At 35.6% G+C, this 144179-nt stretch overlaps 1 long non-coding RNA gene across 1 annotated transcript; it reads right to left on the reverse strand.

Annotated features, from left to right (window-relative positions):
- Positions 1 to 22735: 22735 nt before the first annotated feature.
- LOC122217146 lies at positions 22736 to 95998 on the reverse strand. The gene is made up of 4 exons (XR_006201313.1): positions 95948 to 95998; positions 68955 to 69055; positions 65631 to 65806; positions 22736 to 22816 (listed from the first exon to the last, which is right to left on the reverse strand). It is a non-coding gene; the product is annotated as an uncharacterized LOC122217146 (long non-coding RNA).
- Positions 95999 to 144179: the final 48181 nt, after the last annotated feature.

Below are 144179 nucleotides of genomic sequence, written 5' to 3' on the forward strand. Positions count from 1 at the left end.
TATTTTAGCTAGCTAAGAATTTGAAAATACATATGTAGGTAGATACTCTCTCCCCTACACTTCTACTTTCTCAGGAATAAACCTAAACATATTTTAAAAGTCAAGATGGAGTATGTTTTAATGTGTGGAAGAATAACCTGAAAATATTAGTGGCTTTAAATAAATATTTTCTTCTTCTTGCAATACATGGCTCAGAATTCTGCACTACACTCTCATGGATGCTGGTGAAAGTGCTCTGACATCTCTGTATGTGCTTTAAGTGTCCATACAGAAAGAGAAGTGTGATCTGGGAAGTTGAGTATGCCTCACTTCCAGTCGTATTTCATGGCCATAACTTATTGATTGCTATATCTAAATTCAAAAGGTTGGAAGGGTTGAATCTTCTCCATACATGGAAGCAGAGGGAAATTGAATAATGGTGAATATCATTAATTTTATTATCTTAATAGACAAATCATACATTTCTAATTTTTTATAATTGGATTTATGTGTTATTATTATAAGAAAAAAGACAAAAAATAAGAAAGTTATAATTTTGTGCTTTTCAAAGTCACCCCAATGATAATTTTCTGGTTTTACAAATTTAATGGTGCCCCATTTTTGGCCACCCTCATTTGATGAATTCTCAGTCTCTCAATTTATGATTTACTAGTTACTACATGGTGACTGAAATTTACTAGGAAGCATGACAAGTAAAGCATAAGATTTATGTAAACCATCTCTAATATTTTTTGCAATTAGAATGGATTTTGAAACAAATAAAATACATGTTCTAAAAACCAAGTGTTAAGAAGTATTATGTATTCATTCTATCTTTTCTTCAGTCTTTCAACAATATATTAGTGAGTGTCTACTGTGGTAGATATTGTATAAGATGCTGCAAAACAAAGGTGAAATCAGATACTATCTCTGTCTCATATAGGTTACATGAGTCGGAGAAGGGTTATAATTAGAATTAGTCAAATGACCACACAATATTGACTATAGCTGAATGAAGGCTAGAGATACTTTCCAGAAGAAATAATATTTGATGAAACCTAACATATAAAGAAAATCTAACCAGAGAAAGAAGGTAGGAGAGAGATTTTATTTGTCCCTACCACAAAAGGAAATATTATGCATGTAAGAAAAATGGAAGAAGCCACTGTGGATGGAGGGTAGAGAGAAAAAGGGATTTTGGAGCCTGAGCCAACTTGAAATGGTTGCAATGGAAAAGTGATTGGATTCCAAAGTACTAGGTAATAATTGATCTGGGGGCTAAAAGTGAAGAATCACTTCTAGATGTAGTGGAAAGTGAACTGGCCTTAGATTCAGGAAGACTTTGTGCACAGTTTTCTAGCTTTTTTTCCTGGATGAATATGTTGACCTCTAGAGAACCAATTTCTTATTGATATGATGGTGATGATGACATTTACCTTATACAACTATTGTTAACATGACAGAGAATGTCCTATGTGTCCAGTCCATTCCAGAATGTGTTAGGTTGAGATGTCCAGAAAACAGACACCAAAATGGAATATGACTTAGAAGAAATTTATGAGGGAAAACATTGGTGAAGGATAAAAGGAGAGTGAAATTAAAAGAATACAGGGAGAGATTGCAGACTGTGATGATGTCTAATACATATGCAAGATGAGGGAAGACCAGAGAATTGAACAGAAAGAATCTGACTGCAGGGCAGTTCCAAGAAAGTTTCCGCCAGGGTATGGTAGTTCTGGAGCCAAAGTTTCCCAGTAAATTTTCCCATACATTTCAGGAATACACTTGCAGTAGCACCCCTCCACAGTACTCAGGTCATATGTGGAAGAAGCCTATGAGAAATGTGGTCTCAGCATGAACACATGGTGAGTCCAGAGTCAGTAGCTTGGACATCAGTCAAGCATGCTACCCACAAGAAAATTTGAACTGTGAATTTTCATGGCTGCCACCATATACCCTTTGTCAATATAGATGTAATTTACTCCACAAGTTTAGGAAGTTGTTTCTTTATGGTTTCTCATGGGCTTCTCTTTCTAAGGAGAAAATGTGAAGAAGTCCTTTAGGACATATTATTCCCTCTTTGATAAAGTGGGTTTCAAGGCCACAACTGGTACTTATTTATCCCTCATCCATTCTAAATCCCTCTCAGTGTAATCCTCAGCTATCTCCATGGTAGGTCCTGATGGCTTATATGGTCCTGTGACCCAAACCTTCATTACTTAAGTGTCTGAGTCCTTGGACATCATGCCATTCTTAAAGCAGGCTTGCTGCACATGTCCTTTTACAGTTCCAATAATGTAAGTGAACAACAGGAGGCAACTGCAGGAATCACATGGGTTCCATGTTTATTCTTCCCTGTCCCTATTGTGTAAAGGCAGTCACACGTCTTCCTTGTGATCAAGGTTGATTACCCTTGTGATGACAGTAACTCTTCTTACCTGCTGGTCCCTGGACACAAGGACTCTAAAGTGCTTTGGCAACAGTCATAGATTGTAGTCCACCAGAGCAGTTATTGTGTCCCTGGCAAAAGCATACCCTTCTGGGGATCAAGACTTTCAATCACATGAACTCTGAATAAAAACCATTCCATGGGTCATTACAACTGATGGTAAGTGAAGCCATCTCTACTTCCACTCCTTGGCTGATGGGCCCATGTATCTGTCCATTGTGGATACATCACCATATAAAGGTCTCTAATGTAATGCATTATACTGCATCCAAAAGGATGTCATCCCATTCTTTCAGAGGGTTGCCTCTTAGTTGGCACTTCAGTTGTGCCATTCCAGTTCTCTATAAGGCCAACTACTTCTGGATGGCACAGTATTTTGTTCTATCAGTGGATGCCATGATCCCATGGTCTTGGATGCTCTCACACACCTCCTTCACTATAAAGTTGATTATCTGACTAGATACTATTTTCTGTGCATTATATCCCTGTGGAATAGACATTTCATAAAACCTCAAATAATACTGCTGGTTATGGATCTGTGGCAGGAAAGGCATTCAATACACAAAATAGTTACCTATTTCTCTGTGTATTTTATTCTTGGCACTTCTAGTAAAGAATGTGTCCTGTTACAGCCTTATTTCCTACCACCACGATCATTTCATTCATGTGCCCATTATGCCAGTCCAGAATAGACAAGGGTGATGACTCACTAATATTTATTGGCCAAGTCATTGTGCTGACTTTGTTGTTCAATGTCTACTGCTTTCTGGGTGATTGCTCGTGGCCATTAATGTATGATACAAAACTTTTCACTCTCTGTGCTCAATCCCAATGCGCATCCGCTGGTTTCAATCCCAGATATTCTTGTTGTCAGCTGCAGGCCTTTTTCTTTTGGGCCCTGATCAGATAACAAAGCCATTGACTATTGCCCGAGTCTCTGTCTCTGTCTCTCTATCTCTGTCTCTATTATGTTCTCTTCTTGGGCCAGTTCCCTTGCTACATAAAGTAAATGAGCAGTGCAGTGCTTGCAATTCCAACTATTGGGAAGATTGTCATTCTCTGTTGTCTTTCAAGGGCACTACCTTTTTGTCAGTTTTCAGCCACATAGAAAACTAAACCATCTAGGGGCGCTTGGGTGGCACAGTCAGTTAAATGTCTGACTTCACCTCGAATCATCATCTCGGGGTTCATGAGTTCGAGACTCGCATTGGGCTTTGTGCTGACAACTCAGAGCCTGGAGCCTGCTTCAGATTCTGTGTCTCCCTCTCTCTGTCCCTCCCCCATTTGCTCTCTGTCTCTCCTCTCTCAAAATAAAATAAGAAAAAAAAATTAAACCATCTGTAAACCAACATTGCTCAGTTTTCTTTCCTTCAGCTATTTTTATTGGGATACTACTGATAGCAGTGGTCCACATTTATTCTTCAGATGCTTCCACCTTCTACAGACACCAAATGGCAAAATAAATGTATGTATATGATAGGTATTGGTATCTCTGCATCATTTACACCTTTAATAATGGCTCTAAACTCCATCATTGTCCCTTTCTCCTTCCAGGGTACTTTATTATTTGAGTTTATATTTTGGCCAATGTGTGAGGCAGTGCAGTTTCAGAGATTTCTACTTAGACTTTTCCCACTATGATACCTTTTACCCCATAGACCAAGAACCAAATGTGGCAGTTATCCCAACTGTCAAGTATTATCAATTCCAATTATACACTAGAGACTGGAGAAATAACTACTGGATTTTTCTAGGTGGGTCCATGAATGCAGGGTGCCGAAAAGCCATACTTTCTATATCATACTATGATGTTTGCCAACTGTGCATCTAATAATGTTGGTAATACAATAAACAAATATATGAATTTTACTAAATGAGGTCATTGATGTCTACAAATCTTAGGCTTTCAAAAATTATTGGCTTTTTTTTCCTGTGAGCAGAAATTTAACTGGCATGCTATTCTAATAGGAAGTTGATTTGATGCTTTGGGTCTTCAGGTAACACTGAAATCATACCCTTTTACCCTTAGTGTTTTTAATGCCTGGGTATTCTCTTGTTTGCCTGCAAATACCTGGTCAAATGGCCATAGGTCACTTTGCAGTAGACTAGAGGAATTATTAGAGGATACACTTATAGTTGTATTGCAGGGTCTTTCCTCCTAGGGACCCAGATGCTTCTCTAGTCAGAGTTCTGGATATAAAAAATTGGCTCTGGTCTAGGTACTGAGCAAGGAATTATGACTTTTCATTGAGAGGACTACCTTCATCCTCCTGATCTATTCTCACCTTTTTCTGGTGGTGGATGTTAAGCACCATCCATCTATTTAATCCCTACTGCAACCAAACTATTTATTATTTCCATAAGTCACTGTGTGCCAAGCCCCTTTGAATGCCCCTCCACCATGAATAAAGTAGATACAGTATCCTGGCTTTTGACAGTTAGCATTGTCACTCTTTCTACTTGGTTTCTATTGCTTTAAGGCTGTATTATCCCCATCAATATCATCATACCAGGCTCTCTGATTACTCTCTTAACCTCACGGTTAGCCTGCAGAAAAGAGTCACCATTGAACTTCATAGTGCTGCTGGAGCTCCAATAATCAGTTCATTCTCATAGTCTTAATGAATAAATACTATGTCCTCTAGGCTTACCTGTGAAACATTGTCTTTTGGCCTCACATATATACCCAACCCAGTATTTCTACTACTCTCAGCTCTTCATTTATTACTCTCCCACCTGCCATGACAAGTCAAGTGTTTATACTTCATTCAGTGTTGACCATCACATTCTCCACACCTTTAGGAGCCATTACAAAAGTGAGTTGGCCCCAACCTGTGGGGCTCTTATTTGGGTATGAAATCTCGTATCCCAAGAAAATGCCTCCAAATCATTAACTTCTTGTTTATCAAGTCTTACATTCTAGTTTAGGTGATCAAGTATACTCTAAATCAAACTCAAGGATACTCTTTTGGCTCGTATGACAAGTCTTTATCTAATCATTGCAGCTCTTTGGTATATAGTTTCTTCCTTCCCATATCATGCCCTGCAAATCTGCAGCTGAGTTTTCCTGGGATTTAGCCCTCATTAGCCTAGAAGCCAAGAGACAAGATGGAGACAACCTCTGAGTATAGCACCTGTTGTCTTCTTGGGGAGAGGCTTCTGTAGCATTTTATATCTTCCCTAGAAATGCCTCCTCTAGGGATAAGGTTGGCAACTTCTGAAGCTCTCAAGGCAGGGAAACTGAAGGGACTCCATAAAAGAAAAAGCTTTTTTTTTTTTTCTTTGTTTCTTTTCTTGCTTCTATTCTTGCTAGGATCTACATCCCTACCTTACACATGTCTTAATATATATCCTCCTTGTAAAGGTCAAGGAGTTAATGATGTCTTTGGACTCTTCCAGCACAATAGATAGCATCTAAGGAGTGACCTCCAGGGTATATGTAACTTATGGAGGACACCTGAGCAGTCATCCTTGTTGGACCAGTTCCTGACACGCATACCAGATCACCATCTTCAGTAAAGACTCCAGACACTCAAGCAAGATGAGACTCCTGTTCCTTTCTGAATCTCCCAGATGCTCCATCAGCATCTGCTCTCTCTGTATATTCAATATACTCCGTTCTCATTTCCTGCTGACTTGAGTTTGATTTCCATCCTGCATGAAGCCAAGGACTCACTTTGGCTGGTTCTATAGGACCCTCCCTGTGTCCTCAGACCTTGCCTGCCTACATTACTCTGAGGATTTAAAGATTGCTGTGGAGCCAACATCTTTTGGTACATTTATCTAGATAGCTTCATCCCATGCTACTTGGCCCCACATTCTAACAATAAGGGTCTGACTTTAGCATAATGACTTATTTTGGTTGGATATTTAAATGTCACATTTACTCTGTTACTTTATCTGGGCCTCAGTCTGCTGTTCAGCTGTGTCTAGTCATCCATTCCAGGTGATAAGTGCCTCTTTGTAAGTGACTAAAGAGACTCCCTGACTTTCATATGTAGCCTATAACTTCTAATTAATGACCTTCAGTTTCGCACTATCCCTTTATAATGTATCAACACAACTCAGCAGTAATCATGGACTCTACTATCCCTGTAGGTATTTCCTTCTGATATTATGATTTATAATAAATATATATAATTGGTCTTCATCTTTTCTGGCAAAGAACTCCTAAAAACAATGGAATTCCATAAGTAATGAGAGTGATCAAGGTGTCTTCTGTTATGTTAATGAGGTGACTCCACTTAAGGACAGGGGCTGGTTGCTAGAGTAACCAACCATGTGATTAAGGGGCTGGAACTTTCAGTCCCACCTTCCTGACCTCCAGAGAGGGGAGAAGGGCTGGTAATTGAGTTCAGTCACCAGTGGACATTGATTTAATTAATCATATCTATGTTATGAAACCTCCATAAACACCCAAAAGGATGGGGTTTGGAGATCTTCTGGGCTGGTGAACACATGGAGACTTGGAGAAGTTGTGTGCTTGTAGAGAGCCTGAAAACTTAGAGCCCGTTTGTCCTACCCTGACCTATGCATCTCTTTCATCTGGCTGTTATCTAGTAAGTAGTGTTTTTTTTTGTTTGTTTGTTTTGTTTTGTTTTTTTTCTGAGTTCTGTGAGCCATTCTAGCAAATTAAAACCAAGGAGGGGGTCCTGGGAGCTGATAGCTGATGAGTCAGAAGCACAGATAACAACCTGGGCTTGGGATTGGCATCTGAAGTCGGGGCAGTCTTGTGGGACTGAGCCTTTAACCTGTAGAATCTCCTGTAGAATTGAATTATATTGTAGGACATCAGATGGTGGCTGAGAATTGCTTGTGGGGGAATGGGTAGATTTGTGCACTTCCACAACATGTATATTAGAAATTGGGATCAGAGCCCATTTACCCTCATAGCTTTAAAATCTGGAATCATTGTGCCAATAAGACAATTTCCCTCCAGACATCTTTTTCAGGTCATCAACAGTGAAATCTTTAGTAATGGAAACATCACCAGCTGGGGCATTGCTAACTTGTAGTTAGCATGCCTGTTTTCTCAGACCACTCCTTGCAGTGCTTCTGTTTCTACAGTTCCTCTGAGAAGCATGTGCCAAGACAGAATTGGATATGGGAGTGAATGATTGCAGGAAATATGGGTTAAGAATAAAAATAAGGGAAAGGAAGAAGGTGCAGACAGCCTTTAGCTGCATCGATGTTGAAAAAGAGCAGAGAAAAGGAAGTTTGTAAATTTTTTTTTTTTAACGTTTATTTTTGAGACAGACAGAGCATGAACAGGGGAGGGGCAGAGAGAGAGGGAGATACAGAATCTGAAACGGGCTCCAGGCTCTGAGCTGTCAGCACAGAGCCCGACGCGGGGCTCGAACTCACAGACCGCGGGGCTCGAACTCACAGACCGTGAGATCATGACCTGAGCCGAAGTCGGATGCTTAACCGACCGAGCCACCCAGGCGCCCCAGAGAAAAGGAAGTTTGAATAGAAAGAGTCTCAGTGTGCAGTGCATATTCAAGCAAGGTTTGGCAAGGCAAGCTCAGGGTATTAGAGCTGAAGTCACTCATCAGATAAGTCCCATATCTCAAAGAAATGGTCCTCATTTGTACCCCCAGAGTGTTCATTCATTGGCTGGGAGCAATCCAGACAAGCATTGCCTGGGGGTGGATGTGGTGAGAAACTAGAGGAATAGCAGCTACAGCCCTCAATTAATTATGCAGGGCATCTAAATGGGGGCGTTTCCAGGTCCACTACACAGGCTCTCAATACACAGTATCTATTAAGTTCTTAAAATTAAGTATTTTCAGGTGCTGCAATTTACCAGGTCCTTAAGAAGCAAGCTTAGCATATTGACCATTGGTAGGTAGTAATTTAAATAAGCTTCACTGGCAAAATGAAGTTTGGCTTTTGACATGTTTAACCAGTACAACTGTTTGAAATAGTTTAATCAAAAATTCAATTGTGACTATATACAGAATAGTAAGTAAACATTTATTGTTAGAAAATGTTACTGCTAAGGAAAAAATCAGGTATGTCCTTTTGCAAAACAATCAAATCAGCAACTGTGTACTCATCTGAGGTCAAATATCTAATATTTCTTAGTGATACCCCTTTAAAATGAATAAACAGTACTCAATGATTCAGAAATTAATGTGACGACCCATTTTTTTTTCCTTCCTTAACTACACTCTGTAGTTAAAACACAATTCCTTTAAGAAATGTTGGGGCGCCTGGGTGGCGCAGTCGGTTAAGCGTCCGACTTCAGCCAGGTCACGATCTCGCGGTCCGTGAGTTCGAGCCCCGCGTCAGACTCTGGGCTGATGGCTCGGAGCCTGGAGCCTGTTTCCGATTCTGTGTCTCCCTCTCTCTCTGCCCCTCCCCCGTTCATGCTCTGTCTCTCTCTGTCCCAAAAATAAATAAAAAACGTTGAAAAAAAATTTAAAAAAGAAATGTATGTAAACTGCTAGAGTTAATGGGTCATATGTATCTTTTGGTTCATAATCCATACTAAATAGCCATAAACTACTATGACCTGTTTTGAAGATTATTGAATTATAGAGACCATTGGATACCTTTCTCCGTGACTTATGTGACTACTTTGGTTTCCCACAGTTCCACGTATTACAAGCTATATTTTTAGACAAATAAAATCTGAGGGGCACCTGGGTGGATCAGTCAGTTAAGCATCTGACTCTGGATTTCCACTCAGGTCATGATCTCACGGGTTTGTGAGTTCAAGCCCTGCATTGGGCTCCTCGCACTGCCTACTTGGGATTCTCTTTCTCTCCCTTTCTCTGCCCCTCCTATACACACACACTCTCTCTCAAAATAAATAAATTTAAGAAAAAAGAAAGAAACTGAAAAAAATCTGAATATTCCTAAAATATTTGAATAGATTCCTACCTAGACTTTTATGAGGGATGCTAAAGTTCTTGATATTACAATCTTCATGGTCTAATGCTATGTGCCCCAACCTACTTCTCTAGGCTCAACTCATTCCACTTTACATTCTCTTTCCTCTGCATCATCTGCACTGGACTTTTTTTTGTTCCTACATAATGTTCCATGCAGTATTCTGTTAACCAACATGATCCAACCTCTTTGTTAGCTCCTTAGAAAGCAGAAAGCATACTTGATTTTTGGAATCGTTTTGTCACTGGTCATTATTATCTTACAAAGAATTAGATTGTGTACTCTATTGCAACCTTTCCACAAGTAACACATTTAGTCTAGTGAATCAAAAATACTGTATCTTTATTTCAGTTATTAGGTGGCAATTATAATAGTAGAAAGAAAATGGAGCATAGCAAGAACATTGTGTTTGTATTCTGTGTCTCTCTTATGTCTTAACTATGGGACCCAATCCTTTTTCTTTAACTACACATTTGCTAAAAATAAAAGTTTGCAGACGTGCAAGGATAAAATAAAATAATTTATTTTAACATAATTTTTGAATTATTAGTCGAGTTCAAGAAACTCTCGGGATCTCATTTTCCAGGATAGGACGACATTCAGTAAGTGTATATTGAAATGATCTAAATTCGCAATTTGAGTGACCTGATGTGGAAATGGCCTATGCAATTAAAATATCAAGAAATTTCACTTTGTGTTACATGTAAGACATTTTTTGATTTAGCTTATGAATCAGATAGCTACATGTATGTTTTTAATTGCACAAATATATAGAAGACAGCAGTTATTTAAATAATTATTCTCCATTCTAATATTAAAGTATTGTATTTTGTTATAAAATGTAGAAAGTATAAGGATAATGAAGAGACTCCTGTTTAAATTTTCTGATACAGGTTTTCTGTATTTTTCTTTATTTCCTTTTGATTATTTTCTTTTAATGCATATGAATATGTAAAATATCCATATATTATCTTGGAATTATTCCATTGTATATCCATCCATTACCTTTAAGAAAGGAATCTTTTTTGTATGGACCATACTGTTCTACCACATTCTGAAGAAGCTCAAATGCATTTCCTCCATGTCCTCTGATATTTTGAGGATGAGACTATGGTATTTGAAATAATATCACCTAAGTATGGGGTACTTGTCAGAGTATCATCCCTTCTACCTGCAGTTATTGCCTGAGGCTTTTGGATTTCCTATTTGGTGAAATGGTCTGTTGAGAAGAAGACTAAATCATCAGTGGCCCAATGTAATTTCCTGATCATCCACCCTTCCCTCCCCCATGATGATGGCATGCTGGATTTCCTAGAAAGAAATCCATTGCTCTACATGACACATTTTGAACTTGCTTTGTGAAAAATGCAGCTCTTGTTTTCCATTCAAAAGTTCTTTTGATTCAGTTATCCATTCCATTCTGTGTTCTAAGAGGATCAGAATTTCATGTCTTTAAGGGATGATTAACTACCCCCTTGAGACTGAGGTGGCCTGCTCTTTATCTGAGGACCACCTAGAAAATTGGTTCGTGATATTATTTTCTAAGTACCTAATTTTTCTCACCAAATCATGTTAAATTCATTTAAGGAAACTTAAGTCTTCTCACATACTTCCACACATCTTAAAAGAAAGGTATGTCAGTAGAAATGGGGCTGTCAATCACAGGTAGTAAAAATACGTGCTCTCTGTATAACCTTTTGAGTGTGTGTCATACAAACATAACATTTTAAGACAAAGCTAAAGCATGCCAATATTTAGAATGAGTTGGGCTCCTTCTGCTTTCATTTATGTGCATCTTGGCTTCATCAGGAGTGATAGACACATAAATAAAAAAGCAGAATTTGGCCCATTGATTTTAAAGCCTCTGATCTCCCTTGAATAAACTGAGTTAATTCACTTTTCCTCCTATCAACACACATGCATCATTTTAAAAAATGTTTGCATTCCTCAACAATGTCCAGAGGACAGACCATTTTATGTACTGCTGGCTCTTATTCGACTCTGACAGTCACTGACCTCATCTAGGTTTTAGGTTAAGTGCAGTGGATGGCTTTATTTGCTGGTATCATGGATGATTGCTCTAGGAAGAAATAAAACAAGGAAATGAAGCCAGGGTTCTGTGAGAGCTGCCTACAATTCACAGCATGTAGTCAACTGACTGATATGAGCATTGCCTTTTCTCACATTTTCCAACATTTTATAGGGAGCCAATCTGAAAGTAGAGACTTTCTTTTTCATCTGTATAAGAGACCTATATTTATAGCATTAATGTTTGATACGGCCAAACCTTTTGAAAAAGATGATTCCATCAAACAAATCTGAACTTACTGGAAAAATTAAACTTTAGAAAACAATGTAGTTCTGTCTTTCCTGATTTAAACTTCTGAGAGTCAGAATAACTTGGTCACAGCAAAGAGAAAACAGTTTTAAAATCGTAATTCCTAAAACAATAGGTATTCTAATAGAACTTCTAAATTTTTTTTTTTAATTTATTTTGAGAGAGACCGAGACAGAGCTAGTGGGGGAGAGGCGGAGAGAGAGAGGGAGAGATAGAGAATCCCAGGCAGTCTCCACACTGTCAACGCAGAGCTCGATGTGGGGCTTGAACTCCCAAAACTGTGAGATCATGACCTGAGCCGAAATCAAGAGGGATGCTTAACTGACTGAGCCACCCAGGCACCCTCTAATAGAACTTCTAAACATTATCTGGTTCTTGGCAAAATTATGGTGTGTAGGGGTAATAAAGTAATTTTGTGGAACTATAATAACTATATACACATAGAAATTAAAATATAGTAGCAAGGAAATACTTCAGACTTTCATCTTTTGTGGGTTTTCTGTATAGAAATAAAAAGTCATTATTTAATTTTGCTCCTCTCAGAACATTTAAAACACAGCTGTGAAATACAAAGTGCTTACATTAGGAAACTTCTTCCTTCCCACTCCCCTGTCTCTCTTTCTCTGTGCATCTGAAATCCAAATTAGATCCACTTCATTGATTAAAAATATTGCTTCTAGTGATTTGCCAAAAACTGTGTTCTGAAATTTAAATTAGGTTAAGTATTTTGTAGCAGACTGCCATAATAATTTTCTAAAGCAGTAAAATCAGTTATCAGAATTAATGATACATAAAATTCATTTTATGATTTTACTTACATTACCTTGCATCTCTCTGTTATCTATTTTTCAAAAGAACTCCTTTAATCCCATAATGTGTGTCTGCCCTACCCAGTGACCCTGCATATGGCAGAGAAGACAAGGGGATTCAATAGAATTTTTTTTTTTCATATACATTCTTGTTGGTGTCGAGAAGTTGCATGCAACGTATAGGAGAAATAGGATAGGCTTGTATAGACTTGGTAGCCTGCTATCTCTGCAAATAGGAAATCCCCCTAAAGTGGCAGTTACCCCGTAAGTGGCCTTCCCTGGGGCTCTCAGTGATGGAGTAGCTGGCGTTACCTGCTGCGTGAACGGATCAGCTGCCACTTGAAAAATCAAGGGATGAGCCCCTGTAGCTTAATGACCCTCTCCGTGCAACTGCTGGGGACACAGCTCTCCTTTTCTTCCTTGTTAGACTATGATGGCAAATGAAATATTTTTTTACTGAAACTATTTAGTCCATCACTCATTCTGTCATTGAGCCAATCGGTTCTTCCCTAATTAAGCAGGTATCAAGCACCTGCTGTGTATAGGCACGGTGCCATGGATGAAAGCTACAGAAACAGAGAGCTGGGTCTGTTTTCATGGAGCCTGTCTTGTGAGGAGACAAACATATAATCCTCAAGGCAGGAATTAAGTTCTACAATAGCACAAATTAGAGAGTTTAATGATTCTGCCAAAGGTGATTGCTTAGGATATTCTTCCAAGTTTCATGAAAGAATAGGTTTTAGATGCCTGGTGGTTTTGTCATTGCTCATTGCTGGGAATGCATGAAAGAAGAAAAAAAATACAGTCGGTAATTGTTCAAAAATAACTTCAAACATTCAATTTGCTTAGTAAAGATCGCCATCTAGGTCAAGAGACTTGCAAGTCTAGAATATGTAATTTTATTTTGCCTGAGTGTATAGGAGCATATCACAAACATTTCAGAACACTCCCAGGATCATTGGTTATTCTCAAGGAGAACAAAACAAAGAGCGGGCAGAACAGCACATCTGCCCTTCCCATTCCAATTCATGCTCTGCCACCGCCATACTGACCATTCAAATGTGTCTCCTTTCTAATCTGCCATTCCTTTTAGCACCTTACCTCGCATTTTAACCTTGACCCATTCTGTTTCAAGTCCCACAAAACTCTATAGAGCAGCGCTTCTTAATTTACTATGCCATTAATGTGGACACTTATAGATCTTTTGAAGTGCATATTCAGGGTGGAGCTTGAGATTCTTCATTTCAAGCAAATGCCTAGGTAGTACTGATCTCAGCTCAAGTGGCAGATAATATATACCTGCTTTATGTTCATCTTACTGATCATCTATAAAGAAACCACTTTTATTTATCTATGCTTACTTTTATTTAAAGATGATTAAAATTGTGAAAATGATACATATTCTTCAGGCTTCTGGTGGAAGATGTTTTATTTTTTTTACTTTTTGTTAATTTTCGACACAGAGAGGGGGTGAAGGGAGAAGGGCAGAAGGAGACAGAGAATCTTAAGCAGGGTCTGCACTCAGCTCAGAGCCTGATGTGGGGCTGAATCCCATCACCCTAGGATCAAGACTTGAGCTGAAATCAAGAGCTTCCTGAAGACCCCATGGGGGATATTTTATGTTTTTTATTGTTATTTTTACTATATTTTTTTTGTCAAATTGGCTAACACACAGTGTGTACAGCGTGCTCTTGGTTTTGGGGGTAGATTTCCGTAGTTCATCATTTACATACAACACCCAGTGCTAATCTCAGCAAGTGCCCCCACTCAATACCCATAACCCATTTTCCCCTCTCTCCCACCTCCTCCACTCACCCTTAGTTTTTTCTCTGTATTTGTCTCCTATGGTTTGTCTCCCTCTCTAAAACTATTTTTTCCACTTCCCTTCTCCCATGGTCTTCTGTTAAATTTCTCAAGTTCCACATATGAGTGAAAACATATGATATCTGTCCTTCTCTGACTGACTTATTTCACTCAGCATAATATCTTCCAGTTCCATACATGTTGCTGCAAATGGCATGATTTCATTCTTTCTCATTGCCAAGTAGTATTCCATTGTATATTTAAACTACATCTTCTTTATCCATTCCTCAGTTGATGGACATTTAGGCTCTTCCCATAATTTGGTTATTGTTAAAAGGGCTGCTATAAACATTGGGGTACGTATGCCCCTATGAATCAGCACTCCTGTATCCTTTGGATAAATTCCTAGTAGTGCTATTGCTGGGTCGTAGGGTAGTTCTATTTTTAATGTTTTGAGGAATCTCCACACTGTCTTGCAGAGCGGCTGTACCAGTTTGCATTCCCACCAATAGTGCAAGAGGGTTCCTATTTCTCCATATCCTTACCACATCTGTTGTTTCCTGAGTTGTTTATTTTAGCCACTCTGACTAGTGTGAGGTGGTATCTCAGTGTGGTTTTGATTTGTACTTCCCTGATGATGAGTGATGTTGAGCATCTTTTCATGTGTCTGTTGGCCATCTGGATGTCTTCTTTGGAAAAGGGTCTATTCATGTCTTCTGCCCATTTCTTCACTGGATTATTTGTTTTTTGGGTGTTGAGTTTGGTAAGTTCTTTATAGATTTTGGATATTAACCCTTTATCCAATATGTCATTCGCAAATGTATTTTCCCATCCCATCAGTTACCTTTTAGTTTTGTTGATTGTTTCCTTTGCAGCGCAGAAGATTTTTATCTTCATGAGATCCCAATAGTTCATTTTTGCTTTTAATTTTTTTGCCTTTGGAGATGTGTCAAGCAAGAAATTGCTGCAGCTGAGGTAAAAGAGGTTGTTGCCTGCTTTCTCCTCTAGGGTTTTAGTTGTTTACTATCTCACATTTAGGTCTTTCATCCATTTTGAGTTTATTTCTGTGTATGGTGTAAGAAAGCGGTCTAGTTTAACTCTTCTGCATATTGCTCTCCAGTTTTCCCAGCACCACTTGATGAAGAGGCTGTCTTTTTTTCCATTGGATACTCTCTCCTGCTTTGTCAAAGATTAGTTGGCCATACATTTGTGGATCTAATTCCGGGGTCTCTATTCTATTCCATTGGTCTATGTGCCTGTTTTTGTGCTAATACTGTACTGTCCTGATGATTACAGCTTTGTAGAAGAGGCTAAAGTCTGGGATTGTGATGCCTCACACTTTAGTGTTCTTCTTCAATATTACTTTGGCTTTTCAGGGTCTTTTGTGGTTCCATGCAAATTTAAGGATTGTTTATTCTAGCTTTGAGAAGAATGTTGGTGCAATTTTGATTGGGATTGCACTGAATGTATAGATTGCTTTGGGTAGTATTGACATTTTAACAATATTTATTCTTCAATCAATGAGCATGGAATGTTTTTTCCATTTCTTTGCATCTTCTTCAATTTCCTTCATAAGCTTTCTATAGTTTTCAGTATACAGATTTTTTCCACCTTTGGTTAGGTTTAGTCCTAGGTATTTTATGGTTCTTGATGCTATTGTAAATGGGATCAGTTTCTTGATTTCTCTTTCTGTTGCTTCATTATTGGTGTATAAAAATGAAATCAATTTCTGTACATTGATTTTGTACCCTGTGACTTTGCTGAATTCATGTATCGTTTCTAGCAGTCTTTTGGTGGAGTCTTTCAGCTTTTCCATGTAGAGGATCATGTCGTCTGCGAAAAGTGAAAGTTTGACTTCTTCTTTGCCAATTTTGATGCCTTTTATTTTATTTTCTTGTCTGATTACTAGGACTTCCAACACTATGTTAAATAACAGTAGTGAGAGTGGACATCCCTGTTGTGTTCCTGGTCTCAGGGGGAAAGCTCTCCGTGTTTCCCCATTGAGGATGATATTATCTGTGGGCTTTTCATACATGGCTTTTATGATGTTTAGGTATGTTTCTTCTATCCCGACTTTCTTGAGGATTTTTACTAAGAAAGGATGCTTTTTTGTCAAATGCTTTTTCTGCCTCTATTGACAGGATTATATGGTTCTTATACTTTCTTTAATTAATGTGATGTATCACATTGATTGATTTGTGAATATTGAACCAGCCCTGCAGCCCAGAAATGAATCCCACGTGATCGTCATGAATAATTCTTTTTATATGCTGTTGAATTCGATTTGCTAGTATCTTGTTGAGAATTTTTGCATCCACATTCATCAAGGACATTGGCCTGAAATTCTCCTATTTTGTGGAGTCTTTGTCTGGTTTGGGAATCAAGGTAATGTTGGCTACAAAGAATGAGTCCAGATGTTTTACTTCTGTTTCTATTTTTTGGAACAGCTTGAGAATGATAGATATTAACTCTGCTTTAAATGTATGGTAGAATTCCCCTAGGAAGCCATCTGGACCATGACTCTTATTTACTGGGAGATTTTTGATAACTGTTTCAATTTCTTCACTAGCTATGGGTCTATTCAAATTCTCTATTTCTTCCCATTTGAGTTTTGGTAGTGTGTGGGTGTCTAGGAATTTGTGTATTTCTTTCAGGTTGTCCAGTTTGTTGACATATAATTTTTCATAGTATTCTCTGATAATTGTTTGTATTTCTGAGGTATTGGTTGTGATCTATTTTAATTTGTGATTTTATCGATTTGAGTCCTCTCCTTTTTGAGAAGTTTGGCTAGGGGTTTATCGATTTTGTTTATTTTTTCAAAAAACTAAATTAAACTCTTAATTTCATTGATCTGTTCTATTGTTTTTTGTTTGTTTTTGGATTCTATATTGTTTATTTCTGCTCCGATCTTTATTATTTCTTTTTTTTAACATTTATTTATTTTTGAGAGAGAGATAGAGCATGAGCTGGACAGGGGCAGAGAGAGAGGGAGACACAGAATCTGAAGCAGACTCCAGGTTTTGAGCTGTCAGCACAGAGCCCAATGTGGGGCTCTAACTCACATACTGTGAGATTATGACCTGAGCCCTGAGATTATGACCTGAGTCAGATGCTTAACCGACTGAGCCACTCAGGCACCCCGATCTTTATTATTTCTCTTCTTCTGCTGGCTTTGGGGTTTCTTTGTTGTTCTGCTTCTAGTTCCTTTAGGTTTGCTGTTAGATTTTGTCTTTGGGATTTTTCTTGTTTCTTGAGATAGGCCTGGATTGCAGTGTATTTTCCTCTTTGGACTGTCTTTGCTGCAGAAGGATAGACCACATAATTATGATATAATGTACTTCTTAATTTCTTGATATAGCCTGTAATTTAAAATATAGTTTGTCTGATATAAGTATGGCTACTTCAGCTTTCTTTTGACTTGCAGTAGCATGATAGATGGTTCTCCATCCCTTCACCTTCAATCTGAAGTTGTCCGCAGGTCTAAAATGAGTCTCTTGTAGACAGAAAATAGATGGGTCTTGTTTTTTATCCATTCTGATACCCTATGTCTTTTGGTTGGCGCATTTAGTCCATTTACATTCAATGTTATTATTGAAAGATATGGGTTTAGAGCCATTGTGATGTCTGTAGGTTTCATGCTTATAGCGATGTCTCTGGTACTTTGTCTCACAGGATCCCCCTTAGGATCTCTTGTAGAGCTGGTTTAGTGCTGATGAATTCCTTCAGTTTTTGATTGTTTGGAAAGACCTTTATCTCTCCTTCTATTTTGAATGACAGATTTGCTGGATAGAGGATTCTCAGCTGCACATTTTTTCTGTTCATCACATTGAAGATTTCCTGCCATTCCTTTCTGGCCTGCCAAGTTTCAGTAGATAGGTCTGCTACTAGTCTTATGTGTCTACCTTTGTAAGTTAGGGCCCATTTATCCCTGGCTGCTTTCAGAATTCTCTCTTTATCCTTGTATTTTGCCAGTTTCACTATGATATGTTGTGCAGAAGATCAGTTCAAGTTATGTCTGAAGGGAGGTCTCTGTGCCTCCTCGATTTCAATGTCTGTTTCCTTCCCCAGATCAAGGAAGTTCTCAGCTATGATTTGTTTGAGTACACCTTCAGTCCCTTTCTCTTTCTCTTCTTCTGGAACTCCTATGGTATGGATATTTTTCCCTTTCATTGAATAGCTTAGTTCTCTGATTCTCCCCTGGTGGTCCAGAATTTTTTGATCTCTCTTTTTCTCAGCTTCATATTTTTCCATCATTTCATCTTCCATTTCACTTAATCTCCCCTCTGCCTCTTCAATTCTTGCTGTCACTGCCTCTAGCTTATTTTGCACTTCGTTTACATTATTTTTTAATTCATCATGACTAGTTTTTAGTTCCTTGATCTTTGCAGCAATAGATTCTCTGCTGTATTCTATGCTTTTTTCCAGCCCAGCGATTAATCTTATGACTTTTATTCTAAATTCTGATTCAGATATATTGTTTATATCTGTTTTGATCAATTTTAGCTGTCATTTCTTCCTGGAATTTCTTTTGAGGATAATTCTTCCATTCCATTATTTTGGCTAGTTTTCTGTCCTTTATGTGTTTTAAAAATTTGTTATGTGGCCTGCACCTGCGAGTACTAGTATATTAAAGAGGAGTCAAACACTGTCCAGAGCCTGGCCCTTCAGCAGGTGTTTTTTTTGGAGTGTTACTTGCTCTCTGTTGTTGTGACTTTGGTTACTTTATCCTTCTACTCTAGTGATGTTTTGGACCCTCCACCATATGTGCTTTGATTTGTTCTTTTAAATAGCCCTGGAAAGGAAAACAAACAAACACAAAACAAACAGAAAACAAAGAAACACACAAATAAAAACAAACAAACCAAAAAACAGAAACACCAGCTACAAGTAAACAACAGGATGGAACCTATGCTGATAGGAGAGGCCTTATCCCATACAAAGAGAGAAATGACAGGGACAGGGAAAAAGAAAATAAAAATTTACCAGACAGAGAAACTATACAGCTAATCCGGAGAGAGACAAAGGAAAATAAAGAAGAAGGTGGGGAGAAAAGAAAAGAAAAGAAAAGAAAAGACAAGAAAAGAAAAGAAATGAGAATTGACCAGACAGAGAAACTATGGTTTAATTCAGAGAGACAAAAGGGAAAATAAAGGAGGTGTAGAACATGTATAAAGAGAATAGATCGAATGTGTCTGCGTAAGCAACCCAACAACCAGAGTAACCAGACTAGAGGAGGGAAGAGATAAGAAGGAGAAAAGGAAGGAAAAATATATAAAATATATTTATACATAAAATGAGAACTGTCCAAGAATTAAATCAGGCGATGCAACAGTGCAACAGGTCTAGAGGAGGGGCTGCCTTGTTCCTCGGCATCAATCCAGCTCCAGTAGATATGCAGTTACCAAGTGCAGAGGGGTGTGGTTTGGTGTGGGCAGGTCCCACCTCCCCTGAGGTCCCCAGTGTCCGATTCCTGAAGCCCCACCTTGGTGATGGGGAGAAACATGACGACACCCCAGTCTCTCCTCCACGGACTGGGTGTCCCAAACTATTCTCTTCAAGCTGTCCTCACTGTGCCACAGGCACAAATGAGGTGGTTTGTCCTGCTCCACCAACTCCTGTGCCTCCCTGGTGCTTGACTGGGATTTAAACCCCAATGTCTTGAAGATTCCCGCTCTGTGCGTCCAGGTTCTGAGAAAGAGCCACCCACCACCTCACAGTGCTGCTCCAGTGGTTTGTCCCTCTCCGCTGGCTCCTGTACCTCCCTGGTGCTTGGCTGGCACTTAAACAAACCCAGATGTCTTTAAGGTTCCCACTCCATATGCTCTGGTTTCAGGGAAGTACCTCCTTTGAGTGGATATATACCTTCTTTCACCAGAACTCCAGGGAGGGAATTGCTTTTTCCCACTGTAGACTGCACATCTGAACTAGTTACCAAGAGAGGGACTGGGTCCTCTCATCCCCAGGTGTGAGAACAGGGCAGCCTACCCCAGTCTGGAGAAAGCCCTGCAGTTAGAGATTGGATCTTTCTTTGTCCCGGTCCATGGTTTTCCTCTTGTCCAGATACAGTCCTACACTTCCCCAGCCTCTCTTTCTCTTCCCTTTGTCTCTGCTGAAGGGGATCCCTCCCGTCCATTCCTACGCCACCCATTTTATCTCTCCCAGTTTGCAGTCATGCACCTATGGCCCACGAGGTTGTCCACAAGTGCCCCTGGAGACATCTCTGACACTCTGCAGCCTGGATTCTTGGAATTCAAAGTCCTTTGGCCTCAACACTTCTGTATTTGAGAGACAAGGGAACTTTGGGTCTCCCTATTTCTCTGTGATGTTGAATCTCTCAGATACACCCCATGGGGGATATTTTAAATGCATAATTGGCATGATATGAAAGCAGTGATTCTTCACTATCTTAAAAAAAACTTGTGGGCAAAATACATAGAAACAAGAAGAGTCTCATGTATACAACTGGATGTTTTGAAACTGGAAGATACTAAACCTCCCATTCAAATGACCCTGTAGATACCACCATCCATAACAATATAATACTTTGACATCTCAGTCTTCCTCTTCCTGTCAGGTTCAGTTCTGCTCCATTCTCCCACTGATCCTTAGCACCCAGCACAGTGTCTTACAAAGGATAAATACTCCATAGTCATTTTATCCATGAATTACAAAACAAACAAACAAACAAAAACACTAACTGCCTTCCTCACCTTTTTCTCTCCCTTCTTCAGTAGGTCACTGATTCCTTAACTAAGAGTTAGACTCTGGTGCTACAGATATGTGATGGACAGTGTTTTGATCGTAGAATCCTGGATTGAGAAAAGAACTAGAATATGGTAGAAAATACGGTGTGCTTCCAGGGATACCAGATTAACTATTTTTCTATCTTTATGTAGAAATGTCAATCTCATGGTCATGACAATATTGACTTTCTCTGGGAGCACAGAGATGGTTGGGTACACTATATATCATAAACATTAAACTCTAAAACATTAAAATAGATTTTGTGAGGACACATTTGAATACTTTATCATTTGTCTAAATGCATGAATAAGCATTGTATACACTTTACAGTGATAATCAGAAAATGGTGTAATTCACACATTCATTCAAGCAATAAATCTTATGGTAATATAATATGTGTATTATTGAAATTGCCTGAGCCTACACTGCTCATTTTAGACTGTGTAGACTGCTGCAGCATTTTTTTGTTAACCAAATGATATAGTTTCTACAAAATCATAGAGGGCAGAAGTCCTGTTTGACACATCTGTGTCACTTACCCCTGTAACTGAAGCATTCATGTTCATCGTATATATTTTTCATGAATGAACGAATGAGCTATTTCCAGAAACATTGCAGGTTAGAAATTGTAACACAATGAAACTTTTAAATATACCTGCAGAATGGGTGTTGCTTTTAGAATACATAGTCCAAAGGAAAACATTTTTTTTGTTCAGGCTCTAGTTGAACAGTTGTTAGATACGTTTCTAAACAAAACATGCCAGTTAATGTTTCACTCATTAAGTGTCTTAATTAGAAACACATTAAAATTATATCTTGGAACAAGTACAAATTCACCATATCTTACTAATTTTTTTCCTGAACTATTTTGCAATTATGAACCTTAAATATTACATTCATATGTTTTGCTAGACTGTGGAAATACTGCTAGAATAACATGATAAATAATTAAATATTTTATCATTTTTTTCTATACTCAAATACAGTGAAAATGAAGCACATAGCACTTTGAATGAACTGGAAATCTATCCCAAATAATTATTTTTGATGAACTGTTATTCAATTAAGTTTTTTATGGATGCCAGTTCTGGAATAGTAACAAAAATTTAGCTATGCATTTCTTTACCTAGACATTTTGATTGTACCATTTTAGTTTAGAAAAAAATCTAAGTGAAGAACTATGTATTTCCAACAATATGATTTGCCACATTGTTAATGCCCTCAAATTTAATTGTTCACCAAAACAGAACTAGATAAATAAAAAATATTCCCATTCAATAGAATATTTATATTTATCAAAAAAATTGATCTCCATATGCTACCATAGAAGAATGTCCAAGGTATTTTGATGAAGGACATAAAAATGTATTAGTCATGGCATCATTTTGTTTCTCTAAAAATGGTAATTAATAATCATATATAATTTTCCATTTGAAAAAGTAAAGAGCACTCTTATCTCTTTATATATAAAAAGGAATACTTCCCTTTTAGAATATATATTCCAACAGCAACATAAAACCTATAGATAAATGTAGAAGCTTTGTTATATCAACTATATCAAGATGGCATTTGATAAATTCTCTGAATATTCTTTTTTCCTAAACTTGGTTGGATTGTTCAAGAAGAATTAGTAACTGAAGTATATATTTATAAACAGAAGTGCACATATTGTTTGTTCTAGATATCGTGAACAAATTTTCAAAATAAATGCAATCCATCGAAGTGAATTTGTTTGTACATGTAATAGGATTCACATGCCAACCTTTCTTTACTTCTGGGATTTCCTTCCATGTTTCCCTGGGGAGAGGAAAGCATAACATCATTAGCTTCTTCCCCTCTCTTCCTCCTCCCCTTTGCCACCTGCCTTAACTCCTTCCTTTTCAAAAGATGAGACACTTATTTGGCCACCAAGTTAAAGAACAGAACCTGACCTGCATAAATGGTTATTTCTTCTCTTTTGTCATAGGATACCTATGATCAGGGAGGGGTATATTAAATTTGGGGGTTTGGTATCAAGAAATAAACTAATCAGTAGATAATTGGCATTATTAGCAATAAGGGATATTTGGGTTTCACCTTCTGTACTCTTTTTGTCCTAGTTCTCCTTTAGTTCAAACTTGAGTTGGGAGAGATGGATGTTATTTATTGTTTCGTAAGTCCATAACAATTATCGGATGGGATTCCAAATAATATTGAAAACATAGCTCAAAATTTCCCCCAAATAAGTCAAGTTACGTTATTCTGTTTTTGCCAGTTTTGTCTGATTACAAAACCAAAATGTATTGAAAATTTTATAAAAATTAAATAGAAGACCTATACTTAAGAAGTATAATAATTATACTAAATATAATACAATCTAAATAGAATAAAAGAGCATATGTATTTCTAACAAATATAATAAGATTTAAACAGATAAAATAAAAGAATAAAATTGTTTCTTTTAATACATAGGAACAGCTATAGCTAACATTCTGTCACAGCATATTGTTTTTTTTTTTTTTTTTTTTTTATTTTTTTAATCTACATCCAAGTTAGCATAGAGTGCAACAATGAATTAGGGAGTAGATTCGTTAATGCCCCTTACCCACTTAGCCCATCCCCCCTCTCACAACCCCTCCAGTAACCCTCTGTTTGTTCTCCATATTTAAGAGTCTCTTGGAGCGCCTGGGTGGCTCAGTCGGTTGGGCATCTGGTTTCGGCTCAGGTCATGATCTCACGGTCCGTGAGTTCGGGCCCCGTGTCGGGCTCTGTGCTGACAGCTCAGGGCCTGGAGCCTGTTTCAGATTCTGTGTCTCCCTCTCTCTCTGACCCTCCCCCATTCATGCTCTGTCTCTCCCTGTCTCAAGGATGAATAAACATTAAAAAAAAAGAAAAAAAAGAGTCTCTTATGTTTTGCCCCCCTCCCTGTTTTTATATTCTTTTTGTTTCCCTTCCCTATTTTCATCTATTCTGTGTCTTAAAGTGCTCATATGAGTGAAGTCATATGATATTTGTCTTTGTCTGACTGACTAATTTCACTTAGCAATAATACCCTCTAGTTCCATCTGCATAGTTGCAAATAGCAAGATTTCATTCTTTTTGATTGCTGAGTAATGCTTCATTGTGTGTGTGTGTATATATATATATATACATATATATATACGTATATGTATATGTGTATATATATATATATATACATATATATATACGTATATGTATATGTGTATATATATATATATATATACCACACATACATATATATATATATATATGTGTGGTATATATATATACCACATCTACTTTACCCATTCATCCATTGATGGACATTTGGGCTCTTTCCATACTTTGGCTATTGTTGATAGTGCTGCTATGAGCATTGAAGTGCATGTGTCCCTTCAACACAGCATACCTCTATCCCTTGGATAAATACCTAGTAGAGCATTTTCTGGGTGCACCAGCTTCCATTCCCACCAGAAGTGCAAAAGAGATCCTCTTTCTCCTCATTCTCGCTGTGCAGAAGCTTTTTATTTTGAAGATGTCCCAATAGTTCATTTTTGCTTTTGTTTCCTTTGCTTCCAGAGATGTGTTGAGTAAGAAGTTGCTGTGGCCAAAGTCAAAGAGGTTTTGCCTGCTTTCTCCTCGAGGATTTTGATGGCTTCCTATCTTACATTTAGGTCTTTCATCCATTTTGAGTTTATTTTTGTGTATGGTGTAAGAAAGTGGTCTAGGTTCATTCTTCTGCATGTCGCTGTCCAGTTTTCCCAGCACCACTTGCTGAAGAGACTGTCTTTATTCCATTGGATATTCTTTCCTTCTTTGTCAAATATTAGTTGGCCATACGTTTGTGGGTCCATTTCTGGGTTCTCTATTCTATTCCATTGATCTGAGTGTCTGTTCTTGTGCCAGTACCATACTGTCTTGATGATTACAGCTTTGTAGTATAGCTTGAAGTCTGAGATTGTTATGCCTCCTGCTTTGGTTTTCTTTTTCAAGACTGCTTTGGATATTCAGGGTCTTTTCTGGTTCCATACAAATTTTAGGATTATTTGTTCTAGCTCTGTGAAGAATGCTGGTGTTATTTTGATAGGGATTGCATTGAATGTGTAGATTGCTTTGTGTAGTATTGACATATTTACAATATTTGTTCTTCCTATCCAGGAGCATGGAATCTTTTTCCATTTTTTTTATGTCTTCTTTAATTTCTTTCATAAGCTTTCTATAGTTTTCAGTGTATAGATTTTTCACCTCTTTGGTTAGATTTAGTCCTAGGTATTTTATGGGTTTTGGTTCAATTGTAAATGGAACCGATTCCTTGATTTCTCTTTCTGTTGCTTCATTGTGCATATTGGGTTCTTAATGATTATTTTAAATATTTGTGATTACCTGAAAATATAATTTATATTCTGGTACAGCCAATTAACAGTTTTGATATAAACATTTTCCTTGTTCATAAGATGCCAATAAGCTTAATTTTAATCCTTCCATTGTCAATGGTTGAGATGCATCTTTTTCTTTGAATCTCCTTTGTACTAGGGATTTAAGTTATTTCCCCAATTTCTCACCATTGTACATAGTGTTGTTATAAAAATCCTTGACCCCAAATCACTGTTTTCCTTCATATAGAAATTGCTGAATGCAAATTTACACAACAAACTGAATTTCCAAAAAAGTGATAGGAATTTAAATTCTCAAAGGAGTGAAAAAATTTAGAAGTTTTTCATGCATTTTTTTTTACTAAAAAAAAAAGTAATAAATGCTCATTGTAGAAAAATTGAAAAAATATAGAACTTGGACTTTCAGAAAACCTACAGTAACTTATAAAGTTTTGTGTACCTTTTAGTTTTAATATCAACCTGGACTCCCTGCCTATCTTTCCTATGGATGCAACACAATGCATTAAATGGGGTAACTACAATTTCCTATTTTCTATTCCTTCAAGATTATTTACTGTGAGATGCATACACGTTTCACATCGAATCCATTAGAGCATTCATCTTATGTAATAGCACAAATATGTCTGAAGTTGCACCAGCTTAGCAGGGAAAAACTGGGTCTAAAATAACAGTTGCAAAACAATTTCTGTGGCTTTACAGTTACCCTTTGTGTGGAATGTACTCCCTTTCCATTCCCTAATTCAATTATCTCAGGTAATTCATGGCGTCTCCAGGCCACTGTTCAGCATCCTTTGAGTTAGATGCCTAGGATATCTCAGGAAGCATGGTATTTTCCACCTTCAGTGGCACATTGGGTGAGATCCTTGGTGTTGCTGTCACACAAAGCATTAGTTATATAATATATTCAAGCCTCACCATACTTCACATATAATAAGTATTTTCAAATTAAACATTTCATAGATCTCTTTATTCCTCCTCCCCTATAAATGTATTTCTTAGATAATATTGTCCATCTCAGGGAGAGATACCACTATCCACCTAGTTGCTAAAACCAAATCCAAGAGATCACCCTTAATTTCTTTAGTTTTCTCACTCTTGACATCCAATCCACTGCATATTTTATCAATTTTCCCCCCAAAACATATTCTACTTATTTCTACTTCTCTCCAGTTTTATTACTATGTCCCTGGTATCAGCCTCAACCATATCTCACTTAGACTACTAGAATAGTGCCTACCTGGCCTTCTGTTTTTACTTCCACTCCAGAATCTCTCTTTTGCACTGAAGATCTAGGGATATTTCCAAAATGTAAATCATGTCAAGTAACTCCACTGCTCAAAATCCTGCAATGTCTTTCTATCACAAAGAGATTAAACTTTCTACACTTACTCTATACTGCTGGACTTACGTGCATGAGACCTCCCTGAATTTCTGATATCATTTTCATAATGCTCATGAACTAAGGCTTCCCACTCTACATTTCTCAGATCCTTGAATGGCTGGCTCCTTGTCATTCAGATTTCATGTCACATGACAATTTAAGTGAAAGAGCATCCTGTTAACATATATGCACTGTGATTTCCTTCCTACTTGATGATGCCTTATGACCTATTAACTTTATAATTAACTTGAGTACACTAGTAATTAGTGTTTTTTACAAATTTTTTAAATGTTTATTTATTTTTGAGAGTGAGAGAGAGACAGAGTGTGAGTGGGGGAGGGGCAGAGAGAGGTAGACACAGAATCTGAGGCATGCTCCAGGCTCTGAGCTGTCAGCGCAGAGCCTGACAAGGGGCTTTAACTCATGAACCCTGAGATCATGACCTGAGCCAAAGTCAGATACGTAACTGACTGTGCCACCTAGGAGCTCCGCAAATAATAGTTTTAAGAAATTATATGTTGCATACATTTTATGAGCAATTGCTTCTTTGTGAATAACTTTCATTTGCATTAAAAATGAAAAATATTTGGCCATATTAAAAATTCCTGGAGAATATTTTTTTCTTACAAGTATAGATATAGATTCCATATGTTCTGGTATTTATTGTTCTGTTGTTTATGAAGGAAACTATTTTTTTTTTCCTTTAAAACAAAGCTCCTAAATTTTTCATTTTTAGTGAAAGCCTTGTATTTCTTAATTATTAAGGTTCTAAAATGTTATATGGTATGTGTAGATTTTCAGACTTCTAAAAATTTATTTATTTATTTTGAGAGAAAGAGAAAATGTGGGTTGGTGGGGGCCAGAGAGAGAGAGAGAGAGAGAGAGTGAGAGAGAATTCCAAGCAGGCTCCACCTCATCAGCACAGAGCTTGACATGGGGCTCAGACCCACAAACCATGAGATCATGACCTGAGCCAAAGTCAGACACTTAACCAAGTAAGCCACTCAGGTGCCTGGATTTTCAGAATTTTTTGACAATATTCAAAAAATGTGCTCTTTTGAAAGAACACATTCTGATCATTTATAACACCAGAGTGAGCTTAATACATTTATTTTGTTGATTTTGTTTTTACCTGTTACTCAAGAGTCACTAAAAGAAATACTACAGTGAGTCCCCTCCAGTTCTGCTTCTTCAGATGTATCAACTTCCCCTTGATTGATTTAGTCTTTTTATGGTTGTTTTTCTCTATATTCCAGAGCCTTGGAATATATGACTCTCATATGGTGTCCATTTTCCTATTATTTTTTATTATTTTATTTATTTATTTTGAGAGATAGATTCAAAGCATGAGATGGGAAGGGGCAGAGAGAGAGGGAGAGATAATCCCAAGCAGGCTCCTCATTATCAGTGCACACCCCAATGTGGGGGCTGATATCTCACACTTGCTGATAACTTGCTGATATCGTAAAAGCCATGAGATCACAACCTGAGCAGAAATCAAGAGTTGGATGCTTAGCGGACTGAGCCACCCAGGCACCCCTTTGCTATTATATTTTTGAGTTTATTTATAGTTAATTTTTATGTGATCTACTTCAATTTTCCATGTATTTGTTTTCACACGCGCGCGCGCACACACACACACACACACACACACACGATATCACTGTGTACACATGCATGCGTATACATTTCTCTTTAGCTTCATTCCTTTTGATAATTTTTTTGTGTGGGTCAGGGGGTGGGTGGAGATGATTAACTGAACTTAAGTGGTTGTTTTATTTATTTATTTTTTCAACGTTTTTTATTTATTTTTGGGACAGAGAGAGACAGAGCATGAACGGGGGAGGGGCAGAGAGAGAGGGAGACACAGAATCGGAAACAGGCTCCAGGCTCCGAGCCATCAGCCCAGAGCCTGACGCGGGGCTCGAACTCACGGACCGCGAGATCGTGACCTGGCTGAAGTCTGACGCTTAACCGACTGCGCCACCCAGGCGCCCCTTAAGTGGTTGTTTTAAAAGACAGCTGCTAGGCTGCTTGTTTTCAAAACTCTATTGCACTAAATACCAATATCCCATTAGTTTCTGATAGATGTGTTATAAGAATATTCTCATGGTTAAGCCTTAAAGTGCTTCTTATTGTATCCCTTTGGAGGAATTTTACATATAAAAGGCTCTTAAAATGTCCACAGTAAAGAACATATTAACTTTGTTTAATCTATTATTTTAACATATATACATTAACATTCTGTTTTGATGGTTGACTTCCATTAGAAAGTCCATCATAATGTAATACAGTAGCTTGTCTTGCTCAATACCAACCTAAATTTGTTGTCAGTGTATAAAGAAATGAGACAAAGATATTACTTTTCAAATTTCATTAACATTAGAGTTTTGGATATGATTTAGGTTTTACAAATTAGATTGAGCAACCTTTAGCCACAGGAGGTAAGAAAATTTCTTAAGTGAGTTTACTTTTGAGTGGAGTTACTTGTCACAAGAGTGGCAGGGAGCAAACATGTTTACTAATGAGAGTTCTTACAGAGGTGTCATGGTCCTGGAGGTAACAGCTTTGGTGGCAACGTCTAGTCAGTCCCCTCTAAAGGGGCAGAAGTGGCATGTACACTGGTTTCTGGGTCTATGGTTTAATTTAGGGAATATTGCCTAGAAATTCAGGTTTCAGTGTGTTAGTTTCATCCTCTAATTCTCTCTTAATAAACCCAAGTCTATTTAAAGTCATTGGAAATAATTGGAAGTTATAACTTTTTGTGTTTAGTAATTGTTACTAAAAAGGAAAAAAAGGCAACAAAACAATCTCTAAAGAAAATGGGAATCAGGAATGGTTATCTAACATGATTGGGGTTTAAGACTGCAAAGAAACTATCACCATCAGAGAATGAAAAACCAGTAAAACAAGCATAGATATTTGGTGACAGCATTGCCATTCTGGGTTATGGTACCGCTGTTACAAACCACCAGTGCAGGATCTTTTAAAGCAGCAGCCCTAGCAAGTCTTTTTTATGAAAGTTGATGTATTGATAGGTACACAGAGAGATCCCAATAATGTAAAGGAGACATGTTTGTGAATTCAAATAAATTTGTATATCCCCAAATTCTTTTTTTAATTAATTTATTTATTTTGAGAGAGAGAGAGAGAGAGAGAGAGAGAGAGAACGAGTAGAGCAGGGCAGAGAGAGAGAGAGTCCCAAGCAGGCTCTGCTCTGTCAGCCTGGAGCCCAATGCAGGGCTTGAACTGATGAACTGCAAGATCATGACCTGAGCCAAAACCAATTGTTGGACACTTAACCGACGGAACCACCCAGGTGCCCTTGTATATCCCAAAATTCTAAATTCCGTGAACTTTTTCTGACAGCAGAGACTGTCCCCTTACAAGTGCACTGAAGTAATTCATGCCCTGAAAAACCTTGTAATGACATCATTTGCATTATTTACATCGTCAATGTCTTCATGCCCCATTCTCTCATCCATCCATAATTACCTCTAGATTTATAACTATATTAAATCTAGCTTGCACAGAGAATTGTATGCAATTTTAACTCAAAAGAAAAAGACCTACATAGCAAAATAATTATAAAATCATATTAATTTATGTCAGTGTAAATCCTGCGACTGTTGTGGAAATGGATTCAGAAAGCTACATGAGAGAAGAGTCTTACATTTAACTAAAACTGGCTTCATCAGTAGGGGCATATAAATTCTTTATCAAAAGCGCCAACTCCTGGTTGTTTGACCATCTGGACTCCATGTTGGTCAATGCTAAATGCAGTTGAGTTGGTGGAAATGGTTTGGTATAACATTATAGGAAGGAATCCTGGGAGCCACACATGGATTTTTGATTTATATAATCAGTAAAAGGTAAGAAGCAAACCAAATCCTTTTGTGACCATGCTAATACCTTGACAAACTCACTAATGACATTTACTAGCTGGAGAATACTTATCTCTAAGATACTTTTAGCAGGATATAGACAATGTATTTACAATCATTTCTGGTTAACACACCTGGAATCTATGAATCTATGAAATCTTTTAGGCATAGCTCCATTAAAACAAATATCACCTAAACTATGTAACTGTTGGAGTATAAATTGAAGATATTTCAAGGCCAAAATAGCTTCTTTTTGAGAAACACACATCACTTAGGGACCTCCTCTGTTAAAATGGGCCAGGCAGCATCCTAACGTGAAAAGCCAAGACCTGGAGAATGGTTTTGGTAATCCTGATTGCTTCAAGTTTCATCTGGGTTTCACCATTACCTGCATTCTTAAAAGTATTACCACCATTTGATACAGAATAAGAGGACTGATTCTCATTTGGTAACTGATACTTCATGTTACCTCCATACCATTGGCCAGAATTTGGATCTATGAGTCACAGACATTTTAAAGAGAGGCTGGAAAATGTAGTCTGAATTCTGGATTGTCAGATTTCTCACTAAAAAATAGAGCGTTCATTTATAAAGGAAGAAAAGAAGCCTATAGATTGAGATAGTCACTTGTCTCTAACACAGGTGGTAGAGAAAAGGAAATCAAAGAGCTTTTTAGGGACTTCTGAAGAAGAACAATCAGGTTGGATCAGAGTGACTTGTTAGATGGATGGATATTGGATTGTAGATGGACCCATAGCCTAAGTTTGAGTGTCTTGATTGAGAGTTCCCTTCTTTCTTTGTTGGCTTCAGTCACCATCAGGGCAATGCTTCCATAACTCAATCTTTGTTCAACTGCCACAATTTATATAGCCCTGTGTGTTTGTAGCACTTGTAACAGTTTTGTTTGCAGTCCGATTTCTGAAAAGTGAAGGTAGTTTTGATAATTAAAATTTATCTATGTGGAATCTAAAATAACAAATAAACAAAATAAAACAAAGAAAACTCAAGGATATAGAGAACAGACTATTGGTTATCTGAAGGGAAAGAGATTGGGGATGGGCAGAATGGATGAAAGGGGTCAACCGTATGGTGATGGATAAAAACTGGGCTTGTGGTGATCGCTTTGTAGTGTTATACAGATATAGAATTAAAAAGCCAGCCATGTAAAACTTCTATTAAAAGAAGAAATTCACATTAGGCCCAGAATAACTTTGGGTTTTGTTAATACAGATTTTCAAAAATTTTAAGACCTGTTATATAATGTTAACTTTTAATACAAGTTAGGTTTCAAAAACAGTTTATTCAAATTCATTATTTTCAGCATATCTTTTATTATACCTTAAAGTAGTTCAGTTAGATTAGATTCCATCTATAAATTTGATTATTAAAAAGAATAAATGCATGACAAAACTCTCTAAAATGTTAACATAAATATCTGTGTAAGAACATATGGTAAGCATGTTTATAATATTAATTTATCCTTTTAATTAAAACTTATCTATAAGGACTTTTGAGTGTTTTTTTTTAAGCCAGGATGGAGAACACTTTATAAAATTGTCAAGATCTTATTTTGTCACGTTATATTTGTAGTAAAACTTCTATATCAAACCCCAGACCATACCAATCTTTAACATTTATTTTTTTTTGAGAGAGAGACACAGATAGACAGTGTGTGAGTGGGGGAGGAGTAGGTAGAGAGGGAGACACAGGATCCCAGGCAGGCTCCAGGCTTGAACTGTCAGTACAGAGCCTGATGCGGGGCTCAAACCCACAAACCATGAGATCATGACCTGAGCTGACGTCAGACGCACAACTGACTGAGCCACCCAGGTGTCCCAAACCACACCAGTCTTAAATTCTTAAACATCTATAGAACTAATGAGGTAGCTTGCCAGAGTTTATGCAGATGTGGTAACAAAGAGCCTGGAGGAAATACTTTTACCCTACAATACAAGAAAGAGACTAGACCCCAAGAAAAATGCCTTCAGGAACCAAACAAGGAACTGTATTAGGTTTCTAGGTAATAATTAATAAGTCTATAGTCAATTAAAAATGGAATTACTGGGGCAACTGGGTGGCTCAGTCGGTTAAGCGTCCGACTTTGGCTCAGGTCATGATCTCGCAGTCTGTGAGTTCAAGCCCCGCGTCAGGCTCTGTGCTGACAGCTCAGAGCCTGGAGCCTGTTTCAGATTCTGTGTCTCCCTCTCTCTGGCCCTCCCCCATTCATGCTCTGTCTCTCTCTGTCTCAAAAATAAATAAACGTTAAAAAAATTTTTAAAAAATAAATAAAAAAATTAAAAAAATAAAAATAAAAATGGAATTACTAAAAAAAATGGAATTACTGTGTTGTATATCTGAAACTAATGCAACATTGTGTCAATTATATTTCAATTAAAAAAAAGAAAAGAAAAGCCAAACTAAAGGCATTCAAAGCATATTTTTTGAATGTTTATTTATTTTTGAGAAACAGAGAAGACAGAGTGTGAATGGGGGAGGGGCAGAGAGAGAGGGAAACACAGAATCTAAAGCAGGCTCAAGGCTGTGAGCCCAATGTGGGGCTCGAACTCATGAATCCTGAAATCATGACCTGAGCAAAGTCAGATGCTTAACCAACTGAGCCATCCAGGCACCCCTTAAATACATATTAATAAACACTAAATACTGTCTGTGAGCTATTAGTTTGTAATCTCTATTCTGGACATTAAGATTTGGATAAAGGAAAGTGGGCCACTATGTTCGCTCCAGGCAAAAGATCCGGAAAAAAAGCAAATAGAAGAATGACCCATTTGACTAAAGTCTCCATGGAACAATGAATGCCACAGCATCAGCAGCCAACTTCAGGGATGCACACGGTGCCCAGAGCAGGCAGGACCTCAGACCACATGTCAGTGCTTACAGCATCAGGACCTGGCATCTTTCCTGGCAAAAGATCCCTCTGGGTATTGTGAGAGCACAGTGTGCTGGCAGTAGATTTGGTGGCACCTGTGGCTGAACAACTCCCTTTGTTGTCCATAATACCAGAAGTTATCTTCTATTATCATCATAGAAGATATGTCCATGAATCCTTGTGCCACATACTTTCCAAGGGCTACGTGTATTGACACACTAAATCCTGAGACCTTAGCCTCTTGCTTAAAGGCTCAGTCCATTAAGCGTCTGACTTTGGCTCAAATCATGATCTCACAGTTTGTGAGTTCCAGCCCCGTGTTGAGCATTGGACTCTGTGCTGACAGCTCAGAGCCTGAAGCCTGCTTCGGGTTCTGTGTCTCACTGGCTCTCTGCCCCTCCCCTGCTCATGCTCTGTCTCTCTCGCCTTCAAAAATAAATAAATATCAAAAAAGATTTTTTTTTAAGTCACATACAATAGGCGTTGAGTCAAGATTCAAACTCAAAATATCTGTTTCTAAACATTAAGGTGTGCTGACAGACAGAGTATATAATTAAAGGAACACATTAGGGATTTACAGAGGATCCCGGAATGATTTGGAAACTTGAAGGATTAGCAGGAGTGAGGATTAGCATAGAGAGGAGGTGTCACCACCAGAAAAATTGTATGGGGCCTTTGACGTAACTTAGTTTCACTCTTAGATAAAATAGATTACCTTAAGTAATTCAAAGGTGAAATGTATGCCTCTGAACATGATCTTGACCAAATTTTATTAATGAAATTGAACCAATTCCCTTTGCAATCTATCCATAGGAAAGATGAAGCCCAGATTAACATAGATATACATTCCAACAGTTTGCAGTTAAAAATTCTCAAAAGTAAGATATGTTTTTTGAAAATCAAAACAGTGTTTTTATAAATATTGCATCTATGGACACAGGTATAGATTTTTTTTTCTCAGTTAACAAATAACAATCAATTCCAATACATATTAGCTGCATAGAAATCAATTATGTTGCAAGTGTAAAGAATACAAGATTCTAGATTGTGTAATTAATATATTTTGTTTTAAAATATTCATATTTGTAGATTGTATGTTAGATTTATGTTGAATTTTTTTTCATTTTTTATGTTTGTTTATTTTTGAGAGAGAGAAACAGAGCATGAGTGGGGAAGGGACAGAGAGAGAGGGAGAAATAAAATCTAAAGCAGGCTTCAGGCTCTGAGTTGTCAGCACAGAGCCCAATGCCAGGCTCAAACTCACCAACCTCTGGATCATGACCTGAGCTGAAGTCAGACGCTCAACCAACTGAGCCACTCAGGTGCCCTGATTTATATTGAAGTTTTAATGGTTCAATTACAAATATTAAACGGAGATTCCATCCTCATTAAAAAGGTTCAAATCTCAGCTCACAGAAAAGTGGTATTCAAACTTAAAAAAAAATCCACCTCTTAATAATTATTAATAATTACTCCCAAATATAAACTTTAAAACAAATTGTGTATGTAAGCAATTATCCTGACATGCTATACATTCTGTAAGCATAGTCAGAATACTCAAAATATAGATATTTAAAAAATGAAGATGAAATAATTTTTTTAATCTTTCTAATCACAAGAACATCAGAGCATTCTTAACTCAGAAAATGAACTACAAGACAGAGCACTATTCGTTTTTAAATATAATGGTTCTAAATCCCTATTTCTGATAATTTGATATTTTCCCAAATGTTGCCAGCTTATCAGATAAGATAAAAATCATCATTGCTTTGTCTCATGACGTAGCAGATAAGAGCTTAAATTAGGATGTGTAAATATTGTATCTGCTATTTTTTTTTTGTTTATTTTGAATCATTGGTGCTAATTTTAATAGGCTGTTTCCTTATAGGAATGTTTTAAGGTCATTTTCTAATTTTGACACTTATTTAGCTTAAACTAGTTAATATAACCCATATACCATGTTAACTTGCCATATGTAAGCTGGACTTGTTCAGAATACAGTTAAGACCTTGGTTTGTGAGCATAATTTGTTCCAGAAACATGCTTGTAATCCAAAGCACTTGTATATTAAAGCAAATTTCCCCATAAGAAATAATGGAAACTCAGATGATTTGTTCCAAATCATACCAAAGATGATATTCCAAAAATATCCATATAAAAATGATTATAATACTGTAATATAATACTAAATAATAAAGGAAATACAAAATATAAAGAAAAATAAACAAATTAACCTGCACTTGCCTTTGAAAATCTTCATGGCTGGTGTGAGGGAACAAGAGAGAGGAGGGTTATTGTGCAGGACGACTTTCACTATCACTAACAAATTTTGACTACAGTACAGTATTAATAAATTGTCATATACTGTATTTAATGTAAATGGCAATAAGGCATCAGAGGAAAGGGTCTCTATCTGCAGGCAGCCTGACCTAGAGTGAGGCAAAGCATTCTTAAGCTTCCTCTTGTATGCAAAAGCAAAGGACTGTCCATAGGTGGTTTGAAGTGATAAAAAATACACTAGTGCCAGTTGTGGGCACCTTCTAATGTTCTGAAAAATCACTGATTTCTGCCAAACACCTCTGTCTGAGACTGAGCATCCAAGCATGGGAGATAATCACCCACAATCCCACAGCATGCATGTGTGCAAAAGAGAGAGAGAGAGAGAGGAACCATTGGCTCAGTTGTGATCATGTGACATTCGGCATCACTTAGTACTTGTATTGCAAGACATGGTTCGTTTATCAAGTTAAAATTTATTAGAAATATTTGCTTCTCTTGTGGAACACCCGAAGAACAAGTTACCCACAATTCGAGTTTTTATTGTACATTGAAAAGGAAGAAACTCTGAGAGTGCCATTTTTACCTAATGCCTCATAGAACTTTACTCTTCCTTGAGGGTAATATCCTATTGTTTACATTATACATGACCTTCTGATATATAACAGCTTTAGAAAACGTGCCAGTCTAAATATTAAAAATTAGTAAAGCATAATTCCATATAAATTTTTAAATAAAAAATTTTGTATTAAAATGTATACTTCTCTGGGGTACCTGAGTAGCTCAGTCAGTTGAGTGTCTGACTTGCTTTTGACTCAGTTCATAATCCCATGATAGTAGGATTGGGCTCCTTGCTGAGCACAGAGCCTGCTTGAGATTTTCGGCTCTCCCTCTGCCCCTCTCTCTCACTAGCATATTCTCTCTCTTTCTCTCTAAAATAAATAAATAATGTACACTTCTCATTTTAGATATCTGCTATTTAGATCAGTGGTATACAATTACTTTTTATTTTTTTATTTTTTAAATGTTTAAAAAATGTTTATTTTGCAAGAGAGCAAGAGAGAGAGAGAACTAGAGTGAAGAGAGTCAGAGTGAGAGAATATGAGAGAGAATCCCAAGTAGGCTCCATGCTGTCAGCACAGAGCCTAATAATACAGGGTTTGATCTCACAACCCATGAGAAATCAAGAGTCAGATGCTTAACTGACTGAGCCTCCCTAGTGCCCAGGTATACAATTATTTTTAGTTATCAGTAATGCACAGTAGAAAGAGACAACAAAAAATAAATATATACTGGGGCATCAGTGCAGCTCAGTTGGTTGAGCATCCAACTCTTGATTTCAGCTCAGGTCATAATCTCATGGTTCATGTGATAGAGTCCTGTGTTGGGCTTCATGCTAAGCATGAAGACTGGTTAATATTTTCTCTCTATCCGTCTCTACCCCTCTTCCCCACTCATGCTCTCTCTCCCTCTCTTCCTAAACTGAAGAAAACTAATAAATAAAAACAATAAACACATACATATATTTTAAATATATCTTTTAAAATATTTTGAAACTTTATTTTCTGTAAGCTGTGTGGTATAATCACTCCGAACAGTTTTTTGTTTTTAGATCTTGTACATAAATAAAAATAAATAATTAACAACACATATTATGCTTTAAAATTTTTGAAGTCAGACATTAAATATCAGCAGAGTATAAAAAAATTTATGAAAGCCCTCTCCTTTCTAATCATATTTTTTGTTATAAATTTTATTTACTTTGAAAAAATAGGTTTTATGCGTTACTTTTAAACAGCATTTAATTCCCACTTTCCGTGTTTAATATAAAATGTATAATAGAGGGTTTCGTTGGTTGTTTTTTAAACCAAGAGTTGAGTAGCTAATACATTCATTAAATATTGTTTGCTCACCTACTATTAAAAGCACAGTTTAGTTTTCAATACGTCGTAAATCAGTCAAACTATCCTTGGCATTTTTTTTTTTTCTTTTTCTTTTTTTATCTTTTGACCTTCAACCATCAATCCCTCAATCCCTGCCTCTGGCAACCACCAATCTACGCTGTATCCATGAGTTTGTTTTTTTTTATTTGTGTGTTTGTTTTAGATTCTACATAGAACTGATATGGTATTGGACTTTCTCTAACTTATTTCACTTAGCATAATGTCTTTGAGAGCCATTTTTGTTCTTGCAAATGAAAAATTTCAGTTCTTTATATGACTGAATAATACTTCAGTGTGTGTGTGTGTGTGTGTGTGTATCTACAATTTCTTTATCCATTTTTCCACTGATGGACACTTAGGTTGTGTCCATGTCTTGGCTATTGCAAATAATGCCGCAATGAACATGGGAGTGCAGATAACTTTTTATATTAGTGTTTTTGTTTTTGTTGGATAAATACCCAGAAGTAGAATTCCTTGATGGCATGGTAGCTCTATTTTTAATTTTAGGAAATTCTATACTGTTTACCTCAGTGGCTGCTCCAATTACATTCCCATCAACAGTGCACAAAAGTTCCCTTTTCTCCACATTTTCAATAACACTTGTTTTTTCTTTTCATTTCTTAATTTAATTATTTATAGCACTTATACTATGTATGAGGTAATACCTCACTGTGGTTTTGACTTACATTTCTCTGATGTTTAGTGATGTTGAGGCTCTTTTCATGTATCTGTTAGACAGCTATATTCCATTTTTGTAAATATATCCATTCAGGCCTTCTGTCCATTTTTTGAATGGATTATTTTCTTTCCTATTGAGTTATATGAGTTGTTTACATATTTTGGATATTAGTCCCTTATCAGATATATGATTTAAAAATATTTTCTCGCATTCAGTAGGTTGCCTTTCTGCTGATGGATTCCTTCACTCGGTAGAGTTTTCAGTATGATGTAGTCCCACTTATTTATTTTTGCTTTTGTTGCTTTTGGTGGGTACCAGATTAAAAAATTATCACTAATATCTATGTCAGGGAGTTTACCACTTATGCTTTCTTGTAGAAATTTTATGGGTTGCAGTTTTTACAATCAAGTCTTTAATCCATTTTGAGTTAATTTTTGTGTTTGGAGTAAGATAGTGATTGAATTTCATTCAATGGTTGTCTAATTTTCCCAAAACTGTTTATTAAACAGACAGTCCTTTCCCCCAATTTTTGGTTTCTTGGTTGTAAATTAATTGGCCATGTATGCATGGGTTTATTTTTGGGCTCTCCATTCCTTTCCAATGATCTATGTGTCTGTCTTTATGCCAATACCATAGTGTTTTGATTAGTATGTCTTTGTAATGTAGTTTGAAATCAGGGAGCATGATGCCTCCAGCTTTGTTCTTTCTTTTTAAGATTGCTTTTGTGATTTAGGGTTTTTTGTGACTCCATAAAAATCTTAGGATTGTTTGTTCTATGTCTTTGAAAAATGCCATTGAAATGTTTATAGGGATTACATTGAACCTGTGCAATTTTGGGTAGTATGGACACTTTAACAATATTGATTTTAACAAACCAAAAGCCTAAAATATCTTACCATTTATTTGTGTCTTCTTCAATTTATTTCATTAACATCTTATAGTTTTCAATGTATAGATCTTTCACCTCCTTTGTGCAATTTATTCCCAGGTATTTTATTATTTCTGACACAATTGTAAAAGGTATTGTTTTCTTTATTTTTTTCTGATAGTTTGTTATTGTCATATAGAAATGCAATTGATTTTTGTGTATTGATTTTATATCCTGCAACTTTACTGAATTCATTCCTTGATTTTAACAGTTTTTTTAATGTAATCTTTAGGATCATCTATATATATTATCATGCCATCTGCAAAAAATAACAATTTTACTTCTTCCTTTGTAATTTGAATGCCTTTAATTTCTTGTAGTTGCCTAATTGCCCTCGCTAGAAGTTCTAATACTATGTTAAATAAATGTGGCAAAAGTAGACTTCCTTGTCTTGTTCCTGATCTTAGAGGAAAAGTATTCAGATTTTCATCATTGCGTACAATGCTAGTTGTGAGCTTGTTATATACATCTTTTATCATGTTGCGTCTATATCTACTTTGTTGAGAATTTTTATCATAAATGAATTTGTTGAATTTTTTAAGTGTTTATTATGCATCTATTGAAATGATTGATCATATGACTTTTATTCTTCATTTTGTTCCTGTGATATATCACATTGATTTGCAGATGCTGAAACATACTTGTATCCACAGGAAAAAAAAAATGTATTTAATCATGTTGTATAATCCTTTTAGTGCATTGTCGAATTTAGTTTGATAATATTTTGTTGAGAATTTTTTCATCTATATTCATCAGGGAGATTGGCATGTATTTTTTTTTCTCATGGTATCTTTTTCTGGCTTTGGTATTAGGGTTATGCTGGTCTAATAAAATGAGTTTGGAAGAAATCCTCACTCTTCCATTTTTTGGAACAGTTTGAAAAGGATTGGTATTAATTCTTTGCATGTCTGGTAGAGTTCATCAGTTAAACCATATTTTGTTTGTTGTGGGGTTTTTAGTTATTGATTCAATCTCTTTATTAATAATTAGTCTGCTCAGATTTTCTTTATCATCATGACTTAGTCTTGGTAGGTTTTATGTTTCTAGGAATTTATCCATTTCTTGTAGGTTGTCCAATTATTGGCATGTAATTGTTCATAGCGGTCTCTTATGATCCTTTGTATTTCTGAGGTGTTAATTATATTTCCACTTTCATTCTAATTTCGAGCCTTCTCTTATTTTTCTTGGTGAATGTGACAAAAGACTTGTAAACAAACCAACTCTTAGTTTCATTAATCTTCTCTCTTGTCATTTTAGTCTGTATTTCATTTACTTTTGCTCTAATCTTTATTTCCTTCTTTTTACTAACATGAGGGTTTTTTGTTCTTTTTCTAGTTCCTTGAGGTGTAAAGTTGGGTTATTTATTTGAGATTTTTGTTGTTTATTGAGGTACATATTTATTGGTTTGAACCTCCCTCTTAAAACTACTTTTGCTGCATCCCACAAGTTTTGGTATATTTCCTTTTTTAAAAAAATCTCAAGGCATTTTTCATTCCCTTTTTATTTCTTCTTTGACTCATTGACTGTTCAGTAGCATGTTGTTTAAACTTCATATATTTTTGAGATTTCTAGTATTCTTCATGTAATTAATTTCTATTTTTATATCATTGTGGTAAAAAATTCTTGATAAGATATTTATCCTCCTAAGTTTATTTAAATTTTTAAATTTTTTTTTTTTTTTACATTTATTTATTTTTGAGAAACAGAGTGAGACAAAGCATGAGCAGGGGAGGGGCAGAGAGAGAAGGAGACACAGACTCCAAAGCAGGCTCCAGGCTCTGAGCTGTCAGCACAGAGGCTGACACGGGGCTCGAACCCACGAACCGTGAGATCATGGCCTGAGCTGAAGTTGGACACTCAACCGACTGAGTCACCCAGGCACCCCCTCCTAAGTTTATTTAGACTTGTTTTGTGGCCTAACACATGACCTAACCTGGAGAAAGTTCCATGTGTACTTGAGAAGAATGTGCACTCTGTTGTTTTTGATGAACATTCTATATGCAACTGTTAAGTCTATAAAGTCTAACTTGTCATGTAAGACTGATATTCTTTTATTGATTTTGTATCTGAATGATCTATTCATGTCAGGGGGATATTAAAAGTCCCTGATATTATTGTACTGCTGTTTAGTTCTCCCTTTAATCTGTTAATATTTGCTTTATATTATTAGGTATTCTTATGTTGGGTGTATAAATATTTACAAATATTAATCATCTTGTGTGATTGACCCTTTTATCATTATGTAGTGTTCATCTTTGTCTCTTGGTACAGTATTTGCTTTAAAGTCTATTTAACATAAGTATAGCTACCCCAGCTTTCTTTGGTTTCCATTTATATATTTTTCCATTCCTTCACTTCTTGTCCATGTGTGTCCTTAGATCTGATGTGAGTCTCCTGTAGGTAGTATATAGATGAATCTTGTGTGTGTTTTCCTTTTTAATGCATCCAGCCACTCTATGCCTTTTGATTGGAGCATTTAGTCCATTTACATTTAAAGTAATTATTGATAGTTATCTACTTATTGCCATTTGGTTAATTGTTTATTAGACGTTTTTAGCTCTTCTATCTTGCTTTCATCTTTTGTGGTTTGATAATTTTCTTTAATGATAGTCTTATATTTCTTTATCATTTTTGCATATATTGACTGTAAGTTTTTTGGTTTATGGTTACCATGAGGCTTACAAATAACTTGTATCTGTATCAGTCTATTTTAAGTTGATAAACACTAAGTTTGATATTATTCTAAAGCTTAGTATTTTTACTTTCACCCCCTACGTTTTAAGTTTTTGAGAGCTCATTTTATGTTTTTATCATGTATATCCCATAACTAATTATTGTAATTGTAGGGTTTTTTTTTTTTATAATTTTTGTCTTTAAAACTTCATACTAGTTTTCCAAGTGACTAATCCACTACCTTTCTGATATATTTACCTCTCCAGTAAGATAATATTTTTTTCCTGTTTTCTTGTTATTAGTTAGCACCCTTTCTTTTCAGCCTAACAAAGTCCTTATCACATTTCTTGTAAGGCCAGTTTAGTGCTGATGAACTCCTTTAGTTTTTGCTTCACTGACTTTTTTTTTTATGTCTGCATCAATTCTGACTAATAATTTTGAGGGTAGAGTATTCTTCGTTGGATATTTTTTTCTTTGAATACTTTGCATATTGTGTGACTAACCTGCTGATGTTATTAGGGTTCCATTCTAAATAATTGTTTTCTCTTGCTGCTCTTAATATGCTTTCCTTGTTTGTAAACTTTGACATTGAAATTTTAACGTGTGTTGGTGTAGTTCAGTGTGCGTTCCTCTGATTTTGAACTTTCTGAGCTTCCTGAATGTGAATCTCTGTTCCAAGTTAGGAAAACTTTCAGACATTATGTCTTCAAATAAGATTTCTGATCCTTTCTCCTCTCCTTCTGGGAGCCTTATAAATGTGAATGATAGTCAATCTGGTGTTGTCTCATAAGTCCCTTATGCTATCTTCACTTTTTATTTTTTTTTTATTTTTTTATTTTTTTTCAAGGTCTTACTTTATTTTTTATTTATTTATGTTTTTAATTATTTTTTTAATATATGAAATTAATTGTCAAATTGGTTTCCATACAACACCCAGTGCTCATCCCAAAAGATGCCCTCTTCAATGCCCATCACTTACCCTCCCCTCCCTCCCACCCCCCATCAACCCTCAGTTTGTTCTCAGTTTTTAAAAGTCTCTTATGCTTTGGCTCTCTCCCACTCTAACCTCTCTTTTCTTTTTTTTCCTTCCCCTCCCCCATGGGTTTCTGTTAAGTTTCTCAGAGTCCACATAAGAGTGAAACCATATGGTATCTGTCTTTCTCTGTATGGCTTATTTCACTTACCATCACAGTCTCCAGTTCCATCCACGTTGCTACAAAGGGCCATATTTCAGTCTTTCTCATTGCCACGTAGTACTCCATGTGTATATAAACCACAATTTCTTTATCCATTCATCAGTTGATGGACATTTAGGCTTTTTCCACAATTTGGCTATTGTTGAGAGTGCTGCTATAAACATTGGGGTACAAGGGCCCCTATGCATCAGTACTCCTGTATCCCTTGGGTAAATTCCTACTAGTGCTACTGCTGGGTCATAGGGTAGGTCTATTTTTAATTTTTTGAGGAACCTCCACACTGTTTTCCAGAGTGGCTGTACCAGTTTGCATTCCCACCAACAGTGCAAGAGGCTTCCCGTTTCTCCACATCCTCTCCAGCATCTATAGTCTCCTGATTTGTCCATTTTGGCCACTCTGACTGGTGTGAGGTGATATCTGAGTGTGGTTTTGATTTGTATTTCCCTGATGAGGAGCGATATTGAGCATCTTTTCATGTGCCTGTTGGCCATCCAGATGTCTTCTTTAGAGAAGTGTCTATTCATGTTTTCTGCCAATTTCTTCACTGGATTATTTGTTTTTTGGGTGTGGAGTTTGGTGAGCTCTTTATAGATTTTGGATACTAGCCCTTTGTACGACATGTCATTAGCAAATATATTTTCCAATTCCGTTGGTTGCCTTTTAGTTTTGTTGGTTGTTTCCTTTGCTGTGCAGAAGCTTTTTATCTTCATGAGGTCCCAATAGTTCATTTTTGCTTTTAATTTCCTTGCCTTAGGGGATGTGTCAAGTAAGAAATTGTTACGGCTGAGGTCAGAGAGGGCTTTTTTGCTTTCTCCTCTAGAGTTTTGATGGTTTCCTGTCTCACATTCAGGTCCTTTCCCATTTTGAGGTTATTTTCATGAATGGTGTAAGAAAGTCGATCTAGTTTCTTTCTACTTCATGTTGCTGTCCAGTTCTCCCAGCACCATTTCTTAAAGAGACTGTCTTTTTTCCATTGGATATTCTTTCCTGCTTTGTCAAAGATTAGTTGGCCATACGTTTGTGGATCTAATTCTGGGGTTTCTATTCTATTCCATTGGTCTATGTGTCTGTTTTTGTGCAAATACCACGCTGTCTTGATGATGACAGCTTTGTAGTAGAGGCTAAAGTCTGGGATTGTGATGCCTCCTACTTTGGTCTTCTTCAAAATTACTTTGGCTATTCGGGGCCTTTTGTGGTTCCATATGAATTTTAGAGTTGCTTGTTCTAGTTTCGAGAAGAATGCTGGTGCAATTTTGATTGGGATTGCATTGAATGTGTAGATAGCTTTGGGTAGTATTGACATTTTAGCAATATTTATTCTTCCAACCCCTGAGCATGGAATATTTTTCCATTTCTTTGTATCTTCTTCAATTTCCTTCATAAGCTTTCTATAGTTTTCAGCATACAGATCTTTTACATCTTGGTTAGATTTATCCCTAGGTATTTTATGCTTCTTGGTATAATTGTGAATGGGATTATTTTCTTTATTTGTCTTTCTGTTGCTTCATTATTAGTGTATAAGAATGCAACTGATTTCTGTACATTGATTTTGTATCCTGCAACTTTACTGAATTCATGTATCAGTTCGAGCAGACTTTTGGTGGAGTCTATCAGATTTTCCATGTGTAATATCATGTCATCTGCAAAAAGTGAAAGCCTGACTTCATCTTTGCCAATTTTAATGCCTTTGATTTCCTTTTGTTGTCTGATTGCTGATGCTAGCACTTCCAAAACTATGTTAAACAACAGCATTGAGAATGGACACCCCTGTTATGTTCCTGATCTCAGGGGGAAAGCTCTCAGTTTTTCCCCATTGAGGATGATGTTAGCTGTGGGCTTTTCATAAATGGCTTTTATGATGTTTAAGTATGTTCCTTCTATCCCGAATTTCTTGAGGTTTTTTTATTAAGAAAGGATGCTGAATTTTGTCAATTGCTTTTTCTGCATCGATTGACAGGATCATATGGTTCTTATCTTTTCTTTTATTAATGTGATGTATCACGTTGATTGATTTGTGAATGTTGAACAAGCCCTGCATCCCAGGAATGAATCCCACTTGATCATGGTGAATAATTCTTTTTATATGCCATTGAATTCGATTTGCTAGTATCTTATTGAGAATTTTTGCACCCATATTCATCAGGGATATTGGCATGTAGTTCTCTTTTTTTACTGGGTCTCTGTCTGGTTTAGGAATCAAAGTAATACTGGCTTCATAGAATGAGTCTGGAAGTTTTCCTTCCCTTTCTATTTTGGAATAGCTTGAGAAGGATAGGTATTATCTCTGCTTTAAATATCTGTTAGAACTCCCCTGGGAAGCCATCTGGTCCTGGACTCTTATTTGTTGGGAGATTTTTGATGACTGATTCAATTTCTTCGCTGGTTATGGGTCTGTTCAAGCTTTCTATTTCCTCCTGATTGAGTTTTGGAAGCATGTGGGTGTTTAGGAATTTGTCCATTTCTTCCAGGTTGTCCAGTTTGTTGGCATATAAGTTTTCATAGTATTCCCTGATAATTGCTTGTATCTCTGAGGGATTGGTTGTAATAGTTCCATTTTCATTCATGATTGTATCTATTTGGGTCATCTCCCTTTTCTTTTTGAGAAGCCTGGCTAAAGGTTTATCAATTTTGTTTATTTTTTCAAAAAACCAACTCTTGGTTTCATTGATCTGCGCTACAGTTTTTTTAGATTCTATATTGTTTATTTCTGCTCTGATCTTTATTGTTTCTCTTCTTCTGCTGGGTTTGGGGTATCTTTCCTGCTCTGCTTCTATTTCCTTTAGGTGTGCTGTTAGATTTTGTATTTAAGGTTTTTCTTCTTTCTTGAGATAGGCCTGGATTGCAATGTGTTTTCCTCTCAGGACTGCCTTCACTGCATCCCAAAGCATTTGGATTGTTGTATTTTCATTTTTGTTTGTTTCCATATATTTTTTAATTCCTTCTCTAATTGCCTGGTGACCCACTCATTCTTTAGTAGGGTGTTCTTTAACCTCCATGCTTTTGGAGTTTTTCCAGACTTTTTCCTGTGGTTGATTTCAAGCTTCATAGCATTGTGGTCCGAAAGTATGCATGGTATGATTTCAATTCTTGTATACTAATGAAGGGCTGTTTTGTGACCCAGTATGTGAACTATCTTGGAGAATGTTCCATGTGCACTCGAGAAGAAAGTATATTCTGTTGCTTTGGTATACAGAGTTCTAAATATATCTGTCAAGTCCATCTGATCCAATATATCATCCAGGGCATTTTTTCTTTATTGATCCTGTGTCTAGATGATCTATCCATTGTTGTAAGTAGGGTATTAAAGTCCCCTGCAATTACCACATTCTTGTCAATAAGGTTGCTTATGTTTGTGAGTAATTGTTTTATATATTTGGGGGCTCTCTTATTCGGTGCATAGACATTTATAATTGTTAGTTCTTCTTGATGGATAGAACCTGTAATTATTATATAATGCCCTTCTTTATCTCTTGTTACAGCCTTTAATTTAAAATATAGTTTGTCTAAAATAAGTATGGCTACTCCAGCTTTCTTTTGACTTCCAGTGGCATGATAAATAGTTCTCCATCCCCTCACTTTCAATATGAAAGTGTCCTCAGGTCTAAAATGAGTCTCTTGTAGACAACAAATATATGGGTCTTGTTTTTTTATCCATTCTGATACCCTATGTCTATTGGTTGGAGCATTTAGTCCATCTACATTCAGTGTTATTATTGAAAGATATGGGTTTAGAGTCATTGTGATGTCTGTAGGTTTCATGCTTGTAGCGATGTCTCTGGTACTTTGTCTCACAGGATCCCCCTTAGGATCTCTTATAGGGCTGGTTTAGTGGTGATGAATTCCTTCAGTTTTTGTTTGTTTGGGAAGACCTTTACCTCTCCTTCTATTCTAAATTACAGATTTGCTGGATAGAGGATTCTCGGCTGCATATTTTTTTTTTCTGTTCATCACATTGAAGATCTCCTGCCATTCCTTTCTGGCCTGCCAAGTTTCAGTAGAGAGATCAGTCACGAGTCTTATCGGTCTCCCTATATATGTTAGAGCACGTTTATCCCTAGCTGCTTTCAGAATTTTCTCTTTATCCCTGTATTTTGCCAGTTTCACTATGATATGTCGTGCCGAAGATCGATTCAAGTTACGTCTGAAGGGAGTTCTCTGTGCCTCTTGGATTTCAGTGTCTTTTTCCTTCCCCAGATCTGGGAAGTTCTCAACTATTATTTCTTCAAGTACACCTTCAACACCTTTCCCTCTCTCTTCCTCCTCTGGAATATCAATTATGCATAGATTATTTCTCTTTAGTGCATCACTTAGTTCTCTAATTTTCCCCTCATTCTCCTGGATTTTTTTGTATCTCTTTTTCTCAGATTCTTTTTTTCCATAATTTTATCTTCTAGTTCACCTATTCTCTCCTCTGCCTCTTCAGTCTGAGCTGTGGTCATCTCCATTTTTTTTTTTTTTTTTTTTTTTTTTGCAGCTCACTAATAGTATGTTTTAGCTCCTCCTGGCTGTTCCTTAGTCCCTTGATCTCTGTAGCAATAGATTCTCTGCTGCCCTTTTATTGTTTTCAAGCCCAGCGATTAATTTTTTGAGTATTTTTCTAAATTCACCTTCTGTTATATTGTTTAAATCCTTTTGAGCAGTTTGTTAGCTTTTGTTATTTCCTGGAGGTTTTTGGAGGGGAATTCTTCTGTTTTGTCATTTTGGATAGTCCCTGGAGTGGTGTGGAACTGCAGGGCACTTCCCCTGGTCTGTCTTGAATAACTTGCGTTGGTGGGTGGGGCCGCAGCCAGACCTGATGTCTGCCCCCAGCCCACCACTGGGGCCACAGTCAGACCTGTGTGTACCTTCTCTTCCCCTCTGCTAGGGGCGGGATTCACTGTGGGGTGACATGGCCCATCTGGGCTACTTGCACACTGCCAGGCTTGTGGTGTTGGGGATCTGGCATATTAGCTGGGGTGGATCTGAAAGGTTCACAGGGCGGGAGGGGCAGGCTCAGCTTGCTTTTCCTTCAGAGATCTGCTTTGGGAGGGGCCCTGTGGCACCTGAAGGGAGTCAGACCCGCCTGAGGGATGGATCCACAGAAGCATAGCATTGGGTGTTTGGGTGGTGCAACCAAGTTCCCTGACAAGAACTGGTTCCCTTTGGGATTTTGGCTGGGGGGTGGGCGAGGGAGATGGTGTTGGCAAGCAAGATGGTGCTTTTTCCCCACCAAGCTGCACTCTGTTTTCTGGGGCTCAACAACTCTCCCTCCCGTTGTCCTCCAGCCCTCCAGTTCTCTGAGCAGAGCTGTTAACTTATAACCTTCCAGATGTTAAGTCCCCCGCTTGCTGTGAGAACACACTCCATCTGGCCCCTCAGTTTTTGCAAGCCATACTCGGGGGCTCTGCTTTGCCTGTGGGCTGACCCCTGCCCCGGCTCCCTCTCGCCAGTCCATGTAGCACGCACTGCCTCTCCGCCCTTCCTACCCTCTTCCGTTGACCTCTTGTCTATGTTTGGCTCTGGAGAATCCGTTCTGCTAGTCTTCTGGTGATTTTCTGGGTTATTTAGGCAGGTGTGGGTGGAATCTAAGTGATCCGCAGGACGTGGTGAGCCCAGCGTCCTCCTATGCCTCCATCTTCCCAGAAGCCTCCAAGCTATCTTCACTTTTAATTTTATTTTTCCTTTTTACTCTTCTGATTGGTAAATTCTGCCTTTTCTTCTGATTGTCTAATCCTTTCTTCTGATTCATCTACTCTGATGTTGAATTCTTTTAGTGTGTTTTTGGTGCAGTTTACTGTATTCTTCAGTTTTGTGGCTTCTATGTGATACTTTCTTATTTTTTTCATCTCTTTGTTGAAGTTCTGGGTTCATCTTTTGTTCTCCCTAGTCAGTGAGCATTTTTAGGATTAGTACTTTACACCTTTTATCGGGTAAATTAATGAACTGTTTCATTAAGCTTTTTTCCTATAGTTTTATCTCGTTTTTTCAATATTGTAATGAAAGAATACCTAAAAGTATGAAAAGTAATCCATAATGGTGGTGAATTAATCTAAATTTTTAAAATACAAAATTAATTCTACTTGAATTTACTTCTGTGATTGAATATATTTGACAGTATCCACATCTGATTAATATTTCCTGAATTTACCAGTATCTTCATAGGTGACACATTGTGAGCTATTTAACAATAAAGTTTTCTGCTTCTTTGAAGGTAGCATACTTTCACTTTTAATTACATCATGTTAAAAGTAGTTTTTACTTCAATTTTATGAATGGAGTAATTAGGGCACAGGAATTTTAAGGTGTCACTGATAAACTACTGAGACTCAACTGTATGACACTTTTCACCGGAAATTATATGTAAATTCAAATGAAAATTACTCTACGCAATATTATGGGTCTGCTAGTTCATAATAGTCATTGTATGGCAGCTAAAAATATCACATTCATAATACATTCACACACATTCACCTGCCAGTATGTTCATTTTCAAGTACTCTGTGCACCAGGGTAAGAGGTATGTCCTATGTCATATGCTGACGGAGCTGCTCATTTAGCAAAGGACTAAATTCTTTAATAGGAGAATTTTTATGGAAGATGAGTGCATCAAGATGTGAGTGGAGTGAATGCAAAGAGGTGGTTTTCCATCAATGCCTGATACCCAATAAAAATAGAGTTCCTTCAGAGGAAGGAAGTTTTTCTTCACTATAGATTTCAGGATAGCTGACTCTTTCTGGAGAGAAATAATAAGACTTAAAAAATTCTATAGACATTAAGACAGTGGTTTAATTGTTTTATCTAGTCCACAGATCATGCCTCTTGTAATAGTTTATTTATAAATGCAGGGGCTTTCTTTGTACTACATTCTCAGAGAATGAACTTCTGCTTAGAAAAGCAAAGGAAGGAAATTTCTCAGTGGGTAATACAAGGTTACATTCATAGATAGTATTAGCTGAGTGAAAAGCCCAGGGCCCCTATATAGACAAAATATAATGGGCAACATCCTGGAAAATCTGTATCTAAGGCAGCCTCCAGTTCCACCCTCCAGTTCCAACATGTTGCTTTTGAAAGGCAGATAGGAAAGAACCTAAATGAGGGAGTGTCTCTACCCAGATGTGTTTCTTAACAGGTGAAAATCTGTCACTCATGGTCATCAGACTTCTGAGTCACTTAGGATTCATTTATTTTCAAGAAACAGGTACCTGACTTAAGGCATACTAAATAATAGAAATTTACATTTTCATGTAATAAGTAGTCCACATCTGGCAAGTTCCAGAGCCGATGAAACAGTTGAGTAAATTAGGCCTCCATGTTCATTTCTCTGATATATTCTTAGATTATTTCTTTTTGTTATCAAAAGTCTGAAGTACCCTCTGAACATGATTTGTTTATTACAATGACCTAAATAGAGAGCAAGGACTATTTATCCTAATCTATCTGTTTTACTTGGAGGAAAATGTTTCCTGCAAGCCCCCTACCCTAGTTCCATTTATAATTCAAATGCTAGAGGTGTCATATGTTCAGTCTTAAGCCAATTACTTGCAAGTTGGGATGGGATTCCATTATTGATATACATCAAATATTATTCATTCCCTGGGCAGGGAACATTTTACTACATACAAATGAAAAAAGAGATAAGGAAGAAGTGTGCATTTGTTTATGGGTAGCTAATCAACATGATCTGGTCCATCATTTTATTTACCTTTTTATTTTATCCTTGGCTGTCTTCCTTTGTGCTTTGGGAGTAAGAAAACTTATTTCATGGGGTTCCATGCATTGTTTCATTACATACCAATTGAGTTTGTGCACTGGATGCTACAAATATAAACATTGCTATGAAACAGGTCTTAGTAGAAGATTTATTTTACTCAGTCTGAAAGGCAAGATTTGAAAACAGCAACAACTAAAGGTTCCTCATATGAGGGGTCTGAATAGGTATTGTACATGCGAGGTTCAGGTGAAAAAGAATAATAAGTGCCCAAGGAAGAGAAGCAGAATTATAAAGGACACAATAATTAGCAGCCAATTTCGCCAAGAGGAACCATGAGTAGGTTCATGTTTCTGAAAAGTGTAGCTCAAGGCTAATGGTTGCTGAATATGAGGCGGGTATATTGCCTTTCTTCAAATTGACATTATAGAATTATAAATCAATGAATTGTTATGAATTGAATGTTTGTATCCCACCCAAATATCTGTGTTAAAAACCTAACCCTCAATGTGATGTATTTGGAAATGAAATCTTTGGGGATAATTATATTTAGGTGAAGTCCTGAGGGTCAAGCCGTCATGATGAGATTAGTGCCCTTATAAGGAAAGATCAGAGCTTTCACCCTCCACCCTCTCCCAGTCTCCCCTACTCTCTCCCTATCATGTGAGGACACTTCAAGAAGACTGTCACCTATAAGTCAGGAAAAGAACGCTTACCAGGAACCAATGAACCAGGACCTTGACCTTGGACTTCCCCACTTCCAGAACCATGAGAAAGATATTTCTATCATTTTAGCCACTCAGCCTATGGTATTTTGATATAACAGCTGGATCTAAGACATTAATATACAAAACATTGGAATAATTCAATAACCCACATAAACTTGGAGAAATCAATGATTCAATCTCAGATCAGACTCATAGACAAGAAGCACAGCACAGAAGTCAATTAGCATCAATCTCAGAACAGAGTCATAGACAAGAAGCAGAGCACAGAAGTCAATTAGCATCAACAAATGTCATAAAGACAGAAGAATGATGGGAATCTAAACGTTTATTATGAACAGGAAAACAAGCCACTTATGTGAAAGTCTAAGAACCATATCACAGTAAAGAACTGAGATCACTACACTTAAATAAGATTCCAGAGAAAGAGACAGAAACCATGCCAGCCTACTGGAAATTACAGCAATGATGAATAAAGGGGCACTTGCACTTCTGGTAGATGTTATGGTGTGTTGGTTGTGGAGGGGAAGTCACTGCTAAGACATCTGCAAGGTTGTTATTGGTCTCAAGGGGCAGCTGAATTTTAGAGAAGTCAAATGAAGGATAGGTTCTGAGAAGTAATGAAGATTTGAGAGCATTTGCTATGGAGTCAGATTAGAAGCCAGTCTAGGAAGAATATGGCCTTCTCTTTGAGAATTTTCTTAGGTAGTTATGCTCTAGATGAGGATAATCTTAGTGGAAGCTCTTAGATTCTATAACCTCCTTAATTCCAGATAACTGTGAAGTGTTGTATACTAGCAAGAAAGAGGCTCTTACACAGAGAACAAATGAAGCTCTGCTGACCACTTTTAATTCAAACATTTGGTATTTCTAATCTACTAAATGGGAATAAAATATATTTATGGTTACTAAAATGTTTTTAAATATTACCTTTTTTAACATTTTCTTTAAAATATGTAGAATAACCCAAATCCCCATCCCCGTTACAGAACTATAGAATTAATTTGAAGCACTTACTACAGATTTATGTGGTAGCATTTGGACAACATGTGTACTTCCTTAAATCCAGATTGAGTGGTATATGAATTGTATAAAGGTAAATTGAGGCACATTAAAATGTTTGAAGAGCTTGTTTGCACATATATGATTCCAACTGAATAGAGCCAAATGAGGGGGAGTTAGGACCACCCCAGAGTGAGGAGCTAAGGGAGAGGTTTTTAAAAGAAGATGAGGAAGCAAAGCATGAAACTTATTTGATTGATTATAATTTAAGTATTTGGGAAACACCAAGTGGATGTTTGTTACTGGTTTTTGTTAAATTTCACATTTGGATTCAAATGCATTGACTCTAGCTCAGGTTTTGGGTTGCTTATCTAAGTCACCAAGATATTAGACTCACCTCAGTCCAATGGCCTCTTTGTATAATTACTTTAACAATACAATGCTATAAGTAACAAAGATAGAAATTTTGCAATTTGTTTGCAAAATATTTGCAATTATAATTTGAGGATTCTATTATTCAATTCATTTTATATGAAGGATAAATATTACAGGGGCATCTGGGTGGCTCAGTCAGTTGAGTGTCTGACTTGATTTTGGCTCAGGTCATGATCTCATGGTTGTGGAATGGAACCCAGCATTGGGCTCTGCACTAAGCATGGAGCCTGCTTGGGGTCCTCTCTCTCCTTCTCCCTCTCTCCCCCTCCCTTATTCATGCTCCTCTCTCAAATAAATAAATAAATAAACTTAAAAAATAAATAAAGGGTAAATATTAAAAAACTTTCAAGAACTTTACAATCCATATATTTACTCAAATGTAGACTATATGTCAATGCAAATGTTTATTTGTATTGTGTCAGTTATACATTTTACTCAGACACACTTGATATTTACTTGGTACTCTACTTTTTTTTTAACTTTACCCATTTTTTTTGAAAATGTGTTGCTTCATTCAATCCTTGATGTAAAATTACATTTAAAAAATAATGGCATAAATACATTAAGTACTGAAGACAACATTTTTAGAGTAGGCAATCACTTTATAAAGTATTTTTTAATACTTTAAACAGATTTTATTTTTTTCAAGCAGTTTTAGGATCACCACACAATTGAGAAGAAGGTGCTGAAATATCCTATGTAGCCCCTTGTTCCCACTCATTCATGGCCTCCCCTATAGTCAGTGACCGCCACCGAGGAGTACCATTGTTACCATCGATAAACCTACATTGATACATCATTATCACCCCAAATCCATAGTTTACATTAAGGTTCACTACTGATGTTGTTATATTCCTTGGGTTTGGACAAATGTATAAGCACATGTATTCACCATTATATTATCATACAGAGTGGTTCCACTGCCCTAAAACCCTCTTAACATTTTTTTTTTTTACAAGACAAGCTTATGTATTCTGTTCTTATTAGTGTAATTCCAACTTACTGTATATTTGCTCTCTGAAAACAAAACAATTTAGAAAACTACCATGTCCTTCCACAGTGGGTAAAGACTGATATGGAAATGTTAGGGTTTGGAACGAATGGTCAAGAAAATATTCTTGAGACATTTTCAGTGCAAAAAGGTGGTTTTATTAAAGCATGGGGAGGGGACCCATGGGCAGAAAAAGCTGTAGTGGGGTTGTGACAGGTGACTGATTACATACTTTCAAATTGGGAGGTGGTTAGGGATATTATAAGTCTCTAAGGCATTTTAGAAGCAAGGTTGCCAGGACCTTGAGGGGGCTAGCTATTGTTAGGAAAGGTCATTTATTACTGTTTAGAAAAGCCTTGTTGTGAGACCCTTCACATGTATATCAGGGGGCCATATGCTTGGAGGATGATTGCTAACATGTATCTTTGGGGTTAGAAATATAAGAAGTTTCCAAAGGAATTTTGACATGGTAAAATAGACTTACAGGATCCTGGAGGTCGGGATAATGTTAAGCTAAGATTGCCTTTTGCCTTGAACAAAGTATTAACATCGAGGCAGCTGAGTTCCTAGAGGAAGGTCACTCTGCCTGTTTCAAGGACTTGTCAATGGGTTGTAGGTAGTAAGAAAATTGAATGTTTCCTTTTGCCTTTGTTTCCTACAATAAGAAGAATTCAGAAGACTTTGTTTTCTATCTCACCCTCTTTGAAAGTCTTTCTTCCCCAACCTGAGCAGTTAACTCTAGAAGAAGGAACAGATGGTAGCAGGGGCATAAACAGGATATAACTGATTTGCATTGGACTGCATCTGGGCACATCACACCTTTGACCCTATCTTAGAGAACAGGAGAAAGGAGTTCCAGAAAACATTTTCTCTCTCTTGTTTCCTGTCACAGCATTATTAATCATCTTTCAAATCCTATAAATTAACTTCAGCTGGTCTTAAAAAATAGTCTTTATCTTGTAACTTAGACCCTGTAAATGTCTCTAGATCAAAATCATGCTCATTATCACTGTATAAAAGTATAAAGTCTGGGTCTTTCCTCTGAAGACCCTTTTCACTTGTCAAGGTGATAGGTGACCTGATTTATTAAAGTAAGGTCTTTAGGATAAAGGCTTCTGACTTTCTTCATTGCTTTAAGTCCTGATTTAATAGCTGTCAACCTTTAAAAAATCAGTTTTATGGTTCTATAAAATTATATAAGTTAGAGATATATCTGGTAACCATATTACAGCTGGTGAAAGTGACTTAAAAATTAGATATATTTTTGAAATGCAGAATAAATATTTAATTATTAGTATAAACAGTTCTCTCTGTCAACTTAGGTTATATCAAAAGAAGTTTCTCGTTCTCTATATAAATTAAAATTTGTAACACATAAAATGTATTTTCCCAAAAAAATGGACATATATTTTTTTTTCTTTAAGAAATGGAAACAATATAATTTTGCATCAGGTTTTAAGACTACCAGCTAATGGATCACAAAGATTCAAAATATTTGTTAAAAATTAAATTTTAAAACTTTATCGTATTTTCAGGTTTTCTTCCAATACTCAATGTTGAAAGCTATATAATGTCAATTGAATGATCCCTAAGAATGGAGGAATAAACAGATTTTCTGACAGGATTTGCAGTTGTCTTTTGCAGGAATTACACAAGATGGAAATCTCTTGAACTCTGTTTTTTTACTATGTTTTATAGAAGTGTTTGCAATAAAAGAGGTAGCATTCTGTTGGAGAAAACATCAGCATCAAGCTCTTTACTCACAACACTGTTCGTTCATTTGTTTTTGCTAGTGTAGTGGCTTCCTAAGTAAACATTTGGTTCTACTATCTCTCTTCAGACTTCCAGTGTATTTATTATGTATATAAGCTTCCTGCAGAGTGTTTCTGAACACTGCATAAGGAAAATATGAAATCTTTATTATTATAATACTTCCTACACTTTGACTTTTAAACAGGATTTGATTACTAAGCTATTATATGCATCCACCACTAGTTTGCCTCCCGCAAAACTAACAGACAGATTTTCAAGATAGAATCCAGAATTGTTTTCTTATAGCTGAAATAAACAACCTTCGAATTCCCAGTTAAATGAACTGTTATGTCAGAAAAGATAAATGGTTGGGAAATGTATAAACAAATCTGTTAATCTAACATAAACTATAATTAAGGACTAAATCCCAAGTAATGGGCTACATGGTCTTTCTTATAGTCCGTTACTTTCTCTGTGATTCCACAGAACTGGGCTTGCTTCTTTTTCACTATCGTGATTGTCTATTTGCCTGCCAGCCTTATCAGATAGACTAGTCTCTCTAGTTCTAGAGCTTTGTCTTATTCTTTGTAGCTCTCCCAGTGCTGACATAATGAATGACTTAATGAATAAAGATGTGAACACGTGAGTAAATAAGATAGAATCAGTAAGAAAAATTTGAAATCTAATTGGCATAGATAAGTAGTCAAGTATACAATAATGTATTTGTAGTGATAATTTTTCACAAAGATTTCATACATAGTAAAATGTGTGCAGGTTTGCTATTTAATACTAAATTGTGTGATGTGAAAGGAACTAATATTTACTGAATACCTTGTTAGGTTTCTTAGTTGGAAAGTATATAGATCTAATTAGTCAACTTAAAAGCAGGAGGAGAGAAGAGGGAAAGGGAGTTTGTGAACTATAAGGATACTATTAATCACATTTTATTAATCAGATGTTGAATTTTAACCATAAAAAACTATCCAGCTTGTGCATTCAATCAACCTGGAAATCAGCTTCTTGCCGTACTTGCTTTGGAATTTTTAAAAAAGTAATTTCTACTATTTCACGTAACAGGATCAGAAGGCAGCCTGCCCTCTGTCTTATCACTTTCTTTCAAATAATTTGAAACCTGAATTTGTACTTCCTTCTCTTTAAAGTGTCCTGAGGTAGAAACAGATTCATTCTTAAAATTAGCCCCTAGCTGGTTTCTAAAATTAAGCTCTATTTAGTAAACTCCATAATTCTTATAAAGAAGAATAAGGCAACCTTCCTGCACCCATCATGTAAAATATTCTCATGGGTTTATAATCTGCCATTAAAGGGTTACATTAGAGGATTGCATACTCAGGGGGTGGGGGTCAGTAGATAGATGCTAGAAAACTTCTGTTACCAAATTTTTGATCCCTCTAGTTCTTCATGGAATAACGAATAGTAACTGTTAAAGCATATTGAACATAATCCAAGGATAATTTTATTTTTAAACAGATCATTCTTAATAGAGTGATGCAATGTACCAATTATATACTAATGGGCTTTGATGCTAGACCAATTAATTTAAAATTCTGCCTTTGCTACTGGTGTAGTATTTGTGAGCAAATTGCTTTGATTTCTCTAAAGTAATCTCAATTTATCTATAAGGTAAGGAATGCTATATGTAACTCATAAAGTTGTCATGAGGGTTATTTGAGAAAAAAGTATATAATAAGATGCCTACCACAGTGCCTAGCTCAGCATAAATGTCTTATGAGTTGTGTACTTGTACATACCCACATAAATGTCTAGAGATGTTAAACCATTGGCCCTAATCATGTAGCTGATATGTTAAGCTTTTCGCCCATGTCAGATAATAAAGTCTTCTGCCTCCATAGGCTGTTTTTTTCACTACTTTCCACAGGCTTCTCTAACCTATGAATTTGAAAAATGATAAACTTGAGAATGGCATTTAGGCCAGTTCTTTTTTTGTGAAACAAAAATTTTTCTAGCCATTTTATATTATTACAGGTTTATAAGAATGATAACTTTTATCTTAAAAAATAATAAGGGAGGGGTGCCTGGGTTGTTCAGTAAGTTTAGCACCCAACTTCAGCTTAGGTCATGATCTCATGGTTCATGAGTTCAAGCCCCACATTGGGCTCTCTACTGTTAGCACAGAGCCCACTTCAGATCCTCTGTCCCCCTTTCTCTCTGCCCTTCCCCTGTTCACTCTCTTTCTCTCTCAAAAATAAATAAACATTAAAAATAATAAAAAATAAAAAAACAATGAAGGAAATTTCTCAGCAGATTACATGTTCTAGTAGATTTTTTTTGTATTTTCTAGTACTTGAGTTTTATTTTTCAGATTCTTAAATTATTACTATTGACCAAGTAGGAAGGTAATTATCAAATGCAATTGTGTCTTCTTAGAAGGAACACTTTATTTTTTAATTTTTTTTAAATCTTATTTATTATTTAGAGAGAGAGAGAGACAGAGCATGAGTGGGAGAGGGTAAGAGAGAGAGGGAGACACAGAATCTGAAGCAGGCTCCAGGCTGTCAGAACACAGCCTGATGCGGGGCTCAAACTCACAGAGGAGATCATGACCTGAGCCAAAGTCGGATGCTTAACTGACTGAGCCACCCAGGCACCCCTGGAAGGAACATTTTAAAATGCTCCCTTTAAAGAATAAGTGCAATTGTAAACTCTCAGAGGACTTAATTCTTTGTCTCTGTTACTTCTATTTGATAGGGGAGGAAAGGTTAAGTTTTTATTTCCTCTTGTTAGAGAATTTTGTTCAGTGTTTCTGGGAAAGAAATGTGGTTGGAGTTTGGGATAGAAGAAGGGTATAGAAGCTATGCCAAGTTCCCAGATTATAAACACCACTAGGAACAAAAGTAAGAGGAAAGGAAGCATCTTATTGCTTTTTACTCAATTCAATGTTTCTATAATGAAATAAAATAATAAATAACTTGTATTTTCCATTCCAGATTGTAATTCTGAATAGATACAGAATTAAACTTCTGCTAACCAGAGTTCAGACGTATAGTTAAATAGGTATTTTTTCTTATCGTTTAATATTAGGAAAATTGGCTGCTAATAAATTTGAAGAATCAAAAGATTCAGTTACCATATCAACAATGAGAAAATAAAAAGGTAATACAGCCCACATATTATTAGGAGACAGAAATTACTTCTGTATGCAGTGTAACTTGGTCCAACTGATCTCATTTACTGAAGCAATAGTTAGCTTAATTTACTTTAGGTTAGATAAAAGACTTCGATGGTAAAAATACAGAGAATGGAATTGTAATCTATTATCAAAGGACTTCTAAAAACATTATGTTGGGCAATCAAGGACTTTTTATTTCATCTTTAACATTTATACTATGTATATAATTATGAATAGATACATTTCAACAAAAGAATAAAAACAAGATGAAAGGATAAAAACCTTAACTAGAATTATTTTTGAACTAATAATTTTCAATAAATGACTTATAGTTGGGATCACTGGGGTATAATAAGGCCACATATCTTTTAATGTATCAATGTTACTGAAAATCTGATAAACAGCCTCAAAGATTGCAAATTCCTGACTAATTTTAATATTTTGTTGATAAAACTTACTGTCTTTATTATTATTACTGTATGTATTCCTTTCTAATTCCATGTATTTATATAATACTTGCTTTTTACTCCAGAGAATACATAAAACTTCTGTAGTCTATGTCTGAACATGATTATTCATCTTACAGACATGTTGATTCTATCAATTTCCTAAGTGCTTGAAAGTGCTTGAAAGATCATTAAGTAGAAAGCAAGCTTGATGTATGGGACCATGAGAATAACTGGTTTTACATGAAGGTCATTTTGCTTCACAGGCTACACCTTACCCCTTATTTTATCAAAGAATTTATTAAAGATTAAATTCATTGAGATTTACCCCTGTGAGCATGAAGCCCAGGGATATGGGCAGTCTGAACATGGCATACACTGACCTTCTCTCTGAAACTTCACATTTACCCTAAGATCGAAAATAATATTTGTATTATTATGTAAGTAATAGTTAACAGTGGATACATGAATGAGATTTTTAATGAAATACATACATAGATAAAATATTTAGATGCTAAATAGGATTTATATAAAATCTTGCCCCAGACTATGGGAGATAGGTATTTCTTTCCTCTGTACTTCACAATATATTTATCTAAATTTTTGAGAATCCCAGATGAAGCATAGTTAATAACATTGTTCACTTTTGCATAACCCTCTAAAAGGAGTATACATCTCTAACCCCCTTCCCACCTGTGCTACACTGGAGAGATGGGCTCTGGTAATTATATAAAGGGGACTAAAGAAAATGAATTATTTATACATGAAAATGTTTTTCCCAGAAAAGGTAAGTCACTTAAGTTGTCTCTAAAATTCTTTTGAATTTTTCCAAGTTTAGATGTTGCAATATCAGTCTTTCTCGATTTATTTTATTCTAATATTGAAATATATTTATTTAATTAATATGAAAAAAAACTATTAAAATATTTTTCTCTTAAGGCTGAGATAAAACAAAACCCAATGATAGAATTTCAAAATTACTATTTGAGCTTGTACTGTTTAATTTGTTTATTCCTACAAAATAATGAAGAAATCAAATATCTTTTTAATTTGGGAGATTTACTTATGTAACAAAAATCTTGAAGCTTTTTGCCTCCATTTTTTATGTTGACAAATAATTGTCAACTGATTTTAAATAGATTGCAAACAAAATTTAGAGTACTCACACAAAAAAAATATATGACATTGTAGCAGAGTTAGGGTAATTTGCAAAGTAGTTCTTCAAAGGTGCAAACATTTCCAAAATCTACCTGATAAGTTAGCAGAGAAAAACATATTCTAGCATGCAGAAATTTATATTTTTATCTCAACATTTTATATAACATACATTGTATTTATAAAATATTTTTAAATTTTGACATTTGGAGGGGAGCGCCTGGGTGGCTCAGGTGGTTGAACATCTGGTTGTTGATTTTGGTTCAGGTCATGATCTCAGGATTTGTGAGATCCAGCCCCTACACCAGACCCAGCGCTGGCAGTGTAGAGACTACTTGGGATTCTCTCTCTGTCCCTCCTCTGTTTGTGCACACACGTACTCTCTATCTTTCTCAAGATAAATAAGTATTTTTTGACGATTTTTATTTCTTTAATATTATAGCTTACTTAGATGCAATTTTTATTACATGTGCCCAGTAAATAATTACAAACAGATTTCTACTCCACAGTTTACTAAGCAATATGTTTACTGAGATGGTGTGTTGTAGCAAAATTTGTATTTGTGTTGCATTGCACCAACAATTTGTTTTGAACTTTGAATTTTCCAGTTGAATTTATATTAATAATTCCAATAATTTCAGATATCTCATGTTAACCAGAGGCTTTATGTTCCAAGGACTTACTAACTAATGCTATGAATTGGCTGAAAACTTAAATCCTCATTAGAATTATTTCAGCTGATATTCTATACAGAGACTATAATGTTAATGATATAAATATTCTTTGTACACTTCTGTTGCAATGAAGCCAACCAATTAACATCTATCACCTCACTTGCAATCGTGCACAAATAAATGAGCAGGATTATTTCAGAAGAATTATTGAAGTGAAAAATGTTTCTTGTAGAGATACATATGAATTTAACTTCTACAATTGTACTTATTAAGTCATCATGTTTGAACATACTGTTAAATAACTGATTGGATGAAGCCCACCTACTTTATGGAGGATAGTCTGCTTTACTCAAATTCTACTGATTGAAATATTAATCTCATCCAAAAAGTACCTTAGAGCAGCATTCAGACCAGTGTTTGACATAATATCCAGGCACCTGGACCTAACCAATTTGATATATAAAATTAACTATCAAAAGGCTGGTGAATGAAGTAGGACTGATGCAACAAATATATATTTCCATAAAGCACAATATATCCTTTTTTTCATATGACTGCCTCCTGCAACCAGGAAAGTAGTTTTTACTTGAGGAAATGGGAGGCATGGGTCTTATTCTATTGTTTTGAGCAAGCATGACAAATCTTGAGGGCCAAATCTCATCAGCCACTTCTTTTGTAAATAAAGTTTTATCGGAACACAGCCATACCCATTAATTTAAGCATTGTCTACAGCTGTTTTCATACTACAAAGGCTGATTCCAGTAGTCATCACAGAGACTGTACTACCCAAAGCCTAAAACATTCACTTTTTTTTAATTTATAGATACTGTCTGCCAATATGTGGTCTAGAGTCAGAACTTCTATGTATTATCTTAACTGCTTAGAATTTAAAAATGCAAAACAGATAAGGTCCAGTAAGGAGAAATAAAGCCAGATGATTTGAAGATTTTTTTTTTTGTCATTCATTTACTCTGTCAAACAGTAAGAAATTACTTCAGTTGGTGCTAGAGCTGTACCCTCAGTAATTTGGAGGTAATTATAATGCGTGCTTGAATAAAATAGTCATGAGAATGTCTTATTACCTTTAGAAATTATAGCCGAGGTTTTCAGGGGACTACTTTTGTATTTGAGATGTTACCATTCATTGCAAGAGCTTTACTAAATATTAAAAAAGCCATAGTTACAGCTCTCAAGACTTGTAAAATATATCCTTGGAACAAACTACTGAATTATGCAAACTACGTGGGTTTTAAAGTGTGACCAGATAGGCTGTTAGGAAATTAACTCTCGACGAGTTTTCCAGTTGGAGGCAACTTATGATTTTTAATCGCCAACTCACCACATCCCACTGTATTTCACATAGAGAATAATGCATTCAATAATTTTGGCTTCAAAGGCTAATGTGGTCATGAAAATTCAGTGTTTGTAGCCACTCAAACTAATTGTTCCATTGAAAATATAATGAAGAAGACATAAAGGAATTTCATAGATTTTTCAAAGTGCTGGAGCAATAAATGATCCCTCATGGTTCCTCTTTGAAACATTATTTTCTGTGCTTCACAGCTCTTACTAACAGAATGAGAAATATTCGGGATGTATTTATGCATCAAAGGGATATGGACATTCCTGGCCAAGGCACAGATGGTGAGAATTAAAGTTCATTCCCAGGGACTAGATTCAATGTATGAATACAGAGAAGCTAATAAATGATTGAAAAAAGAGAAGTTCACTGTAGAGTGTGAAAGCTTTCTAAGAAACATGTGAAACTATTATAATACTACTAGGTGATTGTCCAAATGTGGTTTCATAGATTTCTTTAAGGAAGTGTTTAAGGTGTACAATTTTTAAGGTATTTTTAAGGTATACAATTGTTAGGGTGGTGTTGGTGCCATTTGGAAAGTAATAGACAAAATGCTTATGCCAATGTGGATCAGGAAAACATGGAATTGCTTACATTAAAATAAAAGGTTTGTTACATCTGGTATGTTAGCTAAACTGTTGTTATTGACGACAAATATTAACACGCTCCATTAAATCAACCCCATTCAATTAGAAACATCTAGTCTGTGTGTGGATCATTAGCATTTTGGTGGCCATATTTAGGCTAAGGCATGATTTTTAAAAATTTTGTCTGTTTTCTGATTAATGCCAAAAGTAATTTGCTAATTCTTACATGAAATAATGTATCACTTACGGTCTATTTTTAAAATGCCTTTATAAGCATATGTTACCTGCCAAATAGGTATTTGGGGCACTGGTTTCACAAAAACAGAATAATACTTGGAATAGAGTTCTAGGGTGGTCTCCAGGAATAAGGCAATTAAATAAGTCTCCCACTTAATGTGCTCAGACCTCCAAATATTTAGGATACCACTGCCATGATAAAGTTATGTTAGATAAGGCAAGCAAAAAATAATCAGACATATTTAGAGAAGGGAGGAAAGTCAATTTAAAAAATAGGACAGAGGGGTGCTTGGGTGGCACCCAATCTATAGGTAGAAACTACCTATAGATTATCTGTGGCTGTGTTATTGTCATCAACACAACCTAAATTAAGTTAACAACTAAGGGGGTACCTGGGTGACTCAGTCAGTTAAGCGTTCGACTCTTGATTTTGGCTCAGGTCATGATCTCATGGTTCATGGGTTCAAGCCTCACATCAGGCTCAGTGTTGACAGCATGGAACCTGCTTGGGATTCTCTCTCTCCCTCTCTCTCTCTCTGCCCTTCCCCTGCTCACGCACACACTCTCTCTCAAAATAAATAAATAAACATTAACAAAAAAATAACAACTAAGATGTAAAGTCATCACTTAAAACTTAAAAAATTTTTAATGTTTATTTATTTTTGAAAGAGACAGAGACAGAGTGTGAGTGGGTTGGGGGCAGAGAGAGAGAGGGAGACACAGAATCTGAAGCAGGCTCCAGGCTCCGAGGTGTCAGCACAGAGCCTGATGCAGCCCATCGTGGGCCTCGAACTCCTGAACTGCAAGATCATGACCTGAGCCGAAGTCGATGCTTAACCCACAGAGCCACCCAGGCACCCCCATCACTTAAAACTAAATATTCATTGCATACTGTCATTCAAAAGTGCAGATACACCCTTACTATGGATAATGTCATTTCACTCATGGCATTTGTTTATATTGCAGGATATCAAATAATTGCAAGTATAATAAAATTTTCTGTGTTCATTCCCTATATTTTCAATATACTTTTTTAAATAAGTTTTTATATTTATTGAAATGTAATTTTAATAGTAAAAAATTGGGGTTTATAATTTGAGTATATTTTTTCAAATTTCATTTTCTAGTTCTTGGTTTGGTGTGTGTGTGTGTGTGTGTGTGTGTGTGTGTGCGTGCATGCATGTGTGTGTGTGTGTGTTACAGAAGAATCAATCCATGACAGATTGGTTGAGAAAATCTGGTTCTTTTTTCATGGATTGTTTGCATATCAATATCCTAGACTTTAAGGACACAATTTTTTTAAGGTATATGTAGGCTATTTCTTTAAAAAGTCATATCCAGATATAACCCTCTAACAGGGCTAACTCAAGGACTGAAATAAGATTGAGGTGTTAATAGGGGCCATTCATAGATTTTGTTGTGAAAAGCAGGTAAGAATGGAGTTACGAGTTATATTTGACATTATTACAAATAAGTCCAAAGGAAAATAACTAAAGATTAATGAAAAGCTAGAAAAAAACGTATCTTAAAATATGCTCAAAAGTTATTTTCAATAAAATATAAAAGGGTATCTAAAACACTGACTTGCACGGGAAGTTCTGTGTTGAGCTCCCTCTTAAGAGGCCATGTACAGCATTTGCAAAAGAGATTCATAGCTATGCCTAAATACCAAAAGAGGCATAACAATATAAATCCAGAATATTCATTTACCTTTACTGGGCTATTGGCGAAAGGAGTGAAAATATCAGTAAATTTGAAGATTACTAAAACACTGGCTCTTTGGGGATGAAAGTTGTTGCAAAATTCTTGGTGATTCTTACCACCATGAGGCCCACATACCCCTTGCAGAATAGACAACAAAGCAAGAAAAGAAGCAGTGATACAGTTTTTAGACATTAATGATAAGTATTTCTTCGAATGCCCTGAAAATGTGAGTCTTCATTGTTGAGTCATTTTAACAGAGAAAATAGGCGGTCTCAGAGGACATCGCAAAATTTACCAAGCAGGAGTCACGATGACATCCCAATAAGACTGGAGGTCAGAGATTAGAGCTACAGTTTGCACTCTATGATAAGGATTAATAGCTGATGTGAACTTTAGAAGTGAAAAAAATCTGTGGTTAGAGATTTGACCTCAGATTTTGCAATATGGGCCTGCAGCAGTTGCTCTAGGAATTTTCTTCTGCTCTCACCTTGACCGTTAATTCATGGCTGAATGAAGGGCAGTCCAGCCTGTGCAGTTCATAAGTGGTTTCTTTGTATGTGAAGCTAACAGGGGTGAAAACCAGGAGTCACAGGCTGGAATATGCAGAATATCAAATCAAGATGGAAAAAGCCAAAGATGACTCCAGTCAAAGGAAATATATGGCTGAAAATAGTCAAAATAATGGATTAGAATCAGAGATAGGCAATAAGAAAATATGGAAAATTGTAATATTAATGAGAAAACAGCAATAGCAACAATAAGACCTAGAATAAATTAGTTATACATACTAGGTGGTGTCCTAGACACTTGGAGAATATTCATTGAATCCTTTCCATACAATTTTGGGTGGACCTTGTAATTACCAATTTTTTTTTTTTTTAACAGAGACTGAAGTACAGTGAGGATAAAAACTTGCTCATATTCAAGTAGAAAGAAGTTGGCTTAGAGACATATTTACAGTAGTTATGCCTGGGAAGGTATGTGAGGCTCATTTAAAGGGTAAACAATGAAGCAGACAGAGCAGCTATTTGAATTTAGTTTGTAAAAATGTTTGAACAGCATGCTAAGTAGTTTGGACTTTATGATATTTCTCTGCTCAGTATTTCCATAACTCCTTTAATAAGAAATAAAGAATAGCCTAATGATTAGAGTTTTTAAAAGTACATTAGCTACCATAAGGGTTCATGATTACTCCATTGTTGAACAGGCTCATGCAGAGTCTGGAAGACTGTCAAGGAGTGCTTTACGGGGGATTCCTACATTGGGTGAAATATTCTTAAATTTTTTTTTTTTTTTTCAACGTTTTTTTATTTATTTTTGGGACAGAGAGAAACAGAGCATGAACGGGGGAGGGGCAGAGAGAGAGGGAGACACAGAATCGGAAACAGGCTCCAGGCTCCGAGCCATCAGCCCAGAGCCCGACGCGGGGCTCGAACTCACAGACCGCGAGATCGTGACCTGGCTGAAGTCGGACGCTTAACCGACTGCGCCACCCAGGCGCCCCGAAATATTCTTAAGTGTACCTTCCAAGAGAGAGATTTTAAGATACACTCTTATCCAAAGTACTTACTGTCTTTTGGGGCGCCTGGGTGGCGCAGTCGGTTAAGCGTCCGACTTCAGCCAGGTCACGATCTCGCGGTCTGTGAGTTCGAGCCCCGCGTCAGGCTCTGGGCTGATGGCTCAGAGCCTGGAGCCTGCTTCCGATTCTGTGTCTCCCTCTCTCTCTGCCCCTCCCCTGTTCATGCTCTGTCTCTCTCTGTCCCAAAAATAAATAAAAAAACGTTGAAAAAAAAAATTAAAAAAAAAAAAAAAAGTACTTACTGTCTTTCAAACAAATAGAGACTGCTCAAATTAAATACATGACTGATTATGAATTTTAAAAATCCCACCCTATACTGTAATATAGCATGGTATGTGGGAATTGACTAAAAAGTTAGAATGAAAAGCATCCACTCAGATACCGTCTAACCTTCAATATATTTTCACTGTGCTTAAAGGAACCTTTACTTAATAATTTAACTGAACTTCTATTTAACTCTGAAGGAGATGTGAGAGATAAACTATATTATGCTTTTTCATTTTCTAACCCGGCCAGCCATTCATTACTGATTGTTAAAAAAATGATATATAAGTTGAAAACTTCTTATCTTTAGTTGTCAGTGTGCTTTGGCATCCATTTTCATAAAGTTGAAGTTCACTGAGATAGTAACCAGAACAGATGAAACAAATTTAGTTTTGTCTGTTGGATAGTAAGCAGACTTATGCAGGGGGAGATAGTTGGATATTGGGTTTAGTTTTGAGTTTTCTATGCCTGAAGCATGAAGAAAGTTTTATTTAGTAGGAAATTGTAAACAGTTTCAGGAACATTAGAAAGGTTTTGGAGATGGAATTTTAGATTTACATCTGTGTATAGAGGATAATTGAGAGAATAGGAGTGAGCTTTCCTAGAAAAAAGAATGCAGCATGAGTTGGGACCCTGGGAGGGAATATTAGCTCTAGGGCATAGTGGGAAAGGAATTAGCATAGAGTCCTTCCTCTGCTGGAGAGGCAGAGATGTGTTTTAATCCTAGGAGTTATGATATAAAGAAATTTGTCCCATGTCTGGCCATAAACTTATGTCATTGAAGTTAAGCATGGCAGGTTAAGTCCTGCTTTTACCTTTCCAATATACTCCATTTTAGACCACTTACTCTGACATCAATCCACTGCCCTTGTCTGAGCAATCAATCAGCCCTCAGTAGACTCCTCCCTGCCTTCCCACTTTTCAGACACACAATCTGCCTTCCACACAGGAGCTAACAGAATATTGTTAAACGTAACTCAGGTTTTATGTCTTCCCTAAATACTGTAGAAGCTTCCCATCTCACTCCTAATAAAGCCTGAATTCCCTATGGTGTAGACACTACATGATCTGCCTTCTCCTTCCCTCTATACCTTAATGACCTAGACTTCTACTACCCTTCTTTCCTTTTTTAATTTTTTAAATGTTTGTCTATTTTTGAGAGAGACAGAGTGCGAGCAGGAGAGGGGCAGAGAGAGAGGGAGACACAGAATCCGAAGCAGGCTCCAGGTTCCAAGCTGTCAGCACAGAGCCTGATGTGGGCTGTAATTCAGGAACCAGGAAATCATGACCTGGGCCCAAATCAAGAGTCACTTAACTGACTGAGCCACCTAGGTACTCCATCTCTCGCTCTCTCACTCTCTCCCTCTGTCTTTTTTTTTTTTTTTTTTTAATTTTAATCTCTCACACTGTACTGGTTACACTGCCCTCCTTTGCTGTACCTTACACAACAAACATGTATCTGCCTCAGTGAGTGCAATTTCTGCTTTCTGCCATTAATGTTCTTTCTCAGATGTCTACATTACCCTCTCTTCATTTCTGCTATGTTTCACCTTAAATCATACGTAATAAATAGCAACCCCATCCATTTATCACTCTCTAAAACAGTTATCTGTTTAATTTATTTCTGCTCAGCAATAAGAATACTGTTGCACAAGAAGGTAAAGAAGTGTGGTCAAAACACACAGCTAGTTAGAGCCCGAGAGAGGGCTGCAATCCAAACAACCTAGATCCAGATTTTAAACATGTCACCAGTGTAGTAGTGTGATGGCTAGATGTGTGGATCATGTGTGGGTGGATGGGTGGCACTTACAAAATAGCTATAGAGCATTATATACCCTCTATAAGTCTCAGTTTTACAGTTCCTTTGCCTGTAAAGTGGGAATATGTATAAAATTATCTAATTCATAATATTGTTGTAAAGGTCAGCTAGTAAAATTATGATTTATTAATATTATTACATAAACTTACCACTCTGAGACCTGGATTTTCATCCTGAATAGTAATGCCAGGGCAAATGAATAGTAAATTTTTCTTGTTCCACCAACAGCATGGTTTCAAGAGCATGGTCTCTGGATGCAGAAGAGCAGGGTTAAAATTGAGGCTCCCCCACAATGTGAGATAGAGCTCATTTACTGCTGGACCTAGAAATGTCTAGCCTTACCTCTGGGGATGCCCACATATCTGACTTTGACTATTGACTAATATAAGAACAGTGGAATTTATGATGTGCTGTTTAAAGTCTAAAATTTCCAAGTGACACACAGAGCTGGTTTGTTTACTGATAGTTTTCACCTGACCTAAGTAGTTAATCTGCCTGGTATGACTAGCTGATCAGAAGGGCATAAAAAGATGCCACTAAAACTTCTGCCCTGAGCTATTCTGGAGCAGGAATTCAGAACATAGATCTCAGTGCTTTAATTCAGAGACAAAGCATGTCCATGTGTGCATGAGGAACCTGGGCAGATTTTGCCTGGATGACTCTCATATTCTCAATGCTTCCCTATCATTCTTTCTCCTTCTGTATTTTTAAATAAAAGCCTTGCTGTGAATATGCTTTGTAGAATTTGATGAGTCCTTTCAAATATACAAATTTATGAAATTTTTGCCAGCAATAATCACCACTGTGTTGAGCAAGTTAAATTGTTTCTCTGGGCCTTAGTTTCTCCTCTAAAATCAAAGTAACCAAGAGTATTGTATATATAGAAATTATCAAGATTTAATTTAATTACATATGTTTATTGCCCAGAAAAGTATGTGATTCATAGTGAAAAATAAATTACTATTTGTTATTTTTATACATTTGATTATTTAAAAGTGGATCTTATACAATAGTTTGAATATGTGCTGGGAATAAAGATTTTTCAAGGTCAAACTTGCAGGCTAATCTTGGTACTTCCAAAAGTACATTTGAATGTCATCATCTGATTGGATATTTTTGTTAAAACTTAAAAATGTGGTGAAGCATCACATATGCATGACTACAATTCCAAATTTATCTATAACAATATATCATATCATCTAGGAGAAATGGATAATCTGGAAAAAAAATCCAATGGTGAAAATGTCAATTGATGAATGATTTTCCTTTGAAGCAATCTCTTCTTTTAAATTTAATAAAAATTAGAAATTGTAAAATAAGTTGTTGAACTACCTCTTAAAATTTCATTTATTTAAAATCCTGTCTAGTCACTAACCAACTTATGAGAATGCAATATCTCTCTGAAGCTCTGTTTCCATCTTTGTAAAAAATAAAAAAAGAAAGAAAGAAAGAAAGAAAGAAAAGAAAAGAAAAAAGGAAATAATAGTGTTATTTTCATAAATTAATCTGATACTCCAATGAGATAGTCTATGTAACACATACTCTGTTTTCATTTAAGATTCGTGATCAGAGAATTCTAGAACAATATAATTAAAAATGTGATATTTTCTTAAAGTTATCCATTTATTTTAAATAAAGATATAGTACCCATTCTATACTACTGTTTCAATTGTTTTCTATGCCTATTATGGGCCAGATAGTCTGCTAGCTCATGGGAATATAATATTGAAAAATGGACTCATAGCCCTTTTAAGAGAGAAATAAATCAATAGCTTAAAGTGTGATAATTATTATGATAGGAAAATGCCATGCAGTAGTCTCATATGTGGAAACATATAAAACTATCTGAGAAAATTCAGGAAATAAACTCAGAGAAAACATATTTTATTTGAGACCTGAAGGATAAGTAGAAATTAATCCTATGAACTGCAGAGCTAAAAGCATGTATAAATGGCCAGAAATTTAATACAGGTTATTTCATGGATTAGAAGGAGTTCAGAATGTCTGAAGAATCCATTGATAGCTAGTAGTTTCATAGCTCAACAAGGAACTTGTTAATAATGTCTAAATATAATAAATCAGTAAATCAAGGTTTATGCTATTAAAAAACATGTATATTCCACATTTTATTTTATCATTTCCTTTATGTCTAAAGAACTTCTATTAGAAATTGTTTCAAAGCAATTTTGCTGGAAATAATTGTCTTAGTTTTTCTTACATGCCAATGTCTTCAATTCTCCTTTACTCCTGAAGGATATTTTTGCTAAATATAGAATTATGGGTTGATTATCCTTTTTCTTAGCATTTCAAAACGGTTATTAGTTCCTCTCACCTCCTGGATTCTGATGAGAAATCCTCTGTCATTCAAGTTGTTTTTGCCCTCAAGGTTATGGCATTTTGACTGCTATCAAGATTTTTCTTTATCTTTGGTTTTTGGAAATTTTATGATCATGTATAGTATGTGTCTGGTTATTGGTTTCTCTGGACTTACCTTGGTTAGAGTTTACTGAGATTCTTGTATCTGCATATTTTCAGTTTTTTGTTTTTTTTTTGTTTTAATTTTTTTTTCAACGTTTTTTATTTATTTTTGAGACAGAGAGAGACAGAGCATGAACGGGGGAGGGGCAGAGAGAGAGGGAGACACAGAATCGGAAACAGGCTCCAGGCTCTGAGCCATCAGCCCAGAGCCTGACGCGGGGCTCGAACTCACGGACCGGGAGATCATGACCTGGCTGAAGTCGGACGCTTAACCGACTCCGCCACCCAGGCGCCCCTGCATATTTTCAGTTTTAATGTTTGGAAAATGTTCAACTATTATTTCCTCAAATATTTTCATCTGATTACTTTTCCTCTTTTTGTTTCTGGAACACTGATGACACAATGTTAGATCTTTTGTTTTCATTGTTCCACAAGTCTTATGGAACATGTTTAATTCATTTTTCAATTTATCTTTATAGTTCACATTGGACAAGTTTTATTGATTTATCTTCAAGTTTACTGAATTTTTCCCCCTTTTGTCCTGTCCGTTGTCCTGTTGATCTCCTCCAGTAAGGCTTTTGCTTTTGTTTTAGTTTTGTATTTTTCAGTTCCAAAAGGTCCTTGAAGTTCTTCTAAAGATATAATTAGAAAATACAAATATCTTCTATTTCTTGCTATCTGTTTATTTTTCCAACTTAAATCTAAGAGTCTGAGGAATTGCTTGCTGGAGCATTTTAAAGACTGTGGCTTTAAAATACTCATTAGATCTTTAAAACAGCTGTGCCATCTTGGCATCGGCATCAGTTGATTATCTGTTCTTATTTAAATTGAGATTTTCTTGGTTCTTGTTATAATGATTAATTTTGTTTCATACCTGGGCAGTTCAACTATTGTTATGAGACCCTGGTTTATATTTAATTCTTCTAGTTTAGCAGGCAGTCAACCTGGCTAGGTTCAGGTTTTGTGGGCTATGTTTCACATGTAAATTTGGTTTTTGAAGTTTTTCCTCACTGTGTATTAACCAGAAATCAGTTTGAAACCTGGGCAGTATTCCATACCCTTGATTAAAGCATTTGTTGTGCTATAACCCATGGCTTATAACCCAGTTGCTGCATACAAAGCAAACAAACAACAATAAGTTCATGTAAAAACTAGTAAAATCTGGATAATGTCTATAGTTTAATAGTATTGCATTAATGTCAATTTCCTGTTTTTTATAATGTGCTATGGTTATATTAGATGTTATCACTGAGGAAACACAGAGTTTAAGGGCACACTATACTATGTTTGCAACTTCTTAGGAGACTAAGGATTGAAAATAAAATGTGCAAAAATAAGAAAATAGAAAAAATAGGTCTGTGTGTACATATACTTTTAATAATAAAAAATATGATTTTAATAATTCATTTATATTTATATATGTATATATAAATAAAGACAACTGATAATAAAACTATAGAAATATACACATATGAATACCATATTTAATATTGCAAGCAAAAATTATACTAAAATAACAATAATGATGGATAATTGTAGGGGAAAATAGATTTTTCATATATAAGATTATATAATTTTTATTGCCTCTTTTATTAAAGTTAGAGTGAGATACAAATGAGAAAAATTTCCCTGGTTTTAGTGTACAGTTCTATGAATTTTGATAAGTGAAGTTATAATCAATATCACAGTAAAAATCTACAACATTTTCATAATTCTTACTTTATTACCCTTTGTTGTAAATCCCTTGTCTCCATCCCCAAGTCCAGGAAAGCACTGATTTATTTACTATCCCAATATGTGTGTGTTTTCTAGAATGTCATTGAAATGCAATCACAGATCATGTCATTTCTGAACCCAGCTTTGTTCACTTAGCATAATGCATTTAAGATCATCTACATTATTTTATGTATCAGCAATTTATTCCTTTTTACTGCTTGGTTGTATTTTATTGTATGGATATATAAGTTTTTTTCTATTTACAGCTTGCTGAACAATTTGTTTCCTGTTTTCGGTGCCTATGAATAAAGCTGATATAAATATTTATGTATAAGTTTTTGTGTAGACAGATGAGTTCATTTCTCTTGGGTAAACCTAGTAGTGAGGTTACTGAGTCATAAGTTAAAACTGTTTTACTGTAGAAGAAATTGCCAACCTCTTCTACAAAGTAGCTTTATCATTTTGAATTCTCTTCAGAAACACTTGGGTGTTGCAATTGGTCCTTTCAATCCCCCACACTTGGAATGTTTAGTTATTTTTTAAACCACTTTAGTAAGTGTATTATAGTATCTCATTATAGTTTTGATTTCCATTTCCCTCATGATTAATGATGCCAAGCATCTTTTCCTGTGTTTGTCATTTATGTGTTTTGGAGATGTGTCTATTCAAATCCTTACCATTTTTTAATTTGGTTTTCTTATAATTGAGTGTTTGTAATTCTTAAAGTATGAAAACTATACCATTTATGTGTGCTATGTATGTGTGCTATGCAAATATTTTCTTTTAGGCTGTGCTTATTCTTTTAACTGTCTTTCAAATAGCAGAGTTTTTTGTTTTTTTTTTTTAAGTTTATGTATTCATTTTGAGAGAGAGACAGAAAGGAGAGAGAGAACTAGCAGGGGAGGCACAGAGAGAGAGAAGGAGGGAGAGAAAATCCCAAGCATGCTCCATACTCTCAGTGCAGAGCCCAATTCAGGGCTTAATCTCAAAAACCATGAGATCATGACCTGAGCCAAAACCAAGAGTGGGATGCTTAACCGTCTGAGCCGTCCAGGCACCCCCAGAAGTTTTAGTTTTGACAAAGTCACATTTACACATTTTATTCTATTTTTGTTTCCTGCTTTATGTGTGTTGTCTAAAAAAAAATCTTTGACTAACTTGAGCGTAATGATTTTCCAATGTTATCATTCAGAAATTTTATAATTTTGAATTTTACATTAGATTTATGATCCAATTTGAATTGAGTTTTGTGCATGGTCCACCACAGTACCTGTGTTTGACCTGAATAAACGAGTCTCTTGTCCCACTTAATGGCTGTATACCACCACACCCTTCCCCTCTACCTTTTAGGGCTTCTCTCAAAATGTTCAAGGTATCCCTAAGGTACTGAGACAATCCACAAGAGCCCTAGTCAGTATCTCTCCCCTTGGGGATACTCTCCAACCACATAACCCACCAATTAGGTCAAACAGATGCCCTAAGAAGCTCCAGCTTCTGGACCCAATATGAGGTAATTCTGGACCCAATAGATGGGTCTGATTTCAAAAGGGCAGTTATGAAATAGATCACTTTCTGGCTGGCACAGTATTTCTTTCACAGGATTGTCTTAAAATGATCTGCCAGGATGTTGCTGACATATTGATTTGGGCTGCCTCAAATCGCTGATGTAGACAAAGGCCCTGACAGACCCTCCAAAAAACAAAACACACATACACACACACACTTCCCCCTAGTGACCTGTATATCCTCAGAGCAGACTTGTACAAGAGAGAAGTCGAGACTGTTATTTTTTACCTGTGGATATATAATTGTTCCAGCACTGTTTGTTGAAAAATCTATCAATTTTCCATTGAATTACCTTTGTTACAAATCAATTTAACATATAAAAGTGGGTCTATTTCTGGTATCCTTATTCTGTTCCATTGATCTATGAATCTTTCCTTTTATCAATAAGTACTGTTTTCTTTATTGCAACTTTAAAAGTCCTTTAATTATGTAGATGTGTACTCCAGTCCTTTGTTTTTTTTTGTTTGTTTGTTTTTGCTCTTCTCGTTCCTTTGCTTCTCCATAAAAACTTTAGATTCGGATTGTCAATTTTTATTTAAAAAATGTCCATTTATATTAAAACCTGCTGGCATTTTATCACAAATTCATTTAATATATAACTAAATTAATTGCATTTAATTTATAGCTTAATTGGGGAAGAATTGATATCTTTACAATACTGATCCATGAAAAAAGAATATCAGCCCAGTTACTTATGTCCTCTTTAATTTGCCATATAAATGTTTTATAGTTTTGGTAAAAATGTATTGTGCATATATGATTAGACTTTCATATTTTCTTGCAATTTTATTGACTTTTTGAAAGTATCTAATTTTCAGTTGTTCTTTGCTAGTATTAAAAAAGATTATATTCTATGAGTTAATCTTATTTCTAATGTCCTTTTTAATTTACCTTATCAGTTGTAATAGCTTTTTTGTAGATTCTTTACAATGTTTTACCTAGAAAATGATGTCACTTGTGAATAATAATAATTTTCTTCTTTTTTTTTTCATTCTGTATTCATTTTGTGAAATTTTTCTTAACTTATCCCATTTACTAGGACTTTCAATTCAATATTTAATAAAAGTGGTTATCTTTGCCTTGTTCCTAATTTTAAGGAAAACATGTTTGGTGTTTCACCACAGAGGTTCATGTTAGTTGTAGATTTTTCAAGGATGCTTCTTATGTTGAGAAAGTTCACATTAATTGCTACTTTTCTTATAGTTATTTAAATCATAAATTAATGATGAATTTTGTCAAATGCTTCTTCTGCATCATTTAAAATAATTCTATTTTTCTTCAGTCTGTAGTTATAGAAGCACACTGATTGATTTTCAGGATAAAATCCACTTGATAATCATGTATTATCTGCTCTTTTTCTAGTGCTCTACATATCCCTATGTTGCCTTGTACAGGGTATAAATCAAGAGTGATGTTTTATATGGATTTGATTTACTAATAATTTCATTGAATATTTTTCAGTTATGTTCATAAAGAATATTATTCTATAGTTTTATTATAATTCCTTTATTTTGATATCAGGATAATTTTTGTCTCAATAAATCAGAGGGGATGTATTCCTTCTTCCTCTACTTTCCAGAGGAAATGACATAAAATTGGTATTATTTCTTCCTTAAATATTAAGTACAATTAATCAGTGAAGTTATCTAGGCCTATAGATTTATTTGTCAGAATGCTTTAAAATATAAATTCAATTCTTTAACAATTAAGCAATCTAGGTTATCTATTTTTTTCTTGAATTAATGTTGATACTTTCTATAATTTAAAGAATTTATGCACTACATACATGTTAACCTATTGGAATAAATTTGTTTTTAATATTCTTTAGTTTCCTTTTAATATCTGCAGAATCTAGTGATACTCTGAATTTCATTCCTAATGCTGGTAATTTGTTTCCTTTTTATTTTCTTTTGAAATATTATTAGATTTATAGATTTATTATTATTATTTATAGATTTATTTTATTATATTATTTATTTATTATTTATATATTTATATAATATTTATATAAAATATATATAATATATAATATATATAATAAAAATATATAAAATATATAAAATATTTATATATTTTATATTTATTTTATATTATTTATATATTATTTATATATTTATTATTATTATTTATATATTTATTATATATTATTATTATTTATAGATTTATTTTCTTTTGAAATATTATTAGATTTATAGATTTATAGATTTATAGGATTTCTTGTGTAATCTTCACCCATCTTCCCCTGAGGTTAATTTTTCTATAACCTTTGCATTATTATCCAAACTAAGAAATTAATATTGGTTCAATTTATGAACTAAGATATTGACTGTATTTGGATTTATCCAGTTTTGTCATTAATGTCTCTTTATGTAATTCCAAGATCTAATCCATAATCCCACATAGCATGTAGTGGTCATGTCTCTTTCGTCCCTTCCAATCTGTAGAAATTTCTGAATCTTTCTTTGTTTTTCATGATGTTGACACAGTGAGAAGTCCTGATCAGTTATTTTACAGAATGTTCCTATATTTGATTTGGTCTGGTGTTTCTCATGATTAATTAGAGATAACGTGTTTTTGTAAAAAAATACCGCAAAGGTAATGTGCCCTTCTTGGTGCATCCTATTAGAGGTATATGTTGTCCATATGTCTTACTGGTGATGTTCAGCCATTCCTATATATTTGTGCCACAGAGGGTGTCTTCTCCATTACCTGTCCCTCCCTCAATGTTATGCAATTGCTTTTAATTAGTCACTGCTCAATAATTTGGTTTTAGAGGGAGTAGCCTGGCCTCACAGGTAAGATTTTCTCTGTTTCTTCCCCACCTCCCTATGAGAGTCAACTTTTGTACCTTTAGTGGGCCTTCTGTAGGAGAGAGTTTGCTACTCTAGAAGCAGAAGATCTGTAATGGTACTGACATAGGATCCTGAGCTCAGGAATGTTTCTTGCCACTCTCCAGGTTTATAAGGTATTTTCCTTCCATTTTTACTGCACTCACAATCAGATTTTACTTGCATTCTGGTAATAGAATATTCTGTTCCTTTCTCTAGATAAGGGTTTTCTCCATAAGAGAGATGGGCTCAACCAAAAGTAGTTTTGAGCCTTTTCAATAGAAGCAGTAAATTCCTTCCTACAGGCACTGAGGAAACAGTATTTTCTTTGGACTCATCTGGTACCCCCAGTCTGTCTTGTAAGCATGTAATGGATGTGTATAAAAAAGAGCCTGAAACCTCGTGTGATTTCCCCTTTTTTTCTGCAAAAAAAAAAAACCCTGTCACTCTACACAATACTTATACTTTTCACAATTATTTAAAGCATTAGCTCAATTTATTTTTATTCATCTCTGTCAGCCATGTCTTCTTCCCATGTTCTGCCACACATGAGCCTGTCCGTGGCATTCCTTCTTTCCTTGGAGATTGTTTTCCCAGCATTTCACATTTGAAGAGAAAGAGAGCTCTATATCCTTTTTAAAATTTCCTGTTCTCTTCCCATTAATCGCTCTCCCCTTGAGGTACTACCATGACTTAGCTGATTATAAATTTAGGAAGAGTAAATCGAGCATGCGTAGCCCCGGTTATCCTCTTTCTCCAAGGATCTGTGTGTCAATAAAAATCATGGATTTCCTCTGTCTCTCGATGCTATAAATGTCACTCAGCTAGACTAACTACATGGAGCCCACTTCTTAAGCCTGATATTGTTATTAACTGGGTGTATAGAATTTCTTAATTCTTGAGTTCAGTTAAGAGGTCCACACTAACTATATTCTCCAATCCAATTAGTATAAAAAATAATGGTCATATTTTATCTTCCATCTAACAAGTCAGACTTTTTGAATTTTTAAAAGTTTTTCAAACCTTAGGAGGGAAAGTACAGATCCAGGACTCAGTACCTAATATTACTATTTATGTACAACTATTTCTGGAGTGACCTAGGAGACACCAGTAGCTTTTCCATGAGCGAAGATATTGTGGAGTAGGAGAACACAAAGTATAACACAAAATATACAGGAGGAGAGGCTTTTTTCAAAGCCTCGCCACATGGTTTTTGGCCTTACACTTTAGGATTTCAGTAGAATTTTGAATTTAATGATATCTAGTGGAATTTGGACTACAAGTTTTAAGCCTTGGCCTATGTGGTATATTGCATATGGTGACACCTATTTATGGAGGTTTTGTCCACAGTTGAGTGACTATGTTTATAAAAGCAGAGAGGTAAGAAAAAATACTTGAATCTTGGGGAAGATTTTGGGTTCTTCAGGAATGTCAAAGGCAAATGGGTTTAAGTAAGTATAAGCAGTAAGTATAAGCAAACACAAAAAGAAAAAGGGATGTATCTCAAATATACCACAGTGTTACATCGCAAATATACCACAGTGTTACAGGGAACTTATTAACTGGGCACAAATAAAGGGAGAGTTTAATCATAAAAACAGCAGTGGTCATGAGTGACCTCTCCAATGCTGGTCCTATGGGTGACCAATATGGTAGTCACAATCCCAAAGCTGTTATGCAGGCTCAGGCAGTAGCACTTTGCAGGCTGTTACTAGCTTCCAACACAGGTGCAAGATTTCCTAGGAATGTTTGGCTGAAGCAAAGATTTGATTGCAAAAAAAAAAAATGGATATTTCTAGTCTTTTTAAGCATTTATGTGCAGAACAATTTCTACTGCAGTTAAAATGTAAGGCATCTGAGTTTGCTTGTTCTATAGAGCACAGGGGAATTTCTAGCTTTAAATTGTTAGAGCTAGGCTTATGTAGACATGACTAAATACACTGAACCAAATTCCATTCTGCATTTGGGGCCATAGAGGATTCTGTGGAGGGATATAGAGACTTGTCCACAAGCTCAAGAATGAAAACTACTTTACAAAAATATTAGAGTGTATTTTAAGGCGAGAGAATTATAGTAAGTGGGTATGCAGATACTGCTTGAGCCCAGAGGAATTATTACTGAGAAATTTATAGAATTGAAAATAGAGGGAAAAAAGTATATTAAGGAACACATAACTGAAGTTTGGTTCATAACACTTCACCTCACCCCCAGTTTCTACCCGCCCTGGCACAGGCTTCGAGTAACAGACGCTTTGGTCCAGAAATCTGCTGAGTATGAATCTCCAACTGAAACAAATGTGAGAACTTTGCCTAGGAGGCAGATTTCATAGAATGGCTGGCTTCTAGATGTGGTAAATGTATTGTGACAAAATTAAGTTCTTGTTGGGACTTTTCCTAATTGAATGTTAATGAATTCATCATGGATCCTGGACAACTGGCACAGACTGCTTGGTGTTCCAGACTGCCTGTCTATTTCTGGTTTTTGGCTAACGCCAAACACATATTTCTGAACTCCTTCACTTCTATAGAAATGAAACTCTGTCTTGGAAGTTAGTAATGCTAAGTACTGGGTCCTGGAGTGTGTAGGATCAAGATGGATTTGTCTCCCAAATTATGGTGGTTATGTGGCTAGAACCCTAATGATCTTATTTCTTAATATTTTTGTCTCTTCAAAATATGAATGGTTCCATTGTATAAATGTATAATTTGTGTGTTTATTGACTGGTTGGTGAGAATATTTGGGTGGTTTAGAGTTTGGGATTAGGTACTGTTGAAACATGGATGCATATTAAAATGGGAACACTGACACAATGTATATACATCAACATTACATGCATACAAAATTCTGGAAAGTCAAAACTAACATGATAGAAAGCAGTTGAGTGGTTGCCAAGGTCCAGGGATTCACTAAAGAGTGCTACAGGGAGATTTTTGGCATGTGGGAGATTTTTGGCATGATGGAAATATTATATATCATTATTGTCGCAGTGGTTACATGACTGCACATATTGAAAAATGTGCTAAATTGTACACTTAACCTTGGCAGTTTAAATATATAATTAGACACAACACAGACTTAATGTTGAACCAGTACAGTTCAGAGACAATTTCACCAATTACCAAGCAAAACAGCTGTGGAAAGAACGTAAGCTTTGAGAAGGAATCTATGTGGACTCAACAGGAAAGGAATTAGAAAGAATAGTTTTAGATTTAAATTTAACTTAAAGTTTGGTCTTTGGACTTTTAAGTGAGAAGAGGAAGAAAAGTATATTTTGAATTTAATAAAACACATGATTATTTTAAAATTCAAGGAACTTGTATTTAATTTTATTTCTCCCTGAGAATTGTTAATTGTAGTATAAGAAGCAATTTTGATCAAATACTAATATTTAAGATCTTTTAAAATTTATGATTTCATTTTTTATACTTTTTTTTCTTTTTAGTATGAATTTAGTGTACAGGATATACTGGCCTCTTAAAGTAGTTGGGAAGTTTGTTTTTGTTTTGTTTTTATGCATATTGTCTGAAAGAGTTTGATAATATTGGAATGAGCTGTTCCTTGAGAATTAGATGGACCTTGACTATAGACCACTTGTACACTAATACATTCCTAGGACCTCAAATAGGGTTAAGAAGAAATTTGTTGGATTGATGTGTTCCTCTACCCAATTTAACTGAAAGTGTTTTCCCCCCACGTTTATATTTTAGGTACCATTATTTTAAATTGTTTTTATGTTCTCTTTTCTAAATTCTTGAGTTTGGTCATTTATTTTCACTCTTCCTGTTTAGTAATGAAAATGTTTAAGCCTACAAATTTATCACTGAGTATAATTTTGGTCATATTCCATAGAGTTTGTAAATTGCTGAGCTCATTATAATTATTTTCTAAACATGCTATTATTATGCTTTTGCTTTACTTTATACACGGAGTCCCTTTTCATATAGCTTTGTACATTTTCCCATTTTTTTTTCATTACTGGTGATGTAGTTTCTACAATTTCTAATGTTCCTGGATTTTTAGAGGTCTTCTTTGTTGTGTTCTTAGCTTAAATTTAAATATGTCTATTTAGAACTTCTCTATTATTTTTTGTCAGCTTGATCTGTTAGAGGACATGAACACATATTTTTTTTTTGTTCTTTCTTCTTGCATTTCTAGCATTTTTTGTCTTATGTATTTTGCTATGATTTATTTTTAATTTTTAATTTAATTTACTTTCTGGCATTAACATTGTAGAGACTGTTTTCTTTTGCATCTTTCATCTCTTTCCTTCTTTTACATTCATGTTTTTAAATCACTTTGTTCTAGATATGTCTCTTTGAAAACAACATACAGTTGAATGTTATAACCCTGTGCAGTTGGATTTAACTTTGTAACCCTGAGTGTGAAGTTATTATATTTCTATATATTGATCTGGCATAAAATTTTGGTTTTATTTCCATCATCTCATTTGATTTTCTGTTTTTTAATGCTTCTTAGCAATTGCCTTTCTTTTCTACCATGTACTTTATGATCTGCAGTATTGCTTCATTTCTACTTCCTTCTGATAATCTTGAAATTATAGAATGCTTTCGTTCTATTCACAGAATTTTCTGTGCATGTTTATATCAATCCTTAATCTGTATTTCTTGATTTATCAACCTTAGGAAACACATGGAGTACTGATTCTCTTTGTAAATATTAAATTAGTAATTTACTTTACCTTCTCCTATTACATTCCCAAGTCACTTTTTCAGGTTTGAGATTTTTGCCTCAGAGTTTTTGTGGATAAACTGTCATAAGATTTTCACGAGATAGCAAATTTTTTATAATTTACAACCTAACTTCGTATCTATAATGATCTGTTAAATTAACACCGATCTATGTTTATAACTACATTCAGTGCTACCACCGGTAATTTACACTGTTGTGTTCAGATATTTGAAGTTTTTGTTTATTGATCAGTTGTCCAGAAGGTAATATGAAATAGATTTTATTTGGAAACTATGTAGATTCTATACTTCCACAGAAAGGTTGGTTAGGGTCTTCTGTTAAAACTATTTACGGATTTGCTTTACTACTGGCACTTGTTTATCAATGTGTTAAAATATTTATTAATAATCTATTGACTATTTCCTTTGAAATACATTTTCAGATGCTGAGTATACAGCAGTGCATAAGCAGCCAAAACCTCAACCTTATTTGAGCTCTCATTGCATTGTGGATACAATAAACAGGTAAACACAGAAATATACAAGATACATAAAAAATATTCAGTACACTAGGTAGGGGATATGAAGAGTATACTATGTAGGGAATTTGAACTGTGTTTTCTGGAGACATGATTAGAATAGGCCTCTGAGAAAAAGCCATCTGAAATCAGGAAGGAAATGCCTAAGAAGAAGAAATAGCAAATGCAAAGACTCTGAAGCTTTAAAATTTCTTGGCTTTGCTAGGAGTAGCATGGAGACCACAATGAGCAGAGAAAATTGAATGACAGAGAAGGTTGTATAAGAGATTAGAGATCTAGTTTTGGGCCAGGTCATTTAGGAGAAAATAGTTTGTACTTTAATCTAAGTGTGGCATAAGTCATTGCAGTGTTTTGAAAAAACGAGGGTTAAGTGATCTGATTTAAACTTTTAAAATTTTGTCTAGCTGTTGTCTTGTAAATATACTATGGAATTACCCCATTTTATTGAGAGGCTTGAGATCAATTTGTTTCATATATTCTTTTTCTTTAGAGGTAAAAGGTTTTTTTTTTCTGTGTTTATTCATTGCCCCCCAGTTGTTTATTTATTTTAATATGTTGGAAGCATGTGCCTTCATATATTTTTGCAAATTATATTATTTCTTTAAAGTTGACTTTAATTGGATCAATGAATATTTTTTGGTTCAATGCATATATCAACCATTGCCACAAAAATTTCATGTAAAAGTTCACCTAAAAACTCATTGATTTAGGGGCACCTGGGTGGCTCAGTCAGTTTAAGCCTCCAAAACTCTTAGTTTTGGCTCAGGTCGTGATCTGGTGTAAGATCGAGCCCCACATCGGCCTTTGTGTTCACAGTGCCAATGCTTGGGATTCTCTCTCTGCCCCTCCTCCTCCTCCTCCTCTCTCTCTCTCTCTCTCTCACTCTCAAAATAAGTGAATAAGCTTAAAAAATCTCATTAATTTAAAATAGTAGTTGACATGTGATCACATAATGGTGGGTTTGTCAGGGGTGTGTGTGGTATAGGCTGGGATCAGTAAGACATGGCTCTAAGGTTCAGTTTTGGCTCAGGTCTGTCCCCATGCTTATTATCCTTTCTGGACTATTGTGTAGGGGATTGGAAGATGCCAGCGAGATGTCTGGACACTAGGGCATAGATAAAATTCTCATGGGGACGAAAGAAACTTAAGAGAAGCAAGAGGAAACATGTGATGTTTCTTGATGCTAGGCTTAGAGGTTCTACACTGCCTTTTCCTCACATACATCTGTGGTCAAAGTGAATTTCATGGTCAAGTCCATAATCAGAGGAGCAGAGAAATAAATTCCTCCCAGTGGGAAAAACTACAAAGTCACATGAACAAAGTCTGTGAATACAAGGAGGAATGGAGAACTGGATCAATGTAAATTTTGCCATAGTCAAATTTATTTCATTTTATATTTTTTGTTAGAGTCAATTTTTCATTTACCTCATTAATATTATTTTCTTCTTCTCCTCCTCCTCCCTCTCCTCTCCTCCTCCTCCTCCTCCCTCTTCTTTTCCCTCTTCTTTTTAAAATTTGAATATTTCCTATTTCATTGCTTTTGTTCCTTTCAGGGAAACTCGAGTATCACTATTTCAGATCTCCTATGTTCTTAATATTATATTCTTTATATAAACTGGTTGGCCTTCTTCATCCTTTGCTTTCACATTATATATGATTATCTAAGCTTGTCCTCCATAAAACTGATATGTTTTCTATACTATTGATTCTCCCTTTTCTGCTTCATTTCCACTTGATTGTATCTAATTGTGTTATTTCTCCTTAATTTATTTCCTTAGTTAGCCTAGCTCAATTTTCACCATATTCCACTGTCTTACTTTTTTTTTTTTTTAATAGAGTTCCTGGGTGTTCTTTGTCTTGCCTTTTTTGTTGTAACTTAGAATATGAATGTTAATCTTTGCTAAATCTTTTCCTCTCAATTTTTTTCTTTATTTGTTGTATGATACCTATACTTTCCATTTACTGAATTTTATTTGTATGTATCTCTTTCTTTTTCTTTTTTTGTTTGTATGAGGTCAATTCTATACAAACCTAATTCTCAATATTAAATTGGTGCATAATTGCTGGTCTTCTCATGAGACCCCCCCCCCTTCTCTTTTCTGTCTATATACTCTCTTCCTAGTCCTAGGACACATTATAACCATATAGCAATATGTCTTAAAGGTATATTTTAACTGAACTTCTTAGTCATATATTGAATTGCCCACTTTACATGTTAACTTTGAGGTATAATTATCCTCATGAAATTACTATGTAAAAAAATTTTTTTATATTATGTTTGAAGCCCACTCTCCCTCTAGCTACCCTTATCGTTAAATGGTAGACTTGTCAACTCAATTGTCAGGCATCCTTTTTTAATGGGGATTAAATGGTAGTTTATCTGGCAGATACTGTTCTAAACTTCCTTTTGGTAAATTATGTTGTTTCCAAGGATAGAGTACTATAATTATGCTGTCTGCTTTCCGGAGGTTTAACTAGTTTTTAATTGGTATGAAGACAACTATCACTCAGGTTAATTCTGTGAGAAAATCAAAACTTTTCTCAAAATGGAAACAATAGCACTCTCTATAAAAAATTACTCTATTTTATCCAGAAATAATAAACTTTTCATAAATTTATAAGAAATAAACCCTGCCTGTCTAAAACCTCATATCTGTAAAGAATCTATACTGGTTTATCTTTGTTTGCTCCAGCAATGCTAGCAAGCTCTGAAACGGCACGGTCAAAATAGCAAATTTCTCATATTTTTATGACCTGTTTAAACAATCAGAATCTAGGCAATGTTAAAACTTATTTTGCATACAATGCTTGCATTAGTTTCCTGTGGCTGCTGTTACAAACTAACATAAATTGAAGGCTGAAAACAACAGAAATTTATTCTTTCCTGACCCTGAGGCCAGAATTCTGAAATCATAATCACTGGGCTAACATCAGGGTGTCAGCAGGGCTCCCTCTAGAGGCTGTAGGGGAGAATCCACCCCTTGCCCCTTTCTCGCCTCCTGGTGGCTGCTGGCTTTCATTGTCTTGTTGCCACGCACTCCATAACTCCATTACTTCAAGGCCAGCATCTTGAAATCTTTCTTTACTCTATTTTCACATCACTTCTCGTGTGTGTGTGTGTGTGTGTGTGTGTGTGTGTGTGTGTGTGTGTGTATGTGTGTGTGTGTGTGTGTGTGTGTGTGTGTGTGTGTGGTGTGTTGTGTTGTGAAATCTCTCTCTAATTCCCTGGTATAAGGTTACATATAAATGTATTTAGGATCCACCTTTTGAATACAAGTTGATCTCCTTGCCTCAAGATCCTTAATCAATTACATCTGCAAATATCATTTCATTATTTTATTTTATTTTATTTTATTTTTCCAAAAATATTTTTTTAAGTTTATTTATTTTGAGAGAGAGAGGGAGAGAGGGAAGGAGGCTTGAACTCACAGACTGGGAGATTATGACTGAGCTGAAGTCAGATGCTTAATGGACTGAGCCACCCAGGTGCTCCTAAAATAATTTATAATATATATGATATTACTGTACTTAGCACATGCTAAATGTTATAAACACTTCTATTATCACTATATTTCTTACTCATATTATACAATTTTCTTTGTAAAAATGTTTTGATCTTACTTTATTATAACATTGAGTGTATATATCTGAGTATATATGTTTGTGTTTATTATTAAACTACTCAAATGGGTTTAGAAAGAGAGAAATGTAGCTTGCACCTAATGAGAGTTAAAAAAAAAAAAACAAGCTATACATCACTGTCACAATTTTTTAAAATTTTTTCCAGTTTTATTGAAATATAATAACATATATTAGTCCAAGGTGTATAATGATAGATATATGTACATATTGCAAAATGATTGCCACAATACGTTGAATTAACAATCACATTACATACTTACAAAATATTTTGTAATGCGAATACTTAAGATCTACTCTTTTAGCAACTTTCAAATATACAATACGATATTGTTAACTATAACCACTGGGTTGTACATTACATCCCCATTACTATTTGTCTTCTAATGTAACCTTGTTATCTTAAAAAAAATCATGAAATCCTAGAAAAGAGAACAGATTAATAGTTGCCAGAGTCTGGGGAAGGAGGTGGCAGAAATGGGTAAACGTCAAAAGGTGAAAGAATGTACTTCTGACATGGAGTTTTTGTTGCTGATATTATTTTAGAGAAGTGACTTGGAATTGTTTAATATTAGCATTTTGAAAGGCTAACTTTTTAGATTAAATATCAACAAATTGCTTGGCTGAATCATGACCCTATAGATAAAGCATGAGAGACAAGTAACTTGCACTTTGAAAAAACATTTTCCATTAGGTGTTTTGTTTTTTTTTTTTTTTTAGTTGCAATACTCCTTGAATTCTAAGTGCATATTATAGAATTAAATGTTTTGCAATAGAGAAAGTGAAGATTAAATTTTATGTACTTGCTCAATTTATTTCATTCCTTTGACTCAAGTCCCCAATTGTCCTTGATTCTTAGGTCAGTGCATTTTGACCAGCCTTCACTTGTCTGGTCCAAATCTATATTTTCTTTTCATTATTTATCACTAACTAAACCCATCAACAGAAGACACAGTGAAAACATTGAATTTAAGACTACCTCTGCCCACTCCCACCCATTAGCATCATGTTAAAATAAATTTTATTCATTTATTTATTTGCTGTAATGATGACTAAGTTGTATTTAAAAAATAATGAATTTCAAACTACCCTCTGTGAAAAGCAGAAATGCCACTTCTGGTTGTGCTGCCAACAAGGGCACAGTGTTCCCAACCAGGTACAAATAGTGCTCACAGAATACAGGAAGTGATCCAGCAAGACCACTCTGTGATGGACTGAACTGTGACAAGGGTAAGACTAAAACACAGTCACATTGCTATCAGGGATTGCTGCTGCCCTTCAGCCATGACAACCCTAGTCATGTATTTAGTCACAGAATTCCTCCCACTTCTATATGGTGCAATCAAGAAGTAGCCCCTGCTGCCTTAAAAACTTCTGATAATTTTCAGCACAAGCTCACCTCCTGTTAGAAACCTAGGAGCCCCTCCACCTCTCATTCCCTCATTGGGATGCCCCATGCTTTCTCTGAGCTGTGCTCCCCCTTGCTGCAGCAAGCTCACTAAATTTTATCATCATTGTTACTATCTACCAGTGTGTTTCTTGTGGCATTTGATCAGTGGGATTTTGCAGTGATCTGTCAAAAATTGAACTGTTTTTTTTAAAGACAGATTGACATAGCTTTCTTTTTTAAGCTTTTATTTATTTTGAAATAGAGAAAGAGAGAGAGAGAGAGAGAGAGAGAGCAGGGGAGGGGCAGAGAGAGAGGGAGAGAGAGAATCCCAAGCAGGCTCTGCACTGTCAGCACAGAGCCCCATGTGGGGCTTGAACTCACAAACATTGAGATCATGACCTGAGGTGAAGTCAAGAGTCGGATGCTTAACCAACTGAGCCACCCAAGTGCCCCAGCATAGTTTTATTTCCATTGGAATGATCTACAGCAAATTTTCACATCCCATTTAAATACCCTTGCATAATCATTAGTGCCATTCATACATATTCACATAATTCAGTTCTACTTCTTGTCTTCTGCCATCAAAGAACAGGATACTACTGCATTTTTATATCCCCTTTGAAGTTAGGTATGTCTCTGCCATTTGCCCAGGTTAATGAAATGAGTGTCAATTGTGCACAGAAACTTCAAAAATTAATTGTACTTCACCGCTTCCCCTCCCCTCTGTCTAGTTTTGAAAGCATATATTGATATGTGAACCCTCTCACTCCACAACCCTGAGGGACTACAATGGGAAGAGAGGCTTTGCCCTTCCTGACTCATAGTAGACATGTAACAATAAATAAAAATAAGCTGTGAACATGTTTAGCAGCTGGTAATTTTGTGAAACCACAACGCCACCTAATTTATCCCGACCAATACCATGCATAATTGAATTTGTGAATGTTTTGGTTGTGATATTAGAACATGAAAATCTTAGACAATTCATAAACTGTCATTTATAACTCAATTTCATTTTTATGTTAATGACAGACACCCCTATTTATATTGAGAATTCTTCCTAACTATTCAGGGACTCACATTTGTCAAAGTTTCAACTGGTCTTAAATGAATTTTGTTCAATCACTTCTGCCTCCTGACACAAATGACAGAGGCCTATTTAGTAAGAATTAGTTGAAGTCTATTTTTAAACTTCAGAATGATTTTAATTTTAAATTTTTTCTAAATTATTATAGTTGTAGGGGCGGTTCAGTCCGCTAAGCATCTGACTTCAGCTCAGGTTATGGTCTTGTGGTTTGTGAGTTCAAGCCCCATATTGGGCCCTGAGCTGACAGCTCGGAGCCTGGAGCCTGCTTCAGATTCTGTCTCCCTCTCTCTCTGCATTTCCCCTGCTCATGCTCTCTCTCTCTCTCTCTCTCCCAAAAATAAATAAAACATTAAAAAATTAAATTATAGTTGTAAATGAGCAGAAAACACAATTATTATTAAGAAAAGTAACTGTTTTGTATTTCTATTTAGTCTATATAATAATTTAGTTTGAGAGACAGTGCATTTGCATTTATGTTGTGTATGTGTATGGATTATAAACATGTGTACTTGAAGTAACTGATTTGGTAAAATTACAGAAGATGCATTAGTGAAAAATGCTGATGGAAACCTCTGCCCTCATAGAGCTTACACTTATAGTGGAGAAAGGCAAAAAGAAAAAAGTAAGAATATAGCAAATTAAACAAAGCAGAGGAATAGAAGGAGGCTGAAGGTACTGCTCTTTTAATTGGTATCATCAGGAATGCAAAATCAAAATATGGTATTTGAGTAAAGGTCTGAAGGAGGTGTCTGAGCAATCCACTGTAATAACTTTTAGTTTTATTCTGAATGTTATCTAGAGACATTAGAGGATTTTGAAAGAGAGGGGTGGCAATCTGTTTTATGCTATATCAGCATCACATTGGCTGCTCAATGGGTAATATTTGAGTATACTGCTAGAAAATATATTTATGGCTACATAATATAAAAAATATTCCCTTGGACAGCTAACCCCAACATTTAACCTGCCTTTTTTCATTAAGTTAAACACTTGAGTAACTCATCACGTATTCCAATCAATAGCCAAGACTTGCTGGAGACTAAATATTTGAAAGAGACATCCTATTTTTAATTATTAATTATCCTTGGCTCACTAATCTCTATCACTTTAATAAAATAAGTCATCAGAAAACATTGAATTGATCCATACTATCCCCTAAAATGCTCTGTGCAAATTGAGAGCATAATGTTATGCTCTCAACTTTATTAACAGTATAGAAAAATGGTCCATTCGAATAAAATTTATGAAGTTTTTGCAAAATCATAACTAAATGCTGTTAAAGTAGGGCAGAGAAAGGATAAAAACACCACAAATCCATAGTGTAGGTGTATGTGTTAGATTGTGGAGAGGAAAAAAAAAGACAAACAGGTAAGAATGCCACGAGGAACTAGGTATTGGGGGGGGCGGGGTTGAAATTTTAGATAGAGAGGTGAGGAAAGGCTTTATTTGGAGAGTGACTTTTGAATGGAAACCTGAGAGAAATGAAAGAACTGGCCAGGTAAATATAAGTGTGAAAAAAATCTGATAGAGAAAATAGTAAAAGTCCTCAGAGAAGAGCCTTGAAATGTTCAAGAAATACCAAGGAGTTCAGTGAGTTGGAGGTAAAGGAGAGGGAAGGGAGCCAAGAGCCATAGGAGGCCTGGTCATGATTAGAAAGTTAATGAGGGCAAGTCATGTGAGAACTTACAAGGTTTTGGCTTTTACTATCAATAGGAAGCTCAATGGTTTGGGGAATACAAATGACATGGCCTGCTTTATGCCTAGACAAGATCAATATGGCTGTTCTGTGAAGAATAGATAGAAATGAAGATGACTTGGCTGTTACAGCAGAATATGTATTTTTTGTAATTTGAGATATAATTGGCTTATAACGTTGTGTGAGTTTAAGGTATACAATACATTGCTTTCATACATTTATATATTGGACATACATTTATATATTGCAGTATGATTACCAACCTAGCCTTGGCTAACACCTCCATCATGTCCCATATTTATCATTTCTTTTTGTGGTGGGAATCTTTAAGATGTAGTTTCTTAGCAATTTTCAAGTACATAATGTTGTTACAATGCTGTGCATTAGATCCCCAGAACTTATTCATCTTCTAACTTCAAGTTTGTGCCCTTTGATCAATATCTAAGATTAAACAAGTAAATGACTAGTTTTGACAACTGAATCACAAATAGGATTTTGATTGATGCTATTTCAAACTTTTCTTCTCTGTTCCGAAAAACAGCTGACAGACTGTAGGAAACCAAAGCCAATATTTCAGAAGTTGCATGCTGGCGATTTAAAGAACAGATTTAGCCTGTAGATTTATTTTGTTTGGCACATAACTGTTTTTAGCCAACACTTAAAAATTGGGAGAATTCATATAAAATATGGTCTTCCAGATTATCTTGAAATGTCAGACACGCTGGCAGCACTAGGCCCAGCATCATCAACAGGAGATGGTTAGTGTGTGCCTAAGTTACACAAGGCCATGGACTTTCCAATTTCCACAATCCCTCCCTCCCATTAGTGTGGCTCTGATAGCCAAGGCTAATGGTAACCTGCATTATGTGATATGTTTTCCCTGCTGTTTCCTTATGATATAGAAATATTCTACTAAATACATCTCGGTAAAAAGTGACAAAATAGGGGTGCCTGGGTGGCTCAGTTGGTTGAACATCCAACTTCTGCTCACGTCATGATCTCACAGATTGTGAGGTCAAGCCCTGCGTCGGGCTCCATGCTGACAGAGTGGAGCCTGGAGCCTGCTTCGGATTCTGTTTCTCCCTCTCTCTCTGCCCCTCCTCTGCTCATGCTCTCTCTTTCTCTCTCAAAAACAAATAAATGTTAAAAAAAATTTTTTTAAAGTGATAAAAGATATGAAGAAGGTGGCCTGCCTCAGGTTTTGTTTTCTCAACTTAGGAGTATTTGAGCTTGTGATCTCTATTGATATTTTATAAAATTTAATTATCTTATAAAGGAAAATAATTAAGGCAAGGCATTCAATTGAATTAAACTTTGATATTAGGGGGAAAAACAAAATTCCATTGCTAACAAAAGGCCATATTCTAACATGTCCTTCCTTAAGTTCTGAAACTGGTAAGGAGGAAAATTATTACAGGTCTGGAAGTCTTTTCACTTTCTAGAACTATTACATTTCACGGCCCTGCTTAAAGTCAAACCTTCATTTGTATTTCCACTCTTAATTTAATTATACACACATCTTAAATTCTAACTGTGTATATGTTTTTTGCATTTAGAAGAAAAACGTGCATAAATATTAGTATATTTCTGAAACAACATATTGGTTTGATCTCTTACAAGTATTATAAGGTTATAAGATTATAATATTCAGTTATCTATGGAGAATGAATACTATATTTCCATTTACTGAATAAATTTGAATCCTGTGCTGTTACTGAACTAAAAAATGTGAAGAACTATTAGCCCCTTAAATAATATTATATTTCTCTGGATTAGTTTTGTGTTCAGAAAGGAGAGCAGGGCATAATGGCTATTGCATATATAGGATACAGTTAATTGGTATTCAAATGACTGAAGGATGGGCAAAGAGTTTCATTAAATACATTATAGCACATTATTATCACATAAAGTAATTAAGAACAAGAGCTCTGGCTCTCAAGTGGGGGCGATATGGGTTCAAGTCTTATATATTCTGTGCCCAATTTTCATCATTTATAAAATGAAAAAATAGTGTCAATAATAGTTCATATAGTTCAATAGTAGAACACTTAAATGTTATTTTAGATTCTTTAATTATATTTATTATTCTAAAAACAATTGTATCATTTGAAATTTATCCAGTGGTCCTGGATATGGTACTGACAAATGGGAAATGGTATGGTAGAAAACTTATCTTTTACCATAAATATCTTGATATTTATTTGAAATTTTACACCAAAGCAAAGCAATTATGTCATTATTACTAGAGGGTTTATTTTTTTTCCCAAACGGACACAACTAGTAACTTGTGGATGCAGTATCTGGCAGTCCAAAGTTATAAATACAAATCATGGAGAAAAGCATCAAGTGTTTGGTGGTTTTGTCAGATAGTTCTGGATACAGTGATTTCTTAATATGAACCCATTTCAGTCTTCTGTCATATACTAAGTCCAGGATGTTTACATGACAAATGGCCTATATAGCACCAAAGAGACTTTTAAGATTCAGGTTATAAAACAACGTACAACACGAATCTTCTACAGTCAGGGTTCAGGTAGCCTAGATTTATACTTGGTTATGTGACACTGGGAAAATTACTTATTTTCTCTATGCCTAAGTATTTCTCTATAGTAGAATGGTGATAGTGGTGTGATTTCTTTGATACCTTCTCAAATAAAATTTAATAAATTATTGAATTGGTTTATGTAGTCACTGGTACAGAGTCTGGACTTAGTAAATTATGATAATTATTACTACATAAGCATAGGAAATGCAAAATATACATAATGAGATGGTGTTATGGGTTGAATGGTGCCCCCTCCCAAATTCATATGCTGATGTCTTAACACCTAGAACCTCAAAATGGGACCTTAGTTGGAAATAGAGTGATTGTAGATATAATTGGTTAAAAAGAGGTCACAGTGGAGTAGGGTGGACCCCTAATCCAATATGGCTGTTGTTCATATTAAAAGGAGAAATTTAGAGCCAGACATGCAAATAGGTAGAATGCCCTGTGAGGATGAAAGTATTAAGTAAGGATGATGCAACGGAAGCCAGCAAATAGCAAAGACTGCCAGCAAACCACTTGAAGCTAAGATAAGGAGGGAATAGATTTCCCCCTCACAGATCTCAGAAGGAACTCTAACACTATAACCTTAGATTTCAAGGCTCTACAGCTGTGAGACATAAATTCCTGTTTAACCCACACACCTTGTGGCATTTTGTGATGGCATCCATTATTGACCAGCACAAATGGTAAATGGTAGTTACTTCTAAATATAGAAGTGAGAAATTTAAATTTTTTTAAAAATTTTTTTAACATTTATTTATTTTTGAGACAGAGAGAGACAGAGCATGAACGGGCGAGGGCCAGAGAGAGAGAGGAAGACACAGAATCTGAAATAGGCTCTAGGCTCTGAGCTGTCAGCACAGAGCCTGACGTGGGGCTCGAACTCACTAACAGTGAGATCATGACCTGAGCCAAAGTTGGATGCTTAACCAACTGAGCCACACAGGCGCCCCTTAATTTCTTAATTTATGTCACTTTTGCCAAATTTTCTAATATCAACATGTAGTAATTTTAATAACCAATATATTATAAAAGTTATACATATATACCTTCATTTTACAATTTAGAAAATTAATAATAAAATACACTTATCATATGTCATACAGGACTACCATGTTCATTACTATTTGGACAATATTTATAAATGAAAGTAAGATTAGAATACAATGATGTATTTCTTTTTTTTGGATTAAAGTGAGTTGGAATTATGTAATTGAGACTGAGCCTGTAGCCATGAAGAACTATGGGAGCTGAGAGATCCCACAAGGAAAGACAATTCAAATTTCACAATAATCTTTGTCATGGCTCAAAACAGTATCTACTAAAGAAAAATATAACAGACTTTTTTATCCCATATGTATGATAAATATATTAGCCTTCAGAGGGGCTCATTTTGACTTCAAAGTATCAGTTTGAGATTTAGAGAAGAGAGAACCCAGGTTTTCCAGAACAACACCTATGGATGGAATTTGTCCTACACTGACATTTAAAAAAGCGGATGGACCAAAGCTATTGTATGAATAAGAAAGCCAGAAAACAGGGAAATTGGGATATTATAGGAAACTTACATCATATTCTCATTTACAAAGTTTTTTTTTCTTTTAATCCCTTGGTTTAATAGTATCACATTGTCAATGTAACAGACACAGACATTGTGTCAAATAATTACATATAACTTACAGTGGTCAATGCTATTTCTATGATCAAAAGTCTATAAATAAAAGGAAAAACAGAAAATTTCTTTGTGAACGTCATGTTATTGACCATGATGAAAACACCTTGGCATTTTAATGTGGTAATTTGACAGCCTACATTTTTTTTTAAGTGAATCAGTTAAATAATGATGTGAACAACTAACATTTTTTCTTGGTGTAACCATGAAGAAAATATTCAATAAATGGTTGTAATAATTGCCCTTTAGATATGTTATTCATTTTAATTTATCCCAAGTTTAGCAAACTGTCACTAATCCTGTCTTGTGTTTGCACTGTTTAACCATAAAATATTATGCGGTTCTCTTCCTTGGAGTTGTTGTGAAGCATTCTTATAGTTCTTTGGAAGGGTCTCTGGTGGCTTTTACTAGCTCTGTTTTGTTTATTTATTTATTTATTTTTCCTTCAGAGAACTTCCAGCTAACAGCTGACTGCATAACCTTCTATACGGGCTTTGGGTCTTGTGAAGGAAATCAATATTGTAAAGGTTACATTACTTGGCCCTCATTTTAGCATTACTGAAAGCAAAGGAAGGAACCAAGAAATAGGGTTTAAGATTAAGTTCTCCCCACCAAAATCTTGCAGGGAAAAGCTTTGTTCAGTCTCAAAATCCAGATACGTAAGTGGTATAGGCAGAAAAGCCTAAAATTTCTAGATCCAAAGCCATTTTTATATTTCTCCTACCAGCTTTGCCTCAGCAGCTGAACTGGACAAATTCATGTTATGTACAATGCAAATGATTATGAAATTAAATGGAAGTAGCTAATAAAAACAAAATGATTAATTTGGGAATTATGAGTAGTCACCATGGGAAGCAGAAAAGATGAGGCTAAAAAGAGAAAGAAAAGAGAAATTCTACTGACCTGTGAACTAAAGGAGTTTGAATGAATATATTGATTAAAATAGTGGTGTCCTGGGGCACCTGGGTGGCTCAGTCAGTTAAGCGTCTGACTTTGACTCAGGTCATGATCTCACAACTTGTGGGTTCGAGCCCCACATCAGGCCCTGACAGCTCAGAGCCTGGAGCCTGCTTCTGATTCTGTGTCTCCCTCTCTATCTGCACCCCCACCCTCTGCTCACGCTCCGTCTCTCTCCCTCTCTCAAAAATAAATAAACATTAAAAATTTTTTAATTAAAAAAATAAAATAGTGGTGTCCTCCTTGATGAGTCTTGATCTTCTGAATGTTTGAAATTCCCTCAAGTGTAAACTTTAGTGCATACCATTGTAAATGGTGAAATGGTGTGTGACAATTACCTGGAGCTATAATGTTTTCCTTCTCAAGAAAAGCCATCCTGCCCAGGAGAGCTTGAAAGCACTAGAATTTCATCTTTTGTCTATTGTATTGTGACTTGTGTCACAGAAGCTAGAACATCAGTTATAATCAGACATTCCATTTTAGACCAGCCCATGGCTACCCATCTACATCCTTGGCTTTCATGATGACATTGCTATGTCTCTAGGACAGCTCAAGTTTCTATATTATTTTACATTGTGGATTACTTTCAGCTCATAATTCACAAAGAGGAACTAACTACTTCTAAGAGAAATGAAAACGGCAAGGCACTAATCAACAGCTCTTTCCATCCACTGGTGTCCACTTACTTACTAATTCAGTGGTCAAGGTTGACTGATCTATAACTTAGAAAATCTAGTTAGGCTTGCCCCATGCTAGCCAATGCTCAGGGTTCAGATTACTTCTTTATTGCATTTATATTAAGCAAACTGCTTCCAGTTATTTTATTTGTTTTTATCTCGTTACCCACAAATCTCCAAGATTAGAAGCACAATGCCTTATTACACATCATATCACTGGAACATCCCCTCTCCCAAAAGGGAAATATTTGCTGTTGTTAAAATGCATCCTTGGGGCTCCATAATATTAAATGTCTCACAGAAAACTCCAAGGTCTGTTATGTTCATGATATACTCCTCATAAAAAGTATAGAGGGGAAATGAGTATTAGTTAGTGATTCTTCAGATGTTACTCTCATTTCATAAATATATTTAGAAGAAACTAAAGATTCTTTGCATTTTGAAAAAAGATATACTGCATTAAAACATACTAAATCAGCATAAGAAATTATTGGTGTATATTAATCAGCCAGACTGAGAGTTTAATGTTAGATTTAAATAGACACATTTAGCTAGAATATTAATATAATTACAACAGGAATAATAAATTATCTGTTATCTTTAATGACAGGGAAATGTGGTATTATAGTTAATCAAATATTTGGATTAATGCTATTGTGCATATCATGTTTTTTAAATCCAAATACAGCATATTAAAAGTGTTGTTAAAATCATGCTGAAAGGAATTTAATAGATAATGAGTCAGATAGCATCAAGGTGTTCACATTATCATCATTCTAAATAAATGCTGAAATTCTTGTTAATATAATTCTGATGACTATGATACTGGATGAAAGAGAAGTGAAGGAAATACCTACATGTTCCAATGCTAAGCATTACAACTTCAAATCCATGGTTGTATCAGCCACTTTCTTTACAAGTCCAGTGAAAGTCATTTATTCACTCATTCATCAAATATTTATTGAACATCAATAATGGACCAGTGCATTGGGTAAGAGCTATAAATATAATAGGGAACAAGATCCAGTCACAATCCTCAAGAGAGAAGATGTCTAATGGGCAATTTAGTCAGGTAAACATAGTACCTATAATACAGAGGACCCCTCTCACAGCCCTGCAGTGTCATAGAAAGATTCATGGAGCCAGTAAGAGGGAAAGTTGAAGAGCATTCAGGCAGCCTTGACAGCAAGGGCAATGGACCAGAACAGAAAAAGTATATTCAGAGAAAAAAATAAAGTTTTAGAGCTAAAATTGTAAAATTGTGTTCATCTTAAAATATGACATAATTATAAAAAAATTTGCTGAATGGCACTGGATCAATATCACTATTGACATAGAAGAAATCATTATTTGCTTCAGACCTTGTCATATCATAAAAAGATATATTCTACAATTTTTACAGCAAAAAGAGTTGTATTTTATAACTTTTGTTATTTCTACCCCTCATGGTAGAGATGCAGAAGGAGATGGCTCCACCTCCTGATTTCAGACTATAGTTCCTTAATTAGCATTTTAAAGTGACTACACTGGAAATGAGAAATTTAGCAAGGGCACTCCAGAAAAATTTAAAGTATTCATTCCTAAATTAGTCTGAATAACAAATAAGAGGTTGTGGGTAAAACTTCATATTAGTTTGAAGAACAGATATTAGAATGTAGGCTACAGGGTCTATAGATATTACTTGGTCTACTTCATTCCACCATTTATTATATATCAGTAATACACATATAAATTAAAAAACATATTTTTAATGGTTTTAATTATGTATATCGCGTGGGTTTTTGGTTTTTCGTTTTTGTTTGTTTGTTTTTAACAAATATTCCATAGTTGTTACATGCCAGGTAGTTTTCTAGTCAGTGGTCACTATAGCATAATGAGTGGCACAGTCCACATGCCTGCCTTTAGGGAACTTACACCATATTGGATTATTAGCTTTTACAATGAGCCTCTAGAGTTATCTGAAGTGGTAAAATATGTTCAATTTAGGTCAACTCACCAGTTGTAGAGGTTGTGTGTAAGATTATAAGGAGATTTTATTGCAAACAGAATGAAGTGTTGGTCTGTGTAATAGAGTTTGAATGCATATTTCGTTTGCTTTTGGTCATGTAAATTGAATCTTCAACATACATTTACATTTGGGAATTAGTTGTCAACGTTGAATTATAAGGGGGTTTCATTAAAAACGAGGACGCTTAAATTTTTCTTAACATTGGAAACTGACCATAGGATGCCCACATGATCTCATGGAACCTCTGGGCTATTACTAGAGAGTATTTGCACCGCTAGAGGGACACCTACTTTGAAGTAGAGCCTCACAAGTGCAAAATTGATTTGATATTCTATAATTTATTTTTAAAGAGCAATTTTTTAGAGAACTTTTAAGTTCACAGAAAAATTGAGAGAAAACACAGATATTTCCCAGATGCTTCCTGCCCCTCCATATAAATAGCGTCCCCCATTATCAACTTTGTGGTCCTCCCTCTCAGAGAGGTCCTTTGGTTACACTTGATAAATCTTCGCTGACACATCCTAATCACCCAATTCTGTGATTTACATTACCACTCACTCTTGGTATTATATATTCTATGGGTTTGGTCAAATATATAATGACAGGTATTCATCATTATAGTATCACACAGAGTATTTTCACTGGTATCCACCTAGCATCCACGCTTCTCCAGCTGCCCAGTCCCTGGCAACCACTGATCTTTTTTATTGTCTCCATAATTTTGCCTTTACCTTAGTGTCATATACTTGGAATCATCATTTTTTTTTTTTTTTTAGATTTGGCTTCTTTTACTTGGTAAGATGTATTTAAGGTTCTTCTTTGTCTCCTCATGGCTTGATAGCTCACTTCTTTTTAGCACTGTAGTACATTATCTGTCTGTACTACATTTTATTCATCCAATAACCTACTGGAGGACATCTTGGTTGCTTCCAAGTTTTGGCAAATATGAACAAAGCTGCTATAAACATTCATGTGCAGGTTTTTGTGTGGACATAAGTTTTTAACTCCTTTGGGTAAATTGCAAGATGTGCAACCGGTGGATCGTATGGTAAGAGTATTTTTATTTTTATGAGAGACTGCCAGATTGTCTTCCAAAGTGCCTGTACCATTTTGCATTCTTACCAGCAATGAACAGGAGTTCCTCTTGTTCAGCATATTCACCAGCATTTGGTATCATCAGTGTTCCAGATTTTCACCATCATAATAGATGTGTAGTGGTATCTCCTGGTTGTTTTAATTTTCATTTTCCTGATGACCTATGATGTGGAACACCTTTTCATATGTTTTTTTGCCATTTGCATATCTTCTTTGATGAAGTATCTGTTTAAGGTCTTTGGGTCATTTAAAAAAAATCAGGTTGTTTACTTTCTTATTGTTAAGTTTTAAGAATTATTTGTATATTTTGGTAACAATCCTTAATCAGATGTGTCTTTTCCGAGTACTTTTTTTTTCAACCAGTTTATTATTTCTCTTCTCATTCTTAGGCATTGTTTTTGGCATAATACAAGTATTTTGTTTGTTTGGTTGGTTGGCTTTTGTTTCATTTCATAATGAGTTTCAGTTTATCAATATTTTGTTTTTCATGGATCATGCTTTTGGTGTTGTATCATACCCAAGGTCATCTAGGTTTTTGTCATATGTTATCTCCTTTGAGTTTTATAGCCTTTCTTTTTTCATGTAGTCCAATAACCAATTTTTAGTTAATTTTTATGAAAGGTGTAAGATCTATATCTAAGTTCATTCTTCTGCATGTGGATGTCCAGTTGTTCCAGCACTATTTGTTGAAAGTAGCAGATTTCTTCCATTATATAGCCTTTGTTCCTTTGTCAAAATCAGTTGACTCTATTTGTGTAGGTATTTTTCTGGGCTCTCTATCTTGTTCCGTTGGTCTCTTGTTCTATACTTTAAAACCATACTATAATTGATTTCTATAACTTTATTGTAAGTCTTGAGGTCGAGTAGATTCAGTCTTCCAACTGTGTTCTTCTTTAATAATAAGTTGGCTATTCTGGATGTTTTGCTGTTGCATATAAATCTTAGAATCATTTTGTAGATAACAAAAAATAACTTGCTTAGATTTTACTTGGATTATATTGAATCTACAAAATTGAGAATGACATGTTGACACTATTGAGTCTCCTATTCATGAACATGGATTATCTCTCCATTTATTTAGATTATTTTTCCTTTGATTTCATTAGTCAGATAATTCCTCATAAGAATTTTATTTTATTTATTTATTTTTCAATATATGAAATTTATTGTCAAGTTGGTTTCCATACAACACCCAGTGCTCATACCAAAAGGTGCCCTCCTCAATACCCATCACCCCCCCCCCCACCTCCCATCAACCCTCAGTTTGTTCTTAGTTTTTAGAGTCTCTTATGCTTTGGCTCTCTCCCACTCTACTCTCTTTTCTTTTTTATCCTTCCCCTCCCCCATGGGTTTCTGTTAAGTTTCTCAGGATCCACATAAGAGTGAAACCATATGGTATCTGTCTTTCTCTGTATGGCTTATTTCACTTAGCATCACACTCTCCAGTTCCATCCATGTTGCTACAAAGGGCCATATTTCATTCTATCTCATTGCCATGTAGTACTCCATTGTGTATATAAACCACAATTTCTTTATCCATTCATCAGTTGATGGACATTTAGGCTTTTTCCACAATTTGGCTATTGTTGAGAGTGCTGCTATAAACATTGGGGTACAAGTGCCCCTATGCATCCGTACTCCTGTATCCCTTGGGTAAACTTCTAGCAGTGCTACTGCTGGGTCATAGGGTAGGTCTATTTTTAATTTCTTGAAGAACCTCCACACTGTTTTCCAGAGTGGCTGCACCAATTTGCATTCCCACCAACAGTGCAAGATGCTTCCCATTTCTCCACATCCTCTCCAGCATCCATAGTCTCCTGATTTGTTCATTTTAGCCCTCTGACTGGCGTGAGGTGATATCAGAGTGTGGTTTTGATTGGTATTTCCCTGATGAGGAGCGACGTTGAGCATCTTTTCATGTGCCTGTTGGCCACCCAGATGTCTTCTTTAGAGAAGTGTCTATTCATGTTTTCTGCCCATTTCTTCAGTGGGTTATTTGTTTTTCAGGTGTGGAGTTTGGTGAACTCTTTATAGATTTTCGATACTAGCCCCTTGTCTGATATGTCATTTGCAAATATCTTTTCCCATTCCGTTGGTTGCCTTTTAGTTTTGTTGGTTGTTTCCTTTGCTGTGCAGAAGCTTTTAATCTTCATGAGGTCCCAGTAATTCATTTTTGCTTTTAATTCCCTTGCCTTTGGGGATGTGTCAAGTAAGAAATTGCTACGACTGAGGTCAGAGAGGTCTTTTCCTGCTTTCTCCTCTAGGGTTTTGATGGTTTCCTGTCTCACATTCAGGTCTTTTATCTATTTTGAGTTTATTTTTGTGAATGGTGTGAGAAAGTGGTCTAGTTTCAACCTTCTGCATGTTAGTGTCCAGTTCTCCCAGCACCATTTGTTAAAGAGACTGTCTTTTATCCATTGGATGTTCTTTCCTGCTTTGTCAAAGATTAGTTGGCCGTACGTTTGTGGGTCTAATTCTGGGGTTTCTATTCTATTCCATTGGTCTATGTGTCTGTTTTTGTGCCAATACCATGCTGTCTTGATGATTATAGCTTTGTAGTAGAGGCTAAAGTCTGGGATTGTGATGCCTCCTACTTTGGTCTTCTTCTTCAAAATTACTTTGGCTATTCGGGGCCTTTTGTGGTTCCATATGAATTTTAGGATTGCTTGTTGCAGTTTCGAGAAGAATGCTGGTGCAATTTTGATTGGGATTGCATTGAATGTGTAGATAGCTTTGGGTAGTATTGACATTGGGACAATATTTATTCTTCCAATCCATGAGCAGGGAATGTCTTTCCATTTCTTTATATCTTCTTCAATTTCCTTCATAAGCTTTCTACAGTTTTCAGCATACAGATCTTTTACATCTTTGGTTAGACTTATTCTAGGTATTTTATGCTTCTTGGTGCAATTGTGAATGGGATCAGTTTCTTTATTTGTCTTTCTGTTGCTTCATTGTTAGTGTATAAGAATGCAACTGATTTCTGTACATTGATCTTGTATCCTGCTACTTTGCGGAATTCATGTATCAGTTCTAGCAGACTTTTGATGGAGTCTATTGGATTTCCATGTACAATATCATGTCATCTGCAAAAAGTGAAAGCTTAACATCATCTTTGCCAATTTTGATGCCTTTGACTTCTTCTTGTTGTCTGATTGCTGATGCTAGAACTTCCAACACTATGTTAAACAACAGCGGTGAGAGTGGACATCCCTGTCGTGTTCCTGATCTTAGGGAAAAAGGTTTCAGTTTTTCCCCATTGAGGATGATGTTAGCTGTGGGCTTTTCATAAATGGCTTTTATGATCTTTCAGTATGTTCCTTCTATCCCGACTTTCTCGAGGGTTTTTATTAAGAAAGGGTGCTGAATTTTGTCAAAGGCCTCTTCTGCATCAATTGACAGGATCATATGGTTCTTATCTTTTCTTTTATTCATGTGATGTATCACGTTGATTGATTTGCGAATGTTGAACCAGCCCTGCATCCCAGGAATGAATCCCACTTGATCATGGTGAATAATTCTTTTTATATGCCATTGAATTCGATTTGCTAGTATCTTATTGAGAATTTTTGCATCCATATTCATCAGGGATATTGGCCTATAGTTCTCTTTTTTTACTGGGTCTCTGTCTGGTTTAGGAATCAAAGTAATACTGGCTTCATAGAATGAGTCTGGAAGTTTTCCTTCCCTTTCTATTTCTTGGAATAGCTTGAGAAGGATAGGTATTATCTCTGCTTTAAATGTCTGGTAGAACTCCCCTGGGAAGCCATCTGGTCCTGGACTCTTATTTGTTGGGAGATTTTTGATGACTGATTCAATTTCTTCGCTGGTTATGGGTCTGTTCAAGCTTTCTATTTCCTCCTGATTGAGTTTTGGAAGCATGTGGGTGTTTAGCAATTTGTCCATTTCTTCCAGGTTGTCCAGTTTCTTGGCATATAAGTTTTCATAGTATTCCCTGATAATTGCTTGTATCTCTGAGGGATTGGTTGTAATAATTCTATTTTCATTCATGATTTTATCTATTTGGGTCATCTCCCTTTTCTTTTTGAGAAGCCTGGCTAGAGGTTTATCAATTTTGTTTATTTTTTTCAAAAAACCAACTCCTGGTTTCGTTGATCTGCTCTACAGTTTTTTTAGATTCTAAATTGTTTATTTCTGCTCTGATCTTTATTATTTCTCTTCTTCTGCTGGGTTTAGGCTTTCTTTGCTGTTCAGCTTCTATTTCCTTTAGGTGTGCTATTAGATTTTGTATTTGGGGTTTTTCTTGTTTCTTGAGATAGGCCTGGATTGCGATGTATTTTCCTCTCAGGACTGCCTTCACTGCATCCCAAAGCATTTGGATTGTTGTATTTTCATTTTCGTTTGTTTCCTTATTTTTTTTTTTAATTTCTTCTCTAAAATATGGTTGACCTATTCATTCTTTAGTAGGGTGTTCTTTAACCTCCATGCTTTTGGAGGTTTTCCAGACTTTTTCCTGTGGTTGATTTCAAGCTTCATAGCATTGTGGTCTGAAAATATGCATGGTATTATGTCAATTCTTGTATACTTATGAAGGGCTGTTTTGTGACCCAGTATGTGATCTATCTTGGAGAATGTTCCATGTGCACTCGAGAAGAAAGTATAGTCTGTTGCTTGGGATGCAGAGTTCTAAATATATCTGTCAAGTCCAACTGATCCAATGTATCCTTCAGGGCCCTTGTTTCTTTATTGACCGTGTGTCTAGATGATCTGTCCATTTCTGTAAGTGGAGTGTTAAAGTCCCCTGCAATTACCACATTCTTATCAATAAGGTTGCTTATGTTTGTGAGTAATTGTTTAATATATTTGGGGGCTCCTGTATTCGGCGCATAGACATTTATAATTGTTAGCTCTTCCTGATGGATAGACCCTGTGATTATTATATAATGCCCTCTTCATCTCTTGTTACAGCCTTTAATTTAAAGTCTAGTTTGTCTGATATAAGTATGGCTACTCTAGCTTTCTTTTGGCTTCCAGTGGCATGATAAATAGTTCTCCATCCCCTCACTTTCAATCTGAAAGTGTCCTCAGGTAAAATGAGTCTCTTGTAGACAGGAAATAGATGGGTCTTGGTTTTTTATCCATTCTGATACCCTATGTCTTTTGGTTGGCACATTTAGTCCATTTACATTCAGTGTTATTATAGAAAGATAGGGGTTTAGAGTCATTGTGATGTCTGTAGGTTTCATGTTTGTAGCGATGTCTCTGGTACTTTGTCTCACAGGATCCCCCTTAGGATCTCTTGTAGGGCTGCTTTAGTGGTGACAAATTCCTTCAGGTTTTGTTTGTTTGGAAAGACCTTTATCTCTCTTTCTATTCTAAATGACAGACTTGCTGGATAAAGGATTCTCGGCTGCATATTTTTTCTGTTCATCACATTGAAGATTTCCTGCCATTCCTTTCTGGCCTGCCAAGTTTCAGTAGAGAGATCCGTCACAAGTCTTATCGGTCTCCCTTTATATGTTAGAGCACGTTTATTCCTAGCTGCTTTCAGAATTTTCTCTTTATCCCTGTATTTTGCCAGTTTCACTATGATATGTCGTGCCAAAGATCGATTCAAGTTACATCTGAAGGGAGTTCTCTGTGCCTCTTGGATTTCAATGCCTTTTTCCTTCCCCAGATCTGGGAAGTTCTCAGCTAGTGTTTCTTCAAGTACACCTTCAGCACTTTTCCCTCTCTCTTCCTCCTCTGGAATACCAATTATGCGTAGATTAGTTCTCTTTAGTGCATCACTTAGTTCTCTAATTTTCCCCTCATACTCCTGGAATTTTTTATCTCTCTTTTTCTCAGCTTCCTCTTTTTCCATAATTTTATCTTCTAGTTCACCTATTCTCTCCTCTGCCTCTTCAATCGGAGCCGTGGTTGTCTCCATTGTATTTTGCAGCTCATTGATTGCATTTTTTAGCTCCTCCTGACTGTTCCTTAGGTCTTGATCTCTGTAGCAATAGATTCTCTGCTGTCCTCTATACTGTTTTCAAGCCCAACAATTAATATTATGACTATTATTCTAAATTCACTTTCTGTTATATTGTTTAAATCCTTTTTGGTCAGTTCATTAACTGTTGTTATTTCCTAGAGAGTCTTTTGAGGGGAATTCTTCTGTTTCATCATTTTGGATAGTCCCTAGAGTGGTAGGGATCTCAGGGCACTTCCCCTGTGCTGTCTTGAATAACTTGAGTTGGTGGGCGGGGCCTCAGTCAGACCTGATATCTGCCCCCAGCCCACCCCTGGGGCCACAGTCAGACTGTTGTGTACCTTCTCTTCCCCTCTCCTAGGGGTGGGATTCACTGTGGGGTGGTGTGGCCAGTCTAGGCTACTTGCACACTGCCAGGCTTGTGGTGCTGGGGATCTGGCATATTAGCTGGGGTGGATCAGCAGGGTGCACAGGGGCGGGAGGGACAGGCTCAGCTCCTTTATCCTTCGATGATCTGCTTTGGGAGGGGCCCTGTGGCAATAGGAGGGAATCAGACCTTCTACTGGAGGGATGGATCCACAGAAGCACAGCTTTGGGTGTTTGCGTGGTGCAAGCAAGTTCCCTGGCAGGAACTGGTTCCCTTTGGGATTTTGGCTGAGTGATGGGCGAGGAAGATGGTGCTGGCGAGCGCCTTTGTTTCCTGCCAAGTTGAGCTCTGTTGTCCAGGGCTCTACAACTCTCCCTCCCATTGTCCTCCAGCCCTCCCGCTCTCTGAGCAGATCTGTTAACTTATAACCTTCCAGATGTTAAGTCCCGCTTGCTGTCTGAACACACTCCTTCCGGCCCCTCTGCTTTTGCCAGCCAGACTCGGGGTCTCTGCTTGGCCAGCAGGCTGCCCCTCTGCCCTGGCTCCCTCCTGCAAGTCCGTGTAGCGAGCACTGCCTCTCCGCCTTTCCTACCCTCTTCCGCGGGCCTCTTGTCTGCACTTGGCTCCGGGGAATCCATTCTGCAAGTCTTCTTGTGGTTTTCTGGGTTATTTAGGCAGGTGTAGGTGGAATCTAAGTGATCAGCAGGATGCGGTGAGCCCAGCGTCTTCCTAAGTCACCATCTTCCCCAGTAAATGCCTCCTCATAAGAAATTTTACATTAAAAAAAAATTACACCTAAGCATTTCATTTTAGGGAGTGCTAATTTAATTTTTTAAAGTTTATTTATTTTTGAGAAGGTGACAGATTGTGAGGGAGGAGGGGCAGAGAGAGGGAGACACAGAATCTGAAGCAGGCTCCAGGCTCTGAGCTGTCAGCACAGAGCTTGATGTGGGGGCTTGAACTTGGGACCTGCGAGATCATGACCTGAGCTGAATTCAGTTGTTTAATTGACCAAGCTACCCAGACACCCCTGGAGAGTGCTAATTTACATAGTATTGTGTTTTGGATTTCATACTCCATTTTGTCATTGCTGGTATTTGCAAAGTTATTGACTTTGTGTGTTAGCTTGTATCCTATAATCTTGCTATAAATGCTTATTAGTTCCAGGACTTTTTTTGTCAATTCTTTTGGATTTTCTACATAAATGATCACATGTAAGCTGTGAACAAAGACGGTTTTATTTCTTCCTTTCAAATCAGTATACCTTCTATTTTCTTTTCTTGCCTTACTGCAATAGCTTGGACTTCCAGGACAGTGTTGGGGAAAAAAAAATGGTAATAGAATAAATTCTTGCCTTGTTCCTGATCTCAGTAGGAAAGCTTTGAGTTTGTCACCATTAGGTGTGATGTTAGCTGTAGGTTTTGGTAGGTATGCTTCATCAAGTTGAGGAATTTCTCCTTTATTCTTAATCTACTGAGACTTTTTAATCAGGAATTGGTGTTGGTTTTGTCAAATGACTCTTCTGCATCTATTGATAAGATCATGTCATTTGTTCATTAAGTTTGTTCATATGAAAGATCACATTAATTGATTTTTGAATTTTTAGTCAGCCATGCATACTTGGGATAAATCCAACATAATCGAGGTGTACAATTCTTTTTACATATTGTTGGATTTTATTTGCTAATATTTTGTTTACGAATTTTCCATCTATTTCATGAGAGATATTTGTAGTTTTATCTTCTTGTAATGTCTTAGTCAGATTTTGGTACTAGTGTAGCACTGAACTTATAAAATCAGTTAGGAAATACTCTTTCTGCTTCTATCCTCTGACAAAGATTGTAGAGGATTGGTATAATTTCTTCCTTAACTGGTCCAACACCAGTGAGTCTATATGACCCTGTTGCATTCTGTTTTGAAAAGTTATTATAGATTCAATTTCTTTAATAGATATAGGACTATTTTAGTATCTCTTCTATTTGTGTAAGTTTGTGCCTTGTGCAGCTGTGTTTTTCAAGAATTAGCCCATTTCATTTAGGTTATCAAATTTGTGGGCATACTCTTGTTCATACTATTCCTTTATTAATATCTTAATGCTGATAGACTGTAGTGATGTCTCCTCTTTCATTTCTGATATTGGTAATTTGTGTCCTCTTTTTCATAGTCTGGCTAGAGGTATATAAATTTTATTCATCTTGTCAAATAATTAGCTTTTAGTTTCATTTACTTTATTGATTTCCTGTTTTCAAATACACTGATTTCTTCTCTAATTATTATTACTTTCTCCTGCTTAATTTGGATTCAATTTGTTCTTCTTTTTCAATTTTATGAAGGTTGAAACTTAGATCATTGATTTAATATTGTTCTTCTCTTCTAATATATAGATTCCATGCTATAAATTTCCCCTAAGCATGCTTTCACTGAATTAGTTTATATCTTAAAGTCATGCATATTTCATATCCTATTCCATACTCTACCTTTTATAATGAAAACATAATCTAGTATAATTAATACAACATTCTTATTTTGTTTCTTTAGGTGCTACAAGCATGCCTTATGCTACATGACCCTAAGGATATAAACACCTCAGGTAAGAAATAAAATGCTAAATTGATAGATTTCTAAGCAAATGGTTGTGGTTAGAAATACAGCTTGAGAGGCAGGACAGTTTTTTTAGATTACCAGAAATTTTCTTAACTCTTAAAAAATTACCCATTGTGGGGCACCTGGGTGGCTCAGTTGGTTAAGCATTGGACTTCGGCTCCGGTCATGATCTTGCAGTTCATAAGTTTGAGTCCTGTGTTGGGCTCTGGGCTGACAGCTCAGAGCCTGGAGCCTGCTTCAGATTCTGTGTCTCCCTCTCACTCTCCCCTCTCCTGCTCATGCTCTGTCTCTCTCTGTCTCTGTCTGTCTGTCTGTCTCTCTCTCAAAAATAAATAAACACTAAAAACAGTTACCTGTTGTCCTAATACTGTTTCTAAACTATCGCTGATGTCCAAGAAAATGATAAAATCAGTTGTCCAGCAAATTAATGAAATTGGAAGAAACATTTGCTGCATAATATGAAGCTCAGATTCCAAACAGTGTGCACAGAACATTTTGGTGTATTCTGTAGCTCCAATTTTCATAGTGTTATGGAATCTATGTCAGTGGAAGAGTATAATACAATAACCATACTGAAAATTTTAAAAATGGACCTTCTGTAGGAGCACATTTGTGAAGAAGTCTTTTTTAGAGAAGATCTATTGCTGGCAAATGGTTTTTAGCTAACCATAAAATGTGTTTGTTTTCCCTTCAATATTGATAGTTTTCCTAGGTACATGATTTTATATTGACAAATATTTTCACTTGTCACTTTGATGTTATCAATATGATATTTTATCTGCTATTGAACAAAGTGCTATCAGTCTAATACTCATTTCTTTGTATGTAATTTTTCTTTTCTATTTGGCTACTTCTAGACTTTGTCTTTGTCTTTGATATTCCTTAGATATAAATTTCTTTATTCTGCTTGGAATATGATGTCCTTCATGAAATGAAGGATTTCTATTTTTCATCAGTATTAGAAAACTCTCACTACATTATTTAATATAACCTCCCCATTGTTTCCTTTATTCTTTTTTTGAATTCAGATTAGACGTATGGTGCACCTTACATTTCTGAGTGTGCATCTTATTTCAATTTCACATTTTTCTTTCTTTGGGCTGTGTCATAACTTAAGACCAATCTACTAGGTATTTCTGCATTGGTTTCTAATATGCCTTTTAAAATATTCCCTAAGATTGTATTTTGTTTTGTTTTGTTTTTGTTGTGATTCCAATACTTTTAATTACTAGAAGATGCAATTTGTTTATTTCTAAACTAACATGCAGTAATATTCTGAGTTTTTGTTTTATCTTTTTCTTGCTCATTTAAAAATGTTATATGCATTCTTTTTAAAACTTTATAACCTGTACTTAATACTTCTAATTTTGAATTACTTGAGATATAAATTTATTTTGTACTGTTTTTGCTAAGCTATGCTTATGATGGATAGTCTTCTCATGACATTTGTTACTATGGTTTTATTGTAAACTCATATTTATCGTCACTAAATCTATATAAATTATGGCACTAAATCTATATAAATTATGTTGAATGATGACTTCCTATAAGAGTTCAAGAACAGAATCCTATCTCTGTGGATTCTTTCATCTCTATACATTTTGTTTCTAGAATTGTTAAGAAATTAAAAAAGCCATTGTTTCTGTATTCAATACCGCTGTGGTTTTACTTTCTCTGTTATGCATTTTGTTTTACTATTTATAGTTAACTTCTGTATGTCTAAAGAGTTTAAAGATATTGTAAAATATGTTTGCTATAATTTATCTAATATGTATATGTTTTTATTAATTTTTTTTTTCTCAAAATATCTGCACTGCACTTCCAGGCTTGGTACTTTGTCATATTGATGATTATTTTCTCAAAATATTTTCTTACTAATTCTTACCTACAAAAGTATATAAAACAGAAATACTAACTCAGTAGTAAATTTATGCCCAGTTTATACTACCTTGATTTTATTTAAAAAATTTATTTGATTAAATATTAAGAATCAATGTTTAATTTTAAATTAAATATTAAAACTGATATAATTTTTGTTATTAATGTTCTATAGAAGTGGTAGTATTGTGTTTACAGTTTTACAGAAAATATTTGAATTTGAAATATAGGCATGTGTGTGTGTGTGTGTGTGTGTGAAAATGCAACAAAAATAAGCTATCTTTCTAAGTATGCATCTTTCTAAGAGAATGAAATCTTTAATGGAATTTGAATACATACCAAAGTGTTTCCTAAATAAGTACATTGGGCCACCAAGAGTCTAATGTAGAAAGACAGTAAGGTATAGCTACATTGTAGCAATGGACACATTAGTTATTGCTTAAATGCTGAGACAAGCTAGAAGGATCTCAACCTGGTTTCCCAATTAGATTAATTAAATGAAAAAATGGAAAACCCTCAGAGTAGACACACATTTATAACTTCTATAAAGTACTCACATTTAAAGCTACCTTATTTGAAGGACAGATAAAACAAGCTTTTCAGGCATATATCTGTGCCCATGAGGTAGGGATATACTTAAATTCTCAAATTCTTATATTGTTTGTCAAATGGAGGTTTTGCTTTTTTTTTTTTTTTTGAGTTTTTTTTCTGTTTCTAAGTAGATATGGTTTAATTATCTCAAAACATTTTCTTAATATAGCTAGATTCTTCTCTCTATATTTTTTTCATTAAATATATTATGTAATATTTGGAAGACAAGTTTTTGTACAAAATATTCTTAAATATAATGCAACTGTATTATGAGTAGTAAACATGTAAAAAATTCTCCCAATTCCCTTCATTTAATGATGGAATATTAAGAGTTCTAGACAGAACTAAAGGCCAATAAAGTAATACCATACTATAAATGTAAAATTAATAAATACGCAATGATTAACATATGTAATCTTAGAGAAGTGTTCATGTGATTGTGTATCATCATCCTAAACTTAAGTATAGCATCCTAAGTGAATTATTCATACTTTAATTTTCACCAAAAAGTTCATGTTTCATGGAGTTTATTAACATATAATAAGAAGATTAAAAATTAGGTGGGGCGCCTGAGTGGCTCAGTCGGTTGAGCGGCCAACTTCAGCTCAGGTCACGATCTCGCGGTCCGTGAGTTCAAGCCCCGCGTCGGGCTCTGTGTTGACAGCTCGGAGCCTGGAGCCTGTTTCGGATTCTGTGTCTCCCTCTCTCTGACCCTCCCCCGTTCATGCTCTGTCTCTCTCTGTCTCAAAAATAAATAAACGTTAAAAAAAAAAAATTAAAAAAAAAAATTAGGTATCATGGTAAATTCTCTCAGAACCTGAAATTATATACAAAGCTACAGTCCACATTGAAAATAATAACCAAAAGCTAAAAACAAGAGTTTTTCAGCAAAATAGTTTTATGCTCTACAGAACAGTAGTGACCCTATCACCTACTCAACATAGGCCAGTAGCATTCCTCAATAATCATGAGGGAAGAAAAGATGGTTTCCATACTTCCAAAATCCTCCAGAGAAACAGTACTTGGAATATTTACCTGAGTTTTGGATTGGTGTTATTTACATGTTCTTTCCTCTCACATTATCTGTTATATCCTAAAATTTCTTTCCTTTTTCTAAACATATGAGTTCTTCTGATAAAATTTTTTCAATCACAAAGACTTAAATCCCCAATTTTGCATAATTCTTTGAAAACTAATTTTTGAAAATTCAATTAATGTTGAATGTGAAATATTTCTAATATCAACATGTAACATTTATCATTTTTATTACAAGATATTGTTACCAATTTGTTATTTTTACCACTAGACTTCCCTTTATTTTTTAATTACTCAATTCTTCAAGTTTTATATATTGGGCACATTTTCATCTATAATTTCTACAAATTATAATCTTCTTTGAGTTTTAATTTTGTTATCCTAGTGTCTCATGCACATGTATGTGGGCATATGTAAAAGAAAGAGATGGTTGATGCATGTCATTAAATCCTTGTAAAGAATTAATAAAATTTCCTACTAATATTGTAAACTAAATAATATTTTAATTGAAGTATAGTTGACATACATTACATTTGTCACATTATGTTATTAAACATAATTATTCAATATTTCCATATTTGTGAAATGATTACCCCAATAAGTGTAGTTAATATCCATCATTATACATACTTGGATTTTTTTCTTGTGGTAAGAACTTTTTTTTTGGTAAGAACTTTTAAGGTCTACTTTCTTAGCAACTTTCAAATAAGCAAGATGCTATTATTAACTATACTTGCCATGCTGTATATTACATTCTCATGATATTTCTTTTATAACCAAAAGTTTGTATCTTTTGACTCCCTTTACCTCTTTTGCCTACCTCACACTCACCACCAATCTGCTATGCTCTGTATCTATGAACTGACTTTTTATTCTTCCTTTTCTTTTTTCAGATTCCACATATAAGTGAAGTCACTATTTCACTTAGCATAATGTCATCAAAATCTACCCATATTATCAGAAATGGCAAAATGTCATTCTTTTTTTATGACTGAATAGTATTCCTCTGTGTGTGTGTGTGTTATATTTTCTTTATCCATTTATCTGCTGATGGACACTTAGGTTGTTTCCATATTTTGCTATTATAAATAATGCTGCAATAGACATAAGGTTTCATATATCTTTTCAAGTTCATGTCTTTATTTTCTCTGGATAAATACCTAAAGAATTGCTGGATTATATGGTAGTTCTATTTTTAATTATAGCTATTCTAACAGGTGAGGCAATATTGTGATTTTGATATGCATTTCCCTGATGATTAGTGATGTGAACATCTTTTCATGTATCAATTGTCCATCTGTATATCTATGCAAAAATGTCTATTCAGATTCTCTGTCCATTTTTTAATCAGATTTTTTTTTCTGGCTCCTAAGTTGTAGGAGTTCTCAGTAGGTTGCCTTTTCATTTTGTTGAATGGTTTCCTTTAGTATGCAGAAGCCTTTTTTTATTTTTTTAAATGTGTATTTATTTATTTTGAGAGACAGAGACAGAGAGTGAGTGGGGGAGGAGCAGAGAAAGAGAGGGAGAGAAAGAATCCCAAGCAGGCTCCACACCATCAGCACAGAGCCCCACACAGGGCTCAAACCCACGAGCCATAAGATCATGACATGAGTGGAAATCAAGAGTTGAATGCTTAACTGGCTGAGCCACCCAGGCACCCCTGTGCAGAGGCTTCTTAAATTGGATATAGTTCCACTTGTTTATTTTTGCTTTTGTTGCCATTGCTTTTGGTGTCAAATCCAAAACACTAATCAAGACTGAAGTCAAAAAACTTACCCCTTGATTTTGTCTAAGAAGTCTATGGTTTCAAGTCTTTTGTTGAAATCTTTAATCCATTTTGAGTTAGTTTTGTGTATGATGTAAGATAGTCATCCAGTTTCATTCTTTTGCATATGGCTGTTGAGTTTTCCCAACACTATTTGTTGGAAAGACTGTCCTTTTCCCATTGCATATCATTGGCTTCTTTGTTGTAAATTAATTGACCATATATATGCATTTATTTCTAGGCTCTCTAATCTGTTCCATTAATCTATGTGTCTGTTTTTATGCCAAGACTATACTGTTTTAATTACTATAGCTTTGTAATATAGTTTGAAATCACTGAGTATGATGCCTCCAGATTTTTCTTCTTTCTCAAGATTGCTTGAGATATTCATGATCTTTTATGGTTCCATATACATTTTCAGATTGTTCTAATTCTGTGAAAAGTGGCATTGGAGTGTCATTTGTTTGTTTGTTTGTTTGTTTGCATTGGAGTTTTGATAGAAATTACATTGAATCTATAGATTACTTTTGGTAGTATGGACATTTTAACAATTCTTGTGATACACAAGCACAAAATATCTTTCCATTCATTTGTGTCTTCAATTTCTTTCATCTATGTCTTATAGTTTTTGGTATATAGGTTTTTCACCTCCTTGGTTAAATTTATTCCTAGGTATTTTATTCTTTTTGATGTAATTGTAAATGTGATTTTTTTAACCTCTGTTTTTGATAGTTTGTTATTAGTGTATAGAAACACAGAAGATTTCTGTATAATGATTTTTATCTTACAAATTTATTGAATTCATTTATTGTTTCTAATAGTTATTTTGGTGGAGTCCATAGATTGTTTTTTAACACCATATTTTCTACTATGTTTTAGAGATTATTAGATATCACCAATTTAGAAAAGTCATATAAAATGCACAAATAATTTCATAATTTGAATTATTCAATTAACTCAGTGCCAACCTTTTTTCCTAGGGGGAAGAAAATTACACTAGCATACAATCATGATCATATTACTTAGATTTTATAAATTTAAAGGCAAAATAAACAAAAGGGTGGTAAAAATTATAAGGTGACTTATGCTTACAGATAACACATGCATGTGGAAACTTAGACCTACAGAAATTCACATATAGAACAAACTCCATTGTACTGAACTATATACAGCATATATATAGTTAACTAATGGTTAAAATCCAAGAGTTTAGAGTGCCAAGAAAGTAAAAACCTAAATTTCTTAATGATAAACATCAAATTAATTAGTCTGAGATCAAACACTCAACTTTCTTAGTTAAAAGTACTGAAAAAATAAAGTCTAAACTTCATTATCTTCAAGGTCTTACTATGTTAAATCCCATCCAGAGATATTTCTCTGTCTGGGGAGACTTGAAGTTACTTCAGCGACTACAGCCCAGGGTGTCTTTCCCCTATACTGCCCATATTTATCTCAGGATCTTAGATTTAAATGAATATTTTATGTAACATACTTTGCAGAAATTCTTAGGACACCATAGATTATTTTAACTTAATCCACACTGACAAAATTTAGAAAGCATGCCAACTTTTAAAGAGCTTATACTCGGAAAATATATGTTTGCAAAATCCCATTATTTGTGTTAGCTCACATCATAACAAAACCTTTAAGGACTCTAAGAAAATTAGAGAATACAAAGAAATCAAGCTTTCAATTTTATTGGATCTAGGCAATTTGGACCAGATGTGCAATATTCTCAGTTTTATTCCTTGACCCTGAAGGTGGATTTTAAAAAATAGAAGTCTCTTTTATAATACTGCTGCATTTGATTGCCTTAACTTCCATTAAATAATTATTAAAAGTTATATTGGAAAGACTTAAAAATACATTTTATATAACTATTTTACAAAGTAAAAAAAAATTAACTCAGCTAGTTCTATAATCACAGATTAATTTTGTTGACAATATTTTATTTTAATAAGTTATTTTTCATTCTGTTTTAAAACACTAAGATTTTTTTTGTGTGATAACTCCTATTTCTTGTTCAGGTTTTCAGGTCCATCTTTTTATTACTTTAATCATTTTAAATACGCTAATATAGTCAGTAGTTGATTGTTCTAATAAGAAATAGCACAGCGGGGCTTCTCTCGACGTGTGCTCTTGGAAAATGTAGTCTATTGTGGGGCAAGATTTAAAAGTGCAGTGATCTGTGGTCAGTGATTACATCTCACTGAAAGCTCAGGGATGGTTAGCATAAATTAAGTAGGCTTCACACCCAGTGCAGAGCCCAATGTGGGACTTGAACTCTCAACTCTCAGATCAAGACCTGAGCTAAGATCAAGAATCTGATGCTTAATTGACTGAGCCACCCAGGTGCCCTAACTCTCCCCATTCTTAATTGGCTGTTAAAAAGATAACAGAACACAAGTAGGCAGACCAGATTTGGCCTGTAGGTTATAGTCTGCTGACTCCTATTCTTCAAGATGAACACATAATCCCTTTAGGCTGTGGCCACATGAAGTGTTACTTAGAAGATTTTGCAAGGGAACTTGCTTGCACTGCGGAAACACCCAACACTGTGCTTCTGCAGATCCATCCCTCCGGCAGGTCTCGTAAGGAAAACCTAGCTGAGCCTGCCCCTCCCGCCCCTGTGCGCCCTGCCTATCCACCCCAGCTAATATGCCAGATCCCCAGCACCACAAGCCTGGCAGTATGCAAGTAGCCTAGATGGGCCACGCCACTCCACAGTGAATCCTGCCCCTAGGAGAGGGGAAGAGAAGGCACACACCAGTCTGACTGTGGCCCCAGCGGTGGGCTGGGGGCAGACATCAGGTCTGACTGCAGCCCGCCCACCAACGCAAGTTATTCAAGACAGCACAGGGGAAGTGCCCTGCAGACCTGCACCACTCCAGGGACTATCCAAAATGACAAAATGGAAGAATTCCCCTCAGAAAAATGCCCAGGAAATAACAACAGCTAACGAACGGATCAAAAATGATTTAAATAATATAACAGAAAGTGATTTTGGAATAATAGTCATAAAATTAATCACTGGGCTTGAAAACAGTATAAACGACAGCAGAGAATCTATTGCTACAGAGATCAAGGGACTAAGGAACAGTCAGGAGGAGCTAAAAAATGCAATCAATGAGCTGCAAAATAAAATGGAGACAACTATGGCTCGGATTGAAGAGGCAGAGGAGAGAATAGGTGAACTAGAAGATAAAATTATGGAAAAAGAGGAAGCTGAGAAAAAGAGAGATAAAAAATTCCAGGAGTATGAGGGGAAAATTAGAGAGCTAAGTGATGCACTAAAGAGAACTAATCTACGCATAATTGGTATTCCAGAGGAGGAAGAGAGAGGGAAAAGTGCTGAAGGTATACTTGAAGAAATACTAGCTGAGAACTTCCCAGATCTGGGGAAGGAAAAAGGCATTGAAATCCAAGAGGCACAGAGAACTCCCTTCAGACGTAACTTGAATCGATCTTCAGCACGACATATCATAGTGAAACTGGCAAAATACAAGGATAAAGAGAAAATTCTGAGAGCATCTAGAGATAAACGTGCTCTAACATATAAAGGGAGACCGATAAGACTTGTGACGGATCTCTCTACTGAAACTTGGCAGGCCAGAAAGGAATGGCAGGAAATCTTCAATGTGATGAACAGAAAAAATACGCAGCCGAGAATCCTTTATCCAGCAAGTCTGTCATTTAGAATAGAAGGAGAGATAAAGGTCTTCCCAAACAAATAAAAACTGAAGGAATTTGTCACCACTAAAGCAGCCCTACAAGAGATCCTAAGGGGGATCCTGTGAGACAAAGTACCAGAGACATCGCTACAAGCATGAAACCTACAGATATCACAATGACTCTAAACCCATATCTTTCTATAATAACACTGAATGTAAATGGACTAAATGTGCCAACCAAAAGACATAGGGTATCAGAATGGATAAAAAAACAAGACCCATCTATTTGCTGTCTACAAGAGACTCATTTTAGACCTGAGGACACTTTCAGATTGAAAGTGAGGGGATGGAGAACTATTTATCATGCCACTGGAAGTCAAAAGAAAGCTGGAGTAGCCATACTTATATCAGACAAACTATATTTTAAATTAAAGGCTGTAACAAGAGATGAAGAAGGGCATTATATAATAATCACAGGGTCTATCCATCAGGAAGAGCTAACAATTATAAATGTCTATGCGCCGAATACGGGAGCCCCCAAATATATAAAACAATTACTCACAAACATAAGCAACCTTATTGATAAGAATGTGGTAATTGCAGGGGACTTTAACACTCCACTTACAGAAATGGATAGATCATCTAGACACACGGTCAATAAAGAAACAAGGGCCCTGAAGGATACATTGGATCAGATGGACTTGACATATATTTAGAACTCTGCATCCCAAAGCAACAGACTATACTTTCCTCTCGAGTGCACATGGAACATTCTCCAAGATAGATCACATACTGGGTCACAAAACAGCCCTTCATAAGTATACAAGAATTGAAATCATACCATGCATACTTTCAGACCACAATGCTATGAAGCTTGAAATCAGCCACAGGAAAAAGTCTGGAAAACCTCCAAAAGCATGGAGGTTAAAGAACACCCTACTAAAGAATGAGTGGGTCAACCAGGCAATTAGAGAAGAAATTAAAAAAATATATGGAAACAAATGGAAATGAAAATATAACAATCCAAACACTTTGGGATGCAGCGAAGGCAGTCCTGAGAGGAAAATACATTGCAATCCAGGCCTATCTCAAGAAACAAGAAAAATCCCAAGTACAAAATCTAATAGCACACCTAAAGGAAATAGAAGCTGAACAGCAAAGAAAGCCTAAATCCAGCAGAAGAGGAGAAATAATAAAGATCAGAGCAGAAATAAACAATTTAGAATCTAAAAAAACTGTAGAGCAGATCAACGAAACCAGGAGTTGGTTTTTTGAAAAAATAAACAAAATTGATAAGCCTCTAGCCAGGCTTCTCAAAAAGAAAAGAGAGATAATCCAAATAGATAAAATCATGAATGAAAATGGAATTATTACAACCAATCCCTCAGAGATACAAGCAATTATCAGGGAATACTATGAAAACTTATATGCCAAGAAACTGGACAACCTGGAAGAAATGGACAAATTCCTAAACACCCACAGGTTTCCAAAACTCAATCAGGAGGAAATAGAAAGCTTGAACAGACCCATAACCAGCGAAGAAATTGAATCAGTCATCAAAAATCTCCCAACAAATAAGAGTCCAGGACCAGATGGCTTCCCAGGGGAGTTCTACCAGATGTTTAAAGCAGAGATAATACCTATCCTTCTCAAGCTATTCGAAAAAAAAATAGAAAGGTAAGGAAAACTTCCAGACTCATTCTATGAAGCCAGTATTACTTTAATTCCTAAACCAGACAGAGACCCAGTAAAAAAAGAGAACTACAGGCCAATATCCCTGATGAATATGGATGCAAAAATTCTCAATAAGATACTAGCAAATCGAATTCAACAGCATATAAAAGGAATTATTCACCATGATCAAGTGGGATTCATTCCTGGGATGCAGGGCTGGTTCAACATTCGCAAATCAATCAACGTGATACATCACATGAATAAAAGAAAAGATAAGAACCATATGATCCTGTCAATTGATGCAGAAGAGGCCTTTGACAAAATCCAGCACCCTTTCTTAATAAAAACCCTGGAGAAAGTCGGGAAAGAAGAACATACTTAAAGATCATAAAAGCTATTTACGAAAAGCCCACAGCTAACATCATCCTCAATGGGGAATAACTGAAAGCTTTTTACTGAGATCAGGAACACGACAGGGATGTCCGCTCTCACCGCTGTTGTTTAACATAGTGTTGGAAGTTCTAGCATCAGCAATCAGACAACAAGAGGAAATCAAAGGCATCAAAATTGGCAAAGATGAAGTTAAGCTTTCACTTTTTGCAGATGACATGATATTATACATGGAAAATCCGGTAGACGCCACCAGAAATCTGCTAGAACTGATACATGAATTTAGCAAAGTTGCAGGATACAAAATCAATGTACAGAAATCAGTTACATTCTTATACACTAATCATGAAGCAACAGAAAGACAAATAAAGAAACTGATCCCATTCACAATTGCACGAAGAAGAATAAAATACCTAGGAATAAACCTAACCAAAGATGTAAAAGATCTGTACGCTGAAAACTGTAGAAAGCTTATGAAGGAAATTGAAGAAGATATAAAGAAATGGAAAAACATTCCGTGCTCATGGGTTGGAAGAATAAATATTGTCAAAATGTCAATACTACCCAAAGCTATCTACACATTCAATGCAATCCCAATCAAAATTGCACCAGCATTCTTCTCGAAATTAGAACAAGCAATTCTAAAATTCATATGGAACCACAAAAGGCCCCAAATAGCCAAAGTAATTTTGAAGAAGAAGACCAAAGTAGGAGGCATCACAATCCCAGACTTTAGCCTCTACTGCAAAGCTATAATCATCAAGACAGCATGGTATTGGCACAAAAACAGACACATAGACCAATGGAATAGAATAGAAACCCCAGAATTAGACCCACAAACGTATGGCCAACTAATCTTTGACAAAGCAGGAAAGAACATCCAATGGAAAAAAGACAGTCTCTTTAACAAATGGTGCTGGGAGAACTGGACAGCAACATGCAGAAGATTGAAACTAGACCACTTTCTCACACCATTCACAAAAATAACCTCAAAATGGGAAAGAACCTGAATGTGAGACAGGAAACCATCAAAACCCTAGAGGAGAAAGCAGGAAAAGACCTCTCTGACCTCAGTCATAGCAATCTCTTACTTGACACATCCCCAAAGGCAAGGGAATTAAAAGCAAAAATGAACTGCTGGGACCTCATGAAGATTAAAAGCTTCTGCACAGCAAAGGAAACAACCAACAAAACTAAAAGGCAACCAACGGAATGGGAAAAGATATTTGCTAATGACATATTGTACAAAGGGCTAGTATCCAAAATCTATAAAGAGCTCACCAAACTCCACACCCGAAAAACAAATAATCCAGTGGAGAAATTGGCAGAAAACATGAATAGACACTTCTCTAAAGAAGACATCTGGGTGGCCAACAGGCACATGAAAAGATGCTCAACGTCGCTCCTCATCAGGGAAATACAAATCAAAACCACACTCAGATATCACCTCACGCCAGTCAGAGTGGCTAAAATGAACAAATCAGGAGAATATGGATGCTGGAGAGGATGTGGAGAAACGGGAAGCATCTTGCACTGTTGGTGGGAATGCAAATTGGTTCAGCCACTCTGGAAAACAGTGTGGAGGTTCCTCAAGAAATTAAAAATAGACCTACCCTATGACCCAACAGTAGCACTGCTAGAAGTTTACCCAAGGGATACAGGAGTAAGGATGCATAGGGGCACTTGTACCCCAACTTTTATAGCAGCACTCTCAACAATAGCCGAATTGTAGAAAGAGCCTAAATGTCCATCAACTGATGAATGGATAAAGAAATTGTGGTTTACACAATGGAGTACTACATGGCAATGAGATAGAATGAAATATGGCCCTTTGTAGCAACATGGATGGAACTGGAGAGTGTGATGCTAAGTGAAATAAGCCATACAGAGAAAGACAGATACCATATGGTTTCACTCTTATGTGGACTCTGAGATACTTAACAGAAACCCATGGGGGAGGGGAAGGGAAAAAAAAAAGAGGTTAGAGTGGAAGGGAGCCAAAGCATAAGAGACTCTTAAAAACTGAGAACAAACTGAAGGTTGATGGGGGGTGGGAGGGAGGGGAAGGTGGGTGATGGGTATTGAGGAGGGCACCTTTTGGTATGAGCACTGGGTGTTGTATGGAAACCAATTTGACAATAAACTTCATATATTGAAAAAAAAAAAAAAACAAATAGCACAGCATAGTAGTTAAAAGCAAGAATGCCAGAATTTGAATCTGTAACTTTAATTTCATATGTGAAGAGAAGAAATACTCCAAACTTATTTTTTAAAATTTTCCTCAAATGGAAAATTGGAATACTGCCAACACAAGTTTGTATTCCTTTGATAATTAAGTGTTAGCACCTGCAAAGGACTCTTTGACACTGTGCACAATCACCAAATTATGGCCAATTATGTTAATTGCATAAAGATTTGGGGGTGTCTATTTCTGTTTTGTGTTCTTTCTGATTGTTATTATTTATGATATTTGTTTAGTTGGTTGATTAGTTTGGTTTAATTTCTATAGCTTGTGATTTGGTTTTCTTTTTCTAGTAGCAGTCTGAAGCAGGGCTTTGCTGGTGGAAATGATCTGCAGTCTAGCCTTGAGAGTATGTCCCCTCAGGAGTGCACAGCATTCCTTCTGACATGCACTCTACTGGGGACCACGTGTAAATCACCTGCCTCTGGTTAGTATGTAGCCCGCATTGCTTGTGCAAACCATGGCATAAATTTATATATCTATGTCAAACCAGCAGTGTTTGTGCTGATTTTCATGAGCAATGGTATTTTACTTTTTTAAAAAATATTTTTTAATGTTTATTTATTTTTGAGACAGAGCGAGCAGAGTGGGGGAGGGGCAGAGAGAGAGAGGGGGAACAGAGGATCTGAAGTAGGCTCTTCACTGAAGGCAGAGAGCCCAATGTGGGGCTTGAACTCGCCAACTGTGAAATCATGACCTGAGCTTAAGTCGGACACTTAACCAATTGGGCCACCCAGGTGCCCCGCAACTGTATTTTTCTATATAAAGCATAGATGAGACAAAGATGGGCCTTGTCATTTCTTTTGATGGGTGATGTTTTATTCTGTCCCACAATTTCTCCAAAAAGATGGGTTCTTTTTAGAATTTATTCTGGGTTCTCAGTTCTCTTTATTTTGTGCGGTCCCAAGATGTGGCCTCCTTTCCCCCAGACCTTTAAATATAATCTTCTCAGTAACAAGGATTGATAAATGCCCCATGGGCAGCTGAGTATCAGTGTAATGTAAATTCTCTAGTTTCATGCTTGCTTTTTATGTTTTAGCCTTTGGGTATTTACTTAACTTCTTAAAGTCTCAGCGATATATTTAAAAGAATTTTTATGCATGTTTTTTCAAGCTTTTCAACATGTGCATTGGGAGACTTATTTTAGACAAATATACTGAAAGTAGTAAAAAAAAAAATCATGATCTGACCTATCCTTCAGAGCAATGTTTCAGACTGGTGTACAAAAGTGATGTTGCAAGAGTAGAGATAAGGTGGCCAGTTTGGAAGCCATTGCAGTAGTCTTAGATAAGGGTGACCTGAGCTGGTATTTGAATGGAAATGATTAAGTGTGATCAAATTAGGGATAGATTTTAGCAATAGAGCCTATCAGGTTTACTGAAAGATTAGATATGGATTGAGAAAATAATGAAAATAAAAGTGATTTCTAAGAGTTTGTCCTGAAGAGGTAGATAGACGTGTGTTTCAATTATTCGGGTAAAAATGACAGTGTCACTACAATCTCTAATAGTAACCTAGAAATACACTGCAGTGTCAAAATGTGGTCAAATTTGATGACAAAAGGTTGCAATGTAGATAGCATAGAGAGGCAGGTGATTTATACATGGTGTCCTCAGTTGATGAAGGTTCCGATAATTCAGATAATTAAAGTGGCCAGAGATTTGCAGAGAATGCTGACAGTCAAATTTTGTCTTAGACATGCTGAGTTTGAGAGGTTTATGGGACAGTCACATGGGCATTTGCAGACAATTTTTTTTTAAATATTGCAACCCCAGGGTAAAACTCTGAGGTAGAGATTTTCAAGGCATATTTACATTAATTATCTAAGGTTCTGAGATATAATATGTGAATGTTGTGGGACCTATTGGATACATTTTACAAAGTCAGTTCCACTTATGAAACAAGTAAAAACTATACCACAATATTGGTGACATTCCAAGCCTCTCCTCACATTCCGGCTTTGTTTTACCTGTAATTTAGCTTTATTTATAACTTCTGTGCTTGGCAATAGTGAATTCTATTAATATGTATTTGAATTTTAAACCTTGACTTCGAACACTATTCTCCTGTGGCAAGTAAACTGATTAAAATTAAGACCCAGAAAATTTCTTTATTAATCTGTTGTTTAGGTGTTTACGTTCAATTTCTTGTATTATGTAACTTTGCTTCCAGGCTGAAATCTGCAAGCAACCACAGCACCATAACTGAACTTTGGCCAAAACACGGGAATTTATTTTAATGATCCCCATATTTTCAAATTCTTCACTTGAAGTATAGGGCACTCTCTGGAGAGCAGAATCAATAAACCTTGAAGAATGCATATGGAACGTTATTTAAACTAGGAGCTGAAGGGAAGCTAGCAGATGCTAAGGAGCACTGAGGGTGAACTGCAGAAATCTGCCAGGGACAACAGGCACATAAATGAAACATGTATCCACAGGATGGTAACTGTCCTGTAATGAGAAGAGTGAGAGAAGAAAGAACAGAGAAACTAGTTACCTGGCAGAACTGGTAATGGCCCTCTGTAAGTGCATATCCACAGAAATGGTCTAGTCATTCATTGTCTTAACCAAATGACTTTGCCTTCTGGCTCTGTGCTTGGTTCTAGGGGTCCAGAGTTGAATAAGATTTGGGAAGGAATACTAATACTAATCATTGTGGTATCATTTCTGTATACTCACAGTGGCCATTCAGTGGTGCTCTGGGAAGCCATAGGGAAAGCATTCAATGCAAACTAGCGGGTTAGGAAAGGCATTCATCCTACCTGGAGTGTAACCCTTCAAGGATGTGTTGGAATTGTGAGAAAATGGAAAAGAAAACCTGCAGAGAAAAAGCATGTGCAAAGGCATGAAAGCAAGCAACAAGTGTTCTTGGGATTTGGGTCCTCCACTGTGTCTGTCATATAGATCAGAGGAAAGAAGCAGAAAGAGATGAATTTTGGAAGGGTTTTAAAATGGCTCGAGGTATGAACGAGTTTGTGTACTATGCCCAAGGGTTGGTATTTTAATTTGAAGGTGATGGAGAGGAAGAAGAATGATGTGAAGAGATATGCACTTAGGTGTCAGAGATTCCATGCAGGGAGGCAAAATCTATATTGAACTTTATAAAGGACACTTGTATTTAAAAAGCTATGGTAAAAAGGACATGTGGGGGGAATTTGCCAAGAAACCAACTATTAAGCATTGCAATCCCTGAAGGTCCTTGAAATCCACTCAAAGGTACACTATATTAAGATTTTTTTCTAAGAAAATGCATCATAAATATTATCTATTAAATAAATAGAATAGCAAAGAATAATTAAATACAAAAATTGGATTCAGTCCTTGGTCAGCTTTTTCAACGCATAGCTATCGCCACAATGTCTAATGAAAATTTTACTCTTTAGAAAACTTGTATACCAAAAACTCTTCCTCCATTAACTGCTTGAAAAAGAAATGCCAGGATATGACATGTTTCAATAACTGAGAGGATTAATACAGACATCCCAAAACCTAACTTTACATACTAACAGTTTTCAAACCTGACAATTTTCAAAAACATTTGATATTCTGCCTTTACTTCTTAGAAACCTTTTAAGAGATGTGGTTTGCCCCTTACCTTTTAAACTATTGAATAATGGTAGTACTGATTACAAAGTGGGCAGTAACAGAGAAATAAAGGCAGGGATATGTTTATTGTTATTCTCTAAGTTCACTAACAAACAAACTTTCAGTGCAGCCATTAACCTTTATATTAATTATCAGACTGACTTACATTCATATTAAATGTTTCATTGGGATGCCTGGGTAGATCATTGCTTAAGCATCTGACTCCTGATTTCTGCTCAGGTCGTGATCTCATGGTTCGTGAGATGGAGCCCTGAGTCGGCCTTCACGCTAATAGTGCAGAGCCTGCTTGGGATTCTCTCTCTTCCTCTCTCTGTCCCTCCCTCACTCGCATGCATGATCTCTCTTCCTCTCAAAATAAATAAACAAACTGAAAATAGCTCATTCATTCATCTGTTTATTATAATTAATAAATTCATTAAATCCTTATATTTATAAGGATATAGAAGGATAATATGTAAATATCTCTTGAGAGTTTCAGCAGTGTCAGTTACTGAGCTAGAAATCATAATTATGAAGATAAAAAATCTGAAGAATGAAGTAGATAGTTAATTATTTAGTTACAGAGAGGCCATACAAACAGAAACTGATAATAAAATACATTCGATGCAATGACATAGTGCAGATACATATAAGGACACAGGGCCTTGAAAAGGCTTATGTCAATGTGGTTGGTGGGAAATGCTCTCTGGCTAAGGCTGGTGTGCCTGTGCTAAACCAAAGTATGAATATGAATAAAATAGGTAAAAATCTAGAGACAAGAACATTCCAGTGGAATATTTTTACTCAAATTTATAATGTAGACAGCTGGGAAAGTTGGCCTTTTAAAAAGAGCAATTATATATTTGTTTTACTTTTATCACTCCAGCGGCATTGTGAACAACATATTTGAAAGGCACAAAAGGTAAAATCAAAAAAGTTAAGAACTTGCTGTAGGAGTCCAGACTAGAGAGAATGCTGAGTTCTACTGGAAGTAACAAAAGGGTTCTAGGAATGCAAAGTTGGTCAATTCTGAAAAACATGAAGGTGGTTCAAAGTAACAACAGTGGAAAGAGTTATATAAGGTTGAAGAGTAAGGTTAGAGGAGTAAAGGAATGAAAGAGAGAAAAGTACCATACATACAGATGATAATTTGAAAGAACTATATGACAATATATTTGAAAAACTTGGTGAAATGGACAAATTCCTAGAAAAATGCTAGAACAACAATAATATAAGAAAATCTCGTTATATATATTAATTTCATAATATGAATCTTTAATTTTAGAATTTTTCCACAAATAAACCTCTAAGCCTGAGTGGTTTCACCTGTAATTACAACAAAATTGTAAGTTATAAATTCTGCTAATCTTACAAAAATCTCCTAGAGAATAAAAAAGAGGGAACGTTCCATAGTGCATTCAATGCAGATCATATACCCATGATACCAATACCTACTAAAGATGCTGTAACAAAATTACACACTAATATCACTCATGAATATGGATGCAAATATCCTAAATAATATATTAGTAATGTAAATCCAGAGATATATAAAAAATAGTAAACATAATCACCAATCATTTAAAGATTGTAATAAATTCACTTCATAAAATTGAGGATTATTTTTCGTCAGTATATATAGTTAAGAGTAAAAAGGTAATTTGTTCAATGGTGGAAAGTATTTTTAACCTATATGACCCATTAAAGCCATATATCTGTCTTATGTAAAGTATTATTTTAAAGCAGGAAAAATACCAGTAACCCAATTTTTAGGGGCATCTGTGTGGCTCAGTCAGTTGAGCATCCAACTTCAGCTCAGGTCATGATCTCATGGTTTGTGGGTTCGAGCCCCACATCAGGCTCTGTGCTGACAGCTTAGAGCCTGGAGCCTACTTTGGATTCTATGTCTCCCTCTTTCTCTGCCCCTCCCCCAACTCATGCTCTGTTTCTCACGCTCTCTCTTTCTCTCTCAAAAAATGAATAAACATTAAAAAAACATTGATTTTTAAAAGGTTGGAAGACATAGAGTCACTTCATAGTTATGTAATTCTAAGTAGCTTATAAATATGGAAAGGTGCTCGACTCTTTTGTAACCACAGAATGCCAATGTGTATTCAACTGAATGGCAAAGAAAGGAGAGAGAGAAAAAAAAAGGAAGAAAGAAAAAAGAACGGAGGGAGAAGGGAAGGAGGGAGGGAAGAAAGAGAGAGAGAAAGAAAGAGAGGAAAAGAAAGAAAGAAAAAGAAAGAAAGAGAAAGAAAGAAAGAAAGAGAAAGAAAGAAAAAAAGAAAGAAAGAAAGAAAGAAAGAAAGAAAGAAAGAAAGAAAGAAAGAAAAAGAAAGAAAGAAAGAACGGAGGGAGAAGGGAAGGAGGGAGGGAAGAAAGAGAGAGAGAAAGAGAGAGGAAAAGAAAGAAAGAGAAAGAAAGAAAGAGAAAACATAACAAAATGTTGACAAAAATATGGAACAGGAGGAGCTCCCATAGACTACCTGAAGTAATATAAACTGTTAAAATTCCCTTTTGAAAATTATTTGCCATTATCTACTAAAATTGAACGTTCAAATACTTCATGAAACAGTAAGTCTATTTCTCATTCATCTGTATAGCTCCAAGATTCTAATAGCTGAATGTTCATGGGAACACTATAACAGGCCAGAACTTGAAAACAACCCAAATATCCATCCATCAAGAGTAGCTTAGATTGCAATATATGGATACAATGGAATATTATGCAGTCAAAAAAACAAAGGAATTATGGTCAACAATAGATTACACATATTTAGTGAGAAAAGAAGCCAGGCAGAAAATAATACATGCTAAAAAAATAATAATACACGATGGATGATCACCTTCATATTAGTTTTAAATGCAGGCCACATTAAGCTATAGTTTTTAGTGCACATGCTTAATGCGCAAGGAAATTGTTGTCATAAAATTTAGAATAATATTTATCTTCAGGGAAGAGGAAGAAGGACATAGAAATTGAGAATGAGAGTGGACTGTCTTTGGGGAGCTAGTAAGATTCCATATCTTTTGTTCTGGTTATGTGAATTCACTTTTTGATATGTCATTGAATTGTACCTTTGTGTGTTGTGTATTTTCTCTGTGCTATATTTTATAAGGAAAATATCAGAAGCTATTATTGAAAAACAAATTCTTGTTAGTTTGATCCTATCTTTTTCAAGTAGCTTAATTCTATTCTGAATGACCCTAAGTGTAGAATTAAGTAACTTGACTGCGCAGGAACTTATTTTTCACCAATGGAAAGGAGTAATATTGATAGTTACTCTATGATTTTATTATGAGAAATAAATGAGAAAATGTTTACAAAAGAACCTGGAATAGTAGGTTTCTCTGTAAAATTCATTCTTCTCACAATTTTTTTTCTCTTCTAATTATCTGTATCCTATCAAACTGGCTATCATCTTCAGTCTCTCCATCTCTGTCTTCCTCTGTCTCTGTCTCTGCCACTCCCCCATCCCTTTGTCTTTCTCTCTCTTTCTTTCTTCCCCTCCCTCCCTCTCTGAGTCAGTAATGACAAAAGCATATCAATTTATTATCAAAATATATAAATTATCCCTTAACTTCCCTACTTATCTGACACAATAACTTTGAAAATTATTTCAATAATAAAGGGGGGAGGGGCTGGAAAATAGCATCAGATTGAAGATAAATGACTGATATGGAAGCTGCAGTATTTAATACTTAGGAGCAAGATCAGTAGTGAAAAATCCTTTAAGTAAATGGATGGAGAAAGTGGCGTTCAATAATATATTTTGAATCAGAAACATGATATGTAGAATAGTTAATACATTTAATTGGGATATTGTATATTTGATATGAATATTTGGTAATTAAGAGGGAGTGCCCAGGTATGTGATATGGTATACAGATTTAGAATTAAAGAAGGATAGTTGAACTGGATGTAAATATTTGAAAGTTATTCATATAAAGATAGCTATTAAAACAATATCTGTAAACTGGGTTGGCAGCGTACAACAAATAAAACAAGAAAAACAACAAAGCCAAAGCTAAAACCATGGCACACAGTTGGAAAGCATTAGTCCTTGGAATAAGTATCAACAAAGCAATTATGAAGAAACCGTGTTTTATCCGACTTGCAAGGTATTAAGTTAGTTTGTCATGATTTCACACTTAGCGATAGAAGACAGGAGGCTTCTGGTATGAGGGGGGAAAAAAGGGCTTTATTATTCAGAAAATAACAAGTAGCATGTGCTTTGTATTCTTGTCAGTTTCTCTTGCCCCCTAAATCTCATGGGGATGATGTAGAACCACACTTAGATGGATGCTGCAAAATTTCCATCCGTAAGAGCGTAAACAAATTGTGGCAGATTCATATAACAGAACCCTATGCAGCAACAAAAAAGCACATATTTCAGATAGGCACAACAACGTAATTGGATCTTAAAAGCATTGTGCTAAGTGACAAAAACCAGGCACAAAATATTTTAGAATGTTGATTCATTAATGTGACATACGACATTAGGCAAAATTATAGTAAGAGCAAACTTTAGCAATTGCTAGGTATTGGGGCAGGGTGGTGCATTGATTGCAAAGTGTCAGGAGAAAGCTATGGGGGGTGATGAACGTATTCCATATGTTGAGTATGATGGTGTTTACATACAGTGTTTCCTTTACTAAAAGTCAATTATATTTTTATGAGTAGTGAATTTTGTTGTATGTGTATGTTGTCAGTTGAAAAGAAGATTTTGAAGCCCAAGTAACTGGGAATGTGACATTTGGCCAACAGGCTCTTTGTGGATGTAGTCAAGATGAGATCATGGTGGATTAGGGTATGCTGTAAATTCAGTGACTTATGTCCCTACGAGGAAGCTATGTGAAGGCATAGGATACAGAGACATTCAGACAGAATGCCATGCATCAGAAGAGGCAGAGATTGGAGTGCTGCATCTCTAAGCCAAGAAGCGCCAAAGGTTTCTGGCAATTGTCAGAAGCTGAGAAAGAAGCATGGCACAAATTCATCCTCAGAACCTCCAGAAGGAACCAACCCTAATGACATCTTGATTTCAAACTTCTAACCTCAAGAACTGGGAGAGAATAAATTTCTGTAAGCCACCCAGTTTGTAATAATTTGTTACGGCAGTCTAAGGAAATTAATACAGTATATTTTATACCAGTAAAGCTGACTTTTGAAAAATGTTATAAGAGCATATTGTGAACAATATATGTAAACAGTATATGTAGCATGTCATGATAATTAGTAAAGAAAAGCTTAGGTAATGATAACTATTCGTTTAGAGAAAAAAATAGATGATACATAACTAATTATCTGATTTTGAAGTTATTGTATATAAAATCAACTTTTTTTTATTTAGTATAGTTGACATACAATGTTACATTAGTTTCAGGTATACAGCATAATGATTCAACAAGTTTATATGTTGTGTTACATTCACCACAAGTATAGCTATCATCTGTCACCATATAATCCCTGTTACAGTGTCATTGATACTATTCCTTATGCTGTACCTTTTATCCCTGTGACTTATTCATTCCATAACTGAAATCCTGTATCTCCCACTCCCCTTCACCCATTCTGCTCAAACTCCACCACCCCTACCCCTTTCTCTGACAACTTTGAACTTGTTCTCTATACTTATATATAGGTTGGTTCTGCTTTTTGTTTATTCATGTTTTTTTTTTAGATTCCCCACTTAACAGACAAAATCATATGGTATTTATCTTTCTCAGTCTGACTTATTTCACTTAGCAGAGTACTCTCTAGGTTCATCCATGTCTCAAATGGCACCATCTCATCCTTTTTTTATTTTTAAAATTAAATCCAAGGTTGTGTATGAGCACGGCCTAACTGATATCATAAGCCGGCTCCACGTGTGTAACATTTTTGTTCTCCTAAGAATACTGGACAAGTGAAAAAGTTGTCAGTGATCCAGCTTGGTGTAGGCTCTGCCATATTCCACAGTTTGGTTCCCACATTTCCTGTAGAGAAACACAGAGGAGCACAGGTGGGATAGTTTTATGAGCCAAGACAGGAATAGGTGCCAATCACTTTCACACATATTTCATTGGCTGTAACGCAGTCACGTGACCACACCTAACTGCCAAGGAACCTAGGTAATTTATTCAGCTGTGTGCTAGTGCTTGGAGAAATATTGCTTCAATGTGAGATGGACAAAAATTGAATATTTTCAGCTAAGGAATCTCAGAGAAAGTTCATTACTACTCTTCCACTTCAGTCAAAAGCACTAGCATTTTATGGTAGTAGTATTTTAATTGTCTTCGTATATTCACTCACCCTCCATACCCTAATCCAGTGTGGGCATCTTAAAATATAAGCCTCTTCGTATCACTCCTAAGCTTAATACTCTTCAAAGGATATTCAATGTTGATTTAAGTGAAAGTACTTAATAGGTCCTAGGAGTTCTAGAATCTGAGCTCCTCTTGTATTTCCAAACTCATCTAGTTTCAGTCCTTCATTTATACTTCTCTCAAGCCATTTTGATATTACAATACCTAAAACTCATAGTGCTTTATTTCCTACAGTACCTACAACCCATCATACTTTCTCTGACCTCTGAATTTTCACATATCTGAAATATATGTCTTCCTTCTCCTTACCTTGTTATACTTATCACTAGTCTTAAAAATCATTTCCTTAAGGAACTTTTTTTTTCCCATTGCTCTTACACCCCAAGGTTGTTAGTTTTCCTGGGTTTAAACTTATATTACATCCTATACATACTCATGTAGAGCGCATGCATATAAGTAATTATTTAAATAAGTATAATTATTCCTTTTTAAATCTGTGTTTCCCAGTAAGAATTTTAAAAGCAATTGTGGCAGCATTGTTCACCACTTCCTATTTCAGTGATCACAACATAGTAGGTTGTTAAAAGGTTAATTGTTGGAATGGCTTATTATATGATGGAAGGGTATCCACTTATATGTTTTGCAAAATTGATATTTACTTAAGAGATACATGGTAAGTAACCGACTGATTGCATTTTTTGGAAAAATAGTGGAATCCATGAGGTAGTGTACGACTGGTGATAGCATATGGCAGCACAAACCTAACCCTGCTTTGCTTCGTAATCAGGTGTGCAATAAAACTGAAGAATGGAAATGACAGGGGTTTATACTTTGGTACAGAAGCCATAGATATTTAAGTTTCTATTAATATTTTAAATATCTTAGTTTTTATACCCACATAAAGTTTGCATTCAAGAACAGACATGTTTCCCAGTTTATTTCATATTCAAACACATTTAAAACATCTATACACCCTTGCCTCCCCCCACAAATCAATAGTTCCTGATTAGGAGTGATGGAATAAATAAATCAAAACACAAAAAAGCTAAAGTTTGATGCTCTAAATTGCAAAATTATGTTCATTTAAACATTCTTCATGCTTTAAGTATGCATAAATATAACAGAATGTATAAGGTAGAATATTTATTAGGTATTGCTCTCCAGAACTTATTACTTACAAATCATAAGAAAATATGTCCAGAATGTGCATGAATATATAATGCTCATCACTGATATAAAAAATACAATTTATCATGGAAAATTCTACTGGGGTATTAAGAGGATTCACTATATTTATGTGTTTTCTCGTAAATTAATGAAAACAATGTTGAATACATGTTTGTTTTAAGTATCTTAAGTTTTACTTTTAGAGAACTATGGGAAGAAAATACCATCGGGTCTCCTATTACAATAATCTTGCTTAAATTCCAACTTAGATACTTCATTGTGGTGTGACATTGGGAAGTAGCTTGACAGCTCAAAAACATATTTTTTTTATATAACAAAATAAGGTCATCAGTAGGTGATTTGTAGAATTCTTAGGAGAAGTAAATGAGAAAATGTTTTAACAAAAACTTTTGGATTATGTAGACATTCCATATATCTTAGATCCATTCTTTGTTCTTTTGCCTTTTCATCTAATGTGCATGCCTCTATCTTTTAAAAAAAATTTTTTTTTAACATTTATTTATTTTTGAGACAGAGAGAGAGCATGAACAGGGGAGGGTCAGAGAAAGAGGGAGACACAGAATCTGAAGCAGGCTCCAGGCTCTGAACTGTCAGCACAGAGCCCGACGTGGGGCTCGAACCCACGGACTGCAAGATCATGACCTGAGCCGAAGTCGATGCTCAACCAACTGAGCCACCCAGGTGACCCTGCATGCCTCTATCTTATCAAATAAAGTTTAAATAATCCTGAAAAATTTTTCTCCCTTTTTTTCCACTATTCAAAATGCCACCAGAAGTATTGATTTATTTTTCAAACTTGTATTTTTTTCTCTTTCAGTTGCCCTTTTCCTTTTGCTAATTCACTCACACTATTTTATATCATCAAAGCATGTTAATTTTGGCTGATGTCATAATCTCATGGTTCATGAATTCGAGTCACGTGTCGGGCTCTCTGCTGTCAGCACAGAGTCCACTTCAGATCCTCTTTCCCCTTTTCCCTCTGCTCCTCCCTGGCTTACTCTCTCTTTTCCTCTCAAAAATAAATAAAAATAAATAAATAAACAAACATTTAAAAATTATAACAAAGCATGTCAATTTATCTCACATCTCTTAATGTACATCTACTTCCCTTCCCCCTGTTTTTTGTTTTTTTCTGGCTCTTACTTCAGTCACTTAATTCTAGCCCATGGACTATTTCAATATTTGTAAGTATATAAAGAGGGAACTAAAATAATATTCATGAACAAATTATAGGGATTTTAGGAAAGGATGGCATCTTAAGTAAGAGGGTGAGTAGTGACATGTTCACTGATTTATTTGAATTAGGAATAGGATTTATTGTGAATGATAATAGATTCAATTGTAGAGATAGTACATTTTATCCATTCCAATGGTACCAAGATGAGAATGTCCAATGTATGGCTTGATATACAGTGTTAAGCTAAGGAGGAATATCTAGAATATATATTAAAAACTTGGGGGCAATTATTAAATTAGATCCATGAAAATCAGAGATGCAAATTAAATACTGGTTTTAAATAAGCAGGCAGTAAAAGAGGAACCAACAAAGAGATAAGAATGAAGGAACAGAAAAGGATGAATTCCTGAAAGCCCAGAAAGAAAACAATTTCAAAGGGCAAACCACTGGTAGTTTTACAAAATTAAGTAAATTGAGCTCACAGATTGACTTGGATAGGAAACAATGCATATGCTGGCAACTTTTACCAGTGTTGCTGGCAGAAGCCTGATTCAAGAATAACATAATAATTGAGAGATGAAGAAGTAGACTCTAGACCATTCTTTCAAGTCCCTTGGCTCTGAGAGTAATAAGATAAAGTATTAAATAGAAAATAGAAGAGACTGCAGATAAATTTTGTTTCTTTAACATAAGAGGGGGTTGGAAAATGTTTATAGACATTTCTGAAAGGCCTAGGGAAATGAGAAAAGATAACAACTGAAAAACTGAGTAACCAATAATGCAAGATCAAGAGCAGATATATTTATCAGATTAAAACGGAATACATGCAAGCAATCACATCATTTTCTACTTTGAGATGGGAAGATGGAATTTGAGATCTATTCGCAGAAAAGAGTGGTGTTGAGGCATGGGGACAGGAAGTCGAGTTTTACATTGCACCATATCCCCAAACATTTTCATATTATCTTTTTTTTAATTTTATTTTTTTAAATTTACATCCCAATTAGTTAGCATATAGTGCAACAATGATTTCAGGAGTAGATTCCTTAATGCCCCTTACCCATTTAGCCCATCTCCCCTCCCACACCCCCTCCAGTAATTCTCAGTTTGTTCTCCATATTTATGAGTCTCTTCAGTTTTGTCCCCCTCCCTGTTTTTATATTATTTTTGTTTCCCTTCCCTTATGTTCATCTGTTTTGTCTCTTAAAGTCCTCATATGAGTGAAGTCACATGATATTTGTCTTTCTCTGATTGACTAATTTCGCTTAGCATAATACCATCCAGTTCCATCCACGTAGTTGCAAATGGCAAGATTTCATTCTTTTTGATTGCTGAGTAATACTCCACCACATATATATATATATATATATATATATGTATATATATATATATATATATACATATATATATATATATATATATATATGTATATATATATATATATTCCACATCTTCTTTATCCATTTTTCCATTGATTGACATTTGGGCTCTTCCCATACTTTGGCTATGGTTGATAGTGTTGCTATAAACATTGGGGTGCACATGCCCCTTTGAATCAACATTTTTGTATCCTTTGGATAAATGCCTAGTAGTGCAATTGCTGGGTCGTAGGGTAGTTCTATTTTTAGTGTTTTGAGGAACCTCCATAGTGCTTTCCAGAGTGGCTGCACCAGCTTGCATTCCCACCAACAATGCAAAAGAAATCCTCTTTCTCCACATCCTCGCCAACATCTGTTGTTGCCTGAGTTGTTAATGTTAGCCATTCTAATAGGTGTAATGTGGTATCTCATTGTGGTTTTGATTTGTATATCCCTGGTGATGAGTGATGTTGAGCATTTTTTCATGTGTCAGTTGGCCATCTAAATGTCTTCTTTGGAGAAGTATCATATTATCTTTAAAATATAAGCTCCATGAAGGCAGTTTTTTTTTTTTTTTTTTAACTTGGTGATTCACTGCTGAATTCCTTATGTTGGACATATATTGACCACATATAATTCATTCATAGATAAATATTACATGAATATGATCTTGACAAATATTAAATTAGTGACTGTCACTGATTTCTGTTCCTGATTAAAACACAAAAGAATACGAAAGCCCTTCACTCCTATTACGATGCCAAGGAAAATCTAGATGAAATGAAATCATGTATGTTTAGGCTGTTCCCAATGAAAAGCACATGGAAAGATACTAGACAAACTAGAGAGGAGACATTTGAGAAGTGAACCACACCAGTCGGAGACAGAAGCCAGGTCTTGTTTACGTAGGGACCTTGCTGGACAAAGGAAAGGCCAGACAAGCTATTAATGAGTGTGGGGTAAATTATGATAGAAATGAGTCTAAATGATGCCCAAGCAAAAGAATAATGTACCTAATTCAGCAATTCTCTCCTTCCCTAAGATTTGCTAAGAAAAAGTAAAACACGGTTGAATTTCTCACTGAGAGCACAGATTCTACTTTCTTGTAGCTTCTTGAACCTGGAGACCCAGTGAGTCCAAAGATGAAACCTAAGCCAATCCCCTCCTGGCTCAACACTGATGAAAATGAAAGAAATTAACGCTCAGGGTTGTTGCTTAAGATTGGGGTTGGGCAAACAGAGTGAAACTTAGTCTTTTTATTTTTATCTTTTTACTTTTTATTATATTTTTAATTTTTTTAATGTTTGTTTTTGAGAGAGAGAAAGAGTGAGAGAGAGAGAGAGAGAGTGTGAGTGGATAGGGGCAGAGAGCGAGGGAGACACAGAATCCAAAGCAGGCTCAAGGCTCTGAGCTGTCAGCACAGAGCTAGACATGGGGCCCAAACTCAGAACCTTGAGATCATGACCTGAGCCAAAGTCAGATGCTTAACCGACTGAGCCACCCCTGAGGCACCCGAAACTCAGTCTTTTTAAAGCCCAATATAAAATTAACTCAAAACTCGCTGAAATCTGAGTGATTTCAATTAGCTGCTGGACATAGGAAGGAGTTTGTACTCTTAAGAGTCAACAATGTAGAAAATTCGTTTTTAAATTCTACCTTTCTTCTATAAAAATGCCTAGTGTAAAATATTTTAATATATTTTTAACGTTTTAATTTATTTTTGAGAGATACAGAGGGCGCCCAAGTGGGGAGGGGCAGACAGAGGGGTGAGGCAGAAGATCTGAAGCAGGCTCTGCACTGACAGCAGAGAGCTGGATGCAGGTCTGGAACCCACGAACGGTGAGATCATGACCTGAACTGAAGTGAGGCACTCAACCGACTGAGCAACCCAGGCGCCCCTATTTTTAGTATATTTTGAATGCCTAGTACAAATTAAGAAAGAAAAAAAAACTAAAGAAGCAACACATTTACCAATATATTTCCAACTAATAGTCCAAAATCTATGGGGAAAATCATTTTATCCAATTGCTGCTGTGAAAACTGTTTAGGATGACTGATATGCAAGCTCAGGAAAAAAAAAAAAAAAAAAAAAAAAAAAAGATAAAATTCTTTAAAAATCAAATAAATTTTTAGAATTGAAGACACAATATCTGAGCAAAAATTGGCTGGGTCGACATCATCATGAACACTGTAGAAGCAAGAGTTAATGAACTTGAAGTTAGCTTAATAAAAATCATTTAGCTGAAGAATAACCTAAGAAAAAAGGATGCTAAAACAGAAAAGGTTTTTAGTGGTGCCTGGGTGGCTCAGTCGGTTAAGCACCGACTTTAGCTCAGGTCATGATCTCACAGTCTGTGAGTTCAAGCCCCGCATCGGGCTCTGTACTGACAGCTCGGAGCCTGGAGCCTGCTTCAGATTCTGTGTCTCCCTCTCTCTCTGACCCTCCCCTGCTCATGCTCGGTCTCTCTCTGTCTCAAAAATAAATAAAAACCTTGAAAAAAAAAAAAGAAAAAGTTTTCAGTGACCTACGGATGATATTGAATTGTCAATATATGGATTATTCAGAATCCCACAAAGTAGGAGACAATTGAGCAGAAACAAAACGTTGCAAAAGCCAGTCATTAAATCTTACAACTTTAAGTTGCCCCAAGTATAAATAATTTCTTTTAAAAATTCACAATAGGACACTCAGCATCATAATGCTGAAACCCAAAGATTAAAATAAAAATTATTGAAATAGCGGGTCGTTTGTGTGGCCCAGTCAGTTAAGTTTCTGACTTCGGCTCAGTTCATGATCTGGTGGTTTGTGAGTTAGAGCCCCACATCGGGCTCTGGATGGACAGCTCAGAGCCTGGAGCTTGTTTCAGATGCAGTGTCTCCCTCTCCCTTTGCCTGTCCCCTGCTCATGCTCTGTCTCTCTTTAACTATCTCAGCAACAAACAAAAATAACATTAAAAAATTTTTAATATAAGCAAAATGTATATAATACATAAATATAATTATACATTATATACTATGGCATCCAATTATATATAACATAATTATATGTAATTATTATAATACAAAATGTAATTTTAACAATTTGATACAATATAATAATTTTATAGAATTTTATCATTTTGTAAATCTTTACCCAAGAGAAATATACATACTTCAAAAACAAGGATGGGGCGTCTGGGTGGGTCAGTCCATTAAGCATCCAACTCTTGATTTTGGCTCAGGTCATGATCTCACTGTTGGCGAGATGAAGCCCTGTGTTGGGTTCTGTACTGGAAGCACCAAGCCTACATGGGATTCTCTCTCTTCCTCTTTCTCTCTTCCTCTTCCCTGCACGTGCTTTCTGTTTCTCAAAATAAAAAAATAAACATTTAAAAAATAAAACAAAAAAAGGTCAAAAAATAAGAAATACAGAAGCTGAGAGATATTGAGCCTACAGCATGCATTAATATAATTGCTATTGTTAAAAAGAGATGATTTAAACAACTTTTTAACAAAGGTCCAAAGTTAATATAATGGAAAAATGATAAACTTTTTAACAAATAGTACTAAACCATTAGATATCTTTAGGAAAAAAAAAAAATTACCTTACTTTCTATCAAACACCATCCATAAAAATTTAATAATCAATATATTATAAACTTAAAAATAAAAGCTAAAACAATGTAATTTATAGAATTAAATATAGACATATTATTTTTACCCTATTTCTGTAAATATATAGGTAAAGTTTTCTCAGAATAAGTACTATTATCTGTTAAAATGATAAATTGAACTCCACGAATAGTGAAAAATTCTTAATAAAAAATTGGTTAAAAAATGAAAAATTGAGCCACATACTGGGAGAAAAGAATTCATAGTGAATATGTTTGACAAAAGACATGTCAAAAATGTTTAATTATTAAGCCTGTATAATGAAAATAAAAATAACCTGACTTGCTATATAAAGGCATAAAAACATTCTAAAACATGGTGGCTTAAGACAAGTGTTTTCTGTTCCTTCTCATAACTCTGAGAATTGATCTGAATGAGATGGGCTGTTTTGCCAGAGTGTTAGTAGCAGAGGCTGTCTTCAGTGGGACTAGGATGACAAAGATAACTCATGCTGAAGTCTGGTCCTCTGTGTCCCTCCAGGTGATTGTTCCCTTCAGGTAGCATGTCATCCTCCTGGCCTCTCTTTCCAACAGGATAATTGGCCTTCGTACATAGCAGTTGGCATGCTACAACACCAAGCAGAAGTTTCCAGACTTTTTTTGAGTTTAGATATGAAACTGGTATAGTATTTCTTGTACCATGTTCAATTAGTTAAAATGGGTCATGATCCATCTAGATTCAACGTAGGTGGGGATATGAATACCAAGAGGGGTATTTCATTGGAAACCATTTTTAGAAACAGGATACCATACAACCCACCTAACAAAATATGGGCAAGGACTTGAGCAGGCTTTTCACCAAAGAATGCGTAGGGATGTCCAATATGGACATAAAACATTGTTCACCATCATTAGTTACAAACTAAAACTACCATGGAATATCATTCACACCCACTAAAATGGCTAAAACAATACCAATACCAATTGGTAAGGATGTGGAGAAACTGTTACGTTCATATACAGCTGGTGGAAATTTAAAATAGTACAAACATGTTGGAAAACAATTTGGCAGCTTCTTACAATAAAGTTTTATATACACCTACTTTATGATCCAACAATTCCACACTGAGACATTTAACTGTGAGAGGTAAACACATATTTTAATGAAAAGATTTGTAGAACACATGTTATAGCACTTCTATTTCTAATAGCCAAAACTTGGAACAACCCAAATGTCTATAAGAGGTGAATGCATAAACAAACTGTGGTGTACTCTAAACATAGAATACTACTAAGCAATAAAAGTGGAAAACAACACCTAACACACACAAGAAGACGGATGAATTTCAAATCATCGTGTTGAGCAAAAGAAGCCAAACACGAATAAATACATACTGTATAGTTTTACTTACAGGAAGTTCTGGAACAGCAAAATAGGGCAATAGAAAATGTATTAGTGGTTTACAGGGGTGGTGGGGAAAGAGCAATTGTGACAGAATATGGACACAATAGAACTTTCTGGGGTGAATGGGCATTGGTTATATTTTTCTATATACTTCAAATCTTAATTAGAGTGATATATATATATATATATATATATATGTAAATACACAGACACACACACACACACACACACACACACACACACACATATATATATTTCAGAACTTATAAACCATTTGCTTAAAATCTGTCCAGTTTAATAATGCATTTTATCAGGTATAAATAACATTGATTTAAAATCTCACAGGCTCAATAGTTTTTTTAATAGTCATTAAAATAGAATGTGTTGAGCATCTTAAACTATATTTTCATTTGCAGCAATGACTATTTTCATTTCATTTTTCTTGTATATATCTTGGTGAGACAGACCTAACAGCTAAAATTCTAATTATGTCATATCATTTTATTTTTTTTTTAATTTTTTTTTCAACGTTTTTTATTTATTTTTGGGACAGAGAGAGACAGAGCATGAACGGGGGAGGGGCAGAGAGAGAGGGAGACACAGAATCGGAAACAGGCTCCAGGCTCCGAGCCATCAGCCCAGAGCCTGACGCGGGGCTCGAACTCACGGACCGTGAGATCATGACCTGAGCCGAAGTCAGACGCTTAACCGACTGCGCCACCCAGGCGCCCCTGTCATATCATTTTAGAAGAGAAAATTATAATCGAAGGCTCAAGAAAAACTTAGGAAAGAGATTTCCTAAATTTACAGAGAAAATACTTGAGTTTACTTTTCAAATTCACTTCTAAAATTAAGCAGCAGCAATACAGGGCATATTACTCTTTATTAACTTACAACTGAATAGGAAAATATGGGAATTTATGTAATAGTACATATGAAGAGTAGGAGTGCTGCAAATATCTTCATTGGTCTCAAACAAATTATAGGACATTTTCGAATAAGTTGTCTGTACCTATGGAAATTCTTAATAGGTTAATAAGGAGATGACTAGCTAGAAGACAATTTCACTTAGGAGATCATTCCAAAATACATGGTAAAGTGTAGAGTGCTATCTCATGCACTGTCATCAGCAATGCAAGGGAGGCAGAAAGGAGCGAAGTGGCATATGCAAACAATATAAAATTATGTACTGAAGGGGTGCCTGGATGGCTCAGTTGGTTAAACATCTGGCTTTGGCTCAGGTCGTGATCTGGAATCATGATCTTGGATCAGTTCATGAGTGCCAGCCCCACATCAGGTTCTGTGCTGACAGCTCAGAGCCTGGAGCCTTCTTCGGATTCTGTATCTTCCTCCGTCTCTGCCCCTCCCCTGCTTGTCTCTTTGAATTAAAATTTTAGCATTATTATTGAGTCTTTCTCAAAAATTTCCCGTTTGGGTTTTCAATAAAAAGAAACTTTTAAGGCTTTGGAGTGGATAAACAGTAACTCTGTGTTGTGAGGGAAACAGACTTTTACTTCTGCTTAAGAGATATGTGGGAAATCGTAGTTCCACATATGCATTTTCTTTGTGTTTTTACTTAGACATTTTTTATTTTTCTATTTCTGAAAGAAAGCTTTTAAGAGCACTACTTTAAATTCATGGTAAATTAATACATGCTTCTTTAGGTATTTTTTTATGTAAATGTGTTTAAATTCAATTGGTAATATATTCCAGACTGCTACTGAGGCATGGGAAATGTACATGGCTGTGTGTTTGTGTGTGTATGTGTGTGTGTGCGTGCGTGTGTGTGTACTATGATGATGCATAATCAAATAATGTATAAATAATGTCATCTGTAGCTATACAATAGTAGAAAAATTAAATTTAGTAATTTGTGGCATCTTTCAACAGCTTTAACCAATGGCTGAATATTCCTTGAACATGAAGCATGTCACGTTCAAATTAATGTCCATTCAATCAAACATGAAACTGAGCCATGTATATGGCCAATGTTTTTCTTTTAGGAAAATAAAAAGATACTGTACAAAATATTTTCAAAAGCAAAAATAATAAATGAGTAAAACTGAACTGTCAGCTTAAAATGAGGATTAAATGGATGGCCAACAGGCACATGAAAAGATGCTCAATGTTGCTGCTCATCAGGGAAATACAAATCAAAACCACACTCAGATATCACCTCACACCAGTCAGAGTGGCCAAAATGAACAAATCAGGAGACTATAGATGCTGGAGAGGATGTGGAGAAACAGGAACCCTCTTGCACTGTTGGTGGGAATGCAAACTGGTGCAGCCACTCTGGAAAACAGTGTGGAGGTTCCTCAAAAATTAAAAATAGACCTACCCTATGACCCAGCAATAGCACTGCTAGGAATTTACCCAAGGGATACAGGAGTACTGATGCATAGGGGCACCTGTACCCCAATGTTTATAGCAGCACTCTCAACAATAGTCAAATTATGGAAAGAGCCTAAATGTCCCTCAACTGATGAATGGATAAAGAGATTGTGGTTTATATACACAATGGAGTACTATGTGGCAATGAGAAAGAATGAAATATGGCCCTTTGTAGCAACGTGGACGGAACTGGAGAAGGTTATGCTAAGTGAAATAAGCCATACAGAGAAAGACAGATACCATATGTTTTCACTCTTATGTGGATCCTGAGAAGCTTAACAGGAACCCATGGGGGAGGGGAAGGAAAAAAAAAAAAAAAAGAGAGGTTAGAGTGGGAGAGAGCCAAAGCATAAGAGACTCTTAAAAACTGAGAACAAACTGAGGGCTGATGGGGGGTGGGAGGGAGGGGGTGGGTGGGTGATGCGTATTGAAGAGGGCACCTTTTGGGATGAGCACTGGGTGTTGTATGGAAACCAGTTTGACAATAAATTTCATATATTTAAAAAATATGTATGTGCAATAAATTATCCTATTATCAGGTAAAAAAATAAAAAATAAATAAATAAAATGAGGATTAAAATATATATTTAACTGTACTATAATGAGTAGATAGAAAATATTAGAATTACGTAATTCTCTAATATTAGAATACCTAATATCGGCTGTATGATACATTATCCCCAGGAGGCCTTATTATTCACTTCATGTTTATTTCTGTTGGGTGAATTTGTCCATTTTGGGTAACACAGTCATAAAATTATCAGTCTCAGTCTTCAATTCTTTCCAACTTTGGAGATGCTTAAAAATTTTAAATATTTTAATAGGAAAATCTTCAAATTATTTTCATAAGAAATATTTGGCAAGGTTTAACTAAACAAGAAAATGTAACAATCACTAGGGCTGTTTTGCCAACTTCCCACACTTTACACACCTTATATAATTTTATTTATGTTTCCTTTTCTGTCACAAATCCCAGGTACTTTATTCCAACCGGAAACAATAAAACCCTAAAGACTCAGTGAACCTTGACTCATTTTATTTTCCCCAAGGTCATATTAAAAGAAGCATTAATTCTATTTTGCTTCTATTTCCCTTTCCTCTTACCAGTCATTATTGACAACAATAAAGTAAGGACAACAGCAAAGTAACAGCTCTTTTAATGGGACTGATATATTCTATACCTGGGTGATGTAGAAATCACGAGGAAGAAATTCTCTGCATCGACCAAGACAAAATTAGGTAACAGATCACAATTAGTAAATGCAAGTATCTGACCACAGAAAATAAGTGTGCAAATAGAGGGAGAAGAAAACCTTCATGGAACTTAGGATGTGGTCTGTGGTTTGCAGAGGTGACATGGGGAGTAGCTAACAAGATGAAGCAGACTCTCCGGAGAGATAAACAGCCAGGAATTGAAACTCAAGAAGGGGTACCTAATAAGGGAATTTGGAATGAAACACCCTTGCAGTGAAAATCTCTTCTGTCTTCCCACAGGACTATGATGAGAAAGGGACATCACTGGGAATTGCCTACCTGACCAATTTGTCCTCACTCCCTCCCCACTCAGTGTAGCCATAGAACTTAGAAGGGTTGTAGAAAGAGAAAAAAACAGAGCAGTAATCCATTTACT

This window comes from Panthera leo, chromosome B1 (genome assembly GCF_018350215.1).
Source record: "Panthera leo isolate Ple1 chromosome B1, P.leo_Ple1_pat1.1, whole genome shotgun sequence".
In the NCBI taxonomy this organism is placed as follows: domain Eukaryota; kingdom Metazoa; phylum Chordata; class Mammalia; order Carnivora; family Felidae; genus Panthera; species Panthera leo.